At 39.8% G+C, this 132029-nt stretch overlaps 8 protein-coding genes across 17 annotated transcripts; 4 read left to right on the top strand and 4 right to left on the bottom strand.

Annotated features, from left to right (window-relative positions):
* Positions 1-31427: 31427 nt before the first annotated feature.
* On the top strand, positions 31428-45058 carry slc16a1a (solute carrier family 16 member 1a). Of its 4 annotated transcripts, none has more exons than XM_030418650.1 (6): positions 31428-32520; positions 33618-33723; positions 38367-38627; positions 41986-42129; positions 42300-43073; positions 43982-44217. In XM_030418650.1, the coding sequence occupies exons 3-6, from the start codon at positions 38411-38413 to the stop codon at positions 44215-44217; spliced, it is 1371 nt and encodes a 456-aa protein (XP_030274510.1). In that variant the 5' UTR covers positions 31428-32520; positions 33618-33723; positions 38367-38410. The 4 variants fall into 4 exon arrangements, with proteins under 4 accessions (XP_030274510.1, XP_030274511.1, XP_030274509.1 ...); XM_030418651.1 differs by lacking the exon at positions 31428-32520 and adding an exon at positions 33258-33492; XM_030418649.1 differs by lacking the exon at positions 31428-32520 and having other exon boundaries at positions 33258-33723.
* A 1545-nt stretch (positions 45059-46603) lies between these two features.
* On the top strand, positions 46604-56488 carry sycp1 (synaptonemal complex protein 1). Of its 5 annotated transcripts, none has more exons than XM_030418555.1 (35): positions 46604-46679; positions 47293-47422; positions 47718-47802; positions 47895-47938; positions 48052-48216; positions 48354-48421; positions 48554-48627; positions 48749-48807; positions 48939-49005; positions 49178-49251; positions 49331-49439; positions 51133-51227; positions 51311-51495; positions 51588-51655; positions 51735-51796; positions 51912-52028; positions 52164-52268; positions 52387-52490; positions 52602-52719; positions 52863-52933; positions 53018-53084; positions 53182-53244; positions 53331-53393; positions 53475-53537; positions 53647-53763; positions 53851-53961; positions 54056-54148; positions 54243-54317; positions 54400-54486; positions 54580-54726; positions 55166-55219; positions 55338-55409; positions 55501-55605; positions 55739-55804; positions 55915-56488. In XM_030418555.1, the coding sequence occupies exons 2-35, from the start codon at positions 47294-47296 to the stop codon at positions 56047-56049; spliced, it is 3117 nt and encodes a 1038-aa protein (XP_030274415.1). In that variant the 5' UTR covers positions 46604-46679; position 47293; the 3' UTR covers positions 56050-56488. The 5 variants fall into 5 exon arrangements, with proteins under 5 accessions (XP_030274415.1, XP_030274413.1, XP_030274414.1 ...); XM_030418553.1 differs by lacking the exon at positions 46604-46679 and adding an exon at positions 46686-46757; XM_030418554.1 differs by lacking the exon at positions 46604-46679 and adding an exon at positions 46690-46736.
* On the bottom strand, positions 55133-58240 carry LOC115582550 (cell wall protein DAN4-like). 2 transcript variants are annotated; one of them, XM_030418557.1, is made up of 4 exons: positions 58119-58240; positions 57168-57675; positions 56910-57059; positions 55133-56817 (listed from the first exon to the last, which is right to left on the bottom strand). In XM_030418557.1, the coding sequence occupies exons 2-4, from the start codon at positions 57667-57669 to the stop codon at positions 56690-56692; spliced, it is 780 nt and encodes a 259-aa protein (XP_030274417.1). In that variant the 5' UTR covers positions 57670-57675; positions 58119-58240; the 3' UTR covers positions 55133-56689. The 2 variants fall into 2 exon arrangements, with proteins under 2 accessions (XP_030274417.1, XP_030274418.1); XM_030418558.1 differs by having other exon boundaries at positions 58135-58216.
* A 300-nt stretch (positions 58241-58540) lies between these two features.
* On the bottom strand, positions 58541-65960 carry slc5a8l (solute carrier family 5 member 8, like). Of its 2 annotated transcripts, XM_030418845.1 has the most exons (16): positions 65850-65960; positions 65254-65508; positions 64898-64963; positions 64641-64692; positions 64257-64324; positions 63846-64000; positions 63431-63571; positions 63203-63332; positions 62674-62762; positions 62270-62382; positions 60893-60960; positions 60692-60778; positions 60401-60579; positions 59757-59866; positions 59543-59628; positions 58541-59429 (listed from the first exon to the last, which is right to left on the bottom strand). In XM_030418845.1, exons 2-16 carry the CDS (start codon positions 65449-65451, stop codon positions 59319-59321), a joined length of 1653 nt encoding a protein of 550 aa, XP_030274705.1. In that variant the 5' UTR covers positions 65452-65508; positions 65850-65960; the 3' UTR covers positions 58541-59318. The 2 variants fall into 2 exon arrangements, with proteins under 2 accessions (XP_030274705.1, XP_030274704.1); XM_030418844.1 differs by having other exon boundaries at positions 65254-65960.
* Positions 65961-67644: 1684 nt separating this feature from the next.
* tshba (thyroid stimulating hormone subunit beta a) lies at positions 67645-69515 on the top strand. Its single transcript, XM_030419026.1, has 3 exons — positions 67645-67758; positions 67859-68059; positions 68901-69515. Exons 2-3 carry the CDS (start codon positions 67898-67900, stop codon positions 69177-69179), a joined length of 441 nt encoding a protein of 146 aa, XP_030274886.1. The 5' UTR covers positions 67645-67758; positions 67859-67897; the 3' UTR covers positions 69180-69515.
* Positions 69516-75017: 5502 nt separating this feature from the next.
* Positions 75018-80785, top strand: slc25a55a (solute carrier family 25 member 55a). The gene is made up of 10 exons (XM_030419426.1): positions 75018-75149; positions 75801-75906; positions 76694-76819; positions 77232-77287; positions 78697-78787; positions 78882-79000; positions 79109-79304; positions 79797-79951; positions 80051-80126; positions 80224-80785. The coding sequence occupies exons 2-10, from the start codon at positions 75887-75889 to the stop codon at positions 80381-80383; spliced, it is 999 nt and encodes a 332-aa protein (XP_030275286.1). The 5' UTR covers positions 75018-75149; positions 75801-75886; the 3' UTR covers positions 80384-80785.
* Positions 80786-83389: 2604 nt separating this feature from the next.
* On the bottom strand, positions 83390-96096 carry tspan2a (tetraspanin 2a). Its single transcript, XM_030419427.1, has 9 exons — positions 95814-96096; positions 92010-92112; positions 87617-87714; positions 86124-86198; positions 85938-86030; positions 85779-85850; positions 85499-85582; positions 84423-84491; positions 83390-84300 (listed from the first exon to the last, which is right to left on the bottom strand). Exons 1-8 carry the CDS (start codon positions 95880-95882, stop codon positions 84426-84428), a joined length of 660 nt encoding a protein of 219 aa, XP_030275287.1. The 5' UTR covers positions 95883-96096; the 3' UTR covers positions 83390-84300; positions 84423-84425.
* Positions 96097-101419: 5323 nt separating this feature from the next.
* On the bottom strand, positions 101420-129470 carry ngfb (nerve growth factor b (beta polypeptide)). Its single transcript, XM_030420180.1, has 3 exons — positions 129343-129470; positions 109358-109506; positions 101420-104516 (listed from the first exon to the last, which is right to left on the bottom strand). The coding sequence occupies exon 3, from the start codon at positions 104502-104504 to the stop codon at positions 103917-103919; it is 588 nt and encodes a 195-aa protein (XP_030276040.1). The 5' UTR covers positions 104505-104516; positions 109358-109506; positions 129343-129470; the 3' UTR covers positions 101420-103916.
* Positions 129471-132029: the final 2559 nt, after the last annotated feature.

Below are 132029 nucleotides of genomic sequence, written 5' to 3'. Positions count from 1 at the left end.
GCCACCAGACTCCATAGACAAAAACAGCAATTTACCTCACAGAATGAGCTGTTGGTCTACTTCTGCTTCAATTTCTTAGTTTGCTTGCATTATTGTGTGAATCTGGTGTTTTAAAGAGTTAGTTTGGATCCAAACTATCAACTTCACCAATTCAAAAACATTTTGTATCAGTTTATACCTATTTATACACCAGTTATGTAATAAACTACAGCCCAGGTTTAACAATACTGGAATTACCCTTAGAATAATGTGAATATTTAACACTTAACACATTAATGTTTCACTTCATGTTTAAAGGAGAACTTAGGTTGATTTAAACATGCAGCTTCATTGCTCAAGCTACCCTTGACTAGCCAGTACCGAAGACGCGAACAAATTTGGTCCAGCCATTACAGAGCTCCGTGAACGGAGATGTAGCATTGAACGCTAACAGCATGGGGTCAGAACTTCACACTATGTTTTAAGCATCTTAACATGCTCCACATCTCACACCAGAAGTTATGCAACATCAGCAGACACCTTAGCACACAGCACTGTAGCGTGTATGACTCAAAATGAATAAAAAAGTAGTTAAAACAGTGTGTTTGTGCAAGGAGCTACTTACCTGTTTGTTGACATCCGTGTCTTCCGGTAGCTAGACTAAACTAGCTGATCCGTCGAGCGTGCACTTACTCCCTCACTGGCGGAGACGGAAACGTATTCCAGCATTTTCGTGTTTATGTTCATAATGTACATGTCCATGTTACAGCCTGTCATGAGCCATGAGCCTTACAATAGCCTGTTTAGCCTGTTAAGTGCACACTCGATGGATATGCTAGTTTGGTCTAGCTACCGGAACACACGGATGTCAACAAACAGGTAAGTAGCTGCTTGCACAAACACACTGTTTTAACTACTTTTTTATTCATTTTGAGTCATACACGCTACAGTGCTGTGTGCTAAGGTGTCTGCTGATGTTGCATAACTTTTGGTGTGAGATGTGGAGCATGTTAAGATGCTCAAAACACAGTGTAAAGTTCTGACCCCATGCTATTAGCGTTCAATGCTACATCTCCGTTCACGGAGCTCTGTAATGGCTGGACCAAATTTGTTCGCGTCTTCGGTACTCGCAAGTCAAGGGTAGCTTGAGCAATGAAGCTGCATGTTTAAATCGACCGAAGTTCTCCTTTAAATCATTTTACTCCTCCTCCAGCTCCTCCCTTCGTATTTGTCTGCTTTCACATAGCACTTAATGTACATAATGTGAATCCATTTAACCATTACAACTCTGAAGAGGATTTTCTGTGACAGCTCAGTCGCTTTAATCTGACTTAAGTTATAGGCGGGCACCTATAGAGGTGATCATTTTTTCACTGAGCATCCTCTCAAGCACACTCAGCTTACAATCATTAATATGATAGTGGGCTGAGACTCTGAAAAGCTTTGAGCAGCCTTGAAGAAAATCCAATTATGATCTTTGATTCCTCTCCAGAAACAGATTACCTATCTCACTAATGACATTTTCCTTCCCATTCATGCCCTCTTTAAATGAGACGATTGAGAGACTGCGTGGGTGTTCCGAATGTGCAGGGGTGGTGATGACTATCTATTCCTTACAGGTCTATCAGACGGACAGCTCGCATTATGTATAAATGCTTTTCTTGAGATTCCCAGCCGCATGAGATCAACTTCATGAGGATTATTTGAAACCCCTCCATATATTAAGTGAGGGCAAGAGGGGACAAGAGGATTTTTATTTTTTTTTCCTGCTGCAAGGATTTTAATTCAAGTGAAAAAGAAGGCAGACTGACAACCGCAGGGATTTTTATTTACAATAACGGGGGCCCTCATCAGCTGTAGCAGAGTGGGCATGGTCTGTCAGCTTCACGCAGGTCTCTGTAGATGAAACTAGTGAAAAAGAGCTGAAACTGAGCTTGTAGCATAATTTACCCACTCCTGGAAATATCCTTAATATTTAGGCACTAAAGCACCAAAGCTAAACTTTTCCACAATGTCAGCCTTTTTAACTATCGCCATTGTGTTCGTATCCATTACAGTCGTCTCCTTTTTTTTCTCCTTGAATAAAAAAGTTTCACTGTCTTTTAAGTGATGAATAATTCATAGCCTTACAGCTTACTACAGCTATTAAGCATTTCAAACCCCTGAGGGCATCGCACTAATAATTAGATCCTGGAAAGCTGTCTTTACAGTGATCATACTGGGATCAAATACTGCAGAGTTTGCAAATAAGAGTGTGTGCATTTCTGTGTGTTCGCTGTGCTGTGTGCTCATAGCAACAGATGCAATGTAACTGAGTACATTTATTCAAGTATTTACTTTTTCTGCTACTTCATACTTTCACTTATTATACTTTTTACTCCACTGCATTTATTGCATAACTTAAGTTACTAGTTACTTTGTACATTACATACTGCATCAGAGCTACATGTGTATTTTAAAGTTAATTATTTTATTGGTAGTTAGATACAACATGGTTCTGTTCAGCAGGAGGAGTATGTCCTCAGCACTCTGGCATCATGGATCTGCAGCCTGAAGCTGGGTTCACACGTGCTCCCCCTCGCGCGATCTCATGGGGAAGCAGACATAAACAAAACGGATTTTAACTTGCTGTAGTAATGTGTTGCGGTGAGAAAACAAAACCAAGGCAGAAGGCTGAATGAGTCTGGATGAGTGGTGAGACGCGGTCAACACGGGTTTTCTATATTTCAGCGAGGACTGGAGCTGAGAGTTTAAGTTTCTGTCAATTGTAGTATGCGAGCCAACGTGAGCCTCAAGGGTTAGAATGTTTAACGTTGCTTGGCAGCACCGTCAGCTGCTCTGGGATGCCTCTCTCAGAAAGTACCGATGTAATCATCCAGGTTTAAAATAGTAAAGGTCAGACATATTTGGTATTACCGGGTTGGCCCTGATGAGTCTACCTGATGAGGTGCAGTGTGCAGGGGGACTGGACATTACAAATTGGGGGGATTTTTTAAAAAAAAAAACAACATCCCTGAAAGAACTGAACCTCCAGGATTTTTTAAAAGTTTTCTTTCTGTCTTGTGGGATTTCATGTCTTATGACATGATGTGGCTGGAGGATAGCATGTCAGTCACTATGTAATATACCAAAGTGTAAGTACAGCACCTGCACAAATATTCCTGCCAGTGTATCTCTGATTCTACCTCCAAAGCTCTGGCATTATTACGGGCACATTGGCTCTCAGGTGGAGTCCTCGCTGCCAACCATTAGAGCTCCACACCTGAGGCTAAGTGAGCAGCAGTAACACAGGCCCCAGAAGAACCAGCTCAGGTTTGCTATGTTGTTGTTGCTCTTTTTTTTCCTTCTTTTTTTGCCTTCAGATAGAATGAGGCGTTCTAGTTTATTCAAAGGCTTGCTTTTTGTTAATGTGCATCGATGTGTAAACACGAGTGTTGCAGAACATAGAGCTTAGTGCATATCTCTGTTGATTTATTACAGTAAATGTCAGTAGCGTTTCAACTTGAGCTTTGAATTTTTTAGAGCTTTCCTTGATCCAGCAGCTTTGCAAAGATTGAACACGTAGGCATGTAAGGCGGATCTCCGTGGAGAGAAACAGAGCCATGGTCAGATGGGAAGATGGACAGATCGACGGGCAGAGGGCATGGTTGACTCCTCTTTTCTCCCTTGTCTCGAATGATCAGAATCTTCATTGGAATTCGGGAACATACACGGCCGGGTAGTTAGCATGTCTCCAAGGTTAACATTTTTGATGCAAGACTGAGGGATTCAAAGAAGTGCTCCTTTGAAGTGTCTTGTTGGAGTCAGAAGGGAGGCTGCGAGGCTGTTGAAGACTGTCTACGATATTGACATTAAAACTCAACACATAGAATGATGCCAATTGAAATTTCATAGTGTTCCCTTCGGGAAGCAGGGGAGTTGGGCATGCCAGTGTGAGATGAATAATGAAACTTCCCTCGCTTTGCTCATTTTTTATTTAATGTGGAACTCTCCTTTGTTGCTCCCCGAAGCTCCACGGGGGCCGGTGTGCACGTAATACAGTTGTGGAGTCAAAAGAAAAGAGTCAAGTTCTTATTTTATATACGCATGAAATTGGGCACAAAGGTTAAATGATTATGAAGAGGCTTTGGTTGTGGATTGACGGATCACTGCTGGCTTTCACTGTTGTTTGTGATCACATGGTGGATGTGTAAGACAGGTTTTTGTAATGACTTTAGGACTCATTTTATTTCATTCTCTAGGATTGACGAAGGTGCATTGAGATATAATTGAGTCATACCATTGAATGTGGCTTGTGGCAAAGCCACCCCTCCTCCCCTCCCTCCCCTGTGTGGCTCCACCTCACTCCACCTGCACCTCATCCCCTTTGTGTGTGTATATAGTCCTTGTGCTTGTCTTTGTCAGTTCATACTGTTTTCCTCCTGTGTAATCTTCCTGTGTGGTTCCCTGCATGTTTCAGCACATGTTTCACCGGAGCCTGTTCACTCCAGTGCCTTCCAGTGTTCTCCAGCTTCTTCCCGTTTTACCCTTTGCTATGTTTCTGTTTAATTTTATTCCTCTTTTTGTTTTACTTAGTTGTACTTTGCTGTTCTCAGTTGGTACCTTGTCTTAGTTTTTGTTGGCTACTTTGTTTTTTTGTTGTATTACTTAGTTTCCTGATATTTGGCTTTTCATTAAAAGCTTATTTTCAGTTCCTTATCCTGCCTGCGTCCCGCGTGGTTCTGTGTTTGGGTCCTCATGTTTTCACGAAGTGTAACAAAAGAACTGACCAATAGTCGTTCCAATAAATGTACCGCCTGCCAAATACAGGAAGAACAGCTGACAAAATATTACTGTCTGTGTTAATGTTTATTATTAAACATGTATTATTGGCTTATGATCTATCACTGCTCTTCCATTAGGTCTAACTCATTCTTCATTCTTCAGTGCAAATAAGATATAGTTATTGAAACAAATTTTCAGATCTTACAACAAGAATAAGGTTTCAATGTGTCTCTGTTGCCAGAGGATATCAGTATCAGGATAGACAGCATCATGAAATAGCTTTGACATTGCTGCTTGCAGCCAACAGGAAAAAATGAAAAGAAGAAGACCGGAGGGCCCCTCCTACACAGGAGTACACCTCACGATCTGGGCACCGAGCTCCGTGAGATCTTCTATATAAGCTAATGCCATTTTCCAGAGAACTGATACATCGGATGGCGAAGCGTTTATACATATCGATCTGTTATCTTGAACACAACTTGCTGGGGCGCAGGTTAGATGTGCAGCATCAGCTACAGTTACCCTGGCAAAACGCGAGCCACCGTTGTAACCCTGAAACCACAGGGTTGCCTCTCTAACCACAAATACGGATTTCTAGTACCGGCCTCCATTCGATGCCTTGAGCTCTTTGCCACGTTCCCAATTCCCGAGCAGTTTCTGCTGTGTGGCAGGGTGCATACTCCTGCTGAGGGTGGCAACTGGCATCATCAGGAAGTGCTGTTGTCATGAGGGGGTGTAGTTGATCTGCAACAGTGTTTGGGTGGGTGGTGCATGTCAAGTGGCAGCCACATGCATGCCAGGATTCAGGGTTTCGCAGCAGAATATTGTTCTGTAAAGAGATGATCAGTGTTATTCACTTCACCTGTTAGTCCTTTTAATGTTGTTCTGATCAGTGTATATTTTTTTATGTTCCAGGGTTCAGCCTGGACCAATACATTGTCAGCAATAAGTTAACTATAAAACAACACCAGCATTATTCTTAAACTGAGGCATTTAGACATCTTTAACGATACACTGTGGCTTTGTAATAAAAACCCTCTTCTGAGATCGCAACCTCATTTTGCCCTCATGGGAGTTTTTTGTCTGTTACAGAGCTATAACCTGGGATGTAGCCTGGACAGAGTACGGCTAAACCTCCTGCTAAAGTGTACAAGCTCTTTGCAGAATTAGAAGCCAGGCTGCAGCTCCCGTGCGAGACTGATATCCAGCCAGTGATGTACCGTTCTAATATCTATCCAGACAAAATGGCACATTCGCTGTTTTTCATTCCTCTGTGTGCAATAGTTGTCGACTTTATGCATTCAGGCAGTGATACTGGGACTCAACACAACAAGGGCTTTTTAAACATCTGTTGTTTTCCATTTGTCAGAAACACCTGCCCTACCTGCTCCCCTCTTATCCGCCATTCTCTCTCTGTCGCTACGTCTCCTCAGTTCTTTTTTGCCTGAGTCATCTGGTAGTGTTACAGAGCAGCCTCCAGGGACTCCGTGCCCACCTCTGAATCATAGCTCACGTCCCGAAAGGTTAATAACGTAATGAAAAGTCAAGGGCATCTGTTTGAACCATGCCACAGCTGAGTGCTGTGGAAGCAGAAAAAGCAGGAGAGAAAAGTGCCAGGGTGGTGTATTGGATTTTGATTTAAGTAAACAAAGGTGCTCACCTACTTCAAACCTTCGTAAGGAGTGACGTTTAAAGCAGTGGAGCTCGGAGACTTGAGCTTTTGGCTTTTTTTTACGAGATCATGAGGTCAAGGGGCAAGAGGGCTGTTTGTGTCTCCCATTATGATATTGTCTAGAAGTATTTGATGGCAGGGGAGATGGTGTGTGCTGCCAAATATTAAGAAGAATAGGGTTGCAGGCCAGGCCGTCAAAAGAAAAATGATTCCCGTAACCTTTCGCGATGTGAATTGAATCTTCTGCTCTGCCTGCTGCAGACTTACTGTACTTTGCACTGTGCACGGCGTGACGTGGTGGCTCATTTTTCTTTTCATTAAAAAGAAGTGATCTCCCAAAAGAAGAACGGCTGCTCGCACATTTAAGAAAAGTTGGTATTAATTTAAAAGCCTTGTTCATGAGGTTTCCTCCGAGAGTGAGAACGGTCCACCTGTGAGACTGTAGAATCAGTGAGTCATGCTAATTAGCAATTACATCCACAATCACCCATGTTAATTCACTTAGGGGGAGGTCAGTGTAATTCATTCTCATCTCCAGAAACTAGGACTGACATTAAATTAATGCACCTAAAATAAGGAGCATTTAAGAAGCAGTCTCCCACTCACAGGGGCAGCCACGGGCACACACAGTTATCTCTGTACCATTTGATTCTTTCATTCAGTCCCTAGACACACACACACACACACACACACACACACCCACACACACACACACACACACACAGACACACATACACACACAGACACACACACATGCTTTCTGCTTGAATCTTTAGCTCTCTCAGGTTCTCTTGTCACGGAAATCTAATTTCTCCTCAGAACAAAGATCCAATCTCTGTCTAACACACATGTCAACCCTTGGACAAATGTCTTGTGGGAGAGCTTACTTGATTTTCCGCTTGTCTTTTCTCAAACGACATCTTGTGCCTGCACAGTTACAACTTTTGGCATGTACATCAAATGCAATCTCCAGCAGAGGACATATTCAAAGTCAGACAGCATCACGCAAACTACAGCTTGACCGGTACTGGATATTTGAAGTCAATTCAGGTATCGATATTTGGACTACTATTTTTTACATAAACCGTTCGAAGCAAGGTGGCATTCAGACCTCATAACCAAAAAAGAAATGTGTTAAAATCCAGATTTAAGGGCCACCCACACCAAGAATGATCCCTGTAACCATAACCATAATGATAACGACGTGAATAGACATTAGGGCCAAGCAGGTGCTGGGTGCTTCAGATGATTCGGAAAATGGATTTTGCAAACCTGTTAATGCCGTATGTTGCACAGAGAAATGTACAAATCAACCCCAGAAGGAAAGGATTTTAGGAAATTCTGGATGGATTTTTATTTGCTGTCAGAGGTTCTATCCTTCATCAGATTACTCTGAAAGTGATCCAGATGATATCGTTTGATGCTTTCATTGTCATTATCGTTGTGGATTAATTTACACTGAAGTTTTTTTTATATTCTACAGCTGTTTGATTGAGCTGAGATGCATGAAGGGTAAATTTGGTCCAAGCCTGATTAGGACATTTCAAATAAAAAAAAAAAAAAAAAAAAAGAGCTGGTGGACAAACTACTGTATGAACTGACACTGTTTCAATACTACTGTACATCCAACATATGTGGTTTGTACTCATTCATTGCCTGATTTATCAGTGTAGCCCTCACGCAAACATTATGAAAAGTAATATCGTTTACAGTATTTTTTATTTTTTTTAAAAAAGGGTTAAATAAACCCATCAACATTAAGCATTATAATTTAAGAGAAAAATACACTTTCACATTCTAAGATGTAAAGATAAACTCAAATACCCCATTTTATTTGCATAAAGAGCAGGACACACCACAGGGAACCTTAAAACAAATTCAAATGAAAAATATCTTTGGGGAAACAGAATACCTGCTAATATGTCCACTCTGTGGCCATATAAGTAATTGCAACGGGCAATTAAGAATACATTTCAGAGGCAATAGGACAGCACGCAATCCATCACAATGTTCAGATGCCCTATCAAGAGATTACTTGATAAGTTGCCCTGCCTAATCTAGTTAACACAGTAATTTTTCAGATTTAACGATTCATTTCCTCTACAAAGTCCTGACTGTGGACGCTCTTCTTCTAAATGGGAGAGCCAGCCGCATTGATCGTATTGAAATAGTTCCTCTTGTTGTTGTTGTTGTTGTTGTTGTAATTCGTATATTGTGTCTGGGAACACAGCTCATTAATACCAATTCTAAAACCTTACTCCACTTTTTACACAATCATTATAATGATTTATACATTTTGTTTATACACTCTGCATGTCCGTTCGGTGTTTTCTAAGCAGAATGATTGTTGGAAGCACCCTGAGCCCTGTGCGATTGTAGTCATTTATTTACACACTGCACAAGTCGTATGAATTCTCCCATCTGCATTTGCAGATAAACAAAAAATCCATTCCAGAGGTTTGCTGTTTAAGCCTGGAGTTCAATTCCAGCTGACAGATTCAGAGGAGATTTTCTTGCCGACCTGTACTTTCACTATTAACCGCAGAATGTGAACCAGTAACCCTGGACATGGAGTAAATTGCATCAGATGCTATCATCAATCTCTCTCTGTTAGCAACATGTCTTATAAACTTAATAGAGAGCGAGCAGCTGCATTGTGCTGTATCTCGGTCACACAGGTCTCCTCAGAAAGTCTTGTTTGACAGGTCATGAAAGACCTTGTATAACACACATGTACTACATCGAGGGTGAGGTGATATATTTTCCCTCTTCTCCTTTTTGGACTGGAATTGGTGGCTTTCTTTTTTTTTTTAGTACTTTTCTGTATCCGATGGAAAGCCTATATGATCTCATTTGCACCATTTAAGCTTGCTTTGTGTTGATTTTTACCCATCTTTTATCCAAGGTTTTAGAAAAAGTAGCTCCCCTTTAAGTAAATGCTTTGAAGGATAACACCAACATTGTTATTTTTTTTAATCAATCTGACTTTAAAGCCCTTCACAGAACCAAAACAGTTACTCCAACACTCACTAATGATCTACTACTGGGCTGCTAGTGTCGAGGATTGCTTTATTTTAATCACTCTTGATCTCAGAAGAGCCTTTGATACAGATGATTGCTCCATTTTATTGACCAAAAAAAGAAGAAATACACGCTTTTGACACCAGTGAAATTCAAACAAACCTCACTGGTGGGTGCTTCTTTCATCCGGTCAGGTGTTCAACATGGTTTGAATCTTGATCCTTTATCGTTCTGAATAAATTCCTTTTAAGATGAAATAATAAATTCATGAATCATTTAATTGAAAAAAAAAAATTGCAAGTATTTTGATAATCTATTAAGCATTCAAGTAAAAAGGACAAACAATTTTCTGCTTCCAGGGATTGAATAAATCTCACACATTCCACAGTTTCAAAATTGCTTCCAGTAAAAAAAAATTCTGCGATCTTCAAGTAGGTTTAGCTCACTGCTCCGAGACTAATTGCATCCCAGCATCCCAGGGACTTCAACCAAGAACAATTTTTAGGGGGAAAAAAAAACGTTCAACTTAGAACTACAGATTATAATGACAAATTAAAGAAACAACGTTGCGTTTCTGGGACGGTTCACATTCCCTTGGAGAACTTGTTTTTCAGGACAAAATTGGAAGTTTTACCTAAAGAAAGGTAAAGGTCCAACAATAAGAAATGTAATGTTTCAACCTACCTGTGGTTTGTAGAAATGCCAAATGCCAATGCCAAAATTGCCAACTTTTATTTGGGGAATTTGGTTGGTATATTTATAAGTGTATGGTATGATAAAATAAAAGAAATAAAACACACATCACTGTGTCTGTGGCAGAGGTCAGAAAAATAGTTGGACCTGAAAGTGCATTTCAGCACTAAAAGAAGAAACATCAGTGCCACAAGAGGGGGGCAGAGTGACACCAAAGTGTTGACCATTAACCCTTCAGAAAATATGTCTTAGCTCAGTTTAACACCAGAATTGAGAGTAGGGTAAATAATGTTTAGTTAAATTGGAAGGATTTGTTGTGGCCCATCTGTGATGATTGAATATTTGAACAACTTTGTCCATCACCTCATGATAGAAAACTGCCCTCAGTTCAGGGCTCGCAAACGGCATGAAGAACAAACACAAACATTTTCATAAAAGAATAAGAGCAAGTGTGCAAAGCTGCATTAAAAAACAATGAAAGTCGTTTTGACCTTGTTTAAAATGGATCTGCAGTGGAAATGAGAGTTTTTGTGAGTTCTCTTTCTGGTCAGAGGTGCTCTGAAGCGGCTGCCGGGTGGGAGCTGCTGAAAGGAGCGGTGAAGAGGCTGTGAAGGGCCCTTAGTGATGGAGTTTACATTTCTTTTTACTGTGCGACTGTAAAGGTCTGACAGTTGGGTTTGACTGGAGCTGGTGAGTTTGGTTGCATGCTTGATGAATTCTGTGAGTGTGATTTTTTTTTTTGCTTCTCTCTGTGGGGAAACTTCACCAGGATACAGTGTGAGGATGATTCAGAGTTTGCATCTTTAAGCGACAGTCTGACCCCAAATCAAATGCTTGTTTTTCATCTTATCTGTAGTGCTGTTTGTCTATCTAGACTGATTTTGTGTGAGCTGTATACACTTCTGTCTTCTCACAAATATAACGACAACAAGATGACAGATTTATTTTTCGTTTAACTAGGATATTCTGGGCTACTCCTCGCATACAGTCGTACACTCTTACCACATAAAGACAACAAACAAAATAGATTATCTTATCAAATGAGCAATCAAGTTAATACAGAAGAGAAACAACAATGTCACCTTTAGATATAGAACACAATACAATACACAATTATAAATCATGTTTTGCAATCATACGAATATTAAGCATATGTCAATACTTAGAATATAAATCTTTTTAAAACTGATTCCATATCTGATTCCGAAAATTAGGGTATTGAAATACATTTCACTCTCACTGCCAAGGTAGTCACATTCCAACACCTTTTTTTTGTATTGTTTTATAATGCATTGGCAATGAATTCTGACTGACCACAGCTCTGTAAAGAACTGTTTTCTGTGTCCGACGCGTATTCGCTTTCAGTAGAGTCTACCTTCTGTTGCATAATATGTTGAGCAAAGCAAACCTTTCATATAATATCTTTGGGAATTGTGTCACCAGAATGCCAACTCAGTCCGTCAGGCATGTCTATTACATTAGTTCTATAAGGGTTGGGGGTTAGTGAAGCTTTATTTTAAGCTACTTACAATTTAAAATATAAATCATATTACTCTCTTATTGAAGCACTGGACCAAATCACAAAACAGTAATCAAGCTGTGGTAAAACTAAAGAAGTTAGAGCTCCTAAACTCTTCTTACAGCTGACACATCCCTTCATATTGTGCTCACAGTGGAGAGGGAAGCATGTGTGTACTCGTGGATGAAAGGCAAGCTAACTACGTTAACTAAGCCAGGGAACTTTACAGCTCAGCCAAGGAGGATGCAATTTTTGTTAAAATCCCATGATTATGATTTCTAGAATTAGACATTGCTGTTGAGATTCTCAAATTATTTTTTTTACAGCCATCTAGCTCCATTATATTAGCAAGAAGACAGACATCTCTACGACCACTATCTCCAAAACTCAGCAACTCACACCAAAATAATCTAGCACATAATAGCTCAACAGCCAAGAGGAAAAATATGTATACACAGTATGTATTTTGATTCTGCAGTGAATGGTCCATTTAAATGATATATTGACTTCAGTGAGCTGTTAGTTCCTCAGTAATAAAATCTCATATGCATGTGTGCATACTGAATAACATCTCTTGATCTACCGGCCTCTATAATGAACAACACATTAACTTTCAGTATTCTGCATCGTGGAACCATTTATTTTTGCAGTCCATAAACTTCCTAATATATTCTCCTGACAGTCATCTTTATTAAACAAAGCCGTAATTGTTGTATGCTTGTCCACATTCGTGATTTGTGGAGAAAGAACTTTCTTGTAGAACCGACCAAGCAAGAACCTCTTGTACTGTTTGCACCGGACTCATGGGAACTGCAGTTGCAAGACAGTGTGCAAGTTTTGCATCAGCACTGACATCTCCGTCCAGCAGCACATGACCTTTTTTTTATTGAAGCATATTTGCTCCTAAAACAAAGCCATGAGTAGCAGATTGGCTAAAGATGCCACATTTATCATAAAGGTCTCAAATGCAATGCACTTTTCCCACAGCAATGCTCCATTCGTTGCACAGATAACAACAGTTTCATGGTTTATTAATTTTTAGAAAAGGGCTTAAAGACTGGAGTCAATTTTCAGTTTCTTCACAAAACTCTTTAATAAAGAAGATTTAGAAGCAGTAGTAGGTCGCAGAAAGGGCATTTCTAATAAAAACATCTCATATGTGGCAAGGTAATGCAGACGAGGCAGAAATACTTTATCGTGAGGATCACTGTGGATTCCTGTGATAGTTGAGAGCCCTCAAAAAACAAGCAAGTGGACTTTGAGTTGGGATTGTTTTTGACCGGCCAGGCTTGATTTTTGTTGTTTTCGTTGGAGTCAGTTATTAAAAGATATTTAGGATAAAGATTAACTGACATATTTCCTCCACTCATTCCAGTGTATTAACATTTATTTGATCTGTAAAGTTCCCATATTCTGCTCATTGTGAGGTTCATTCTTTTATTTTTGGTGTCTGAGAGGATTTCACCCTCTGCCTGAAGGCTCAGTTTCATTGCCTGTCTCTTTAAGGCCCTCCTCCTGAAAAGCTCAGTCTGCTCTGATTGGCCAGCTCTCACAGGCCTGAAGAGGGACCACCCACCATTTTTCTGCAGTAGATTATGGGTACCCAACTCAAACTGGTTGGAAGCCGTGTGGACTCGACAGGCTGGGCTGGGTTGCCATGATGCTTTTCAAGTAGCTTCAGCAAAAATATTGTGTAAAAATAGTCTAAGTTGTGCTGTATCGGGGTGGCATCACAACTGTTCTTTATCGAAACTGTTTTTAGAGTCGAGATCTAAATTTAGATCCATCTCATTGTTTGTTTAGATCAGATGTCGCATGGATTTAAGGTCAGTGGAATATTACAATTTGTGTACAGGATATCCTGTTTATTGTTGGAAAGGTGAAATCCTCCATTAAGTGTATCTAAGAGAGGAAAACCCCTGAGTGTAACAAATCAGTAGAATCTGCATTTTTTAAAATGACCTTTTGTGTTCCCAGTTCAATCGAGTCCGATTCTTGAGTCTCCCTCATCCCAGCTCATCTGTGGAAGCTGTGAAAAGCAGGAGTCATCATCCAACACCAGCACCAGAAAGCCGGGTCCTGACATTTAAATAAAAGATGATGCAATTCAAAAGAAACACCGGGCTTCATAGAAAATCTGATAACACAGAATAGCTTTTACCCCGATTTCATAAAGAGGGTCCTCACTTGAAGGGAACATTATTTTTATCTTCTGTGCTACGTTGCCTGAAAATTAAATATTCATGGCCTGCTTTCCCCATATTTACATACAATGTGGTTATTTTCACTGTAGGTGTGCCTTTTTCAAGGACACTGTTTTCGTCACAGAGTTTCAGTAACCTCTCATCTAATTGTTCTGTCGAATTTTGACTGTCTGCTTTGCTTTGGCACCTGAGCGCTGAATGAAACAAGCAGAAATTATGTAAGGTAAGTTCCCTTCTGCATTTGTGCACCTCAGACATTTGAAAGTGAGACCATTGTCATGTAGCTTCATTGTCAAAAGACAGCAAGTAATGAATATTTCATCCCTCCTGCCGACCGAACCCTTGCTGCCTGCATACAGATGTTCACTGCATTAAAATCCTGTTTGTGGCCCGTTGTGTTTCCTGTACAGAGGGTTTGGACGGTTCAGCAGTGCAAGACAGTTATAAAGCTGCATTTGGTCCTTTGTCTTACAAAATACAATTCAGGATTTAAATTCACCAAACAAACAAAAAAGAGATCAGCTTTTGATCCAGTTGGTCACCACAGATCTGTTATTGAAAACACCAGGGGGACCTCTGTTTTCTCGTCCATAAGATACAATGAAATATGATGAACTTTATTGATCTCACACAGGAAAATTAAAGCTAGATTTGGTAGAGGAAGCAACATAGAAGTTAGTTAATGATGTGCTGTGTTATGTATCTATAATTAGTGTAGTTGGAAGCTGAGATATTAAAACTTCTTGTTGGCAAGAACTCTGTGGGGTATATTCCTGAAGTCAGAGAAGCTGGTGCCATTGAAGGAATAAAAGAATGTCATAAAATGTTAAACTGGAGTTAGTCTGCAAAATAAATATTATAATGTATGTTGTGTTGCCAAGTATTTTATCAGTATCGACCAACAAGATGTTTGTCAGACAAGAAACCATGTGAGGTAGAACCATTTTAATATGACATTTTCCTCTACAAGTTGGAAATAACATCATCCAGTTGCCAGTAAAAATAATGTGGTACTATAAATGATAAATAGAGTAAACCATTTATCAAAACTTCAATTAAGGAATTAGATATAAAGTGGTGTGATGATGCCTGAGAGAATAAATCTGTCCCACGTCTAAATGAGGCACCAAAGGGAGAGACGAGAGATGAAGGTGATGTTTGTTTATTCCTTCTATATTAATCCACCTCACACTTGTTAAAGGGTGTCAAAATTAGCCTTTAAAGCTGGTTTCGCCTTCAAAATATTATCTGACAGCTGATATTTTAAATGGAGTCAGGCTGCACTCATGCATACATTTTTTTAACGATTATTATTATTATTATTATTATTATTATTGTTATTATTATTGTAGCAGTAGTAGTAGTGCAAGTAATAGCAGCAGCTGTAGTGAAAAATAGTGATGTACATTTACTTAAGTACTGTACTTAAACGTATTACAATGACCTTTAAATTAGTTATGAAGCGGTCTCAATTTAATACTGATGCCTCTGTATTTTCTATATAAACAGACCATCAGCGAGAAGATTGGCTATTTCTGTATGACTACTATTATAGTATATTATATGATGGTTATTATGATATATAATATTCGTACTTGAATAATTTTCCCACCTTTCAGCAGCAGTTGTAGAAATAGCAGAATGAAGTATTACAGTTCTGAATGTGTTAAAAATGTCTGAGGTCACTGGTAACTTTTTAGCTCATACAATATGTACCGCACATACAGGGCAGCATGATGATGCGTTCACTGCTCCTGGGCCTGCAGCACCTTTCTGCTGCCTTATTCCCCAGAGGCCACCGTAGCATTATAAGGTATGAGAACAGCTCCTCTAAAACCATTTGGCTCGCTGAAGAAAAGGTTGCCACAAATCCGCCACACGCAGGCTGGGGGAGCCGTGAAGCATGCCAGGCTTTTACAAGAGGGTGGGATTTGTTGGTGTCATTGTTGTTTTTTTCGAAATAAATCCTCAGCCTTTGAGTTGTCCCATGTATCTTTTCTCTGATGAATATTGCATGGATTCCAACTTGACTGGCCAGCCAAGCCACAGTCCTTAATAAAATCACTGTGAAATGGTGAGGTAAATTATGCCTTAACTGCGGTGGCACCATTTAATTATTCATTAGGAGCTTTTCAGACTGTCCAGGGCCTACATCCCTTTTCTGACAATGCTTCTGATGGGAAGGCAGAATTAGCATTAATGGTTAGTTCTGTAAGGCAAAAATAAAAGATTGTATGTACCTGTCATAAAAACAGATGTATGAAATGCAAATTTTATTGCATTTCAGACTTATTTACTTTCAGAACTTTGTTTACGCTGTGTATGTCTCCAAATTAGCATTTTTATTCTCTGAAATATGTGAAATTATTATGATGGATGAGGCTGTGTTGCGTGCTACCACTCTTTAGCTAAAGAGGAGCATAATATTGCACAAACAACTGGTACATATTGATGCACCTGTGTGTATGTGTGTATGTGTGTATGTATTCAGGCTTTCAATCAAATTATGTTGACCTCTGTAGTGCAGAGTGTAACAAGTGGGCTGTTCAAATCAAGTGCAACATGGGAATTTGTTGTACAAAAAAAGTACGCTTTATATCAGAAGAAGTACGCCTACATATGCAAGAAAAGGACAGTCTGTGTCATCTTTTCGAAATAGTCGACAAATTGTGTTTCAGGAGGAGACCAGGGTGCCACTTTAGCTGCATAATCCATTATTTTACTCGAGCATACACAGCATTTTTATGCATCTCCACGGGAAAGGAGCTGCATCCTAAATTCCTCCACACACCTCAGTACATTAATGAGAGCGGCGAGTGCTGATGGTTTTTATTTGCAGCACGGACGCCGTGGGTCTCCGGCGCCGTTGAAAACCGTGCATACCTGCGCCACACTCCGATGCCCTGTGTCTAACCATGTGAGTGGAAAGCGCTGCTGCTTTGCATGGAGCAATTCAAAGCCAATTTTCCCAACTTCCTCAAGCGGAAAATGAGCAGAGCACAGATAAGATGCGAAAGTGCATTGTCGACTGTGTAGTATATCTGCTTTATGATGGCATACAGTGGAAATCCTGTAGACTGTAAGCAGGGAACTGACTGTAGCTCGTATCACATTGCATAAATATTCTCCCGTGATCTCCATGGTAATGCGCCCTGCTCATCCGACCATTTCTGGCTCAGATTCTGTGTTGTTATGCTTTCATTAGGTATTAGCCAGTATATATACTTACGTCCTCAAGCTGACAAAGCCATATAGTTATGAATTCATGGATAAATGGATTTACTAAACTCAGGATAAATGCTTGTGACTCAGGCATGGCATTGCAAAGACACTAATGGATGCATTTAATCCAACACCTAACTAGAATGAATGAGTCATTGACCCAAGCAGTCACACAATGATGAGATTTGAATTATAATAAGATAGAGAGGGGCTTAAAACTGTAGAGCGCTTGGATAGGCACCTTAGCACTAAAATAGCTGCTGGAAAATGCAAACATGGTCTCATGGTTAAAAAAATAAATAAAAAAACATATTGTGAGTCAACCAAGTCAGTCAATAAATTGCCAGGAAATGTAGCTTAGGCATTGAGAGTTCCAAGAATTAGTTTGATTATCCACTGACAATTCATCGATCAGCATGCTGGTATAGTAACAGATAGAAAGATAACAGATACTACTTTTTCTGAGGAATCTGTATGTTAATATTATAATTGTAACTGGTGTCTGGGGCGGCTGTATCTCAGGAGGTAGAGCGGGTCGTCTAGTCATCCGATGGTCACCGGCTCCTGATGAGCGGTTGGTACCTTGCATTTAAGCCTCAGCTATCAGTGTATGAATGTGTCTGTGAATAGGTGAATGTGACAAGCGCTATAGACATGCAAGTTCATTTACCATCCATTCCATTTACCATAACATGTTATGCAGGCTGACAGCACCGTTTCGCTTTAAGTGCTAATGTGCCCGAGCACCGACACTGGAGTAGGGGCGACAATTACACTTTTTGTCCCCTAACTTTCAGGTGTCATCATACAAAGTGGTGACATCTTGCTAAGCCTGGCATTCCGGTGGTAATTCAGTGTTAATTTCCGAGCTCACGGTGTCTATGCCCCTCTGCACTTGTGTTGCTGGCTGGAGAGGTAACAGCATATTGCTGCAGTCCCAGAAAAGTTCATGCTATGATTACCTTCAACCACCATAATTTGTGTAGATATGCTCAGTTTGCAGTGTAATAGTCACTGAAAGGCTGTGTTTTGTGTCTGCTGCCACAGAAGAGAAAGAAAAAAGTTCCTGTTCATGCTTAATGTAACTGCAGCATCTCTCTGCATACATGCAGAAATTAACATACAACAGTAACATCAATTCTGAGATTTTTGCTAAACCTTACCAGCAGAAACACTGGAACCTTCCCTGTTATGTTGTACCTTAAAACAAAATGGAACATGGGTCAGTAGCAGTATCTACTTTGACTCCTACAGCACAGTTACAAGTATCATTTTTTTTAGCAAAATTAAATCCATACAGACACATGGCACTGGCTACATAGAGTACTTGCCAAGTGCAAGTAAAAAAAAAAAAAACTAAATTAATGTTAATGACAAGAACAACAAAAAGAGGACAATTTGTTTAATTGGTCAAGTACAGCAATTAATCAAAACTAAATACTTTTAGTTGACCCTAACTATTTATTTGTCAAGATTTGAGTTAAATCTAGCAGGTAAGGGGGTGAAGGGCCAAGTGACACCCTCTTACTAATCTATAAGTGTGGGTCTCAGAACATAATTGTAAGTAGGAAAAATGTAGGATGGCTAAAAATACATTTAATCTAGAAGTGTGCCCTTCCCAACATCAACATGGTGCAAAATTAACCCTGTCCACAAGATGTCCCCACTTATTAATATACTATTAGGTTAAAGAGTCTAATAATTTGGCTTTACAAAAGGAATTTTACTTCAGAAGCGTCTTAGATCCTACACAATCGTCCATTGAGGTTAGAACAGTTTGCTTGTGGATGTCCGATATAACTTACCATCTTCATTATAGTGACTCGCCACTCAGAGCATATGAACTGGGCTCAGTCTGTTGGCCACGCAGCAGGAGAAGATAATGAAGGGAAATTCAAATGTTGTGTCGGAGTTATGTGCTCATTCCAGCCTCCACTGAAGCTGGGGCCCGAGCCAAAGAGTCTCATGGTGTAACAGTGCTCTTGTCTCTCAAATTTTATCACTCAATAGACCAGCCATCTGGCCGGTCTCTGAGGTGTGGAGAGACAGTGATCCAAAATAGAAGCAGCATTAGAAAAGGTCAGACACAGAGTAAAGGCATCTGTAAAATTACTCTCTTGGCATTGCAGCGTAACACGGAGACAGATTTAGTGCAGATCTTTGATGTCTTTCTATACAGAGGGATACGTTTTGGTCACAAATGATGGTATTCCTTTTTATCGCCGGCAATAATAATAACATTAACGCCTGTATCTTCTCGATAATAACCTGTTCCATGTCCTTGATTTGTAAAATAACTGAAAGGAACGTTGTGGAATTGCCTCTTAAAGGAGATTTGATTTGGACCAGAGCCAGAGACGCAAGGCCGCAAATAGCCGGAGATAAATCTGCTGATGCACGTTTTCCTGCATCACAAATCCTCATGATTACCCCACTCCTCTATGTTTTGTGTGAATGATTTGCTGCGGCTTGATCAGCGGCTTAGTCATTCAAAAATGGATCCATCTGAACCTCTCCCCATGAAGGCACGCTCAGGCTTGAAAACTCTGATCTATGGTACTGCAGCAGGAATTGACCCTCATCGGATAAACCGCTCCAAATTGCCTGCCTGATATATAGCTGGCCCTTGTTACCGCTCTACCCCCCTGTCAATTTTCCCCATTCCCCTCAAGGTCAGCTCTCCGTGCTGTTGGACAAAGTAGCACAACAGCTTCTCTGTTACCGCCTGCCCACCTCCCGTCCGCCTCTCCAGCGCCAGTGCCTCCACCTTCTCTGCTCCTGTGCTCCAATCACACTTCGCATACAGTATGTTGATGATTACATCCACCTTCCTGCAGCAGCTAAGGGGGTTAGAGGAGACAGAATATGTTGACAGCACAAAATGGCTTCAAATTAAGGAGACACGGGGTAAAGATATACTGTTAACGGAGAATTGTGGTATCTTTTAAAACATGCAAATATAGGACTGAATTTGTAAATATGTGTATATGAGTCATACTCAACTAAAGTTTTGAAATCTGTCCAGTTTAAAAATCAGTTAAAATCCTTTTTGTAACCAGAAACACAAGTGTAGTTCAAGGAGAAGTCTCACTCTGAGTCAGCCATGACTTTGTGAATCAATATTTGCTGGCAGTTCCTCCAGGTAAACTGTCTGTTCTCCTATTCTGACTCACATTTCACATCACTTGTGTTTCTGGTTGCAAAAAAGGATCTTATTGTTTCACAAAAGTGCCTTCATGGTAACCGTTGCTGTAATGTTGCCTCAGTGATATATTGCAGACTGTGACCAACTGAGTATCCCTCGCTTCATCCACTCGTATGGTGTTCATTCCGGGCTACTATAGAAACATGAAGGTGCAACGTGTCGGACTCAATGGCTCAAAGGCTTATTCTAAGGCGATAAAAATTCAGTAATTCTCAGTTTCAGGTGATTATACCAATAGACCCCCCTACATCCTAAACACTCTACCTTTAAGGCAACTAAATCCGCTTTGTTAAGGTTAAGAACTGCTTTGTACCTTTACCTATTCACCGTGGCCTTCTCCCTATTAGGCTATTCACATGTATAACAACATCATTATTTAAATCAAGTTAAAAACATAAAAACAGCATTTTCTACAACAAATTTTGCTCTTTCTCTGCCTCTAAAGCAATCTGCTGTCTGCCCCAGAACACATGATCAAAGTCCCAAACATGAAGAAAAACAAATGTGAAAAAGAAAAAAAGAGTAACATCACAGAAAAACAAAAAAGAAACACAGAGAGGATTAATGACATGAAGGATATTGCATAACCACTCTGTAGTATATCCCAGAAATACCACCCTATAGGATAATCCACAAAAAGCTGGTTCTCTTGTTTTTGTTGCCATTTTTCAGGGGCTGAAGTAAAAGATGTAAGACTTTGAGTGAAGAGTTTTACATCTACTTCAACTCTTGAAAAATTCCAAGCTAGAACAGGTGTTGCATTTACACCTTGGTTGAGTGTAAGTGTCTATTAGCGCTAAACATTTACAAATAACCTTTTCAATGGTTTACACTACTTGCGTGAATTGTGATTTACTTTATCACGTTTGAATGCATTCATTTGTAACTTAATTGTGATTTAATTATGAGCCGCTGCATTGTTATTGTCATTATTCTCATTAACACTATTAACGCTATCTGTTAATTTTTGTTTTAAAAAAGTCGGGAAAGCAGTGTTTCAGTCAAGCCAGATGTTGCCTCACACATGAAAGAATGACTCCAAGTCTCTTCCTAACAGCCTACCATTTAAACACTGATATTAGATCCATACTTCCATCAGCGGATATCCAAATTCAGGTATTGGAATCGGATTGAAATTAGTGGATCCCTGCATCCCTAGAACTGATAAACTAAAGCGTTAATGATATAATCATTAATAGATCTGATGATCAACATCAGGTACTATTTCAAAAATCTACATAAAGAAAAGGCTGACTTTCCGATTTAATATGTTATATGTTCAAACTAATCAACTGTGTGTCTTATTGTGCATGAGCTCAACTTTTGGTTTAAAACGAAGAGACGGAGTCAAACGAAACAATTTATGATGAAGCCAGACTGTGTTGTCATTATTGTTCTCAGACAAAAGCCGATAATTTAACTGACTTGCAAGAAGAGACAGGAAACAGAACTCCAAAGGGACTTTGTTGCCGTCTCCCACTTATTCAATCTACACCATGGACCACCTATTGCTGCAGCCCTCACATCGTTTCCTAAAATACTTCTTCAACAAACAATAGGACCCCTGTGATGGCGGAACATGCCCCGCCATAGGTATTCTGTGTTTACACCGAGACCCACTCTGCTGGGTGTTTGATGTGTGACAAACATCGACTTGGCTGGACATCCCCCATAGGAGAAGAAAGGTATATTATATAAACATATGCAACTCATTGTAATTTTGAGTTTTGATTTTTTTTTCTGCAGACGAATCTGCGTGCTCTGTGCGGGGTGTGTGATTTTTTTTTTTCTTTTTTATTAGATCCCCACAGGAAAATTTGTTTTTTATGGCGCTGCAGGGAAACAGTTATAGATAAGACTGGAGCAAGAGCAGAGAATATTGAAGATAGCACAACAATAACCAAAGATAAAAGAGCTATAGTAACTAAACAAAGGCACGCGGTCCCGCAGAGGGAAGCTGGTAGGTATGGCAGGGAAGAGGGACTTGTCATTTATGTAAAAATTGCATTTGATATAAACAGTTTCTTTTACAATTGCTACCTCACACATTTCTCTATACCGAGTTCTTTTTTTCAAAACTCAGCACAGGGTTTAATCTTCCTTCCAAAATCCTGTAATGCATCCAGAACACTTCATCAGATCTGAATCAGAATACTGACATTTCGTCTGCCACAGTGACACTCTCTCACTCATCTCACTATACTATGTAAAATCACTTACAACAGGCAGCATCGCTGTTACTGTCACCATTTTCTTATCTTGCGAATACTAAACCATGTCCCATTACAACATATAGTCACTCTTATTGTGCTGCCTCACAATGTACTGTATGTCACAGTCATTTATCAGACATGTTGCAATATGCTTCAACAGCCATTTTTGCATATGGTGCACAAAAAGATCAGCCCGTTCTCACCAGCACAAACATGGCTGCCTGTGTAAATAGTTTATTACTATCCATTTCATGTTTACTTATATATCCAGGGCAGGAATCTCTAGTGGCCTTACTGTAGTAATTATGACGAGGCAAAGGAGGAATTCAGGTCACATAGAAAGAAGACTGACAACGTCTTCAGGATGGATGGATGGATGGATGGGTCAAACACTCTCAGGTTTCACTCTCTTTGTAGAGCATGTGAAACAATATCAACGCTGACTAAGTAAAAAAAAAATGTATTGTACTATTGTAATCCTGACTGTAATCTTTTTGGAAACCTTACCACGATAGTAGCTAAACCAAACCAAATTACAACATTTTCACAATGTTTCAAGTGCATGACAACAAAGGTCTTGTAATCCTGTTGCTGGTACTCTCCAACAGTCATATTTGTCATTTTACGAGTTACTGGCAATTAACCTATTCCTAGATTTTGGTAAGAGGATGTGTTAAGAAGAAACTAAAGTAGTTCCATGTAAAGCTATATGCAGCTACACGTATTTATGATTCATACTTATAGGACAACCACAGACAAAGAAATATCCATCATCCACATGACTCATTGTGTCCTCTCTTCAACACACCTGCAAATAAGCGGGTGATCTGATCTATCAATGGTTATTCTCTTCAGCATCCAGTTTTCATTGTCCAAGACGGACATCTGATCATGTTGCCGGTGGTGAATGTTCCACCTCCACGAGGAGAATAATTTGTCTTTAGGGTTGAAGGAGGAGGGTAGAGTGGAGAGTAACGTGGGAGGAAAAGCGACACTATCCTGGTGTGGGCTGTAAATCACACCTCATTTGCCACCGTTCCTCACCTGGCATGAGTGGTTCATAAACGTCAACAAGGAATGAAAGTTGATACTGTTTGTCACGGTTAGGAATCTTTGAGTTTGTATTATTATTTTGTGTGTCTTTCTAGTTAAGTTAGGCGTAAATTCATCGTTTTAAGTGAGCTAACAGTTTGTACAATAGTATGTGAACGTCCTCAAAATAGAGTGAAAATGCATTAATTTAAAAATATCTGGTTATTGAACGCATTTTGTATGAAAACAATGAAAAGTGATCCACAGTTTGGTCCACGCTGACTTTGGTTCAGTGACTGCGTGAAAAGTTTCGAACTCGGTACAGAGAACTGAGTTAGCATTTGTTAAATCTGTGATGTAATTATTTTCTATCAGTGCACTCAGCCACGAATGCTTCCATATGTGTTCTCTGTGAGCCCGCCGCCTCTTTCCCCTTGATACTGCTTGAATGATACTGAAGTGGGAACATCGCTATCGCCTATTTGACATGTGCGTGCGGGCTTTCACATTATCCAGCACATTGATAACAAGAGATGTCAAAGCCAGCAATATTTTCACACTAAATATTAACAACCATCACGCTGTTTGCATCCAAGACATTCCTCGTGTGTCAATGATCTGGAAAAACAAATGAACTGCGAGACCTGTGCTGCCGAACGTTTCTCATGGATAACATGGATATTTGGCATTTTTACATCACAGAACACATTCAGGCAAATCTGCACTGCTACTGACATGAACATTTCTTTGTGTATAGGTGACATTTTTCTTTGAACAGTTAGTGTTTTTGGAAAATGTAAATACATGGTACTTGACAAAAACAGTCTCGCTGCAGGTGTAGGGATCTATTCTTGAGCTGGCAGTTATATGACATGAGCCTCCTCAGCAGATGGAATTTTCTCTTATTTTTTTAACACTTTTAAGACTTTGACGATATTGGCTCAAAAGTTGAGCTCATTCTGAACAAGATTTCATGATATGATTTTAATCACCAGAACACCTGCTACTGAGACTTTGTGGCTCCAAAAAGGGTGTTGCTTTTAACTTGAAATGTGGACAAGTTGAATCATATCCAATATGCTTTTTCTGGGTCCAGATTATTATTTTTCTCTGAGAAATTAACACTAATGTTGTAAACAAGAGAAACACCTGGGTCTGACCCTTTATTTACACCAAACAATCCATCCTCCATCGAAGTTTCTTGGAAAAAACTACCCCGGAAGTAGTTTTGCTTGCACTTAAAAGTACCAGTGGTTGCACTGTGGAGTAATGTTTTTGTCATTGGGTTTCATTTGGAAAGTGCATGCACATGTGTGTCAGCCATCTCAACCAGGCGTTTTCCTCGCCAGTGTTGAATCTCTGGCTGACACAATGACTGAGCTGATCATTCCTCACAAATTGATCATGGTCTGCTACATCATGATTTTCCCAGAAGCGTAGCTGAACAGTGACATTTCCTCAATTGAGCGAATGGGACGCTGCATCTTCCTGGCGGAGGTGTTTGTGTGGAGGGTGTGCAGCATCATCACCGACACCTGTCAACCTGGTCACAGCCTGTTTGCCCTCCTCCCCTCTGCGAGGCGTTACAGGACCGACCGTTCCAGGACCAGTAGACTGAGGAGCAGCGTTTTTCCTTCAGCTGTCACCTTGTTAAACCCTGCAGCACGCTGATAAGACCCTCCCACTCAGTGACTGAACTTTTCGTTTTCCCCTTCATCTGGGCCATCGCACCTCCCCCACCACACCTTCCTCCATGGATTAGAAACTATTTATGTTCTAGCATACCCACTATATGTCATACTGTATATATCTGCCCTATAGCCTTCATATTCACACAGCTGTCTATACTTCACATATCTGACCTATAGTGAATACTCCATCTTCATAACCAGCTGTTTATTCTACTTGCATGACTCACTCTTACACCTGCACTGTACACCAATCAGCCACAGCACTAAATCACCTTCTTAATATTATGCAGGTTTCCCTTGTGTCAGCTCTTACCTGTCAAGGCATGGTCATACGACTTCTGGGGGACATTTGTAGTGGATCCTGTATGTTGGGGGTTGGGGCCACCACGGATCAGGGCACTGCCATCAGGGAGCGGGGTTTGCCATGAGGGGGTGTACTTGGTCCACAACAGTGTTTGGATGGGTGGTGTTTGTCAAGAGGCACCCTCATGAATGTCAGGACCCGAGGTTTCCCAGCAGAACATTGCATTGTAATGAGATGATCAATATTATCGCCTGTCACTGGTTTCAGTGTTGCAGCTGATCAGTTTATATTTACACTTAAACCTGCATAGCTGCTGCACATGCTGTGTATATATTTTGTAGTCATTTCACTGGGCTCACTCAAAAATTACTACTTGGTCAAGTGTAAGCACAACGCTACCATGAAGGGACCACAGGTAGCCAGCGAGAGGTCATTTACAATTTTTTTGAAAAAGTTTGAAATTGCCATGAAATATTAATTATTTGATATTTAAATTAAAAAGTAATCAGGACTTTTAAAACAACATAGATCAATTACGGGTTAGTATTTATTCATCTGATCTATTTTTATCCTGTCTTGTGTAGTCTTTCCCATTGATGTGTGCCACTGATCGACCTTAACCTTCGCCAAACAAAGGTTAAGGTCAAAAGGTGTTATTGCAGTAAACAGTATTTTAACATTATTTTAGTGGTGAACAGACTTTGACAGTACATTGGGGCCAATCTGATATCATCTCCATGACCGGTTGGGCCCAAAAATGTCTCCCAATTTCAAATTCGGCCACCTCATGCTTAAATTTTGGAATTGCTGCTTTGGACAATTTAATACAATTTGCAAATGTTTCTTTGGCAAATACACTGCATGTATCACATTTGTTAGATCTCAAGGTAACATGATTTTATTCTGTTGAGAAACACTAAGTGTAACGCTAACTTTGGGGTATTTATGAGAAAAAAATCCACTGGGGAACCTTCCAAATCTCCCAAATGAATATTGTGTCTACAACGTGCATCATCAGGTTGCATTTTAAGAAGTATCCTGATGAACTTTACATTCATTAACACAGAGTAACCCTGCACAGAGAAAGCTGCATCAAAAGACAAAGGAGGGAAAATTCAGTGCAGGTCTGCAGGTGTTCTCAGGTTAACTCAACCATTAGCGGGCTGAGTTTGACGCCTTCATAGGAAGTATTGTATCGTACAATATAGCCGGATATCTGTCAACACAAAGGAGGGCTTGAAGTGCTTCTTAAGTGAGAAGGAGAGAGTATAATGAGTGTGTGTGTGTGTGTGTGTGTGCGTAAGGGAGGAGTCTTGTAAACACACAAAAGATCAAAACAAAGCTGGTGTGACTGAGGTATTTATCAGAAACCTCTCAGAGTTGTAGTTTCCGATCCTTTCACCAACCACCTTTTGTTGTGCCTGTCGTTGTGTATCACTGTGTGCCATGTGTGTCCCAAATTCTATGATAACATTGAATTGGGCACCGACTCGTAACAAAGCATTGAAATTCCTCTAAAATGCCTTACGATTTGATTAAATATCTCCGTGCGCGATGCTGAGGCCCCTGGCACGGACCTGAATGCAGGTCACATTATGATGCACAGTCACTGTTGTGTTTGGCTCCACAACGCGGTACAAATTAGAAAGATTAAATAGTGTAATGGCATTAATGCACTCAGGTGTGTCTAGATAATAACTGAGTGTTGCTGTGGTTGTAATCATTATCCAGGATGCACCCACTACACAGTTTGGCTGATTTGATACATGATCAAGTTGATTTAAAAATTGACATGGACAGCAGGGTTTTAATCTGAAGTGGCAGCGTCTTACCTCGGGGAAAGTAACACTGCCAACCTGGTCCTATAACAACAAAGGAGGAGCCCGAAGTTGCTCTGCTGCTGGTTATTGTTTGTTAGCACTGATAAATAAAAGATCACAGGGAACAACATGCATGCAGCATATATTACAGTGGGTTTTAAACTGGTGCACGAAGCAGAATTAAGTGAATACATGTGAAACATAACTGTACACAGAGAAATGTTGGCTGCGTTCCCCCTGTAGCATTAAGCCATGCCATTAGTGTGACCGCAACTGACCTGCTCAACTCAGCCTCTGGTCTGTGTGTCATGCCTTCGTCATACTAGCATTTGTAATTCAGCGTGCTGGTCCTGCAGTGATTGTCCAACGGTCAGTTGACAAAAAAAAAATAAATGCTTCAGCTTGTGCAAGTTGTAATGGTTGTCATCCAAACGTCGACATGTAGACTGGTTCCCTATAAACCTCACTTTCACTCTGCTATTCAGTCTGCCACTGGGCTGTATTTGGGGATTTTTCCCGCAATAAAATGATGGATAAATTACAGCACAAACGAAACATGTCTGCCCTGTCTCAGGAAAAGAACCCAGCTGATGGAGGAGGCAAGGAAAGTAAATGTTGATGTTGTGGTAAAGTCTGTTCTTAAGATGGTTCAAAACTGGCATTTTTTTCTACTAGATGACGTTAGTTGGGGACTATGGCTGTCTTTGCAACTAGGGACGCCAACAGTAACACTGCATTGTAAAGTTACGGGAAAGTTGAAAATGAGATGTAAAGTGTTCACATCAGCAGGTCACATCATCCAGTAGCGAATCCACACACCTACTTCGTTAGCCCAACATCTAGCTGCTGCCTTTTTAGATACGATTCTCTCTCTGCCTTAAGTTCAGTCATGTTACTGTTTTGCTCCTCCTCCCCATTTCCGGACAGTCTTCGCAGATTCACCTGCTTCATCATTTCATCAGCCTGTCAGTCTCAACCAAGTCATCGGCCGCTACCACCACCGATGTCCAGACTCCAAATGGGGGGTTTTCTTGGACCCCCCTTGATGACAGAATCTCCCTTTAAAGTCTAATCGCCAAAGACTAACTGACAAGATTCAATTATCACATAACATCTGCTGTGATAACATTATGATGTGTTCTTCGTAGTTGTTGTATAAATACAATAATCGCAGATAAGGCAACGCTGCCAGCTGGTAAATATTGTGGAGCAAGTGGCGGATTTTTTTCCTCATGGATTTGTGGAGACCAAAAACTAAACTGCAATGCCTCCAGTGTCTCCCAGTGTGATGAGTTTATCGCCTCGAGTCTCAAGGATCTAATAAGTGCGTTACATCCTTTAGTAAGCCATTCAAGAGACTAATGTCCCCTGAACCGCTTTCCTGAGCAAATGATGCATTGCTGTCGAAGCCGGAGCTGGAGAGACCTTCAGTCACTTTCAGTCTCAGTGACTCTGTCGCCTGGCCTTGTTCCATGCTCCAAAATGTCTGCCAAAAACAGCTTTTCTGTCCTGAGAGGAACCGAGAGAAACACACAGTTTTATGAGAATGTGTGTTTGGGCTGGAAGTGCAGTAAGGCCTTTTTTCTAAATTCTACCAGGTGAAAGCTCTCCTGTCACTGCAGCCACTATATGAATAAATGTTTTCCTACTTGTACGTGTGAGCTAATTGGCTTTTGCAACATTCCGCCCTCACCCTGACCTTCATGAAGACCCCGCGCTCTCTCTCTCGGTTCAGTAAACCAGGATTTACTCCACTTTCATCCGTACCACCTTGCCCGGGCAAAAGGTAATTGCCGCTGACTTTTGACCTGTGAGTGTCAATTCTGTGAGCCACGGTGCAATTACATCGAGTCCAGTCGACGCTGGGGGTGGTGCAATGTTTATTTGGTTCTGGTATCACAGCGGGTGTTGACTTTGTAGAGAAACCAAACTGTTTAGACACCACCACACGCTTTAATTATTTGGCAGATTTATTTTGGAATTATCTGAGTAAAAGAAGAGATGCATGCTGTAAACCCGATGAGGTGGGGTACATTGTACAGTACTGTACAGTAATGCAGAGCATTGTGTTTGAAAGTAAAGTAGCTCCTTGGAAAATCAGTCACAGTAATGAACAAAGAACACTGGCGGTGTGTGTTGACTGAGAATGTCCTAGTTTTGATTGAGTACGTATAGCAGTTTTACTGCAGCTTATTATTCTGTATAGGGGCTGTGTTTCACGTAGCTTAGCTAATCAATTTTAATCCCTCTGACAATGCTATACGGTCATTTACTGCAGTGGTTCCTTAATACCATGCTTCAGACTGTAAAGGACCTCACAACATGTTCTGCCAGCAGAGAGGAAAAGTGTTTCATTAAAAAGATTAATAATATTTCTGTAACTTTACACAACCAATCACAGTGTTTGTTTACAATAACTTTCAGGTCAAAAGTCGCTGCGTCACATAGCTTTCTTACACATTAATTTTCTTTTTAGCTCCACCAAGGACATTATGTTTTCACCTGTACCCATTTTTTTTTTAGCTTGTTTGTCAGCTTAACAGATATCCAAGAACTTGGATGGAGGCTGGTTCTTTAACATTGAAAGATTTTTGTAAATTTTTTCAGGGAATAATGGATGAATCTTGACGGGGGGAAAAAAAAAAGAAATCATAAAGCAGCACAATCATAATATAAGTAGAGCCAAACATCAGATTGGATCGCCATGTTTAACTCTATGTCTTTAAACATTTTATATAACTTTAAACGTTACAGTTATGGATGAAAATCACGCTTCGCATATCTGCAAAAATGCAAATCAACCATCAGCTTTCTAACTGAAGTGCTGTTATTCTGACAAAAATAAACAAAAGTCTGGCACTCACAGAGAACAAGCTTTTGATTGCTTTGAGCTGAAACATGCTCATTTTTTTGTCCACAATATAAAAAAAGACTTGTTCTCAGAGCTTTGTTTATTTTTGATTCTTACCACTACCATCCACCTGTTCAATTATTTAAGGTTTGGAGAAGTGCGAGCGGCTATTTTTTCATTGTTGTTGTTTCATGTTGTTTCTGACGTCATTGTGATTCGGTCTCATGTGTAGAGGCTTCCGTCTCTACACATCCATACACGAGGTCATCAGTCTGTAGTCATGCCAACTCAATCTATATGTGCTACGTTCCTCAATGTTGCAGCCAGGTAGTTAACGTGACTAAACAAGTCTGCAGCCAGGGTAGAGTTTGTATTCAGCACAGTGGTTCTGTGAGCTAAATGCTTACATCAGCATATTAAAATTGAAAATGGTCTCACCCCTTCATATATGACTGAACCCATTATACCTTATATCCCATCCTCTGCAGTACACTCTCAGAATAGGGGGCTCCTGTCATCCCCAGAGTTTAAAAGAAGTCAGCAGGCTGCAGGGCCTTTTCTTATCATGCCCCTTTTCTCTGGAATAATTTCCCTGATGAAATCAGACAATCTGACACTCTTGAGGCCTTTAAATCCAAACTTAAAACTCATCTCTTTGCCTTAACTTTCAATTAATGCTTATCCTAGGATACCCCGGGCCTTGGACCTGATACCATGATCCTTCCAACGGGTCGGTCTCGGTCTCACTGGCTCTATTCACATTAAACTTACAGGCCATGTCCTCGTCTCACTTTTCTTCTCTTTCTCCTGTCTTTTCACTCAGGCTCCTCTCTGCTGGACCTGTGGCCATTCAGGGATCTCTGTGTCTTTTGGCTGTTGGTGCCATCCAGACGTTTGGATCTGGATCCTTATCCCCCAGGAAATTCTCTTCTTTTCACTCACTTTCTTCCTAGTTTTCATGCTGTCGTGTCTCTCTCTCCCTGTGTGTGATTGTCTCTTCAATCTGTGTGCATGACATGCTAACTCTTTAATGTTTGTGTGCCCTGTCCTCCTTCCGGGTCTCCATTTTGGAGAGCGAGTCGCTGGGCTCAGGTGGCTCCTACCGATTTGGTTACATGTGTAGTTAATCAAAAACCTGTGTTTTAACATCTACATGTATCTCTATTTTTTCATCCAAACTTGTATGTGCTGTGATGTTTATAAAAAAAAAAAGAAACGATTTTGAACATCCATTGCACGTCTGTCCATCGTGGAAGATGTGTATGATGCTTTTCCGAAGGTTTCCTCTTTTTTCCCGAAGTTAAATGTTTTGGGGTTTTTTTGTGCGTCAGTTTTTTCTTATCCAAAACGAGTCATAGTAACTATGTAAGTAAAATTGACTCAACGTAACATGCTGGCGCTGTTGATGCTACATGATGGTTTTAAGCAGGTAAACTTTCCTACTTAGATTGTTGGCATGCTTATTCTAGCTAAATAAAAATGAACACAAAGTGAGGCTGATGGTAATCTTTGCAGATATTTGGTTATAAACCAAAGTAATGGGGAAGTTGAAATTTTGACATGGTGGTGGCGCTAGATGAAAGATCAATTTATCAAAGTTATTCCAATTCATGACTGAGGGAACCATGAATATATGTATCAAATTTCACAGTATTCAATCCCATAGTTCTTGAGATGTTTCAATACAAACAAAAGAGTCAACCTAACAGTGGCGCTAGAGGACAGGTCAGGGGATCATCAAAGTCTTTGGATCAATAATGCAACAGACACATGTGAGATACTTCACTGAGTAAGAGAAAACCTTGTGACACCACTCATCAAACGTATAAGAATCTGTCTTCTAGAGACCTTGAATACATGTAGAACATGTAATGTCAATCCATCTGATAGTTGTTAAGATATGTCACTCAACCTAAAATGTCAGCCTGCTGGTGGCACTACAGGCAGAATGAGAGGATTATCCAGGGTGCTAGTCATCATCCTCTGGTTACCAAGAAAGACTTTCCATGGAAATCCATCCCGTCGTTGTTGAGTTATTTCAGTCAGGACCAACATGGTGGACCGTTTGACCAACCGACCAGCTGACTGACTTCTCTTTCCCAGTGCAGCAATGCTGCTCATTTGGCTTAAAGAATGAGTTCACCAAAAATGATAATTCAGTCATTATCTCCTCAGGTTTACACGGTGGAAAACCAGGCACTTTTTTGTTCGATCTAACCGTGATCTTCTTAATTTGTTAAGAACATTCTGCAACGCCTTTTTTGGCTATGAAGCTCCAGAAATTTGTCGACCACAAAACTTCCCCCAACTTTCCATCATCATGGAGATGAGTAAGTAAAGACTGAATTGTGATCTTACCCTTCAAAAGTAAAAATGATACAGTAAGACATTTAACAAAAGTCCCTGTGTTTAGAAATAGTATGTGTTCAAAATTTGTGGGAAATTTCTGATTGCATAATTACATGCCTGTAAGCGTGTGCGTGTGGGTATGCACGTGTGTGTGTGTATGTTCCATGGCCCATTTCCATTCTTCACACTTTGCACTTTTGAATAAATGTTAGCCCAGGAGAAAATGCTGAATTGTAGGTGGGGTGGTGCTCAACTACATCCTCTGTTTGAAAAGCAATAAAAATTCTTATTGGAGTGGAAAAAATGCGGGGAACAACATAAAACAACTTAACAAAGACAAATGCGTTTTCAAGGTTGTTAAGAATTTGAAGCACTTTGCGAGTACACACTCGTGTTTCTATAACCTCCTGTACTCAGGCCTTTCCTTTCCCAAGCTCTGATAGCGATTCATTAATGTCTCCTCCGGGAGTTTGGGAGAAAGGCTCAACCAGATCTGACCCCTGAAGTGCACAGAAATCTTTCTTTCAGGTGGTCACGGTAAACAATGTCCGTTGTTTAAGTCAACCGGATTTCTCATATAGCTACACCTTCCAATATTCAGTTGAATAGCACTGGTAAATCACCTAATGCAGGAAACGGGAGTCTTAGAAAGCATCTTATCTCCTAGAGTGCAGACATGATTCGATATCCTCTTAGGTCACACATGCTATAGGGCCGTGAAGTGCAGTGAATTACTCCAACCTCGTGTGTGTGAGCTCAGCACACGACAGAGGGGTGGAGAAAGCATTGTGGAGGCACGGCACTAAGCCTCCCACAGCCAATAAGAAGTTGACTGACCTCACCATTTAGCACAATGGTGTCCAGATCATCCAGCTGTTTGATGCGGGCTCTGAATGAACTCAACTTTTCAGCCTCACTTTAGTCGCTGGAAACAGATTAAGTCTGAGATCAAGGTGCCACTGGCAACGTTTGGACTGTCACAGTGGATACAGAGCTGCAGATCACTTCTTCTGGAGTATCTGTGAAACATATGCAGTGATTTTATTTTATTTTTTTTTTCCCTTTCATACATATTCAGAGACAGCTCAGTCCCATTCAATGATGTCTGCAGAGTGTTAACGTGCCTCCGAGACTGCTGTTTATCTGCAGAGCTCATCTGGCCCAGATCGAGAGCTCCTGCCAAGGTAAGAATAGGCTTCACACACACTCACACACACACTCACACACACAGACAGACACACACTATGCACATTTAACATTACCAAGACATAAAAAAAACAATTACTTGCATAAGTCTATATTCAGCTGGCAATTCATGAAAGATGTGGTGCTTTGTGCAGGTTATAGCAACACTTATTATGTGAGCATGCAATTTCCCTGAGCAAATATTTAGCATGTGATTCTCATTCATAATTAATCAGACAAATTCACTAGATGTGATAATAAGTGGTATTAAGAAACCTGGGGTCATAAGAGGGCCTAAAGCGTGGCTGCGGGGAGAATGTATGAAAAGTCTTGCTAGAAGCGCAAAAACGAAGATGTAAAAATCTTATTAAACATCATTTCAGCTACTTTTGTTGTAAATCCAACCAACCTTATCATCTATTTTTAAGTAACTTAAAAACTAAATCAGAACAAACTAAGGACAAGGAGTATTTCCCTGAATGCAGCATGATATTTCAATTAAGAGGGACTCAGTTGCCATCCAGCCAAGGTCGGTCCAACAACAGGTTTTCATCACTCCAAATACCAAGCCTGGGTCAACGGTACAGTGAGTACGTGACCCATGTCTGTCAAAACCCTAACCTTTAAGCAGTGACACCAAATCCTGTTGTGTTTCTATAATGCGCTCAGCTGAGCCTACCCTGCTCTATGCACGTATGTGTGGCACTTTCGGGCCGCCCCCCCCTTCAAACATGCTTTATTTAGACCTTTACAGTGCGAGGGGGAGTTAGAGTCAGTGCCTCAGCGCATTTGTCTACTTATTTCATTCTCCTGTAGCTGGCTTAAATGAATCAACTCTGCAGGCTTCACTGAGTTGTTTGATACTTTTCTCTCCGCTATAGAGCTGAGCGATCAATCCTTGGTATGAAATTATCCGTTTTATTCATTATTTTGGCGGTTTTGCCATTTTATCTGGGGTGCCGTCTGTCTGAAGGTGTTCCTCCATTTATCATCTAATGTCAACTACTGAATTTTTCATCCTTTGTAAAAACAACGTTGTCTCTGCTGCCAGTAAGGAACATTTCCCATGCATACTGTCCTATATGAGAGGCCGTCTGGTGGATGTCTGGTGACTATTTTCAGACTGAGAATCTTTCAACTGACCTTTATTGTACCTTCAACCTTTAGTTTTTGGAGTGGGAAACGTGACAGGTGTGAAGGGGAATCCAGAGCGTCAATGACCTCTATTTATTAAAGTGACAACGTGTGAATAAAGCTGGAGACAACAAATAAAAAAAGAGCAAAACAATTACTGGAAATAGTTCATGTCAGGAAAAACGTTGCTTTCTCAATGAAAAACAGTTTCTAGATTTATATATAATGTCAAATGGTTTGGGTTGAATTAATATGCAAGTTCAGTTACGTAAACGATGTTACGTATGTAAACAAGTCATTTTTCTTTGACTTCTGGTTACACACAGAACTCAAAGTCAGGTCTCCTGGGGGAAAGTCCTGTATGTGAGCCATCAAACCAAACCACCCTCATAACAATGTGGTCCTTTTTCACTGTTTACACTAGAGAGGCGCCTCAAAACAATGACGCTACAGGGGTACCTACAGCGTCAGGCCACTGATCAAGCTGCCATATTAGATACATTGAGAGTGAGAGGGCGGTTAATTAATCTTGCTGTATCTTATACTTTGCCAATTCTAGAGTCTGTTGGGGCCCTTAGCAAAAAATTCAAGGGGCCCATCCAACCAGGGTTCATCACCTTTATATAAAAAAGAAATTACGAAATCCAAACAATTTTTTATTTCAAATGTTCAGTTTACAGAATGTTCAAGCTATAAATGACTTTACAAACTAGAACAATAAAAACCTAGGTCTATTTCTATATGATTTAAATGAAGCAATGCAAGTTTAATAGGAATGTCATGGTGGACACCCCTTAAAGTTGCTACTTTTTCCTGATGTTCCCACTCTCCCAGAAAGTGCTCCACCGCGAGGGGTTTTAGGAAGCATCAATGCACTATATTGTGCCTTTATGGGAGGTTTAAAGTTGTCACTGCAAAATGTGCCCATATGAGTGGCCATCAGAGGCCCCTTTTCCCAAATGCTTTGGGGGGCCACAAACATTTGCCTGGATTGCCTCGCCTGACGGTGTTCCTCTGGTTTCAGTCTTTATGTTAAGTTAGACTTCCTACACCAGCTCTGTGCTAAACACACAGATTGATATTAAGCTTTTACTCTCAGGGAATAATAGCAAATCAGCTATTTCTATACAGAATTCTCCGTCATTTCTGGGTATAAACCTTTCTCTTAAATAAAAAAGAAAATCTAACATCTCTAATGTCCTACAGTTGGTAATTTTTGTTGGTAATTGTGTTTTTGTCTATCGTTCAAAATATCTATCACCAGTGTGTAGGCCAGTGACACCATTACATCACTTAACAATGAGCAGGCACTCGTGGTATGTGTTAATTGTTTCTAACAATTTCTTCTCCTCTTGATGATGAGGTGTTAAAATAAAAGCCTGAAACAGAAGACATGCAAGTCGTTGTTATCTTCATTACATGCTGACAAACCATTATACAGTATGTTACCCACAGTATATGCAAATGTAATATTTTTACGCCCTAGTGGTGTCTTTGTGATTCTCTCAAGTGACTCTCAATGTCTGTTTGAGTAAATAAGAGGCAGAAGATCTTATTTCACCTCCGTTGCCTATTGCATCTATAGAATAATGAGGGAGGCACCTTTACAGCTGCAGAGCAGCAGCTAAAATCCCAGCTCAATAACAAAAGTTCTTTAAACCATTAAATATTCACTACTCGCTGCACACAACTGGCTTACCCAATAAGTTTTCAGAGCACTAAACCAATTCATCAACCACATCAAGTCCTACTCGCCTGAAAAAACACTATATCATCTCCCACTATAGCCCTGAGCTATCGAGCAGCTTGAATTCAACCTGTGTTCATGCCTCTGATCGATGTTTTCTCTGGATAGTCTCCCCTGTGTAAACAATACAGTAAGCTGTTTGACTCTGCAGATGGACTCTTATTCATCACCTCTAAAGTGAGACTGTGGGAGATCAGCGGGTGGGAGTTCAGTGAATACATGCAGCGAGCAATTCAAAGCAAAAATCATTCTTTAAACTCTCACTAGGTTAGGGAAATGTTTTTTTGACAAATATGATCACTTTTTCCAAACACACATGAGGTATCAGCAAAGCACAGATACTCAGAGCTACATATCGGTCAGTAAGCGGAGCACGTACTACAGTGAAACAAGTTAGAGGCCAACAGCAAACAGACAGAAGGCAGGTTTGGTCAGTTACTGCTAAGGATTAGACGCATGAGAGAAAACAGAGGTCAGAGGGCAAAGATCAATACTGTCAGACACCAACAACGATCTCTTTATTGGAGGAAGACTCTCTTTTAAATGTTTCAAAAGATTTAACAAACACTTACTGGAGGTAAAAGAGATAAAAACAAAACTCTTATGTTTTATTCTGTTTGAAATGAACACAGTGGTTTGTACAGCCCAAGCGGCAGAATAAATGTCGTTAAGTATGTTTCTCCAAACCATGTTGATATGTTGAAACTTTCTTATTGTCTAAACCTTATGTTTATTAAGGTACATTTTACAATTGTATCTTGTGATTATGCTGTGCTTGTGCTCTGGTTAGCTCCAGGCCACTTGGTTAGGGGTTCATGTCTTGGCTAGAAATTCCTATTGGCCTGGAGAGAAAAATATCCGTTTTTTGTCGCCCCAAACACAGCTAGAAATTGTCCCAAAGTAACTCCACGACCGTCCCCTGCAGAAATGTTAGCTGTCAATATTTTACCCTGGCGACTGGGATGCTTTAAAACATTTCACATCAGTGGCTCTGAACAGTTTTGCATCAAATTTGCACATCCAAAGCTTCAGCGACTGTTACTCAGATTGTTATTGTCTTCCCACATTCATGGACATTGTAAAATACTATGAAACACAACATATAAACCCTTGTAGGAACTAAAAAGGGAAAACATTCATGTAGAATACAAAAAATATAAATAAATAAATGAATGAATACATCAATTAGTTGTGCACTTTGGCAGCCCAGGTTTAAAAGGGGGAGCTAAAGGACGGATTCTTGGAAAATCACAGCCAAGTTCCTGGAAAACACCCAAAGTGCCCTGTTAATGATCCAGATGGAGACATCATTTAAAAGTAACTGGGATCTTTTTGGAAACCTGTGTAAAATGTCTGAGCTATAACTGTGATTCCATGTGGAAATGGTCTTTAAATGGACTCAAATTTATTCCGAATTATCTTTTTAATGCTCTTTTCTTATTGTCCAATGAGATATCACTTAATTGAGGGCTTTATAATGATCCTTAGAAGCTGTGTGTGTCAAGATGATCTTTTTTCATCAGATATTTTTCATATCTGAGGACTAAAACATGAGGTTTTACAATTTGATATGTCCTTGGATCATTGTATTCACTTAAGTCTTCTCCAATCCAACCACTTATTGGGCAGTTAACTTTCAATCAGTTAACTTTCAACAATAACTTGTTCTTCAAACTTCTTCTGGCTTATGAACAATAAAACAAAATAAAAAATACCAACAATGAAGTAACTTCCTTTGCTGTTTTCTTCTCTCCTGAACAGACACTCGTATCTGTGTAACGTGTTGAAATCGACGAGGAGTGAAAATGGCGCCCGCTGTCGGTGGTCCTCAAGGCTACACACCACCTGAGGGTGGCTGGGGATGGATGGTGGTAGCTGGTGCCTTCATCTCTATTGGCTTCTCCTATGCATTCCCTAAGTCCATCACTGTCTTCTTCAAAGAGATCGAGGTGATCTTCGATGTGACCAGCAGCCAGGTGTCCTGGATCTCCTCCATCATGTTAGCGTGCATGTACGGCGGAGGTGAGCCAAAACATGGTTTTGTTAACACTTGACATTTAGCACATTAAGAGGATTAATGGATTGAATTCACAGCGGTAAAAGATTTATTCCTGGAGAGTTCAGTTGAAAGCCAATCCGTTGCATTGTTATCAAATACAGACTCGCATTGTAGCTTTTTAGCCTCGGTTTGTCCACCAACAGGCCCGAGATTCTCAGAATTAAATCAGACTCTCACACTGAGATAAAACAATACTGTAACTCTTCCACTGAAGTGTTGTTTATGACGGTGCAACAGTATCTTTCCCTGGCACACATGAATGGGTTTTAGCTTTGTATACCCGCTCATTGTTTCCCCTAGTGCTTTGAGAGTGGAACACCACCAGGGGCTCGCTTGTTTTCCTGCCCTGATGAGAGACTCTGGATGATGTCACACAGGTCTGGCCGGTCATGTGATGATGAGGCTCTATTCATGTGCGTGATATTCAACACGGAGAAAGCGGAGTTCAAAGGAGCTCTCCTCGTCCCTCAAGACCGTCGGCTCTGAAATCAAAACACTGCACTCTCCTTTACTCTATCGTGTGATAACCTGGGAAAATGATGACTTGGGCATCTTTTTTTAATCTCAGGGAAGTTTCAGCAAAGTTGCTTCAATGCACCAAACTGATGTGAGGAGGAAAAATATTACACCGCATGAAACTACTTCGTGTCAAATTTGCTATTTTGGCCTGCAAGTAATAAGACAGAAGTGGACATTGTACTTTTTTGTTAGGCTTGAAGTGCTTTCATTTTTAACATATTAAATCTTAACTTCTCTTTACTGTATTATTTCTTTGCTATACAATGTCTACACTAGTAAATTGCACAATGGCTGCAATTAAAGAGCAAAACTGCACGTCCAAGTTTAGCCCTCATTACCGTACAGTTGGAGCACCGTGTCGCCCATAAAGGAATCAATGCTGCTTGTAGTTCAGCAGCACATTCCCTGCAGTGGTTAAAGGTCGCAGAGTTACACTGTGATACCATCCCATTATTTCTAATATGTCGTTCACGTTACATGCTGTTATAATTTGATTTAGGTTAAATTCAAACTTGATTACAGATGCAGGGTCGAGGTGAAATACAAGCTATCCAATAGGTTATAATACATACAAATTCACATTAAATGATCATGATTCAAAAGAGGATATAAGCATACATGTGTTCTACAAGAGACAGGTGTACCAATGTCTTCACAACTGACACTGACAGTGCATAATGCTAAACCTTAATATTTTGGTAACACTTTATGTTGGGTACACGTGTTATGCGTTAACTAAATGCTTACTATCATACATATTATTTGCATTCTGTCTTCTTTTTTTTTTGCCATTATAAAGTAGTTTAGCACTTAGTAACCCACACAGGTTCTACAAGTGAATTAGCTATGAGCAAGACATCCTTCAGAAACATATTCTGAATAAGGAAGACTTCATTCAAAGTTTTTTGGACTCTATTAACACTTACACTATATTAGATGTGTTATAAAGGGAGCGTGAGAATCTGGCACCACCTTCTAAAGCCCATACTGAGGGAAGGATATTGAAGGAAAAGGTCACCTAAAAATGAAAATTGGGTAATTATCTAACATTCCTGGGGTTTCACAGGAAAACAGCATCGCAGCATTTTCCTGAACACCTCACATAGCTGGGGGCTGATGTTATTTACACCCTATACACAGGCTAACACTTTTAGCTGTGCAGCTATAGTCAGGATTTCAGCTTAAGAAATATGTAAATAATGTCTTTTCAAATCATGTCGGGATCTTGAGGTTTTCAGAGACTTGGATTTTATGGAGCTGTTCTATGTTTTTTTGGTTGTTGTTTCCATCTGCTTCAGTTGTTTGGGAGAATACTGCAACGCTGTTTGCTGTGAAGCTCAATAAATGTTTTCTTTTCATCAGCATGGGGATGAGTAGATAATGACTGAATCTTCATTTTTGGATGAACCAAAGTTGTAATTCATGTACATACATCTTCTAATTAAATATCATAAATAGTAATTAAGATGTTCTTGAAGGGAAACTAATAGGATGCTAATACTAAATATAAACTAAATAAGACGCTAATCAGAAGTGTTAACAATATTTTTTATGTGCAGCATCACATAATGGCTCTAAACCTTTGTGGGATTTCGTGGCTGAAAAAGTGAGACATGCACCTGTACGAACAAGTTGTGAGCTGCAGTGGACTCAATCTGGTTACTCTTCAGGTTAAACATTGTTAATGAATGCAAATGTTTCAAAGCAAATACACACAGACGAAAGCAAGCTATGCATTGTAATTGAGAGTAAGTAAGTCGGTGCTGTGAGTAGATGACAGCTGAGTGTGTTGCCGTAAGTGTTAGACATTCTGAGCACATCAGCAGGAGAAGTTCATTAACAACCTACTGTTGCGTACCTCTGTACTCCCTCAATTTTTGATTCATTACATTCATAATATTCTACATTGGTTTGTCTCCAACCTTTTTATCCTACGCAACTCTCCCTGCAAGGCGGAAGGAAGGAACTCATTGCTAGTGTGGAGGCCGCCTGCATTACAATTTAAAAACCCTTTGTCTTGCGCCGTGCTGGCAAATGAGTCTGGACAACCTCTAAACAAAAACTGTCAGTTTCTATTTAGGTTCATTGGGCAGTGCAGGGATTTGGCAGGAAGGCAGAAGTGTCTTCCATGTGGGTCCTCATACTCATTTAGATCGGTTGTTATAAGCCGTGGATGGAAATTTGTTGTGTGACCCGAACACTGCGAGCATTTCAGTCAAGTGTTTACAAGTCATAACGATTTTGTAGAGGTAATGCGTAATTGTAGGTGCATGCATATTAATATGTTGATTGACTGTTACCTCACCATGTCACGCTTTCTTTGAAACTAGTGGCAAAAAAATTTACTTAACAAGATATCAGTTGTCGCTTTAACCCCATGCACACACCAGCCCCTTGAACTTCCCCTTAAAACACACACATGAATACACCCACCTGCATGAACCGAACTGAGGCTCCTCCAATAAACATTTCAAATGACTCCATTTAAGAAGAATCAACAAAAAAATTCTTCCTCTGTCGATTTTTATGATTCCCTGAGCCAAAATAAATGCTTATTTCATTACAGCTTTCATGGTTTTTCTGACAGATCGCATTATTAATGGCATGAGAACACATCTACTGCAGTGCAGCACTGACAAAAATGATTGCAGAAGTTGTTTGATTTCGCTGAGCCACAGCTGTGGCACTGGAGCTCTCTGGTGGTTAAATATAGAACTGTGTATTGATGATTGGGTAGAAATCACCCTCTTTCAGCTTGTTATATGTGTTCATGCAATTTTTTTGGCTTTTTTGCTTCTTCAGGTCCTATCAGCAGCATCCTGGTTAATAAATATGGGAGTCGACCTGTCATGATGGCTGGAGGATGTCTGTCTGGAGCGGGCCTTATTGCTGCCTCTTTCTGCAACTCTGTTCAAGCACTGTACTTTTGTATTGGTGTGGTGGGAGGTACCTAATTTTAACTCTATATTTTTAAGTTTGCCCATGAGTCACCTATTTTTTCCTGTGCACCGTTGCCATCTAGTGTTCTTTAGAAGTAAAAACACCAAGAACTGTCATGATTCCCTCAATGAATTGTTTAAATCCTAACTCATACATGTTTTAATTGATTCTTTTAGGTTTGGGATTGGCCTTCAACCTCAACCCTGCCCTCACCATGATTGGCAAGTACTTCTACATGAAGCGGCCGATTGCCAATGGGATCGCCATGGCTGGCAGCCCCGTCTTTCTCTCCACCATGGCCCCTATAAACACCTGGCTCTTTGATAAGTTTGGCTGGAGAGGAAGTTTTTTGATCCTGGGTGGCCTCCTCTTCAACTGCTGTGTCGCCGGGTCTCTCATGCGACCCATAGGACCAAAACCCAAACCTGCAGAGAAGAGCACAGAGAGGAGGACTGTGTCACAGAGAATTAACAGCTTCATTGATCTCTCCTTGTTCAAGCACCGTGGCTTTTTGCTCTACATCTTGGGCAATATTATCATGTTTTTCGGTCTCTTTGCACCACTGGTGTTTCTCAGTAATTTTGCAAAAAGTAAAGACATCCCTAAAGAGAAGGCAGCCTTCCTTCTGTCTGTGCTGGCTTTTGTTGACATGGTTGCCCGGCCCTCAATGGGTATTGTGGCAAACACCAAGTGGGTCCGGCCCAGGATACAGTACTTCTTTGCTGCCTCTGTGCTGTACAACGGTGTTTGCCACGTCCTGGCACCGATGTCAGTAGACTACAAGGGCTTTGTGATTTATGCCATGTTCTTTGGGTTTGCCTTTGGCTGGCTGAGCTCTGTGCTGTTCGAGACCCTTATGGACCTGGTGGGAGCCCAGCGCTTCTCCAGTGCTGTCGGGCTGGTCACTATCATGGAGTGTGGTCCTGTGTTGCTGGGCCCCCCTCTGCTTGGTGAGTATATCAGCTCACTGCTGCTAATTTTTTAATTTATTTCACCCAACAATGGTAGCGCCCATGGGAGGGGGATAGGGTGTATTAGTAGACAACAGTATTTGCATCAGGCTAGGCTACCTTGTGCGTCATGTGTGTTTCTCATCCATTTCGTTTATAATGCAAGGAGGCTGCACTGCTGAAGGTGCAATTCTGTTGACACTTGTGAGATGTCATTTTGCTCTGTTCAATCATGTTTTTTGTTCAGCCAGGAAATTCCAACCTCCGACATAGTCTGGAAAGCAGCAATTAGTCTAATAGGAATACAACATTTTTAGTCCAACCCATACTGAACAGAAAAGTTAAGTTTCTGTCTTTTACAGAAATATCATATCATCCCTGATTTGGTTGAAATAAATCTAGAATTCAAAGAGTAAGATGTGAAAATCGTCTGGCTCTGCACACCGTTTCTGCCCACTGCCCTTCTACATTATGCCTCTCTTTCCCTGCCTGTCCTGTCTTCTCTTCCCCGAATTCAGAGTACATATACTATATTGCAACCTTTATCTTTGAACTGGAATTTGTTGGTCTCAGAGGTGCTCAGTCCCAGTCTGGTGTTCAACCTTGTTCACTTGAGAGGCGGCTGAGTCTGGTTGAGCTGAGCCCCGTTGTCCGCAGTATCTCCCCCCATGATCCGAGGTCCTGGTCCAGGCAGACTCCTGTCAGCTCATACAGCGACTCAGCTCCGCGGCTCACTGAGCTACTAGCTTAGGCAGGGACAAGAAAGAGCACTATGAACAGCAGTTAGCAGTTATGCTCTCCCCCAGAGTGTTGGAGCTGTCGTATTCTAGCCATTTCTTACCAGTTACTCCCTTTTAATGTTGACAGTAAATAAAAAATGATGCAATGTGACTTTTTTGTTTTCACAGGGAAGTTCAAAGACATCTATCATGACTACAAGTACACGTACCAGGGCTGTGGGATCCTGCTCATCGTCTCCAGCGTCTTCCTGTTCGCGGGGATGGGACTCAACTACCGACTGCTGGCCAAAGAGAAGAAAGAGGAGGAGAGGAGGGCCAGGGTGGGAGGAAGAGAACAAAGGTCTAACAGGGACAATGCTGCAAAGGAGGTGGCAGAAGCGAGGAACACAGAAGACACTGTCTGATTATCTGTACCACGTTAAGTCACTGTCCTCTGTGGGGTGCATATGTATGAACTACAAATGCTCGCGAGAATCAGGACAGCAGATAAACATTCTTCTCTTTAATAATTAAATTGTTTATGAAGTCCAGCACAGGAATCATAGCCTCATAACCTCACTCTGAATTCCATCTAAAATATTTACACACCATCAAAGCCCTTTAAACTCTAATGAACAATCCACATAAAATACCTCTTATATGCTTATATGGACTATTATGTGCGTTTGTTAGGCTTTTCAAGTTTGTTTAGCCTTTTATGTTACTTGTGTTGTTAGAGTTTTATGTTTTGAATATCAGATTATATCCCTATAACCTCTCTGTAACTTTTTTCTGCAGCATATATATATATATATATATATATATATATATATATATAGTAGTTTAGCTTTTCAAAACTGCACCATATAGTTAAAGTTTTTTCAGTAAACAGGCTGAGTGTAGAGCTCTATTTTATAAAATCAACCGCGCACATTCTCTGTGAAAGTGCATAATTGTAGTGTTCGCTCTCAAACACATTTGTAAAGATCTTTAAGTGTTTACAAGGACCTGATAGGACCATGCAGTCATGGAATATTTGAAGATACCACTTTGTATATTCTGCACATGTAGTCATACTAATTCTCATGTAAACATGTTTTACTCGTCTAGCTGTGATGATAGATGATCATCGATCATTTTGAGTGCATTAAAACCTTGTTGCATAACTTTGTTTATTCACGTGATGTGAAAATGTGCCACTGACTGCAATATATGAAAACACACATCAGAAAATCAAATAAACTGTCATTTGACAAAAAATCCAAATGTGGTCAATGTTTCTTATAAATCGATCATTAGAAAGTTCTGTAGAAATCTCCTAACACTATTTCTCTTAGGTATAATGTATTTTACTGTTCATTTCCGACACTTATATTACGAGACAAAAACCCCCACAGGATAAACTGATGTTATCACACTGTGCTCTTGTCATTTTTTTCACCAACCACAGTGAAATAAGTAAATAAAAACAATACCTTACACTACAAAGTATGCTTAATAGAACACTGGTTGGACAATAACCTCCTGACAGTAATCATAACATTTGCAAATTGTTTATGTATTTGCTTATCGTTTCAGAGATTCAAATCAGTACATTACTGTCTGTCTCATTAAACAGAATGACGGTCAACCAGTAGAGCCAAGGCTTTCACTTGGTGCTACAGGCCTACTTATGAATGAGGGAGCAGCTTTTCAAGACTGATCAATATACTTCTTCTCTTGACACAAAAACAAGTTTAAGAAAAGGATTTCACAGAATGGACCCATGGATGTAACTAAGTTGTAGTGATTACATAACAAAGGTGGGAAGACATATTCCACTTTTAAACACAATGCACGCCCATTTGGTTGTTTCTATTGTGAGTCATGTTTGTAGAGAAGGGTTGTGATGGTAGTAGTCAAGTATACTCCTTTGAAGGAACGTTAAGCACTGTGCAAGGACCTTTATATCAAAATCTGAATGCTGAGGAAACGTTCTGTACAAAACAGCACGTTCAGTCACACTTTTTCCATCTGGGAAAATGTTCAAAAATGTAATCTGTGCTGAATATCAGGGACACCGAGAGGAGCGCGCATGTTTTCATTTCATTTTGCCTTGAATAATGCATGTCCTGGTCTTATAACCAAACCAAAAAGGATGTAGAAAGGGGCCCACAGTGTTTAATGAGTCAATCAAATGACTGTGGAGCCCCCTCTTCCCTCATTTTTCAAAATGTATTCAAGGATTTATTGATTTATTTATAGTTGCATGGTTTCACTCTTAAGTCTTTTGTGAACTTGTGGTTATAATGAGCCAGCGAGCCTCACAGCGTCTGTACCTGGCAGAGGCAGTCGGCTTTAGTTATCTTAATCTTACATGTCAAATAATCAGTGTTGTAAAAAGTACCCAAAAGGCATACTGGAAGAGAAGTAAAGTTATAGTGTTACAATACTACTTTGGCAAAAGTAAAACTGATAATGATAATACACTAGATTAGGAGCTTTTCAGATCTTAATGTGATGATTGGCAATTGTATATTCTTAGCGGAGACATCTTTGCCACCGGTTTGCAGCTGTAGCTTAATTCTCCATCATACTCAAACTACATTAAACAGGCAGTCCGGTCTATCTTAACTGGTAGGTTTTTGACATTCAGTGCTGTTTTCTTACTCCTAAAATCATTTACATGTTAAGATAAAAACGGTAGATGCGTAGAGATGGCATAGTATTGATAAATACGCACAAAGCGGGAATAATTATCCCTTAGTTGTTAGTGAATCAGGGTGCCTGCTGTCCGATAATGGATGTATGGATGTATTATTAAGAGCATCTCCCTGCTGGCAGTTTGAACGTCAACGGTCACGTTACGCTCAACAGGCGAAGTCCTGCGCGCGCTCAAGTATTCCAGGTAAGTTACAAGTCGTAGGCCTGCCAACTGCGCCATATTGAACTTCTCCAGCCATAAGCAAGTAACTTCACGGCTGCTGTCAGTCCACATCACGTATTTGCGTTAAATTAAATGTTGTTGTCCTTGCCTGGTAGCTATTTTATTCTTGTCTGTCAGGAATGGTCGAAGGTAGGTTAACGAACGTGCTAGCTGAGTAAGCTAACGTCAAGTTGACTCAACGGCTAATGTTAGCTGAAACAAACGGTTATGAGAAAGCTAATTAACGTCCGGTCTTTGGGTGAAATTAAATCATGTGAAAGCTGCTTGACATTATCTCTCATAAATGTATCATTAACAGCTTAAGCTCAGTAAACTGTAACATTAAAGTAATGTTATTACTTAGGGGTAGAATCTAACTAAGTAGCTAGCTAGACATACTCCACTCTACTGTACTTGGGTATTTCCACTATATGCTGCGACTTCAGTTTCCCCCTATGAGTTCAGAACATTCTCCTACTTCTTAAGATAAATAGGTCATCAAACCGCTCTTGGATTAAAATCTTAATGCGTTTTTTTTTTTTTCCCCCACATTCTTCTGAAAATAAAAGAGGCTGTATTTGTGTTTTAATTTCAGGATGGACAGAGACCGGGGCTTTAACTTCAAACTGTTGGTACCTCCCAGAGTGAATAACGGACAGGTATCGGCTGTTCGACCTCAAGAAATCATTGAGGGCTGTGGTGACTTTGTGAATAAATTGCAGCAGGTATGTGTTCAATTAGCCAATGGTTAGCCAACAGTTAATACTACTGAGTAAAGTAAGGAGAAAATACTTTGATGCTAGCTCAGCACTGACACTGTCCTACAGCACAGTAATTAGCAAACTGTTTTTTTTTGTTTTTTTTTTACCAGTAAGCAAAGTTTCATATAGTATGCACACTTCTGGGTATTGTTTTCTGGGCTGTAAGCAGAAAATATTAGGGATTGGTGGCAGCTGTAGTTAAAAGGGAGTATTTATTATTACATATGATGACTAAGCGTAACTGCTGTTTTCTCCCTAGGGTCACAGTAAATGTTTTGACAAAGAGCAGAGCATGCCTTTCCCCAATACGAGCATGGTTGCACCAACAAAACCTACCAGACAAGGTATTTTCTGTTAGAAAACACTGGCTTACTCATTTCAGCACAAATGGTATTATCAACTTTGTGATGAATTAATTATTGTCTCTCTGTTAAAGAGTTTCCTAAGATGAAAGTCGTGCCTCCAATGGAAAAAGACATGGTAATATTTTCATTGTACAAAAATGTGAGGCATGAATAGGTTAGACTTGGCCATGGCCACAAGTTTTTCCAAAGTATGTCAGTTAACTTCCCATCATTGTTAACATTCTCCAGAACAATTGCAATCCTGGACAGCTTTATTGCAAGCTGTTTGATGAAGTTGAGAAAATGAAATGTTGGAAGGACAAAGCTGACAGTGACACTGTGCAAAAGGAAAGGAGACTACAAGAAAACAAAAGAACAATTGAAACTCAACGCAAAGCCATTCAAGAATTGCAGGTGTCTCTTTCTCTTTTCAACCATATACAGTATTATTTATTTTGTATTATTGTTATTATTGATAACAAAGACAAAGAGTTCTTGAACTGCCTTTGATAATAATTGTGCTGGTGACATTTTGTGTTCTGCCTTTACAGTTTGGAAATGAAAGTCTCAGCTTAAAGCTGGAGGAACAAATCAGTGAGAATGAGGATTTGAGGAACAAGTATGGGATTTGTTTGTTTAAAGTGCTCAGGGTCACACTACATGTGCTCTGTAATAGCCAGATGAACGTGTATTTTTTAACAATAGATGTTTTGTCTACCTTAAATATTTTGTTTCCAAATTTTAAATACAGGAACAATGCAACAAGGAACTTGTGCAATATCCTCAAAGATACTTTAGAGCGGTCATCCAAGAAAATGCACTTATGTAAGTAAAAAGTGCTTTGAATTTTTTAACCTAAACATACGTCTGAATCAGCAATATTATTAAGAAGTAACATATTTACACATGTCTGCATATTAAATAACCATATGTTTGTATTTTGTAGTTGAATCCGAAAGAGAAGAAACACATCACATCTTGATGGAAAATAGTGAAAGCATTCAGGTAAAAACCTCTAAATCTGTACAATAATTTATGTGTTTATTATTGATAATAATACTTGTTTGACAGTAGTTATTGAAGTTGTATCACATAAGGGTTATGGTCAATTTAAAAGTAGCTTTCTGTTTCTGTAGAAACTAATTGCAGCTTTTGAAAGCCTTCGTATGCGAGCAGAAGCTGATCAGCAAGAGATGCAAAAAGGTTTTATTTTTATTCTCTATTTGACCTATTCAGTACAGTAATTCCAAATTGTATGACATTTTATCATTCAGACATAACTTGGAGGATAAATTGTGTCTTGATGACATAGAATGATAGATTAAAAAGCAAGAAAACGTCATGAAGTGAATTAACCATTTTATATTTTTCCCAGTCAAAGAGGACCTGATGCAATTTGAAAGTCTAAAAGAAAAATATCATCAAGAATATAACATGAAAGAGAAAGAGGTTAGTGACATAAAACTTTCTTCAGATAAACGTTTTGGGGAACTTAATGTAACCAGAAGTCTGCACACTGTGTCCACAGGTTGTTGCGCTTCAAACAAAACTCAAGGACAAGGAAAGTGAACTACAAAAACTCCTGCTTGACCTCCAGGAAACCCAGAAGCACAGCAAACAGCTTCAAGAAGAAACAAGTCAGATCAAGTTTAAATTTCAAGTTAACATGCCTTTGCCTATATTTTCCTAGCAGTGTTTCCCCGAGGTTTTTTTGTTGGTGGGGTGGTATCTGTGGGGGGGCGGGCGGGGGGCTCGTCCAGCTGAAAATGTTTTACATTTTTACAGTTTTATAGTTTTTACATTCGAATTTACATTCAGCGACTCCTCAAACCTCAAGGTAATGAATAGAACAATTTAATATATATATATATTATAATCTATTTAAAAATTTAGCCATCAAACAAGGCCAGCTGACTTGCTATCTTGCAAGGATCATACAAGCTGGCTTACATAACATAATAATAACAGATGTTTAAAGTTTTGTTCCGATTAATTTGGCGCTACCCAAGCCAGCCGTAGTAAGTAACGCACTTCTGGTCATTTTCACAAAAATAAAACACCTGTTGTCCTTTAATTATAAAGAAAACCATAAGGATAGAATTTGCGCTTTTATTTTATAAACAGGAAGTGAACCTCCCCTCGCTATGGCTAAGTTGAAGCCGCTGTAACTCTGTTTTAAATTCCGCTATAGCGCCAGTAACATCAGGTTTTAAAGCTTTTTCGTTTGAGAAAGTAGCCGTTTAGTTCCCCGTTGTGCCGCCAGTTTATCCAAATAACGCTTGTTTGCACAAATAACGCTTGTTTGCACAAATAACGCTTGTTTGCACAAATAACGCTTGTTTGCATTTGAAGTCCAGACCAGGCGCACCTGTAGCAGAGCGGCGGAGCAGCCCAGCCCGGGTCTGCTGAGGTGATCTGCGGTCAAAACTTCACCGTCATACTGGTAGAAGAACACGAGCCGATTAATTTACCTGCAGATTACCTCCAGATTTCTGGAGATTAAACACGGGCTGGATAGCTTCATTTCGGAAGATAAATGTAGGTCTCATAGATAAAAAATAAACATCTGTGACAGCTACGTTAGTTTATTTGAATTAAAAGTGTAAAATGTAAATAGTGTGCAGAGAAACAGACAACAAGCGCGCACATCAATGTCAAAAGCACACACACGCTGACATATAGGGAGACATTTTTCATCTAGCTGCAAACTAATGTAACATTGATAATTATAACGTTATTATTAGAAACTCAACTAAATCCGTTTTTTACAGCCGAGCCTTGTACTTGTCGGCAGCCCAATCTGGCGCTTAGTTTTTCAAGGGGGGCGGGGGCCCGCGTTGGAGGGGCGAGCCGCCCCGCCAACAGAATGGTAGGGGAAACACTGCAGAGATCCAGATTTTGGCAAAAATACATTTTGATCTCCTAAAACACAGTAAAACTGTTGTAAACATTGTAAACAGTTTTATTGTCATTAATGTTTTCATAAAGAATCTCATAGAAATGCTGAATGACCAATTAGGTTTGATTCAAAAATAATCAAGGTCAAGAGATGAAGTTATTATTGTGAGCCCAGCACTCGGTTTTTAACATTTTATTTCATATTTTACAGCAACTTTGATTGTACAGTAACTCTTTGTTTTGTAACTACATTACTTTGTAATAACTGCTTATGAAAATGCAATTACAATGGAAAAAGTAGGTCTTACCAAAACATTTTTGAACGATTTTACATTTTTTGTAATGTGAGTTCAGCAAGCAGTATCTGAACATTTAGTACTTTGAAGGATTATGAAAGCAAAGATGACAATCATTTATTTGCAAACATTACAGAAGAACAGTATGAACTTCTCAAAAGCTTAAAAACGGAACGAGAATCCATTCTTCAAGAACTGCACACCGCTGAGCAGAGCAGCAAAGAAACTGAGGTGAGTGCATTGAGATTATACTTTATAAGACTTAGCTCTGTTGTATTCCTTCTGCTTTGATTAAAATGTGTTCATTCTCTCAGAAAAAACACGATGCTATTGCTGCAATGCTAGTAAAGAGTGAAGAAGAATATGCACAGATGATTAAAAGCAAGGACTTAAACTTGGAGGAGCTCGGCAAAGTCCGAAATCAACAAGCAGAGAAGCTGGAGCAGATTCAGACGACAATTCAGGAGCTACAGAATTCCCTAGCCTTCGAGACACAGAGGTATAATTAACTCTGCAAAATTCATGGCTTTGTCCTGATCAACTGCAACTTTTTCTCATGTAGTTATGTTCCTGTTATGACTCATTTTCAAGGGCCAAAGAACTTGAGGATAAACTCATGGCAAACGACATGGAACTTAAAAGAAGAAACACATGTTTAGGTAAGCCTCAATGAGTTGGATATGTAGAAATTTTCATTTGCTGCCATACCAGATGGAAAGAAAATGTTTTTCTCAACAGAAGTGACCATGGAGCAGAGTGCAAAGAAAGATGGGAAGATCAAAATACTTGAAGATGAACTAGTAAGATGTATTTTATCTTTTTGAAGAGTGTATTCTTTGCCTCTTTACTGTTCATTGTGTTCAGAACACTGCATAAGATGACTTGAAGATACTCACATAATGATATTGTTCATAGGATAAAAGATCAAAATCAATCGAGTCCATGAAAGGAAAGATTGATGTCACTGAGGTCAGAGTGGAGGAACTCACAGCTGAGCTTTCAAAGAAAACTAAAGAAGTCCAGCTTTTAAAGGTAATCCAAATATACACCCCACCTCACAGAGAAAAATATGTTTATACCATCATCTAATACAGATACCTAAAAATGCATGCTCTGTAGTCTTTACTTTACCTCACTTTTCTTTACGCTATACTTTTATCGAAACAGAATGAGGCAGAGACTGCCTTTGCTGAAAATGATGAACTGAAGAAGAGTTTTGAAGTTGCTGAAAAGGCACAAGAAGATTTAAACCAGAAGTCTAAAATGACAGAGGTTTTTACAAGATCTTTGTTTTCCTTCATCACTCATTATTTCTTATACACTCTTTCACATTGTTACTTTTATAAAGAAAAAAAATCACTGAGTGATATTTTGTATTGTAATTCGTCAGATCAAAGTGCAGGAGCTCAAGGGAGAGCTAATTACTGAAAAGGAGAAAAATAGAGAAAATACCTTTCAGATGGAGCAACTGAGGAAAGACATTGTGCACCATGAGTAAGTTCTTTATAGCCAGCCATTCCATAATGTTAGAACATCCTGTAGAGCATTACATTAAACTGTTGTAATCTTAAATGTCTAATTGGTCTAATCTGTGTCATTTTTAAGAACAAAGTACAAAGAGCTGTTGTCTAACTTTGATGAGCTGCAGTCTGAGAAGACAGCCATTCAACAGCAGTTTGAGAGTACATCATCTAATGTGAAAGCTATTCAGGCAAACATGAAGGTCTGAATCTTCCGAACAAATGTAATAGATTACTTTCATGTGTGTGGCAGCTGTCTGTGTTAGTTGTCAGGTTCTTTTTTTTTTTCTTTTTTTTTTTTTTTTTTACTCACTGTATGGTGTGAATAACAAATTGGTCTGTTCAGGAGAGTGAGGCGAAGGCTGCAAAGCTCATGACAGAAATTCAAAGACTGGAAGAAGAAAACCAATGTTTACGGTGAGTTAACACATTAGAGATCTAAGTACGTCGGCTATTGTGTGGTTTTAGACATTTAGACATTTTGATATTTCCATTAAATAGAGAGGGTGTAAACTCCATTAAAAGTGAAATCCAAAGGGAGACTCCGCAGAAGGAAATTGAAGATCATGTAAGTATACAAATTAAATCATCTTTTAAGAAAAATACAAGAAAGATGCCTGCTGCTCCAAGTTTAATATTATTTATTTGTTCTCTTTTGTGTACAGTGCGTACATCTGCAGGATGAAATAAAGAAAAAAGAAAAAGAAATCAAAGCTTTGGCAACAAAGGTGGTTGTTATATGGAAAATTTAAAAATACTGATATTATTGGTGATCATTTTCTAGAGGTAACAAATAAAAAACATTTTTTTTTAGCTCTGCAATGTCAGGAAAAATTTTGAAATCAAGCTCACAGCCCAGGACGAATACAAGAAAGAAGTATGTGATGAATTTGAACTTTTATATACACAGGATGGGGATTTTATTTGTTCAGCTAACATTTCACTTGTGCGTTTTCAGAATAAAATGCTTAAGAAACAAATAGTGAAAGAGACAGCAAAATTCAGTCAACTTGAAAATGAGGTATGGGGATGTTTTTTTCCTCTTCTAGATCTTAATATTGATAGTATATACCATTGGTAGCATTGAAGTATAACCCTGTATGATGTAGATGGTTTTTTTTTGTGTTTAGATCAATGGGCTTCAAGAAGAGTCCCGGAAACTGAAAAGACAGAACAAGGAAGACTATCAGAAATTCCAGAGGGAGCTTGACTCCAAGTCAACCTTTGCAGAAGAGCTTAAGAATGAGGTAACTTAAATATAACATTATGCTATTCGCCACATTTTTAGATTGTCAAAGTTGAAACATTGAGAATAAAATCATGTTGTTTTACAGGTAGAAATGCTCAGAGTAACAGCGGCAGAGGCTGTCAAGAACAAGGAAGACGCAGAACTCAAGTGTCAACACAAGATAGCAGATATGGTCGCACTGATGGAAAAACACAAGGTAAGGTCATCATAGAGTGTATGTTTTTCTATACAGCATGACTATAAGTGCAAACACACGATCCATAACAAGGAACTTGACTTGTTATTACTAGAGCCAGTATGACCGGATGGTTGAACAAAAGGATGCAGAGCTTGATGAGAACAGGAAGAAAGAGAGGGAGGCTGTGGCCTGTAGGAAATCACTGGTATGATGCTGACAAAACATTAATTGATTTTTACGTATAACAATGAGAAAATGAATGAATCTTAACATAACCAAAACTAAATTCTTAAAATCAGGAGTTGGATCTTGAGAAGCACAAGACTGATGAAGATCAGCTGAAGCAACAGCTGAAGACAGAAGTGGCAGAGAAGGTATGTCCTAATTTGAATCAGATTATTTTCGTTTGTGTTCTGAAATAGGCTGTACTTGAGAAAGACTTTTCATCAATATTAGGAAAACCTGCAGAAGGAGCTAACTGATTTGAAGAATGAAATGTCATCCATGCAAGTCTCTCAGCTGACAGAAGTGATAAACAAGCAGGTAAGATATCTGCATATTATGAAACAGGCTACTATTGACGACATGGTTTATTATCACTTTTACTTCACGAAAACTGCATCTTCATTATCCTAGTCACCTGCCTCAAACTATAAACAAGGGAAAAGTTCAGCGACTCCAAAAGAGAGCTCTGCAAAGAGACATGTGTTTGGCTTCACCAAGACCAGGAAAACTCCATCCTACAGCAAGGTTGATGGAAATGCTGCAGTTATGAAGAAAGCTGTGAGTCTAATATTCCAAAACAATTTAAAACAGATTCTCTTATGTACTTCACCTTCTTAATTGTTGAGGGGGTGGAAATCAAATCAGGTTGTCATAACTCTCTTTGTATTTTCATGACCACGAAGGGTTTAATTAAAATACTGTATATTTACATGCCTGTTAATCCCATTCAGACCATCATCCCATTCAGGACGCCAACATAACCTGTCAACAGAATTTACTATTTTCATACGGATGTATTGTCTAAAAAAACATTTTTGGCATTTGATGAGGGGGCAGTGTGTTTGCCTTCATATGTGTTCATGTGTAGGAGAAGTGTCATTTTCAGCTTACACTGTATGTCAACAGTTAATGAATGCAGTGTGAACATGTCGCTACGAGTACTGACTCAATGATACTCAAAATGTAACTGGGGTAACATTTTATGTCTGTTATAAAGGAATCTGACTGTGAGTCCATCACAACATCCGGTAGAACAACACCAAAGACAAAGGTAGACAATAAAAGGAATTTATAAAGTTAATTTTGATTGACTGTAATAGCGAACATTATACCATAGGAACTCGATTTCTGTCATTCTGTCATGTCATTAACTTTTCTTTTAATCATAGAAAATTCAAAATGGAAACCCGGAAACTCCAAGTATAATGACAAACAGGGTTGGCGGAACATCAAAGATCAAAGTAATAAACAGTATCATTCTGACATTTTCCAAAATTAATAAAAATATGAATGACTTTGGCTGACATTTACTTTCTTTGAAATTCCTCACAGTCCTACAGAATTAGGACGCCCCCTTCTTCTCTGACAGCGCGCTGGGAGAAGACCACCATAGAGCTTGACCCCAGGTCTGACAGCTCTGATCAAAACGATATCTTGGTGAGTTGGATTTGTATTTGTTGAGGCTTTATTTGTCAGATGTAAAAATTAGCTAAAAGTGTTAAGTTCATATGATCGTCTATGAGATATTGCCAGAGGAGCTGATTTGGCTTTCTGTTTCTTTGCTTGACAGAGCTTTGCTCATGCACCCGCACCGAAGTCTTCTGCACCCCCCTCCAAACTAAACATCTTGCAAAAGGTAAGTTGAACATAGTGGTATAGTCTTAACTGGCATTATATGAAGTGGACAAAAAAAAATGTGTCCATTGATTCATTAAAAAAATTGGCTCCACATGTTTTCATTTTCAGAGCCCTGTCAGTCATAAATCACCAGGGAACTCCTTGAAGCTTGCTGCAATGAAAAGGATGAGAGATGCTGGTTGGACGGCTGTAACTGTCTGTGACAAAAAAAAGAAGAAGAGCAGTGAGAGGGTCTTTGCCTAAATATGGCTGTTACAGGTCAGATAAACAGTAATCAAAACAATCTTCGACAGTTTTAGGTGTTAACGTTCAAACTTTCTTATGCATATATACTACCGTTTGGTATCAAATAGAATAGGCAAGTTTATTTCTTAACAGTCATACATAGTATTGTTATGGATTAGCTCAACAGCATTGTTAACAGAAAGATTTAGGTGTTCTTGTTCTAGTTTGTTCAGGGTTTGGAGGAAGATTTTAAGTGATTGAGGAGTCTCACCCTAAATGCTTTAAAATGTATCTTTACCGGTGTTCACATGAAATCTTATTCATTCTGCACATGTTCATATTGTTTGTGTGGGAAAAGGTGTAGTTGTTCTGTATTATTATCTTAATATGTATGAAATTAATATATTTGTGTATCTTGGTATTGACAATTACAGAAGTAAAAGTAATGTTCAAATCAGCCAGCGTTGTCCTTTTTTTAATGTTCTGCCCAGTGTCATTTTCCACTCCTCTCTGCTGTTAGCCTTTCGTGAAGAATTTCAATATAACTGGGGTGAAATCTCAGTCTTGAAATTGTACTCATTCGCAGATGTGAAAACTTGGTTTAGTCCATGCCTGTCGAGCACAAAAGGTGATCTCAAACTGTAGGAACGTTCTCGCCTTAATGAAGGAACTCGAGGCGGAATTGAGATTGGTCTTCTGAGACTGTTGGTACGTTGTCGTATATCGGATGGCCATCATAAAGTCCTCCAGAAATTACGAGTGTGTCATCCTCTGCCACAAATGCATCTGGGGAAAATTGAATATGTACTGTATTTTTTTGCTGCAAATAATACAAAAAAAAATTTGTATTGATTGTATGATGAAGGGAAACTCCTTACCCGTGTCATCAGTGTTAAGAGGTCGATGCAGATATTGGATTTTGTGTTTGCATTTGTGAAGCATGAACCCAATCAATGCCACTGCAAACATTCCAAGTACAGCACTGAAGATAATAGTCATGTTTTTTTCTGAACTGCTCAGTCGCAAAGCTATTAACAAAAAAAAGGAAAAGCAATAAAAGTCAATCACAGTTAACTGTCAACTTTCTGTATGGTGAGTGGTTAAATTATTGATAAAACAGGAAGCCTGATGCTTACCTTGTGTGGTTCCGTCTGGTGAAACCGAGGTTGTGTTGACAGTGTGAGATGAATTTGCAGTTGTAATTACTGTAGTATCAGGTGTACTTATGTAACCTCCTGTTGTCTGCATCGCAGGTGTTGTCATTGCAGTAAACGTTGGAGTGTGAGTGCCAGGTGTTGTGGATGTCAGAGATGTACTGTCGGTGAGAGGAGTCATGATGGTTGTTGACTGAGAAGTCTGGAGAGGACTTTTGCTCTCAGTTGTGGCTGCTGTGGTTGTGAAAGTTAGACTGTGCTGCGTCATGCTGGTTGATGGAGATGTGTTGTCAGTCAAGTTTGTGACAGTTTCATGTACAGTAGAATCAGTTGGAGTTACTAGTGCAGTTGTGTGTGTCAGGTTTAAGTCAGATGTTGTTATTGTGGTCGTGGTAGTCAATTTCCCATTTTCTGTTTGCGCCACAGCAGAAGAAATGGCCAGAAGGTAACAAGCCAGGGTAGGAAGGATGGTATCCATGGTCATTAAATTCTGTATTGGGTAACAAAACACGAGCTGAAAAACACTTCCATAAAATAGACACAGTAAAATCATACATGGTTACCTTATCTTAATGTCTCTAGAGTTTTACAGTTAAGGTCTCAGCTGTAAAAAGTTTGAGCCTCCTGTGTTAAACAATGAAAACAATACCTTAAACATTGTATACAACCTTTTGTTAGTACGTCATTCGCAATTTTTCAAGATAACAGATCTCACAACAGATCAACTGCAGAAATGACTTCATACACACTAAGCATGACTGTGTGCGCACTAAGAAATTACACAGCTTCTTATCAACTGATCTTTTGTAGTCGATGGAAACACTTCTAAGTTCCTCCTATCACAAAGTTCAAAACACGATTAATAAGGTAAATTACTTTTGCAGAACATTTGGCTGTGTATGAAATCAAACAGATGAAAAAAATCAGGCTCACCTTGTTTTGTTAGTACCTGTCAAAACTTATTTCACTACCCTGGCATTGAGTCTTCCTCCATGTCACGGCTGACTCTCCACTTCCTACAAACCTGATATGGCTGAAGGGATAGATCTGCTGGCAAAGTGGCAGGTAAAAGTGGGCAGGTCAATGCTTTGTAAACCTCCTCCATTGTATGTTGCCAAGGAGACAAAGGGCAGGGTTATTACCTAGACCAAAGCTCAATTTCACCCTGTCTGTCTTCCTGCCTCTCCCTTGCTCAGCTCAAATAAATTTTATAGCCCTGAGTAGAAGAGAACTGCGTTGCCAAATTATTAACTTGGCTGTAAATTTGTCTTTCCTGGAGCCCTGTATTCTCTCTCACTGACATTTTAGGGTCATACACTGAAGGTCAAATTGTGTGTTTTCAGTCAGAAGTGTAAAACTTTGTACAAAATATTTATTAACAAGTAAAATTTGTCAGTACTTCATACAGGTAGTTCATGAAAAGTGTACAAATTCCATATAAAACAACAAGGAAATACAAATAGAAATAAACTAACATTCCAGAGTGCCTGTCTGTGTTAGCATGAAATTTTTAAAAAATGAACGTGACAGTGTTCAGGTAGAGAATATAGAGACAGCAGTCGCAATCAGGGAGAACAATTGAACAAAGAGCAGTAAAAGTTGGTACGTCACTGCTAGACAGGAAATAGGAGGATCAGCTCAATCAGTGTGGAGCAGAAGATGTGGTGTTATTTTAAATGTCTTTTACCCCATTGTTCTGAGGTAAACTACAACAACTTAAACATCCTGATCTAATTAAAGCTCTATACCACCAGATGTCGATGACATTTTCCTACTATATATATATATATAAGTTGTTTTTGCTGTTGTTTAAGCACAACAGTTGAGGAGCAACATAAAAAGACAAGCTGTGGAATTTGAATGACATTCTTTTAAAGTTCTGTTTTAGTTTGACACTCTATTTAACAAGTTGTCAAGTTGTCCCTAATGTGAAATCAGAATGATTTTGAAACTTAATTTCAGCACCATATTCAAAACACATAATTCATATCAACATAAATAGGCACATACATAAAATTAAATTGTGTTTGCAAATCAAATGCACCACAGGAATGTAGCAGCACAACAATTGTGGCTTGTCATTTATAAAATAATAATAATCACTGGAAAGAACCGTGAGTTAATGTAGTAGTTTTACAGTTTTGTGCCCATTTCAACATTTTTACTCGTGTCAAAGTCTGCAAACGCTGGGTTGTCAACTTCCATGTGAAATTGTCCTGCATCTTTTTCTGTGGCGTCAGATTCCTGCAGAGATCATTTAGCAAACTGTTAATAACCTGACAGAATATTGTGTAGCTTGTTAAGTAATGCATCCTCACAATATTACTGAATATCCAATCAAGGGATCAGTCTCTTACCTCTGATTTACTACACCAGCTGAAGCAGATCAGGTCACTCATCTTCACCAATAGATCAGGGTTAATTTTTTCTTGCTTGCATCCACCTAAAATGAAATCGACACCTATTCTCATAACCGTTTTATAGCAGATTTGGATGATAATATTCAACATTTCAAACATACAAGTATCGATATGCCTTTGTAGTGAAAGTAGAGGTTAGATAAAGTCTGACCTGTGATTGAGCTCACTAGCAGGCCGGACACGATTGTTGTCAATGTTCCCAGGAGAGCAAAGTAGACGTAGGACAGAGAGTACCAGCTGTCTGCCAGAGCTGGTCTGAAACTGACGCACAGAGGAAATCGATGTAACAGTCATCCTCCCTTCTTTCTACACTTGTCACATAAACAGGGTTGTAACTTATTTCTGATGAAATGCTGTATGAAATAGAGACAAATAGAGATTATCTTTATCATCGATTAATGTGGAGATTATTGTCTCGATTAATTCTAAGGTTACATTTTGTTTTGCCCAAGCAAAAGTCCAAACACCAAAGATATCCAGTTTACAGTTACATCATATGCAAAATCTCACATCTTTGCTTAAGAAAAGAGACTTAGAAAATGTATATAATATCAAAGTACTCTGGGATTCATTATATATTGATCGACCAATCATATGAAATCTATTCTGAGAATTTGTCCCATTTTGTGATGAGTTGGCCGGTTGAAGGAAATCTTTTGAGGACAGTTTAAAGCCTTAAATCATATCTGTGCTTTGTCTTTATTTACTAACTCTTCACTTACTGAAATGCAGATAAATATTCATATTCTTTATGGAACTTTATTGATGTATTTTTGTGTGTGTTATATGACTCACTCAGGCTGTGGGGTCAGAGTTACTGGAGTGGTCCATGGAGCTTGTGTTGTGTTGTGTGCGCACCCTGCAGTGGTGAGTGGGAGAGGATTTGTCTTTTCAGCTGTTGGTGGGTAGATCTGGGCTCCAATCCCCACCCACAGAGTCAACACTAGACCGATGATCATTCCCACAAGGCCTCCCTGCAAAGTAAACTGCGGTCAACTACTTCCTCGATGTGAGACATTTGTAAAGTTTTTTTTGTGTAGTGAGGTGCAGTCATGCAAGTGAATGTTCCAGACAGGAAGTACCTACTATTGAGTTTGGTGTGCGGAACAGCATGCCTAATAGGTACAGACCAAGAAGAGGCCCACTGATCATGCCAAATATGGACAGAGCTGCCTGAAAACAGAAAACCGTGCAAAGGCTTGTAATTGTTAATACTCAACACATGGTGGTGCTATAGAGCAATAAATGGCTGCATTAGTGACAGTGCATGGTGTTGGAGAGGTTTACCTGCAAGACACTTCCCATCAGTGAAGCAACTCCAGCCATCCCAATGCACACAGCACCAAAGAATACACCTAGGTGACAATAATTTTAAAACCTGTATTATTGAAATAAAAGAAAGGATCTAATCACAACTTTCTAGGACGATCATTGGTACAAAGTCTGAGGTAGATGAGCTAATACAAAATGTTTTCTAAAATGAACACACATTTACATTTTCTTTTACAAAGATGCAACTGAAGTCTGAGTTTTTATCAGCTGATTTGGGGATTTGAAGTTGATGCATGTTGTTTGTCCAGGGTATCTGAACATCTGAAGCATTTAATTATTTTTTCTCAAAATGGAAAGTATAAGAAACACTCATTTCATCTATAAAAGTTTTGTAATGTGTAAAAGTCCTTAAAGAACAGCAAGAAAAGAAGCATGTTTTTGCATTTGATTGTGGCTTTCAGGAGACGACTGATTAACTAAAAGTGGGGTTTTTGCATCAGTGTAATGCGGGTGCAGGAGGCTTTCCAGGTCCACGTTATTTGATCAGTAGTAATTCCTGTCATCTGCTCATGAGAAGAACTGAATGCAGGTTATGTAATCCCTACTGATTTTTCCTATTGGAGGTGTTAAAAAGAGTTGTCCTGAAATGAACTTTGTGAATCCTGCAGAAACTGTTTTCTAACCATTTCCCTCCCATAAGTGACAGCTCTTATCAACACCTCCAGCTGCACTGGAATGAACAGGAGCATTGTGACTGTTTTGGATTCAGTGTCTGTGCTGAATTAAGAAAAACGGTGTCTTTGCTGCAGCTCTTCTCAAATGACAGCGAAGCCACACCCTCGATCTTACCCTGCCAAAAGAAGATTAGACTATAGTTCCTACATGTTCCTGCTTGTCCAGGTTTTTCAAGGTAAATCCATCTGATGAAAGACTCGAGATTATTGTAGCATCAGCCACTGTTTGTTCACTGTTTCCTGTGAAGTCTGTTTTTGGAAACTGTTCACAAGTAATGGTTTTAATATTTCTCTGAATAAATAAGATTGTCTTTGTTTACAGCTTTCAGTCCATCTATCTCTCCCCACATTGAATCATGTTGTAACCTCGGACATGAGAACAGTAAACGCTTTTTTATTACCAGCTAAGAATAACAAGATAGTGGTTATCTTGGAGTCTACTGGTACCCTGTGAACTGATACTGTAGTATGCATTATCACCAGAATGTACTGCAGACTTAGACTAATTTAGACTTAGTGTTCTTTCTAATTTATAAAATGTCTTTATAAATGAGAAGATTTTAAAAGAATTCTTCAAAGCTGTTGTCAGCCACTCTTAACTTGTGCTTCATTATGCTTTTGTGATCCCTGCTCATTTGTTGGCTACTGTGGAACTTACTCAAGCCCATGTTCATCCAGTACACCTGTTTCTCAGTGAGGTTTTTGAACACTGGTAGAATAAAGTCTTCCACGGTGACAGCAACTAGGGCGTTAATGCTGGAAGACACCGTGCTGGAAAAAAAAAAAAGAACAGAAAGGCTGATTCATTATAAAAGCAGATTATATTACAGATAAGGTTAGTCTCAGGTAGCGTGTAGATAGTGACTTCTCATAAACAACTTGCTCAATCTTCAGTGGAACAGTCATGTGGACTTTTTTGCAGGAAGCAACTTAATCGAGGTAATGCCAGCTCATACTTCCTGTAGCATCGTGTCTTATCCATCTGAGCATTTCCTTATCTACACAACATTTCTGACTGGTGTGAAAACAATCCATTTTTTCTTTGTTTGTGTCAGGCCTCACCTTAGCGTACCACTGTAGGCAGCTGCCACAAACAAGCCAGGTATTCCAGGGTAAGCTGCCAGAATATCCATCACAAGGTAGGGCAGCAGCTGGTTTATAAATATAAAGCATTATTTACTGTCAGTGCTTTGTTACATTACAAACAGCATGACCAGACCTGCAAACATTCTGTGTTTTCCCGGGTTTCTCCCATACTTCAAGGCCGTCTCCAAGCACGCTCCTATTTTGTTGTGACTCTGAGGAAATGTTTGTAATTTGCATGGCCCTCAAACTTTATTGTGAGATTTTTACAATAGGTTACGTATTTCTGACCTCACCCAAGTTGCCAGATTGTCTATAAAGGTTAATCTGCACACAGAATTTTACAGACAGACCGTTTAACTTAGCATCAGCTGCTAGAGCAGGAAGGCGTTCCACCCATATCCAACCCCACCCTAAAAACATCCTTATTTCGAAACCCAAATATTGGCAGGTATGAGCATGCCATCATTGTGATGATTGAGTGGACGACAGTTGCAGCTGTAATCACCTGGTCCGGGGTGCTAACATCACCGTTTGAAAGTGGATCACAGTTCTTGTAGATGGAGAACATGGTGAGGCCAGAAAACACAGCCAGACTCACAGTTAGCCACAAGCCAACCATGTTCACGTACAGAGACCTGGGGGATGTAAAAAAAAAAAAAAAGACTTGTCAGTGCATGAACCTTCGCTCGCTGCCAATAGTTCACTGTTTGCATTGCACTGCAGGAACGCTCACATCTTGGCATGGCCCAAGGTTTTGCAGGAGATGTAGCGCTGCACCTGGGATTGGTTTATTGAATAGATAGAGGTCCACATCACGCTGCCGCCGATTACAATCGTCCAGAAAGTGTGTCGCTTCAGAGGATCTGGGTCAAAACTGTGACAGAAGTCATGAAAGAAGGGCAATGAAAAGGCATAATTGAGATTCAGTTTTTCTTAATTAATGTGAGCATTAGAACAGATTTTTACATACTTGGATTCAGGAGCAAGTAAGTGTTACAGAAAACAATTAAGAGAAAGTTGATCAAATTTGTGTAACTGGGGGTATAAAGTAATTTCTGTCATCCAGATGGCCACATTCTTTTGGTCTCATAACCATCTTAAAACAAGCAAATAAATACTATCAGCCACAAGTCTACTTGTGTACTCACTCAAATGCCTCTAGTCGGCCTCCTTTCCTTGCGTCCTCCCAAATGTTTGTCAGGCCTCCCTGTATCACAGCTCCTCGAGCTATAACAGCCACAAAACCTGCTAGCATGATCACCATCTGCATCACGTCTGTCCAGATTACTGCTTTCAGACCGCCCTGAAACAACAGCCATGTCAGGGCCAGCCTATCAAGTCTTTCCAGTGTTGCGATAGCTGTTTTGTTCAAATGTGTACAATTAATGTAAACATTCTCATGCAGACCATTTGCCTTTGTGCAGGTCAGACCGCACAATTAAATAGTTTGATGATACTAAATTGTAAAATAATGAACCGGTCTGCTGATGATTTAACAGTTTTAGATACAATCAAACTTGTATGATCATACGGGACATTATGATACAGGTGGTACCAACCAAAGTGCAGTAGACGATGCACACTGCTCCTGTAGCCACCAGCACTCCCCATAGATTAAGTCCTGTGACTGAGTGATAAAAAAATGTTTCCATCATGAGTCATAAACAAAATAATCCTATTGAGACATGTGACCATTTTAGTAACTTCAAGCCGAAGTCACCATAACCTCTCTGATCCATCCTGGTAATTTTGCATGTTGTTGTCTCTGTGTTTTTTAGAGTGGACCTGTGTTTATGATAAACATCACAGAAAACTCTGGTATCCAGGAAACAGTAGATTATATTCTTAAGATTAGACAGCAGCACAAAGTTGCATTCTGACAATGCCATCATGCAAAGTAGTTTTTATTCATAATTGTACGAAAAGCCAAAATATATACATACTTTGATTTAGTGCAAGAGCTGGAGCATAGATGACCAAACCAGTGTAGAGAGCCTGAGAAAGGAGGCCACCATTAGCTGATTAGTTGGAAAATAAACAGGCATGTGATTGTTATCAATCTTAGAGAAAAAGACAGGTGCTGTTAAATATGGATGTTTGTTCCATTCTTAATTGTTTTCGTACTTTAGTTTTTAATTATCTAAATACAAAAAGGGACTGAATATTCATCTTGATTTCAGGAAAAAGTATTTTTAGTTACCGTCTGAACGATGTACATTGATGTCCCAATTATGCGAATCGGCCGACTGAAGCGCAATTCCAGGTACTTGAAATGAAAAGGAAACATGGTCAGACATCATTAAAATGGTGTTTTATCCATGCATCCAGATTCGTGTTTTTCTTACTAGTTTTAACTGAAATATCTGCCCACGTTTCAGGGAAAATACTTGTATAGCAGTTTCATTACATACACGTTTCAATAGCCATGGTCAGGTTTTATATAGCCCTCCAATAAAACATGTTAACTTTATTGATATTTCCACGGTAATTTCCTGCTTCATGTCGGCCAGCCTTTGTACCAATACAATAATTTCAAAGTATGTGACATTTCCCTACCTCATAGGCACTGGTGATCCCCAGTCTGTAGAACACTGGGACAAAGACCTCAGCGGTGATGGCAGACATGATGGCGTAGGAGAAGCCGAAGAGCCAGAAGGCAGCTCCGAACTGGTAGGCCTCGGCAGGTGTGCCGATGACTGTGATGCCAGACATGAAGCTGGCAGTGAGCGACATGGCAACCGGCACAGCTGTCATTTGCCGTCCACCCAGCAAGAACTCGGCGCTGCTCGTCTCTTTCCGGCCCCTGATGGCCTGGAAGAGGCCAATGCCAGCCGCAGCCAAAATAACTCCAGCGAACACCACATAATCCCACACAGAGAAAGTGTCCACTGGACCACCTGTACCAGTCATGGTTAGTTTAACAGCTTTTCTAACACTTATGTTTGAACTGTCAACTGAGGAGTTCTGTTTTATGCAATCTGGCTAATGTTTGATTTTCTTCCCTCGAAATGATCCTGAAATTGTCATTTAGACCGACAGAAAGAACAAAAATGCACACAATCAGCAAAGCAAACGCGTTTCAGTGTATTTTAGACTCTCCTGTTAGAGGAATGAAAATCAGCCACACTCGGATTAAACATTTCCCTTCAAACCTTGAACAAAGAATTGAAAAATCCAAAGAGTTCAGCGCTTTAGTCCTTTTTTGTGTTATCAAATCCAGCTATCAGTCGCTCTGGCTGATAGACGGTAGTACATCAAATGCAAGCAACAGGCGTCTGGTCCGCTCGGATGTCTTCAGGAGACTATAAAGTTGAGTTAACTTTAGTTAATGATCTATCAAGGATACAAAGTACTGAAGTCAGCCAGAATTTCATTGATTGTAAAAGGTGGTGATCCTTTGGTGTGTCTCAGCTTCGTGTTGATCTGATGCTTTATTCTGAAAAAGTGACACATCCACGAGCTCTCTTTATAATATCTCATGTCACTCGGTAGTTATGAGGAAATTCAGGAGTCGGGGCAGGTCTCTGCTCTGGCTATTACATCCTTTCTAATGTGTCAGACAATCAAATGTGATTACTATTGTTTTAAATCTGTATATTTGCTTATCAATCCTGTGATGCGAACTCCAAAATATGTAGGTGTCAGGAGGGAAATGTGTCTGCAGTAAAAAAATAGTGCAGATAACAAAAAAAATTTAGGAGTAAGCCCTTTGCAGGGACCTTATCTGATTACAACAGATATTAAGTGGTAACATGTTCAAATTTCTATTCTAATTAAGACAGATTTTATGGTTGATTTCATTCAAGTCACTCTTGATGAGAGCATCAGTCTCAGTAAATTCTACCAAAGTTAATGTAAAATGGCACTTAGTGTTAATGTTTATAATGTTAAGTAAGAGTTTAGCAAAGGACCGAGGCACTAAAATGGACATTGAACTTACATTGGACTGTTTATGTTTTTCACTTCATTGATGGCTTTAGTCACTACTGGAAAAGGACAACACACGTGAGCCTGATAGCTGTTTGCATTATCCAAGATGAATGTTATTAAACAAAGACTTCAATTCAGTAAGAGGTGCTGGGATTGAAACAAAATAGAAGAAAATCAGTCACTGTGAGAAAGCCCAATTTATGACATGGCAACTGGAATGCCGAGAATCCCTTTTGAATTGTAAATCAAGAGGAAATAGACACAGTGAGGACATGTGCTTCACGAATATGACTTAATGTGTCAGAGAGACTCTGACTATCTTCTGCAATCATTAAACAAATATATATATAAGAAAATCCGGCAGTGTTTGGATGAAAACACTCCTCACTGATTTTTGAGTCAAGGCATTGCCTTGTCAGTAGCATGAAATGTATCTGTGTAAGTGTATCTGAAGTATTTGCTGTTAGGAGATAAATGCTGATGTCTGTTACAGCAGTTTGTATTTTACTTACTATGCTAGCAGATTAGACAAAACCTGACCTGAATGTTTTCTGCTCATGTTCAGTCAGTCCATGTCCGGACAGTGACAACTTGTGAATTGACTTGTGCACATTGCTGAATGGTGTAGATATTTGTAACGCATAATACACATCTCAGCATTCAGAAGGTACCTAGAAATGTTTTGCTTTTGCGCATTTTGTTCCGTTAATTTTTTACTCGAATGAGAACCAGATTATGTTTGTTTTTGAAAAGGAAGACTAAGTCCTGGTTTGACCATTTCTTTATAAATTATACATTTTTTTCAAGCAGCCATGAAGCTTCTGAGACATTTTGTGACATCTAGTGGACACTGTTTTGGACTAATTTGGACAGAATCAGATAGAGCTGCACAGAAGGTTTTAGCTTGTGTGGAATCCGTTGCGTCAGTTTCCTTGGTTACCGTTACTTTGTTAATGAAGGAAATCATTAATTCATGTAATCCACATAATGGAGTAAAAGTTCAGTTCTTCCTTTTTCGTCACAGATAGAAGATAACGGCTCGTTTGTATAAAGATGGATTATATAATCTTCATATAAATACTGTTCAGCGGGACGTTCAGACTCAGACAGGCACCGGCATCTCCTGAGCAGGTGACTCACATTCAGAGAGAGACAAACAACATGAAAGATTCCAAACGTTCTGTTATCTGCTTGTTAATTTGTCTTTTTTTTTATCTTTCTTCCCATGCAGGTCCCAAATTGCTTGGAAAAAAAATAACACTAGCTGAACATGGAGACTGCGGTGTTCAGCTGCTGGCTCCTTTTTCTGCTCTTCAGTCCAGCTGTTCCCATGTGTTTACCCACTGACTTCACCCTGTATGTGGACAGGCCAGAGTGTGACTTCTGTGTGGCCATCAACACGACCATCTGCATGGGATTCTGCTACTCGAGGGTATGTGCAGTATGTCCTTCAAGGTGAAGAATGGTATCGCCAGTCATTCATTCTAATGGTGGTAAAGGCACCTTGAAATAGTGACAGACAGGGAGCGAAATCATGTTAAAGTTTATGCCATTGCCATCGTGTGAATCAATGTTTAGTCACCTTTTTTGTCCCCAGAAAACTGTATTGGTGAAAAAATATTGGCAGTTTATCATAACCAAACAGTGTAAATGGAAGGTACAAATCAAATTCTATTAAACAAAACAAAATATAGAGACTGAATTCTAAAATATTCACAAAAATGAAGTTCTAACATTTGATTGCATTTCATCTTTGACTGTATTGTGAAAATTTGTAAATTTATGAAATCATGAAGGAAAAGAGTTAAACAGATGAAAGCTATCTTTTGAAAAATGTGCAGTTCTGAATTTTTAAAAATTCCTGTTACAATAAAATCATGACATTTACAACAAAGTTAAATGGGCTCTTTGTAAGAATCTTCGTATTGGCTATACGTGGGCAGATTGTAACATGATGTAAAAAACTTCTTCCAGGTAGATTAATTGGTTTAAGATGTTTAATGCTGCTGGACTGTGGATTAATCTGTGAAGGACTCGGGCTGGATTTTTCCACGACAGTTCATGTTCATGTTCTCCAGTGCCTCTCTCCACTCCTCTATCAGAGACCAACAGTGGCTAACTATAATTAAGAAATTAATTCTGCTAATATGAAGTAACGACCAGCCTTAAACACAACACAGAAGTTCCACAGACCCCCTTTTTTTTCAGATGACAATAAGTGCCCTAAAGAAAGTGTAATGTTAATTTATGTGCTTGTGTGGTGTGGTGAGCAGGACAGCAACATGAGGGACATACTCGGCCCCCGCTTCCTTATCCAGAGAGGCTGTACTTATGACAAAGTGGAATACCGCACAGCCGTGCTGCCCGGCTGTCCCATCAACGCCGACCCTGTCTTCACCTACCCCGTGGCCCTCAGCTGCCACTGTGGGGCCTGCAGGACTGACAGCGATGAATGCGCACACAGGGCCGGCGCGAACGGAGCTCGGTGTACCAAACCAGTCAGACGTCTCTACCCGTATCCCGACCAGAGCAACTACATGATCCCGTTCTGATCTTCCTGTTGTTAGCGCTTTTATCTTGCTGTCCTTCCTTTTTCTTTTTTTCCCCCTTAAATTACCAGGTGGAAACTGCATGATTCATCAATGTTTTGGGAGCAGACATACGTCATCCTTCAGCTTGTGATGGAGACACTGATGTCTGTCCAGTCTGTGTTATCTCTTGTACCAGCCTGTTTTATTGTGCCTTTGTTGCCCAACTCAGGTGATCCTGCTGGGTATTTTCATTAGCGTCATTATTAATCCCACTGTACACTCATGTGTGTGTGACTTATCATGTTTACTGTGGAAGGGATACTCTGAATTCAATTAAAGCTGAAGCCTCGAAATAGCTCTCCGACTAAGCTGCACTTGACTTAATCACATCCTGTGCCTGTGACCGTGGCTTTCTGTTTACTCCATAACAAACACCAGGCCGTGACGCTCCACAATGTCACCTCGAGGTACTATCTTTGCCACAGGAGTCATTCAGGAAGGCACGTGATTGTTGACACAACTTTTTTTTTTAAATGGATTATCAGTGAGGATGTTGAAACCACAAAGATCAGCGCATAAACACACCCAGAGAGGATCACCAAACGCTAAATTTACGGTGTGTGTCTGTAGCTGAGTCATATTATCTCAGCCCAAGTAGAGTTTATGTGTGTAGTTTCCCATCCACAAAGGGAATTTTGGAAGACAGCTGGAACTTATTAATAGCCCGGCGGTTCAGAGTGGGAGTATGTATAAGTCCGTCACGTGGAGCTCTTTGACATCTCATCTACTTGTCTTATATTTAGTCACGTGAATATTACAGCCTTCTTCTGACAGTGACGTTTTCCTCGGTGTGGATAAAAAATAAACAGTTGCTATTAAAGAATTTTCATCAAAATAGAGTTGAAATTAAATATAACTGAGAGCCCGCGAAACATCACACAGGCAGAGACAGTCATAATTTCATGAGTTATCAGGAGTAATCTTCATCTGGATCTCTTCCCCTTTCAAGTTATACCTCTGCTACTGACGCCTGACACAGTTTATGAAATTACACAACTTGAGGCAACCTGGAGGGTGGTATGTGAGGGTATGGACCGAAAACCAGTCTGTAAATTGCTGATTCACTGTAACCCAGGGGGAGCTTGTACAAGTTATGACAACCCGACACTGTGTTTAACCTTGCAGACAGTCAGCTGACAACATGGTGGAGTATTACATCTACTTGTAGATTTGTAGTCTTTTTGTTGTCCTGATCATTTCTTATCTAATGATTTTTTTTACTTTCTAATCTCATATGTCCGGCTTTTAATCATAAATTTGACTTTGTCACATAATTTTGACTATTATATCATAATTATTACCTGGGATTTTTTTTTTTTCATCAAGCTTATTTTGTCATCTTCCTCCTTTTTTTCTCCTGCAGAAATAAGCTTCCATAGTACGTAATTGTTTAAACTTAGTTCCTTTATAAGAAATATTTTTTGTACTTCATGTAGATGATTCAGAAGAAGACTTTGTTCTGTCTGTCATATTTATCAGATTTAACACATATATCTGTGTTGAGCTGTATTTTCACATAAATGTTAAAAAAAATCTGTCCAATACAAATGAGTCGTACATCCACAGAAATGGAGGGTTAGTTATGCTTTATACACAGACAGCTTGAGCTGATTTGACTACACAATCAGGTACAATGGTCTGAATTGCCCGGCTGAAACTCCCTGTGTGGGAGTGTTTTGAAAACCCTAATGCTCCTAATGGATAAAGCAGTGGATGAAATGGAATTTGCTTCCGTCAGCACTCCAGAGAGAATCAGCTACATGCCCCCCACATACCGAACACTCTTTCATTCAGACAAACCACACACTTTTGTTTGTGTTGTGTTTGTCCAACCGGAAAAAATGTGGGAAATGTTGCCGCTGTGTTGGCGGCTCCAGGGACGGCAGTGTTGATCAGCCAGTAGGTTGAAACCAGCTGAAATATAGCAAATTACTGGACAGATTGAGGTTAAATTCAGTGCAGACATATGTAAATCCTACAGACTTTGTTGGGGTCATCCCCTGATTACCTGATCCCTGATTTGTCTTTTATTCAAAGAAAACTGGATGACAAGATGTTTGCCAATCAGACAAACGCTTAAATACAATAGAGTATGATCAAAACAACCCGGGAACATATGGATAGGATAGTTATGTAAGTAGGAGATGCTGACTCTATGCAAAGCTGCAAACATGACTTGTAGATCATTCTGTTAGACAGCCCTCCTGTTACACAACCTTCCAGTGTCAAGTCATGTATTAACAGTAAAAGACAGGCCGTGAGCCGCTGGAATGTGTCTATAGATTCAGTGCCGTACCTCAGATGATCCACTTTCAGTGCCAACAAAAAGCCTTCTTGTCTTGTCATGCCCCTGGTAATTTTCCACAGTATGCAGCCTCTACTTGAGCACCCGCATTTGAAACCTATCCTGTAGGTCTTTCTAAACCCAGGAAAAGTCCCTTTGAGTAATTCAATAGGGTCCTTTTTGTTCCTGCTTTAACAAGAGATAGACCATGTTTGTTTACTTAGCTACCTGGGGTGAATTCACTGATACCTCTTCCATTTAAACCTGTCTCATATATACACAGTTGAACGCAACCACACCTGGGAACAATCAAAAATAATGTGTACCTTCCATTGAGGGCATTTCAACAAGGGGTAATTGGAGGGGTAAGAACTCCCCGACTCCACCTACATTTATCCTGTTGAAAGATGGTAGTTAGAAACCAGGGCCAGCTGATGGTGTAAGAAGTGTTCACATACTTGCCAACTGCACAATTAAATATAATAATTAAATATACTCCTTAGTCCTGCATTTGAAACCTCAATTTAGTAGAATCTTGGAAGCATTGTCAGCAAAAATGAAGATAAAGACACTAAAACTCAAATTACTCTTAATGCAGGAAAATGCCTCTGATCAAATTGATGTATCTAATAGTTTTTTAAAAGATTACACAACTTGAAGCAACTTTGAGGGTGGTATGTGAGTGTATGGACTGAAAACCAGTTGCAAATGCAAAATGCTGAATCACTATAACCCAGGGGGAGCTTGTACAAGTTATGAAAACCCGACACTCTGTTTAACCTTGCAGACAGTCAGATGACTGCACTAGTAGAGTATTATATCCACTTGTAGATTTGTAGTCCTTTTGTTGTCCTGATTATCTCTAATCTAATAATCTTTACTTTCTAATCTCATATGTCTGGGGGGGGGGGGGTTGGCATATATTTGTTTTAATCACATAATTTTTACTTTTATTTTCCCTGCAGAAACAAGCTTCCATAGTGTTAAACTGTTAAAACAGAGTTAATTTTATGAGAAATACTTTTTGTACCTGTTTATATCTTCATGTATAAAATTCAGTAGAAGCCTTTTTTCAAACCATCTGCAAAGGGCTGTCATATGTATCAGATTTAACACATATGTCTGTATTGAGATGTATTTTCTCGTGAATGTTCAAAAAAATGTGCCCGACACAAATGAGTTACACATCCACATACATGGAGGGTTAGTTATGCTTTACACACAAACAGTTGAGCTGGTGTTTGTTTACTTAGTTACCAGAGTTACCTTCACCTGAGGGTTAGGGTCTTTCTAAATCCAGGAAAAGTATCTTTGAGTAATTCAATAGGGTATCAGGTATCAATATCAGGAAAATGGCCCCGATCAGATTGACGTATCTAATAGTTTTCTGTGTGTTTACAGAGCTACAAGTTGGAGGAGCAGCAGCTGTCTGTTCACCTAAACCTGGCTTGGTGAGTCCACTGAAAAACACGCTTTCTCTGATCTGAAAAAAACCTGCAGATCCTGTGGTCAAGGCTGTGAGGAGGAGGAGGACAAACAGGGCCAAACTGGAATTTGACAACAATGGTTGGAGTGTTTTTCAAGGCTGCTGCTAGAGTCCTAGAAAAACTCACCGACTGACATCTTTTGCATCAGTTTTGTGTGTGTGTGTGCCAACTAAATCCTTCTGCACATACAACTGCAATAAACCTTGGTTTGCAGCTTTGTTAGGCCAAGAATGAGACCTACTGAAGTGGAGACAGAATTCTGTGCAGCCGTGCCAGAAACCCCGTCAAGGAGATTTAGATTAGCAAAGAAAGACGACACCCAGAAAATGAAAAACAGGTTTTTGACCCCGCTTCAGTGTCAGAAGGAATCAAATAGGGCCTTTCTGCCACTGGCATGTTTGGCAACGCCGAGATGACACATGCCACACTGATTTGCATTTCCATTACCGGTTTAGACGACACTTTAATCATATAACAGGGAAAAAGAGTGTTTACAGCCTCTCCTTCAACCACTTATCAAGACAAGCATGTCATAAGTTAAAGACACACGTGGAGAAGCAAAACCCTGATGCACTGAGCTGAAGCGCCGGGTCATACCAGGTCAAGGCCAGCAAGCCCCCCGTCCCCCCCGCAGTGTAATGGCACTCCAACTGGCCAACGCCCTGAATGTGTTGTACTGCAGGCTTGATAAGCTAAAACTCACACCCTCACCTGCTCCGACACATGAAAACAACTGCATAATTTGAGACAGCACAATTGGTCATCGGCCTCATCCAGGTTGGGGTCTTGTCTGACTTATACTTCCTGTGCCATCTCAGGATGGTCAGCCTTTCTCAGGAGCTGCTGATTCAGTTCTTCACTGCAATAATCCAGTGTGTTCTCTGTTCATCCATCGCTGGATCACACACCACAGAGGACAGCGTATATTGTACATCATGAACATCCATTCATTATTTATTCCTTGGCACTGTTATTTATTTCTTTGTATTGTTGACACCTTACAGAACATTTTACATGTATATAGATTTATTTATGTTTTTGGCCAATGTTGTCTTCTACATTATATATTTCTAAACACCTTTGCACTTTATAGTCGTGTTAATTGTCCTTGTTCATAGCTGCCATTGCTACTCCTGTGTTAGTGCATTAAGGGCAATGACAAAAAAACGTGTCAAATGTTTTTTGTTTGCACGCCTACTTGGCCATTAAAGCTGATTCTGATATTTTATAAAGTGATGATGTGTTTCTATGTGAAATCTTAATCTGTAAAGTAACCAGTAACTTTGGCTGATAAATGTTGAGGAATATCAATATAGTATTTCACCCAGAAATTTTGTGGAGAAGAAGTACAATGTACTTGTGAAAATTAAAATACCTCACAGTTGTAGGCTCCTTCAGTGTATTTGTGTATTTAGTAAGTATTTAGTGACTTAGTACTACTACAACCAACCTGTAAGTAGAATAGATCCTAATGGTGTAGCCAGCAAGCTTAGCAGAGTGATCCTAATGTCATTATGATCTTAGCCAGTAGATGTGTAATGGGACCAAGACCATCCTAATCTCAAAATCCATTTGGGAAATGACGCTCTGACCCCTAAACCCACCTTGCGATAACCACTCCAAAGGTATGTCTAGCCTTAAACATATACACAGCTAATCTTGAACTTTTATAATATCAAAATCCATTTGGGAAATGACGCTCTGACCCCTAAACCCACCTTGCGATAACCTCTCCAAGGGTATGTCTAGCCTTAAACATATACACAGCTAATCTTTAACTTTTATAATATTAAGATAGTTTCAAAGAATGTTCCTCAATGGAGGGTTTCCTCAAACTTAACGCTCTTGAGAATTGCTCTGCCCTCCACAATCTTCTGGACTGCAAGATTGGTCGGCCAGTTTGATTGATCAGTCTACCCTCCAATGAAGCCAGGGGCAGGACAATTCAGCCAATCAGTTCCGAGTATGTAAGTTAGCTGATCGGTGATTGGTCGTACTTCAACGATGGTTCAGACATGGCTGAGTACGCCCCGCCCCCACCCTTAAATTTCAATGGAAATTTCCAGTCCGTCTACTCACAGAGGAATCGGCGAAGAGAGCAGAGGGGGACTATCAACGGCTCGAAACAAGCATACAAAAGAACTACAAGACAATACTTTGGTAAGTACAATGTTTAAATGCATGCTTAAGTAACATAGTACGCGTGTTAAAGTCACGAAGTTGTCCGCCATAGCTAGCTTGTTCGCTTTTAGGGACGGTATTGTTCTGAATGAGCATCCTAGCTAACGCTGCCCGCTAACCTTATGTGTGAAAGTGAGAGTAGTGTTACGAGAAATGGCTCTTTGTAAATTGTTTCTGCTCTTTAATCCTAAATATTTAACCAAACCTGCTTGCAGTGAAGTTTACTCGATGTTTCTAAGCAGAACATTTTATTTGCATCATATTTGCATTTAAAGAAAAAAAAAAAACTTAAGCTCTTTCTCATCATCTTACGATCTGCATTGATGCTATTTTATATAATTTAAAAAGTTCACTCCACTGCCTGCACGCCGACGATTCTTAGAAATTCAGATAGATAAGTGTCATTATCAAGAATGTATGAAAGGCGGTAATGCCCATGTATGGTTTTCCGGTATGTAATAGGACACGCCCACCGGTTGTACGACTCATATTACAACTACAGGAGCTGTGACATCACAGTCACATGACCCGGTGTGGTGTGTAGATAAGCCAGAGCCTCGGAGCTGCAGCAGGATAAACTCTGCAAACCTGTAACTGAGCTCAAAGTGACTTCCGCTTTGTCTCGTATAGGACTTTATTCATTGATTTGACTGAAGAGCACTTGGACCTACATCACTACTTTTACACTTCTACCTTCATCGGAATTCAAAGTCATCATGTCTCAGCAACAGATTAGGTAAGTCTTAATTCATTTTCTTTCTGTTTTTCTTTTGATTTATTTATTTTTGATCTCAAGATGAATAATTGAGAGAGTAACTGGTTGGATGGAGGACTGAAAAAACAAAAAGTTATTTACAGCCATAGTTGATCCATTTTTAAAAGGGCACTGTGTAGATTTGGAGAAGAAAAATTCAAACTAAGAATGTCAACATTTATGACATTAACAGAGTAATTAAACAAGCTGTTCTGAGAGGAAAATATGTTCCTTGAAGCTAGAGAGGTGGCAGAGTCCATCAAATATATATATTTTTAAAAATAAGTCAATGATTATCTTTCTCTTCTGATTAAAATGTCTCCCCTAAAACTATACAGTACACCTTTTTAACAGCTGACATTTTAACGTTACAATAATAACTGTAACTAAGTGTTTGTTCTGTATGTACATTATTGTTTACAATAACTGCTGTCAATCAACAAAGTTTTTAAAACCATTTGGTCTGATCTTATATAGTAGAACAATTTCATTCACGGTTTGAAATATGTCCACCATTGATTCAAATAGTCCAAAGTGTTGTCACAGCCCAGAGGTGTTGAATTGTTTTAATGTTATTAAACAAAGAACTGGCAACTCCATTTTAATTTCAACCCCTTATTAAAGGTCTTTTCTTATTTCACATTTTTACAGTTAAGGATTCATTACCATATTTATGATCTCTGATGTTTTGTTTTCCAATTTGAGAAGCGCTATATAAATGAAATGCACTGTTGTGTGTTGACATTCTTTTTTTGTCCTCTCCTTTCAGCCTCCCAGCCAAGCTCATTAATGGCGGCATTGCTGGCATTGTTGGGGTCACTTGTGTCTTTCCCATTGACCTGGCAAAGACCCGGTTGCAGAACCAGAGACAAGGTCAGCAGGTCTACAAGAGCATGTAAGTATTTTTAGCCACTGCTGTCTTGCATGACAACACGCTTATTTCCAAATCTTGTCTACATCCACGTATAATCCAGTACTATTACTACTAATCCTGCAATGACACACGCTGGGCGTCAGGATGGACGCATAGAGAACATTCCTGGCGTGATAGACAATGGTGACTTCATCCTCTTCATTCCTCTCCAATGAGTTGATCCTAATGCCTCTGAAGTCTTTGAGGAGTGGAAATGTACTGCTCTATTTACCTCTCCCCTTCTGTGTTTGCTTAGAGCAGGCACCATTACTGTCATTGTGATAAATAATTTATTTAAATTTATAAAGCTTCTGTAAAAAAGAATAAAACATGTTTCAGTCAACAATCTTCAATAATTCGTACCACTGATATTTTCCTCTTTCTTGTTTTGTAGGATGGACTGCCTTGTCAAGACAGTTCGATCAGAGGGTTACTTTGGAATGTACAGAGGTAAGATTCACGCTTCTGAATATTATTAACCAATAGGCTAGAACGTGTAGGAAATGAATAGTTGTAGTAGATCCTTCTAATGGTGAGGCTGAACATTGATTAAATGTTTATAACTGGGTACAATTCAGATAGTGTATTTTCGAGTGCATGGGTTGCTTGATTTATACAAGAACATGGCCATAAGAGGAAGTTAGTTACAAAAGAAAGGTGGCCAAACATGGTTTTGCAGTTTTCAAGGTCCAATTTATTAAGAAACTTGATTTTCGAATCTCATTCCCAACTCGCCAAATACATTGTGGGGTATCAGCTGACCCGTCCCAAAATCCCAAAGCAATAGATTTTGAAGAGTTGGAAACGAGAAACAAAAAATCTTTCTTACTTACTTTCTTCCAAAATGGACCTTTTTTTTTTTTTTTAAGATCCAGTGTTTTTTAGTGGCATCCATGCAGTAAAACACATGTCCTGTTTTTTTTTAAGATTAAGTTGTATTGATGTGATATAGAAAAGGAAAAGTGAAATCTTGTGGTCATAGTTTATATATGAGGAAAATCGAGACCTTTTACTCTGGGTCTCTGTTTGTGTGAGGAATGCTGTTTGTTTGCATCTGTGTTTTTCATATTACAGACTTGGGTCCCCCTGGGATATTGAAGGCTAGCCGATAAGGCGCAGCCACGCTGGAGGCAAATCATTAAATGGTTCTTACAATATTGCTCTATTTAAAACTATAGGCACAATTTTTTGTTTTGCCATCTATTTGTTCTGTTATTTGACTACTTGTTAATAACTACTTGGCTGTCTCCTCACTGTCCTGTCAACTTGTAGATCCTCATTTCTTCTATGAATTGTGTCCTGGCAGACTTTGGTGGATCTTAAAAACTGATGTGAAATAAACTTTAATTCACTACAGATTGATTTTTAAGCTTGCCCAAATTCTGCAGACAGTGTACACAGTGGAGGATTAGGTCTGTCCTTTCACTAACACCTCTTCATTTCTCTTGTCTGTTGTGGTCATTAACCTACTTACTGACTTGGAGCCTTTCAATAGACACAGATTTCCTTTCTTCAAGTTCTCTCCGCACAATGTGGGCCCTGTTATCATAAACCGTCTCATTCGATGTTTGCATCTTCTTCTGTATTCATTACCCTCCTCGTTTGTTCTCTTGTCTTGTGTTTGGCTTGTTTCTCATTTTCTTCATGATGCTTTTTAATGTTGAAGTCTTGAAGTAATCCCCCTCAATTGTCATGACTGAAGCTACTTTAAATTGTGCATTTGTCTTGTCTGTGTGTAGATTAGCTATACAAATGGACTTTCTAATATTGTAATGATAGTTGTGGGGAATGTTATTGTGTGTTATGAATGAAAACATGATTGCGACTTCAGCGCTAACTGTGTGCTTGTTTGTCCTCAGGTGCTGCTGTAAATCTGACCCTGGTCACTCCTGAGAAGGCAATCAAGCTGGCTGCCAATGACTTCTTCAGGCATCAGTTCGCTAAGGATGGGTAAGCAAAATTCAACTCATGAAAATAGTATCTTCCGAAAATACAGCATCCCGTAAATTGTTTGTTAATTTCTTTTTTTTTTATCTGTTAACAGAAAGGGTCTGACGGTGTTCAGAGAGATGTTGGCAGGTTGTGGTGCAGGCATGTGCCAGGTGATTGTCACCACCCCGATGGAAATGCTCAAGATTCAGCTCCAGGATGCAGGCAGACTCGGTGAGAAAATACAAAATTAATTCAGAATATTATCTTTCTGAGCATTAGACCATAATAATATGTATGCAAGAAGCAGCAATTTTATTTTTTTGTCATTTGTTTTCACAGCTGTCCAGCAGCAAAAACCAGTCATGATGTCTCCCACTAAGCTTGTGGCCACCAACACCGTGCTCAGCCGCTCCTACAACTCTGGCATGGTGGTCTCAGCACCGCGAGCTGTTTCTGCCACCCAAATCGCAAAGGAGCTCCTCCAAACGCAGGGCATCCAGGGGCTCTACAAAGGCCTGGGGGCGACACTGATGAGGTAAAATTCTTATTCTCAGATGAGGAGGAACTAGGGCTGCATGATACTGGGGGGGAAAAAAAAAACTGACATTGCAATGCGTTTGTCACAGTAGGTGGAGGTCATCGTTGTTGCAATCACCTAGTGGCAGGAAGACGAGTTATTATTTCTTATCATCATCATTGTTTTCCGCATTATGACCTCTAACAAAAAAATGTTTTTCATATGGGCCACCATATAAGCAGATAGCCAGATATCTCATCGGCCAACACCATCCTGTATTATCAGCCCATATCAGTCTGGCTCTAGTTAATATTTATCAAGTGAATCCTAACGTTCACCTTGAAAACATATCTACATGTCTGTCATTGCATGTCCTGCAATGTGACTATTGTTCATGCACACAATATGTAAAGCAGCCCTAAGAGGAACCATGTTGACTTGTTAGACGAGTTGCTTCTGTATCAGGTTTTCTGAATCTGTCTGAATCATCTTGTTGTTTTTTACTTTCAGGGACGTGCCCTTCTCCATCGTCTACTTCCCGTTGTTCGCCAACCTGAACCGTCTAGGTCAACCCAGTCCCGGGGAGTCGTCACCCTTCTATTGGGCTTTCCTGTCAGGCTGTGCTGCAGGATCTACTGCTGCTGTGGCTGTTAATCCCTGTGATGGTGAGTTTGAGAGTCATTTTGTGATGTCTTAATTAGTAACGTCTTTGTAATGTTTCTGAACTCATACCTAATGTGTTTCTTTTTTTCCTTTTTATCCAGTGGTGAAGACTAGACTGCAGTCCCTGAACAAAGGAGCCAACGAGGAGGCTTACAATGGAGTTATGGATTGTGTGAGGTAAGTCATTGATTGTAACACAACCACCTTTATCTTTTTTGTCCTTTTTTTTTATGTGCATGTGTTTAAATAAACGTATCCCCCTGGTTTTCCGCAGTAAAATAATGAGGAAGGAGGGACCGTCGGCCTTCCTGAAAGGTGCTGGCTGCCGAGCTCTGGTCATCGCTCCTCTGTTCGGCATTGCACAGGTTATGTACTTCGCTGGAATTGGTGAATACATCGTTGACAACTCACCTCTGAGCCTCCTGTCGCCATGAGCATATCGACTAGCTATGCACGGGACCTTTCCGAGCGTCAGTGGTGGAACGACTGGCAGCTACTGTATGAACCATCAGTTTACAAGTCTTGTCTGACTGAGTCGGAAAGACTTCAGGGTGTGAAGAGACCTAAGATTTCATCTTCTGTGTGGTCTGACAGCTGTGTTGCACTTAAATCACTTTTGTGACTTATTATTCAGTGGGCTGTGGCCAACGTTTGCACTTGAAGCTGTTAGCCTTACTGGACTGCGGGGGACTCAGAGTTGCAGTGTTTATTCTTTCTTTGTCCCCAGCAGTCCTGTTGTTTCCCTCTGTGAGGGAGGGGAGCTCACTCCATCGAAGAGACAGATCTATTTTTTGTGTTTCTCATGCAATCACCTTTCATATTCGTCTGTATGTGTATGCTAAATTCATTTTTAATTGAATGAACAGCAGCAGCTTGCAGGGCTTTGTATGTTTTTTCTCCTTTTCAGTCTGTCTCATGTTACAAAAGGCTTAAAATAGGAGATGCAAAGGGCCCAATTAACACCATTTATTGCAAAGGGATTTTTTTCTATTTATATATTATTTTTTACACATTTCAGCAATAACTGTCAGTGTTTATATGAGTGATCATGAATCTTCCTACTAACATGGGACCATAAACATGCCAAACCTTCAAAGTGTCCTGCTACATACTTGATATTCGCCCTACAGTTGTTTGGTTGTTGGCAAAAAATGGTATCTTAATATCTGCAAAAACTTGAGATGCATCCATGCACATTATATATGTATGTGTTTTGTTTAACCTCGGTTGATACATTTAAATATGCAGACCTACTACTTCACTAAAAATAATAAAAATAATAATTAAGGTTCATGCCTTTAAAAAGATCAGATTGACATTGATCTGTGAAGAAACGAGGCTCCTGGCCAAGAAAACAGCATTATTACTGTGACTGTGAGCATGTGAAACATTACTGTTACTATATATTTTTTTGTGATGGCTTTTTGTACATACCATTAAACATACATTAAAATTTTGCAATGCATTCCTTCTGTGTTCATGGATTTATTGACTGTATGTCCGTGCAAAAATTGGGGAAACAAGTATCAGTTTATATGAAGAGGACGAACAAAATAAAAACTGCATGAAGCTCTTCTTATACAATCCATTAAAGACAGCAGTCATAATTAACAAAATACATGTTATGAACTTGCAGATAGAGATTCCACTTTACCTGTAAAATGATCATAATCAATTATGCATTCATTTGCAGATCACATCACACCAATGTTGCAGCGTGTAAAGATGAGTAGTCTGTTAGTTTCCCCCTGGAGCTCAATAACGTCTGATTTTAGTCACTTAATATTCATCATCATATATTTGTTTATTATGTTTTATATTATTAGTCTGAAACTGCAAAGCTATTAGTCACTGTTATTATGAAATACATGTGGTGGAACAAAAACAATGTTCCCATTTCATATGGGGTTATGAAGTAGTTGCAGAAAACATAGTTGTAAAAAGTACCCAGAAGTCGTCATACTTAAAGTAAAAGTACTGGAATTGTAAAGTACCAGGGAATGGAAATATTCAAGTAACGTACAAGTACTTCAAAAATGTACTTAAGTAGAGTTCTTGAGTTGTTTCCCACCACTCGAAGACCTTTTCTCTGTGTAGTGGAAATCTGCTCAGTAGTTTTTTGTGTAATCCTGCTGACAAACTGACAAACGGACAAACGACACGTGCGGGTGAAAACACTTCTCAGCTGAGCTAATAAAGACTTCTATTCTGTTAATATTCTGTAACCACGCCCATGTACACATGACAACACTTAACGAGTCTCACATAAACATCGCTGTGATCTTCAGAGAAAGCTCGTAGCATCAGCAACTTCTTTAGAATCGCACTTTTATAGACTTGCTCTTACGCGAAGCCCTTAGTTATCTTTCTGGATTTGAATCCTTTTACCGCTCTTAGTCTAATTATCTTTTTTACTGCCCATAATCTTCTTATCTGTTCTTAATCCCTCTGATGTGACGTCGTCTTCTTATCATCCGTTATTGACTTTCTTCTTTAACTTATCTTTACTTTTGCATTACTCCCCTCCCCCCCTTCCTTTTTCTGTGATTTTGCCTGTTTTTTCCCTTTTATTCCTTTTACTTGTAGTTAATCATAATGAACATTTTCTGTTCGGCCCTCTTGTTTAAACTCACCTTAGACTCGGCTTTTGTGTGTTTGGCTTGACTGTTGACGTTGAGTGTTTCTTCAGCAGTATTGTCTTCCTGAGTTTCTTGCCTTTGCTTGTTTGTCAAAGCACTTTGTAAACTCTGCTTTTAAAGGTGTTTTTAAAAAAAAAAGGTTATAATACGTACAATTATTATCATTATTAAGATAAAACCAAAAGTCATCTTGTTGATATTTTGTTTTTCTAGTCTTTAATCACATATGTTTGGTATTGAGGTAATCTAAAAGTAAGAGAAAGTAATAAAGTTATTTTACTTTTATATTATGATTCTGGGTTTAGGTCACTGACAAAATGTTTTAAGAGGTAATTAGTTACTGAGAGGAAGTGTCTTCTTCTGGTGAGAAATCTGAAGAAATGACAGTTTAGCAAATGAGAACTGATGCTGAGGTCACTGAAGCGTCGCAGCCTCGAGGTTCATTCTCGACACGAGGTCCATTTGATGTTGGCAAAACTTTCAGCCACATCCTGTGAACTTCCTCTGACGATGGCGTTTTTAAAATTGTGTCAGAACAAGTAGGCAAGTAGGTCAGTGGGGCCTCTGCGTTGGTCGTGCCAGTGTTGTATTGTTTCAGTAATCCTGACTGTGTGTCGTTACGGTCTACGTGCAACTGCATCACTTGGCATGGCACAACCTTTCCGCCATTTCATGTCAGCGACTCCACACATGCCTGTTGACGTGACGTGTCCAGGAAGCTCAGCGACCACAAAATTTACATCATGAAACCACGGCGCCGCTTTGACTTTACAGGAAACAGAAAGCAGTCAGACACATCCATAATAGCACCCAGTATTGTTTTTTATTATGGTTAACAGTATGACATAAACTATATTATTCTATAATTCACATCTTATTGGCACACCAACAAAATTTACATCCAAAAATAACTCACACAAAATGCAAAAACAACTAGCTCACTGTTACAGTTCACACGTGCTCCAGAAGAGCCCAGGACGAAGTGTTACTCATGACCTTTAAGATGAATTTTGGAGTGGCAGTTTGTCATCAGACCTTTTTTCTAACCCTTTGGGTTGATATCGCGTCCACACTTCCTCTATTGTGCTTTGAAAGTAGAAATACTTGAGAGTGGTGGCTGGGATCAAGCACGGTCATTATGTACATATACAAATCATGAGGAGTGGGTGAAGAGCACAGCAGCTGGCGGCTTCGCTGTGTGGCTAAATATACAGTAGGCACATCATGGAAATTTACTTCGCAAAGGTAGAACAGTCCTCAAAACATTTAAGCACACAAAGTATGATTGGCGTAAGGCCTATAAATTACGTAAAAAGAGCTAGAGGGGGCACGATAAATAATGTTAACAGCCAAGTGCATAAAATAGGTGCCCGTATTTACAGCGATACTCCTCAGACCGAACAATCTTGTGTCGGAGAAGGCTTGGTGTGCTGTGTTGGAGCTACAGCGCAGCACTGTTGCCTCCGTGGAGCTTGAGCGACGAAACAGAAACGTGTTAAAACCGAGGAATGTGACAGGGTAGTGATGGAAGCGGAGCAGTGTGTTACGGAGCAGAACGGAGAAATGGGTTTTCAGCGCTGGTGGAGTCGAGGAGAAGGTGTGAAGGATGAACGATCCAGCGTGTCGTGTTGAATTTGGCCCGAGGACGACTGGGACATGCTTGTACTCTCTCTCCCTCTGTGCTGCTCGGTGAACCTCCCCACCAGATCACTCTGGATTATGAGAAATGACTTTGAGATGCAACTTTGGTGTTCCCCTTCTGACGCAGGTGATTATGAAGGGATCAGTGAGCGTGTGGCGGGCCGGCTGGTGGGGGGGTGGGGGGGGAACTCACCGTCTATATCACCTCCCTGTTGTTCCTGATGGCGCAGCACAGAACCATACTGAAGATCATTCCTAAGATCTGAAAGCAGAGACGTTTCGGGACAGCTTAGAAAACATTTACAGGTTGGTTAAAGTTCAGCCCAAGATCAAAAATATTTTTCCTCTCACACATGGTGTTATTCATCCACCTTGATAGTTTGGTGTGAGTTTTGAAGATATCGGCCGTAGAGACTTCTGCCTTCTCTTGAATGTAATGGAACTGGGTGACACTCAGCTTTTGGTGCTCAAACCTCAATAGTACCCATATTTCTTGCAGATGTCAGTGCAAGTTACATTAGAAAGACGTAGTATGGGTAGCAACTGCCAACTGGAAGGACGTTTGCAAGACGTCAACCAACGTCTTCCCATACTTAGTCTTTCCAGGGTAACTTCTATGCATCGACATCTGCAAGACTTGTGTTTCTTTCCAGAAGTCATGCCCCGGTAGATAATCCACAGACGTTCTTGAGAGCAGCTCCATGTAGGAACTACTTTCTTTCTACCAAACTACACCCGCCAACCGCAGCAGGGAAGCGTGCATCTACTCATGGACGACAGGCTCGTGCTCGAGGCAGCATGGGATGTTGAAGCAATGGCGTCCTCATCGGTTTAGTTTAGTTCACATTCATGAGTAGATGCATGCTTCCCTCCGCACAGTGACGTGGAAAGAAAAACTGCTCCCACATGAAGCTGCTCACAACAAAGTGTAGATTTTCCTAGTAACCAGGTCATGATTTTCTGTTTTGAGTCATTGCTGTTGAGTTTTTTTAAAAGGTATTTTTTCTTTCTCATTTCCTTAAGCACCACAAGGCGAGCACCAACTAGTTCCATTATATCCAAGAGAAGTCAGACTTCTCTAGAACTGTTATCTCCAAAACTTGGCAACTCACACCAAAATAATCTAGATGGACAGATAGCGCTACATGTAAGAGGAACGTTTTTTAAAATTTTGGATCTTGTGCTGAGCGCCACTTAAAGAAGCACCACACAATAAAATCCCTATTTTAGGTTTACAAAGTTTAAATTCAGGGTTTAGTAAATTCTCACCATGACTCCAGCAACACCGATCCCAATGTATCCAATAATATGAAGCTTCTCATTGAAGAAGTCTGTTATTGCAGTGAGACAGTCCTGAGAATAAACAGAGCATTCATATTATTATTAATTAAAGGTACAGTACGCCATCCTGCTGTGAATTATTTCACATGGAAAAGTACCAGTAACACATGATTGACCCAACACTAAACTGAAGCAGGTAGTTATCTTCAGATGGTGGTTTGCTGCCACCATGTGGATATAAAGTGTCACAGCAGGTGTGAGGGTTCACCTCGGTTTCCTCTGGAGCGTCTGCACAGAGGGTTGTAGACGCGTCTGATGTGGAGCCTCCGCAACAGTTCAGCTGTAAATGTAAGAAGCAAAACGAATAAAATGATTGTGTCAACTGTCACGAGTCATATGAGGGAAAATTAGGTGAAGTTTGACTCACAGTTTTGTGGTAGATTAAAGCGATTGCGGTGCCGTTGGGATTAGTGACGTCAGCGATGGAGCTGCTGTAAAACTTCTGGACTTCCTCAACAATCTGATGTTGATCAAGGATACACACAATACAATACATTTCAATATGTGTCTGCCATATTCCAGTATGAATAATTAATCACTTGATGTGTCGTACCTGTTCCTTGTTTATGAATCCAAACACACCAGCGGCGATCTCTGCTCCAAAGATTATCACAAGGCAGGCGAAGAACTGCAGAACAGACAACAAACATTATTACTGTTGCCTTCTAGTGAGAGTTATCGAGAAAGTGTCGGCGTGTATGGGTTTTTTTATTGGTTAATCATTTCCTAATAATTTCCTTTTACTGAGGTTGAAAGTTCATTCACCGTTCATTCAAACAGCAGTTGGATAAACAATCTGAGATTATTTTGTCAATTTCCTCATAATTTCCATGGAGGAAATATGTTATATGGCTCTTATAATATGGAATGTCCATTTAATATTCATCCATCCATCATGAATCATTAGAAACCTTCTCCATATTTGTCCAGTTGCTTGCTTTTCTGCAGACAAGTGTCACTTAGCTTTCACCTGCTGTGCACCGACTAAAAGACTCAGCAATGAATCAGAATTAATTAATTGAAAGTAAACCAATCAAACTCTATTTCCTCTTTAATTAGTGCTAAATTGCACACTGATCTTTTCAGGAAATGTAATATATTTCAATTGATTTTAATTTGTTTTACTCGTGCACTGAAATATATGAGTATTTACTGTGTTCTTTTATGTTTCATTTAAACCGCACTAGTTTGATTGTAATGTGCAATTTCTGCATCTCAATGTGCAATAGTGTCAATATTTGTTTCTTATTTATATTGTTTATAGTGTTTCTACTGCTCATTTATTTATATTTTTATACAATTTTGACTAATCTATAACTACTTTAAATGATGTTCTCTATTGTGGCTCTCCACTGTGCTGCTGTTATATTGAAAATGTCCTCACTGTGGCACTAATAAAGCATTATCTTGTCCTATCTTATCTTAAAGGAGAACTTCAGTCATTTTTAAACTCATATCCCTGTTGATCGAGGTTACCGAGTGCTGTCAGTAGGAAAAATAACGTGAATTTTTTGCACAATATTGACCAGATATCAGGACGGCAGCTAAAGCAAACCTATGGGGGCAGACATCCTTAAGTTTCACTTTCGGTTATGTCTGCTCCCATAGGTTCACTTTAGCTGCTGTTCTGATACTCGGTAAATATTGTGCCAAATATTTTTCCTAATGACAGCACTCGGTAACCTCGATTAACAGGGATATGGGTTAAAAATGGCCGAAGTTCTCCTTTAAATTCTGTGTTTCCTGTATTTCTTACCTGTAATGATCCACTTTCTAAATCTAAATCTTTTCTGTTTTGCTGTGTTCTAATCCTGTACAGCACATTGAATTGCTTAGGTTATGAAATGTGCTGTGCAGATAAAACCGCCTTGTCTGATTTGGGTGTAATTGCTTGGTAATCACCACCTACCATGACATTTTCGATTAGGTAAAATGAAGTGTTACCATAAATCTTCGAATTACCAGCAAAGGGACATTAACGCATAACACTTGAGTCCAAAAACTCCCCCACGAGAGGCAGCGCTTTCATCAAGCACTTCAACCCACCGATGCAAGAAGACACTGAGATTCGCGAACGGCCCCGAAACATCCAAAGAACCCGACGATCATCATCAACGCTCCTGCGCCGAGAAGGATGTACACAGCTGGGGAGAGAAAAGTTCGGACATATTATTATCTTCAACCAGGACATTAACAATCCTGCAACTGTGCAATTCTCATGAAACAGTCATTAATAACCTAAAGAGACAAAGAAGACTGGAATCTGATCTCAGTGTGTGGCTGCAGTTCACAGCTTGGACTGAAGATGGCAGCACGATCCAACTGCTGTCTTCTCTTCGTTGAAAGCAGAATTCATAAAAAAGGACTGTTGTTGTGTTTGACTGCCAGCAGAAAAGTGTAGGAGGAAACTCTTCGAGTTGCCTAAAACCTCTGAATCGCCTCCCACAATTCACTCTGATGATCGGCCTACTCCTTCAGTCAAGCCGCTTTGAGTCGAGATGAAAGAAGCCGGAAACACAAAGAGGATCTCTGTCACAAAGTTCCGCCGCTTTGGCTGAAAATAGTACTTCTTTGTCGCTTTGCCTCCACTCGGTATACGGTGTATAAACTGTTATAAATCTGTAGGAAAATATTGGAGATGGCTCAGTGCTTGGTGAGTCAGTCCAGAATCTGCTGAAATTAAATATCTTTAAAGGCCATCTGTCCATTTTTGCCAGTGTGTTCAGTAGAACAAGATGCCGCCCTGCTGCAGGCGGGCTGCAGATCGCTGGACATCCGACCCTAAAATCTGAATTAAAGCTGATGTAGTAGCTGAGTCTGTTTGATAAATTGCGTTATTTCCAATTATTTCGACTGTCCTGCGGGGAAAAGCAGTAAAACAAAAAGCCATCTGTCCTGTAAAAGGAGACAAATCTAATATTCAAGGGTTTGATCGCTGCAGAGTCAGACTACATCCCCCAACATCCCCGCTCCCCATGAGCCTGGATGTCGTCACCTCCTCTGTCTGCTCCCCTGCTCCCAGCCCTCACTACTGGGCCCGACGCACTGTAACCATACACCGGCCCGGTCTCTGAGGCCCCTGCTAAGGGTCTAATCAGTGACATAGACAGCAACCATCGCAGCAATTTAATTAATCCACATGGGGGGGGGGGGGGGGTTGCAAGCTGTTGTTTTCCTACTGAGGAGGTAAAGACGAGGTGAATAGACGGCCGGGATCCAGGGATACGCCGCCTCAAAGAAAAGGGAGTCAGCAACGGAAAATATCAACAGGCCAAGACATCTTCTACTGTATATACAAAGTGTCGACACAGAGCCGATGTCGGCTGCTGATGTTCTCCATCGCTTGATCGCAGACGTAAATATGTACTGGTTTTACTGCCGCACTTCCAGGTGAAACCCAGCAGACAGCTCCACTCCGCGCTTGTTAAAGAACATATTAGTGAGCGTAAACATCTCAGCAGCTCTTCAGTTATCTCGTATGTGAACCTAAAGGCTGTTTACGCACAGAGCAACAAAGGTGACAGAATGGAAAGTGATTCACCCTCAGGGAATGCTGCCACTTTGCCTTGTTATGGTATCACACGCTGTTCGCACTCTTGTTCTTTGCGAGAGGTGAGTGCAGCTCCACCAGGCTGCTCGGGAGGCTCGTGACGATATTTATTTTGTTGCTAAGGCTCCGCTGGAAGACGATCGATCCCCTGCAGGATTGTTCAGATATCCAGATAAACTGATAACTTTGCTCTGCTTCAGGCTGTTGCTGTCTGACTACAAGGCCTCAACACCTGGACAGGAAGTATTCAGACTTTTTGTGCCAATACGCTGTTACAAGTAGGGCTGGGAAATATATATCGATTATATTTTGTTATTGTGATCTGAGACTTTCTTGTCTTAGATTAGATTGTTATACGATGATATAAATGGTGTTTCCTGGTTTTATAAGCAACATTACAGTAAAGTGATGTTGTATTCTGAACTCACCACACTGTTCTACTTGTGTTAATACTTTGCCCACTAAGTCATTATTTATCAAAACAATCAGTAATATTTTGGATCAATATTTTGTGCAGCTTGAACTCAAGGCTGCTCCTGGCTAACGTCTCGTCACAGGGAAATTAAAAGGATGGAACTGAGCTCAGACTGGCCCGAGAAAGGGAAAATGAAAGACTGTTGTGCCCACATCTTTGCAGAGACCTGTCTCCACCACAATATCTCAGATCAAGATTTGGCACGCGACAGAGTGAAGGACAGGGAGAGGTGAACTCCATGTTTACGTCATTGATGCTCAGTGCTCAAGCACAGTCACAGTGTGAAGATGCCGACCTCACTGTCATCACCGTCTTGTTGCTGCTGTTTACATGAACCCAGAGGCAAATTCAAAAAATTGCTACGTGTTTGTGTGTATATAAATAACTGTATATATGTTCTGTGTAGCATGAAGGAGTTTAGGAGCTCTCATTTCATTGGACAACCCTGTGTAGTATAATGACAAATAAATCACCCTGAAATTGAACTTTGAACCTTATGAAGTGTTTCAAAGGACATTTCAAAATGTCAGAATATATATTGTGTATTGTGATACAGCCTAAACATATTGCAATGTGATTTGAAGGCCATCTTGCCTAGCCCTGTACTTATGCATAAAAGTTCCCACATTTAAACATTTCCTTAAATGTCCTATTTGTACGAAAGGATGATTACAGTCTAATTCTAAACTTTTTTCCCCCCAAGATTTCAGCTTTAAAAAGGATGTATTAATGCATTTTCAAATCAAGTTAGGATCTTGGACGAGCTGTTTGGAAGCCCTTTTATAAAATGAGTAGATAATGACAAAATTTTCATTTTTTGGGGGGTGAACGGTTCCTTTTAGATATTTGCATGTCAAATTAAAGCCAAACTGAAGAAAAATTATCTCGCCTCGAGTAGTTTGCATAAACAGACGTGAGAACATGCATATATTTGACCTCAATAATATCCTGTTTAATCTTGTATGCTGAGCATGAAAGCATAACTGTTTAGTTTACCCTCTGTCTATTTTAAATAAAGAAATAAATACAAAAAAGAGTTCACTTCTCCCTCTCACATTGGCACATTATAAAGATGCACTGCGTGGTAAGGCTTAATGACTGCTACTGAAGGAGTCTTCAGGACGGACTCCTGTCACCTGCCCCACCCAACCTGCTCCTCATGTCCTGAGGGAGGCAGCCAGTTCCATGAAACGCAGCACAGCAGAGAGCTGATGAAGTGAAGTCACCATTTTAGGTCATGGTCTGAACGGGAGTAACAAGAATAGGCTTCATTCTGATCATCCGCTCCTACGCAGCGCGAGGGAGAGAGGGCCTATTGTATGAGCGCTGCGACGCTACTACACACTGAACGGGGTGTTTGTATCGTCTTCCGCACGTTTTAATCACATACTGCGTGTTTTATTCTGAGCTCTGCGGAGGAGCTCTTCATTCGATATCGATTATCAGCCACCTGAAAGTGTAATGAACTTACAGGATGTTTCGGAGAGGAGGCGGAGCTGTTCATCCATCAGTAAGAGGCTCTCTCTGGTCTACTTGTCTTTGTTGGAGCGCCTCTGATTGATCGGCTTGTATTGTTCCAGTGAAAGAAAACTCAAATCAATATTTGTAAACACGAGCGATTCTCTCCATAACTCATAAACCAGAGTTGTTACACTAATGGTGCATTTCAATCATCGTTTGACATGTGCCTTCTGACTTCCCCCCAGCATGTAGCGCCATATTTCATGTGAGTGAAGCGAGGATATAAACGATGGTAAAAACCACTCAACCGTTTCAACGGCGCGTTGTGCAGAGGAAGTGATGAAACATCCCCCTGCGTTGAGGGTCAGATGCACCAGTCAAGCGTTCATTACTGCTCAGTAACACCTGCGGCACCTGGAAGTTAAACTGGCAGAGGGGAATCCCCCCCGGGAAGTCCACAGTAGTTTTTTTTACATGATTATTATAGCGCGCCATGAACCACAGAGTCACGTGATGCCCTGTGTATTCTGAAGGGAACAGAAACATGTTTTTTCTTAATTAGATTTATTCTATACGCCAAAATGTATCTCAATCTCCAAAAAATATGTACGTCTTGAAGCATCATTCGTAGCTGTGCTCTACTTTCTGGCTTTTCATTACAATTAATCAGCAACAAACCATCTAAATTCTGCAACTGAAATCAAGTTTAAGCTGTTTTGCAGCCGATAAATCATCTTTATATCATCACTTGCGTGAAAAAAGCTGCAGACAATATCTGAATAATGTATTACTGTTAATAAAATGATGTCGCTGAAGACAGAAACCCGAGAAAATCCAACAGTTAGTCAGAATAAAACAAATAAATACCTGCAATCATTTCATTTTGTTATCCACCATTGTTATGCACCATATTTCATGGTCTGTGAATGTGTGAGTGTGGAGGCTGCACGTACCTATGAAGAAGGTGTCGGGGGCACCGTCACCTGTCAGCAGCTCCACCGTCTCTGGGTCAAACCTGAGCCAAAGTCCCACAGCCAGCACCAACAGGCCCGCCAGCTGAGGAGCGATCAATCATATCATCATTAATCTGGTCATAATTACATACTTTTTGACTTTTCTGAATAAAAAAAAAGCACAGTTTTAATTCTCACGAATACGTGGCTCCTCAGTTTTCCCACAAATCTCTTCACAGTTGAACCCTGAATCAGCCATCGTGTGTTTTTGTCTCTGTCTTGGCTCTTGCTGATTAAGATTCAGGAGGTGCTTCTCTCTTGTCTTTGTCATGTCACTAAAGTGGCTCTTGATGCTCACAGCCCGGTTTTCTTCTTCTGTTTATTCTAAACAAACTCCTGGCAGAAATGTTAATGCATCACCTCGAGTGACACGTTTAGACTCTCAAACAGATCATCACCAGCACCTGTGGCCGACAGAACAATTTCTGTATCAGAAGAAATTGCAAGAAAGAAGTTTGACTTTGGTGTTTATATGTTGAAGTACCGACAAAGTTGAAAAACAGAATATCAGGTGTCACAACATTACACAAGGACACCCTCGCTCCCCGGGCAAGAAAGACCAGAAATAAACCAATCGATTAAAACCAGGAGTCACCCTGAGAAAGTTAATCCCTCTGACCTTCTGCACACACCGAACTGGCTTCATTTGGATTAGCCTGACGATGTTAGACTGTGTATTAGTGTAGTTGGATATGGGATGATAAGTATTGACAAACGCTTATGACAAAGATATGTGACAGAGGCAGACTATGTTACAGTTTATTCATAAGTGAATTAAAAAAAAGTAACTTTCACTGAGAATTTGATAATAATAAAAAAAAACTGAAGCAACTTTTTCTGCATAATGAATAATATATACACCAATACAATATATCTGTGACACGCAAAGATCAGTTATATCGGCTGACCAATTAATTTGTCAGACTTTAGTTAACAACAATTTGAACAATGAATTAAAACCCATACGTGTCTTTATCTCATATATCAGAAATGACGAAGGTGATCCAGTCATCTCAACCTTTTCAGCCTTTCTTACAGTGAAAAATAACTAATTCTCGGAGGAAAACGCTAATCAAAGCTGTTTAGTGTTTGATTTCTTTTCTTGGCTACGGTGGCTCTGCTCTCACTGTTGCCAGGGAGCTGATGTAAAAAAGCCTGGGAGAGGAAGACTCGAACACTCTGTAACAGCGTCCTCTTACCACCATATGGACCATCAGAATATCTGACCGGCAGCACCACCGCATCAGCGGTCCCTCTCCCATGGTGCATTTCAGCCACAGGCTGTGCCAGCCTCACAGTGCCTTGGTGATGTAACTCACACTGGCTCTGCACCCCAAAATGACAGCGTACTGTAGACGCCCCTCCTGGCTCCGGCCACAACAGCTCTGCTTTCAGTCCCGAAGCTCCTCAACAAAGAGGCGGCTGTCCGTGTGCGTGACACAAGTGATCGCCTTACAGAGCACAGATGAGTCGATTCAGCCGCTCACATCCATATATACTGCATCAATTAGCAGTAAAACATGAGCATCCAGAGCTGAAACACTTGGTCGATTGATCCGGGGGGGTAATCAATTAATTGTTCAAGTCGTCTTTTAAAGCAAATATGGCAAACATGTCTTCATTCAAGCTTGTCTTATGTGTCTTATCTGACAATAAATCAAATCTTTTGGGGTTTTAGACTCTTTTTCAGACAAATGTAGCATTTCAACACATCACTTTCAGCTACAGGAACCCCCCCCCAAAAAAAACATGTATGCAAATCCTGCAATCTGAAGTTGGCGGGAGCATAAACAACTGTATTTGGCACTGATGCTGTTCTCTAGTGGATCTCAGCCGAGGAGTCAGGACCCCCTGTGGGCTGCAGAACAAATCTGCAGAGTCGTGAGATGATTAACTGAACAGGAGCCTTTCAGACTTTTTCAGACACTTTTCTTAGATTTTTTAAATCATTTTGAACTCCAGTCTAATGCTGCCAAGCTGGAAAAAAGAAAAACAGAACTGGGCTACGTAATATGAAAAGTTAATTGTTATGACAAGTTGTTTTTTTATGTTATGGTAAGATATTTTCCCATTACCAATCATAAATACTACACATGAGAAGAAAAAATGGGGGTGGGTATAATCATAACGTGAAAATATCTTGTTATAACATGATAAAAACATGAAAATATCTTTTTCATTACGTGCAAATATACTTGCTATAATGTGATATAGTGTGAAAGTACCTTGTCATAATCATGTCGTATCTTATTATAACATGCAAATATCTTGTTATAACGTGATATAATGTAAAATATCTTGTTATAACATGATATAATGTAAAAGTATCTTGTTATAACGTGATATAATGTAAAAATATCTTGTTATAACGTGATATAATGTAAAAAATATCTTGTTATAACATGACATAATGTAAAAATATCTTGTTATAACATGATATAATGTACAAACATATTGTAATAACGTGATATAATGCACAAATATATTGTAATAACGTGATGTAATGTGCAAATACCTTGTTATATTGTGCAAATATCTTGTTATAACATGATATAATGTAATAATATCTTGTTGTAACATGATATAATGCACAAACATATTGTTATAAACGTGATATAATGCACAAATATATTGTAATAACGTGATATAATGTGCAAATACCTTGTTATATTGTGCAAATATCTTTTTATAACAATACATTTTTCATATTTTAACGTGATACTGATCCATTTGTCTGTTCTGGCCTGGTACAGTACACTTCTGTACTTTTGGGGCTCTAAAATCCTTAAAATAAAACCATCTGAAGAGAGATGATCTGTCTTACACCCTTCAGTTGAACCGGTTTGCATATGTACACAACCTGTGTGGATGGATGACAAGCATACAAACAGCAGCTTTACTCCCAAACCTTTGGAAAAACCAAGTCCCTAATCTATTCCTACCAAAAATATTATCCCATAATAAGCAGACCTGAGGTAATGCACAGAATACCGAAAGTGAATCCAGCCACAGGTGACTCCATCTGCAGCACAACAGCCCAAAGCAAATCCCTGCTGTGATGTGCCCAAAACAGATTAACCCTGTGTGTGCAATAAACACCCTCACACACCCTGAAACCTGCAGCAGGAAAAAAAAAGTCACAGCACAATGCAAAAGCCATGAGAGGGGATCTGAACAGTGGGTGTGTTGGAAAAGTAGCGACACACTGCAGCTCCACAGTACACGACTTACTCCATAAATCAACATGAGGCTTAAAGGAGTTTGTGGTTTACAGGCTCTCAGTTGATTTACTCATTAATTATTGAAACATTTTACAGCTAGGGGAGACTTTTTAAGAGCTGTAGGATGAGGTATTAGTGCTTAACGGTGGATTTAAATGAAAAGAAGGCGACTGATAACTTTAATAAATATTGATTTGAGAATGTAAAGACACGCAGTTGTGTGTCAGAGAAGGCAATCTGCAGGATTAACGAAACCAGGTTAATTAAAAACCATATCGGACTATTATCAGCAGGCAGGAGAGACAGCCTGCAGTGTGTTGAACATGTAAACACCTCAAAAAGGCGGAGCACTGACAGGTTTCCCACATGCAAACACAGTATTTAAATGGAATAAGTCAAAAATGTATCCGCTCCTGTAATAAACCTATAAAAAATAAAAGATGACCCGGCTGCAGACAAAAACACACAAGGCGATATTTAAAAATAGCAATAACGTTGTTTCCATGCACAGCGCTTCACTCACCCAGAAGATGAAGTTGAACACGAAAAGCAGATATTTCACGCATTTCATCCCGCCCTGCACTTTGCTCATGATGCCACCTGATTTGTCGCTATCTCCGGTCTGAACGCGTTTCTGTTCGCTTCTTCCAGTTGGACATCAACCATGAAATGATGCTGCTGCTGACCTGCTCCCGCTACATCCAAACATGCGCACAACCAGCCGCACAGACAGACACACCGACAGACAGGAGGACGGACAGACGGGCGGGCTGAGCTGGCTGCTTCGCACGCCGCCTCGCGCCGCCCATCGGCGCGTACACGTGTGATGAGGTGCCGGAGTGGGCTTCAGGGACCAGGCGGGACCCGGGAGGGGGGGAAGCTCCAGGTTGTCACTCAACTGTATTAACAAGGAGTCGGTTCATTTCGGTCTGTGATATAACTGCTAGGAGTTTGACACAGTTGTTTTAAGGGTGGGGTTGGACAAATGTTTCCTCATTTGAATAACGTTTATCTTAAAGTATAAATAAACTTTTGAACCCCCCCTCTAGTGTTTCTATGTGGTATTACCTTTGGCGCCACAATCATCAAGACAGTTAGCAACCTGGCTAATGACTACTGTCTGAACTTTAGACTCTGAAGCAAATAAACAACCATAAGACTCCCAATTTTGACACAGAAACCCAGATGTCATTGCTGTGAAAAGGCAGAAGTTAACACCAGGTTGTGTAAATAAGTAGGCAGGTTGTGTTTCCTACTGAGCTAGCATAGCTGGTTTAATCTGAAGACATGCATTAGCAGGGGAGCAGACTTTGCTACAACACCGGGCTCTCAATTAAGTGAAATCCGTCCTCTCTTTCCAGTGTAAATAACATTTTGATCAATAACCTAATTTGTAAATACAATATCTGAAAAAATACCAAATGATATAAGGTATCATTTATCTACATGTGCATGTGAGTTGTGAAACTGCTTGTAGAAAATGGCCACCTGTTAGCAGTAACTATTTGTTTTTTGCTATATTTATTAGCCTCGGCCTTGATTTGATTGGTTTAAACAGCTTGTTCAAAGAAAATATATTTCCCTAAATGTATATCTGATTTATTAACATATTGTAACCATTTACAACTGCATGTGTATTTTATTTTGCTGTGTACTAACATTTTCTAGAGTACAAAGACGAAAGGGGTTTATTTTATTGGATTTGGTGAGAAACATGGTTCAATAACTGCTTCCTGTAAACATTGACTCATATGATTGTATGCGGGGATCCTGTGTGGCTTCCCTAACCCACCTTGTCATGATTAACAGGAAGAGGAATTGTATTTATGTGATATTCTGTCAATGCAATTTGTAAATTGTGATATTGTTGTTCTGTCATCTACAAGCAAAATCTATTGCAACACCTATTGCATGTCTGTCTGTCCTGTGAGAGGGATCTCTCCTCTGTGGCTCTTCTTGAGGTTTCTTCCATCTCTCTCCCCTCTTATTGGACTGAGCAATACAATTTTAACTAGCCATTATGAAAATCTTTATATAGACTTCTCTTTCACCTCTCATACCTCCTTGACTTTTACACTAGACATGTATTCACGCAAGGATCTTTTACCTCCCACGAACCTGCATGTCATCCTACACCATGCCTCTCATATCAGTGTGTGTTATGTAAATATGAGAACTTGTGTACAGTATGCACCCAAGCTGACCTGAGATAAGTGACTGACAAAGTTATGAGAAGATGTATCAAGGCCTTGGACAAGATTTTTAAGTAGTTACCAGCAACTCCAAAATATTTTTTACTAGAAACTGAGTATAGTCTGAAAATAATTCTAAAAAAAGATTTTGTTTCAAAGACTTCTTTGCACTGTCAAGAAAATACCTGTGAAGGGGCCAATTCTAAATCCTACATCATGAACATTTTAACATTTTAAACATGTTTAATTTGTGTTGGTTGGTCCACCATTGTGGTCCACGCTGAAATATCTCAGATATCAACCATTGGACTGGATGCTATGTAACTTGATAGCCATATTCATGGTACCAAGAGGTCATGGGACCTGTGGGACACTTTGATGATCCTTTAACTTTTTCTCTCCAGTGCCAACATACATTTTGACATGATCTTAAACTATTGGGGCAAATCAACGAATGCTATGATATTTGGTTCATTCATGTCATCCTCAGGATGAACTGTAATAACTTAAAATATTGAATCTATGGCCATCGTCAGTTCCAAATTGATCTTTTTCCAGTCCTCATTTATGACCAAATGCATGCAAAACTAGTGACACTCACATCAGCCTCTGCTGTACTTTACTGCTGATTATTAGAGAATTTTAGCATGAAAAATTAGATGCTGAACATGGTTCATTAGCATGTACGAGATGCTTGTGTTTAGTTCAAAGCAACGCTGTAAAGCTCAGTTGTATTATTTTGTGAGGACAGGATATAAGCCCCACAATGTGTATGTATAAGGCAATCTATATCATGCAAAAAAATCTTTTTTTTTAAATGTATTTATTTTTTAAAAATCTTTTGGATCTTAAGCGGGTAATGATTTATGTGCACAAGATAAAAAAAGAAAATCTTTCAGGATGTAATTTTTTGTCTAGATCTAAAATATATAACAATATATAAACCAAAACCAAGGAAATGAATTCTGTGTGCTTTATATAGCAACAGATTGCAGTGCTGAGTCTATATATAGAGTTATAGTCATGTCTCAACAAAAAATGTTTCTTACTATTTGTGTAATTCTTACATGTACGCATGCAGAGTATGGTACTCTTGCTTCGCCCGCTGAATGTAAGTCATTTCCTGTGAACGTACGGAGCATCACCAAAGCTTTTCTGTGTCTTCTCTGCAGGACGAAGGGGGGTCAGCTCGGGTTCAACAGCTCTGACAGTTGAGCTTCTCATGTTTGTGCTGCCTTTGTTTGCTGCATTGATGTGGGAGGGAAACAGCGACCCCCTGTTTGTCTGCCAGAGTATCTGTGAGGATCAGTCCGGGTGGATCATGAGACACATCACATCACTGCCTACATCCTCTTCTTATCACATGACAACTATGGCAAAATGATAATAGGATCCATTTATAATAGATAGATAGATAGATAGATAGATAGATAGATAGATAGATAGATAGATAGATAGATAAATAGATAGATAGTGAGCACCATGTTGAATTACAAATGATTAATAGTTTTCATGTAACCGTGAATAAGATCACTGAACTGCATCGATGTTAACCTCATATGACTCTGGTCATCCAATCCTGTCTTGAATTCAGAGCTGTAATTATCACAGTGGAAGTACAACCAAACTGAAACCATATCCTCTGGGTATAATTGAGTCAAGATCCCATTATCCCTTCCACTGCCGCCCTCTCCTCACCCTCCTCGTGCCCCCCCCCCCCCCCCCCCGATATGTAAATGTGGCACAATAATGTAACCTTATCTCCATATGGTGCAACTGTGAGTCATCCTTAAGATCCGAGACATATCAGAGATGGAGAGACAGGGAATTATTCAATCATGGTTGTCAGTTAATTATCCACAATAGGCCATGGTCCTTTTTGAAATAAGATTTTTAAAAAAAATGAAAAAAAATTGGTTGATTATCATGAAATCTAGGACCTTTAAGTAATTGATGAACAATTCAATTCAGTGGTCTTCACAGTTTGTATCATCATCTGAAATACAGGAACATTTAGTAAATGACCAGGACTGCACAGATACACTGTAGTGTTATGGGAGTGAATGTTCACTCATGACAATGTCTCCATCTAGTGGACACACTGAGAAGTGTGATCACAGACTGTTAGCTCTAGTTTATTTACACTAGTTAATATGAGAAGTTTCTTTGGTGTAGATTTTCTGGATTTATTCTGGTATTATTGTCAATTATTGTGACCAACTGCATTTGTCTTGCGTTTCCAAAAATTGGCATGATCACTTTTTTTTATTAGGCTACTGTAGGCTTATTGTCAGCTTACTTAAATCAGGACTTTATCAGGACATTACCTTTTACTGTCTCGAAAGATAAGATGAATTAATTTCTTAAAATCTGTTTATTGATTCTGTTTTTAAACTATTTATTTCCTTCTTGTTGTTAATTGTCTTTTAAATGCATTTTCAGTCTCTAACTTGTTATTTGCTGTTCTATATTATTGTCTTTTTTCATTTAGTGTCTTATTTTGAATATATTTCCATGCACCATCATCATTATTATTATTATTATTATTATTATTATTATTATTATTATTATTATTATAGTACTTACTTGCATTGATGCTTCTATAAATTTGTTTTTGTTTCAACATATTACAGTCACACAAAGGCACAATTTTTCTCTTTAAATTAAGCTTTGTCTGATAAGTAGCTGCCTATTGCCTAAACTAATGTCAAACTTACCAGCTTTCTAAGGTCTGCACCTGTATGTAGGGCTCGTGCTTATACTTCTTGTAATAAGAAAGATGTGAAAACATATAATCCTTATTAAGATTATATTACTGTTTTACGGTGCTTTTATATCCATGGGGTTTCCCCCCCCCCCCCACATGTAATTGCCTCCATCTCACACGCCCAAGTTGCGTTTGCGTGCATTGAAGACATACATATAAAGGAATATGGGAGCACAAAGAAGAGGTGCTCTTTTGTCCGAGTACACTACCTGGATTATGAACTCACCATGACGCATGCGCAGTCCACATAGTCGCTAACTAGCTTTAGCTTTGTTGTTAGCTAGCACCCGTATTTCTCGTCACGTAAGTAACGTTTCTTCGTGTTGCTTTTGAGTCGGTGAATGCATGAACGCGTAGGTAGTAATACCGGTAATAACTTAATATATTGTACATTGTGTTTATATCAGATAAAATTAAGTTGTATCTCAAGGCGTGTTCGCGTCTCTGGCCACTAGAGGGGAGTGCTGCATTGTGTTTCGAGGCAGCGCTGTGGAGCAGAGGAAGATGTCAACAAACAGCAGCAGTGAAACAAACAACTCATGTTTACAGTCGACAGGTAGACAACACAAAAGGGATCACCTATCCTAAAAGTGAAGTTTTTCAGAAAAATAATTCTTCTTTGTCTCTGTTTCCACTTTAACTCTCTGAACTCCCCCTTGCAGAAAAAAACAGCATAGACCAGCACCAAAACCAGCACCACTAGCAAGACCAGCATATGTTGTCTTTTGGTGCTGGTCTATGCTGTTTTTTTCAGCAGGGCCATCAGACATCTTAAATGTCAGCTGCGATCCAACATTGGGCTGTGAGCCTTAAAGGACTCACTACTGATACCGACTGTCTGCCTCGGGTACAGCCGACTACACTGAAATGTCACCGCCAAAACAAAGAAAATGGCAAGCCATGATATTATCAACCAGAGTTACCCTGATGAATCAGACCCTCTCATTTGTGTGTCTTTTTCCCCCCTTTTTGTTTCACATCAAGTGTCGAATCCAGAGCAGGAAAGAAAACACTGAGCGAAGCCAAAGCACCAAATTACTCAAGCACTATGGGTTTTCTCTTGGTTTTTCCTTCTCGGCCAAAACTGTCTTTCCATGTTGAAGGTTATTCAGTTTTTCTGGAGAAACGACAGGCTTACTATCCACACAATAAACCTCGTAAGACACACAGTGTATGTATGGAAGTGTTTAATAAATAACAATATCAGTAACAACATTTTAACAAAGGTTTTTTGCTTATATCAGACCTGGGTCAATTTGTATTTCCAGAATTTGTGGGTTGCGTCACCCGGAGTGAGTGTTATGTGCTATAGGACACTATAATGATTGGCAGACAAATACTATAATTAGCGTGATTGTGTTATGCTGCCAAAACTCTTCAGGGGATGTTGCTTTGTCACCAGCCAGTGGTTTCAAGGTTTATGACAGGTTTAAACCCATGCTGTCTTCTCAGAAAATCACACAGTCTCTTAAACACCATTGCTGTGTCTTTAGAAGCTGCAGTTTGAAAACCAGTGACGGTCACCTTAATGACACGTCAGGTCATCACAGCTGAGCTTCAGGCTAAAGCTGCTGCAAAAGCTGAGAATCGAGACCTTAAACGATGAAACACACACAAGTTAGTGTTTTATGATTTTTTTTTTTTTACATTTTCTTCCCTTGCCGATAATCATAAGTGAGTCAGACAGCTGAAACTAATTTCCTCTCAATTACAATTTTACAATTTTCCAAGTCTGAATCACCTGTGACCATGTGTGGCGGCTCTTATGAGGTAACTTCCTTGTGCAGTTTGATTGTGGCTCAACTGTAAAGTAAATATCTAGAGATCCCTTGCACGGTCATGGTGAGATTTTTATTGTATTATTTTGCAGCGCTTCACGAAAAATTGAGAATTCCTTCTAATCCACAAAGTAAGGGTGAGCTTTGTTGTGATATATTAATATCTGTCCCTCAGGGGAAATGGAAAGGTGGTCCCACAATGTTGTTTCAAGGGCACCATAAAAGTCATTCACTTTCACTTTTCACTCATCTGAAAAGAGATATGCCTTTCTACTTAAACATGTTCAACATTTCAGATCTGGAGGACCCTTAACCTGGAAAGGAGTCAGAGAAAGATACAGATGACGGCAGCACAGAAACAGAGGTGAGGGCACAAACTCTTATGTTCTATGATCCTATATAATGTCATTGGTCATAATACATTTTTGAACATTAACATCTGATAGGACGTAACACCACTGCGTTTTATTTAAATTATGGTTTGCTTTTCATGCATCTTAAACGTCTGCACTTGTCAATGTGGCGATAAATTCTCTGTAATATGATTTTTACCCTTTATACCAGCAGCAGAGTTTCTTTCCTGCTCCAGTTTTTGTTTAATCCATATTTTAAACCTTTATCTATTTTAAATATACTGTATTAGTTGTGTGTAATTTTTACATCTTCATGGCTACTGTAGATATACAAAAAATATATTAAAAAAAAAAAATGTTTTTGCGGAGTAATGCATAATTTACAGTTATTCCGATGATGGGTAAATTCTTGTCTCTTGCTCTAAACATCCGTGATCAGTCATGTGACCGTTTTAAGATGTGCTGCGAAAGTTCACTCTTACAATCCAGTTCTGCAAGTTGGAGCAAAAACACTGAACGAAGAATATTTCCCCTAAATTGGCGTCCTCTGAAAAGGTCCATTGTGTAGGATTTCGGGAGACTTATTGTCAAAAATGGAATATAGTTCATCATTTTGCTTTTTTAAGTGTATAACCACCTGAAATTAAGAATTACTGTGTTTAAGTTACTTTAGTATGAGCCTTTCAGTAGCTCAGATCTGAGAAAAAAACACCTTTTGCTGTTTGTTTGTAAGCATGTAAGTGAGTCGTATCGCTAGTCGTATATATATTAATATATGATGACGTGTATGTTCTGAGAAAATGCTAAACTTTGTCAAATTTAGATGGATTTGCGAGTTGTTTCCAGCGTTCTTCTCCCTTCCTTGTCTTAAACCCGGTGCCTACATTACCCACAATGCCGCTTAACCTATCTTGGGTGTCTCATGCTAATAGCAGCTAATGTAGCCTCAAGCTGTTAGCCTTCAAGAAGAGATGAGGAGCAGGCTGCATAGTTCTGGTAAACTTTCTTCTTTTCTAACGTCACACCTTTTTTTCTGTTTTTTTTTTTTTTAAATTGTAGTCTTCGGCTTTATCCAAAGTCGACTCAAGTGACATCAGTTGAGGAGGCAATTTCTTATATTTCACACAGCTCTCTCTGGAGCCAAAATAGGGTTTATACAACTTATCTTCACAGACCTGTTTACTGACTTCGACCTTTAAAATAAGTGGAATTACTCCTAGTCAGGTTCCACTTAGGCCCACTGGTTTTAAGCCTTTGCAAGCTGAACCTGTAATAAACTTTAGCCGAGACTTCCAGATAACAAGTGACACAGCAACAACCCTTTCATTTTTGGTTCCTCCTAAAAAAAGGTAAAAACAACAGCTACAAACGTCAGATCCTCTTTGACCCAGGCCTGGTGTATATACATGCAGCCCTGATACTAATAATTTACTTTGTGCAGGAGGCGTAGAGTCTTTGGTGATGAATATGTCTGTGTTTGTACTGTATTTCACTGAGTGTGCGATCCCGTGCGTGTGTGACGAGCAGGCAAAGTCTTCATTGCCGCCACGACTTGCGACTCAGCACACACACGCAGGCCACGTTGATGCGTATGAGCCTCCACGCCACCAGGTTCTTAAAGGAAGTCAGCGCCCGTACAAAAGTGTGTGAGTTGGTGCAGTACGAGTTCCAGTGTCTCGCATCGATTCCCAAACAGCCAGAGCTGCCTGATCGGGCGCTGTGGCACGTCGTCTCAAAGAAGTACTGCTTCTTGTTGACATTGTTGATGTTCACGTCCGGCAGCACCGTCACCTCGTTGCCTGAGATGTCTGTGGCTGTGGTCTTGTTGCCCACCCAGACGCTGATGCTCTCACACACTGAGTAAACTCCACGGTGCTGAGGCTGCCCAGCTCGCCTGTGCCTGCTTCTGCCGGCGCCCTGTGAATCTGCTGGCTCTGCATCGGGGGGCTGAGCACTGAAGAGCACCCTGGGTGAGAGGTAGCGGCGTTTGGTGAAGAGTTTGGGGTCCACTGTGGGGACGGAGCTGGGGTTGCTGCCTGGACACTGCTGCTGTGCTGCTCCTCCGATGGCCGCCACAGCCTGGGCACTGAAGAGGAGGAACAGGACCAGCATGGACGACCTCATGGGCACCACGACCTGAGGGGTGTGCACAAGCACAGAAATCACTGTGTTACTGCAGACATACAAAGCATTTAAAGAGTACTTCTGAAAGTTGAGAAAAGGAAAATATCATTTAGTGTTGTGCTAAACTGTGAATGACATCATCTCGCTCAATATATACATCACCAACTCCAATATGGCTGTCAGCTCTGCACAGAAAAAGTATTAGCAAAGTAGCTAGCTAACATATGGGACCGGCTCTACAGGGTTTCAGTTATGGGTTTTGGTGATCGTTACAGGATCTTACCTGTGCAGCTTTTGGGTGAGTAGTCTTTCTAATATCATATTTTCAGTCATATAGTTGTTTTATTACAAACTATCTGATAAATTGACACATTATATGCTTGATTCGTGGAACAATATAGACGGGATCAAAAAAGTAAAACTGTTGCCATGTTCTACCAAACATATTTTTTATGAAGGGGCGGGAATTTGCCTCACTACTGTGTTTCACACAGAGTGATTTAAAGGTCCTATTTGTAAGAAAAGAAGATTTTTGAGTCTCATTCCCAACTCGCCAAACCGATGCTTTGGGACCGTAGGAAGGAGTCACCTGCCATTCCGCCATCAGTCGGGAAAGAGACTCAAAAATACATTTTTCTTACAATTGTGTCCTTTAACGTTGTGGTTCCCAACCACTTACCTAAAGGTGTACCCTATTATAACATGGAACCTAAACTGAGAACCCCTAAGTGAAATAGTAAATGGAAATTTTAAATAATATTCAATGTATAACAATACTACTGCAGAGCAACAGATGAAGTCTACAATTAACCCCAAAAGTGAACACAGTAACTTCAGGAGGTTTCTGTAAAATTTGTGTTTTTGCTGAGTTTAGAGTAAATAGTAGAGTATTTCCTGCATATATTGCATCAGAAAATACATTTCCTGATATTTTTAGATTATATACAATACTCTTTCTTAATCATGTGACATTTCAACAACCATACATATTTGATAATCTTCCTCTCCCTGACACTATGGATTTAGTAGCTGTTGGGTTGTTTTAGCTGCATACTTTTCTAATTCAGGACAAGCCTGTTAAGTAGAAAGTGAAGGCCGTGTGAATATTTTTGTCCAGGTGTTTTATTGTACCCTTATCATATGAGATGTTTTACAAAGTTTACACCTTAGACAATAATCTAAACATTGAGAATAACAGTGTTATTTACTTTTCTTAAAATAATGAAAGAAAATGCTGAGAAGCTGAGAAGCTTTAGGCGACAACTAGCTGGCCTTTAGAGGGATATTGTGTTTCAGGGCAGCTCTGCCACAAAAACATGGATACCCTTGATATGTTTCTGATGCAGTCTAAAAAAAACAGATAAGTAAATGTATAAGTTTAAAGGGAAAGTATATGAACACTGGATTAAAGCTCTAAATCCTCCAGTTTTACTTAATTCAAGTGAACCTTCAGAAGCTTTAATCCCATCTGTGGATACTCCCAACATTTCCTCCCCCAGTTTCAAGGTACAACATGTCGTTAAGCTGACAGGTGTGTGTAGCTGCTCCTCTTCAAAGTGTAAAACACACCTTGCCTATAAGTAAAGTTGATCCTCAGTGATCTTTGGCTAAGCAGCGAATGTTTTCTAGAAGGACAGCGCAAATTAAATACTGTGTCTGACACGTCTGACAGGAGATTCAGAAGAATTTCTTGGTCGGCTTTCACTTGTGTCCCGACCACATGCGACCCACATGTTCACTCTGGTAATCACATGGAGAGAGGAAGCAGAAGGAACCGGGGAATTGCCTGAGAGGCTCAACAGAGGGCAACAAAGCCCCTGGTTTTATATTAATCCATGTAAACAGGAAGCGGTTGAAATGTTTGATATGTAGTTTATTGGAAAATAGTGAAATGATCCACCTAATAACATGACCGAGAGAACAGGGAACTCTGTTGTATGTTTGCCTATCTAAAATCTTTTAAAGAAATATGTGTATATAAACAGTATTCTCTCTTTTGACAGTGCAGCCAAAAACTTGTAAGAAACTCTTACATACACTTCATTTTAGTTTGTGTTCTGATGTTTTAAATATGTGGTTTTAAATAACCGAAGCATGATTTTATGGATGGATGAGTTGAAGCTTGAATATCCATCTGATTTTGGAGAAGCTTTCGTTTTGATTCCACAGATATCAACAATGATCTGAGCTGAGCTCGGCTAAGCTCACGGTATAATCTTCACATTGTGTTCGCAGACATGAAAAGGAAATCCATGATTTGTCTCGCAGTGGGCAGGAAAAAAATGTTTTAACGCTCCAGAAACTGAGAGAGCTGAATTCCCTTTAAAAAAATATTATATTCATGAATAGATCTTGTAATGCTTCTGTGTTCATAGGTGTCACATTACCTATAGGAACCTAAGGGGACGCTGTTGTGACATCCGTTCAGTTCGATATCTCATTTCATCACAACATCTGTTGTTACCAGCCTGCATAAATTGACAGGCTGTGTGCTGTATTTAACACAGTAATCATGGGCGTGTTTACACCTGCGGTGGCTCTGCTAGCAGGCTCCATCAGGTAGCTTTATTATACGCTACGTTCGCCTCAGGGGTCAGTGAATGCCCGTGGATTAAAATCGTTGGCACAACAAATCAAAAGAACAACCACAGCCTGCTTGATTATGAGGTCTGCCAATTCCAAACAGCGTCCCTCCTCCTCACGGCCGCCTCTCTGCTCTGTCCTCCTGTGCGTGGTGCAACATTTGGACGTGAACATTATGTGCCACTTTGAATTGCTTCAGGACACTCAGGAAAGTTGCTTTATAACGTGAAACAGTGGAAAAAAGAGTAGGAGTAAAGTGTCTCCCCAGTGGCAACATCCCTTCGCTAAAGGAAGCAACAGGCTCTTAACTTTGAAAACAAAATCAGTGATGAGAAAAACGCTAAAAATGATCTTCCCCATGGTCTCTTTGACAATTATAAAGACATTAACACTTTAATTTCAGTTTGAGGAATTTTACTAATACACATATATATCTGTATCATAGAATGGGGATCCTTAGTCACGTTCTTCTTCAGAGTTTTTGATATGTCATAGCAGAACAGCAGGTGTAATCAATAACATAATTGATTGGTGAATTACATTAAAGTCTTCAGATCCAGGACTCTGGTGTTAAGCTGCCGTCACACATACGTAAATGCAGGCGATTGGTCTTTGCTATTGTTTGGCTGCAATTTAGCCAGTCAGAGTTCACCAAAGTTGAACTTGACACGAAGCCAAGATGTGGATTTTCTTCAATGGAAGTGAAGGGGCCTGTGTTGACTTTGCGTACGTTTTACCGTGACCTTATACTGTGGACTTACTAAAAAAAGGCTTACTTGGACACCTTAAGGTAACACTGTCATTAATGTTAGTGAAAAAGTCTGTTAGAGAGTGGGACAGACAAAAAGAAATTACTAGAATAAACTGTTGTTTTGTGGGTATGTGTCGAGGCCTGTATCCATCAAACAGCTTAAAGTGCATTTTTTTTAACTTAAGGAGAAGATAAAAGTAAAGAACAAAAGCAACCAAATTCCTCTCAGCTTTAAGCTTTAAATTGCTTTTAAATCTGAGAAAGCGCCAGGTCGTTCTGGAGTCGGTTCAGAGTCAATCCGAGATGACCGCAGCGCAGAAACAGATGTGGACACCCAATAAAAAATAAAAGTTCGCTGAACAAAGAGGTATAGAATAGGGTCATTTTAAGCCACTCATTTGCATTTGATTTGAAATGTTTGATTTGTTTGACAGAATGTTAGACCACATTTCTTTTTGCTTTTCTCATTACATGTATGATGAGAATCAACAATAGGAATCAGGCACTTTCCATGCATCCAGTCTGTTGTTTGATCCATCTCTATTATCATAAGTAAAAATAATGAAAATATGAGATGGTTTTGTTTTGTTTCACGTGTTTATTGCTACCCTGGAAATATGAAAGATTTCACAAAACTGGCTTTAAAAAATTATGTGTAACAATTCACTCCTTCTGTAAAACCTAAGCATGTTTTAAAGAATAAACAATAAGTTCAATTTTAATTTCTACAGTGTTTATTTGCTTATTTTAAAGCTAAAGCTAAATAACTTTTTTAATGTGGAATTTTAACCGCTAAAGTCTCTTCTTCATTAAACTAGTCTCATTTAAGGGACGCCATTACCTTGTGAGCGAGCACGGTCTGAATATGAGCCAAAAAACATCAACATCACATCAAGGTCTTCAACTAACGAGTCATTTCAGCATCCAATAACCTGCAGAATGTTTTTACGCTTAATCGTTTTAACCGCTTAAGTCTCTTCTTGATTAAACTAGTCTCATTTAAGGGAGGCCATTACCTTGTGAGCGAGCACGGTCTGAATATGAGCCAAAAAACATCAACATCACATCAAGGGCTTCAACTAACGAGTCATTTCAGCATCCAATAACCTGCAGAATGTATTTACGCTTAATCGATTAATCGTCTATAAATGTTAAACAGTCGTGAAAAATGCTCATCGCAATTTCTCAGAGCTCAAAGCGATGTGTTCAGATTACTTCTTCTGTCCAACCAACGGTCCAAAACCCAAAGACTCTTCATTTACTGTCATAGATGACAAAGAAAAGCAGCACATTCTTGAGGGAGCTGGAACCAGCAGATATTTGACAAATCTGCTTGAAAAACGACTGACATGATTAATCGATTATCAGAATAGATGGCGACTCATTTTCTTTCAGTTGACTAATTGTTGCAGCTCTGTTAACAACTTGTTTCTGTTAGCTTTGACTGATTGGTCTGTATGCTACTGCGTCCATCCATCCATCCATCCATCCATCCATCCATCCATCCATCCATCCATACCTTTACAGTGTCTCCACGTGAACTGTAGCCCCTCGGTGGCTTCTAGAGGACGTTGTTAGAGCTCAGTGTGTTCTGGGCTCCTGCCATCAGGCCCGGCTGTGGCCTCCATCCAGCACACCTCTGCCCTCCTCCGCCTCCACTCTGTGGCCCTTGGTGAGATACAAGCACAGAAAAGCGTCTCGCCCGGCTCATAAACACAGTGTAAACACATTCTTCACGAGACTGATGGAGGAGAAAGTAAATACGCTATTCCCGCTCACCAGATCCTCACATACTGAACATACTGAAACTCAGAAGCAGACCTGCATAATGTAGAATAGATTATAGTGGAAACATTTTATATTAACGTCATAAACTCTGTCTGCATTCCTTAATATATGAGTTTTGACAAGTTTGTTGAGACTTAAACACTCCTGTACCTTAACAGACAGAATTATTGCAAGACATTAAAAAGCTGAATGATTATTTAGGAACAAGTAGAAACCAGATCGTTTAGGAATTCTGTATTTTACACACATCAGAGTAGTTAGAAAGGTGTCCGCACCACGTAACATTTTCCTTCCATCAAGATTTACGCTGTCTGTTTTGTCTCTCTCTGTTAAATGATTCCATCAGGTTTGATTTCCTACGTTCAGTGCACCATGATTCATTTTCTTTTGTGCAGCGATGGAACACTGACACCATCCGAGCCGGCTAATCCATCATGGTAAACCAAGAGCCGTAATTCTGTTTTGTCACTTTGTATCATCGTTATGTCGCCGCGCTCAAGTGTGCTTAAGTATCGGCAGACTACGTGTTCTGCTACACCTTACTTAGTGTCAATCACCTGACGCCCACAGACACAAAGCCTAAAAAGCTGAGAAAAAATACCCTGAAAACATCTCGCCTTACAAAACTCTATTTAATTATATAAATGTTCTTAAATCCAGAATATCCTTGCAAGAACTTTCAAGCCTGGCTGAGGATGTTAGAAACAGTCAGTAGGTTATGGCATGCTTGCAAAATGAAAGGAATGTAAGATATACATAAACAGAAGCAAATGGGCTGTAAATCTAAATGACACCGCTGTGTTCCTGTGAAGAATCCACACTGGCACAGGAAGTGTTCTTGCTTTACGGGCACCTCGACAACGGTGGTCCGTGGTTGTCAGGGGGATGTAAACCTGTGACCTTTCGACTGCCTGTACAACAAACCAGCCACCCTGCTCTTTAGCTCTGTCGATGTTCTCTGATCCCTCTTAGTCACAGTGTGTACCGAACGTCTGCTGGTGTGAAAGAAGAAGCATATACCAGCTGTGTGTTTCAGGTTTAGTGTGTGCCACTGGCATTAGTGGTTTACTACTAATAGTCCTTTAAAGGGACAGTTCACCCAGAAATCAAAAATACAACAACTGGATGCTGGAATTCCTCACAAACACGCCCCAGACAGTTCGGATTGGCAGACACGCCACCTCTACTTTATAGCTCAACACCAGAGCGACTTATGGACGCGTGCACAAGCAATGGCTGCATTACAAACAATGATGAGAGGTTATATCGAGAGGAAGTCTTGCAGAGTGGTTCACAGAGAAATCAATCTACTGCTCAACGTCAGCCAAACCAAGTTGCTGATTGTTGCTTTTTGAAAAAAAAGGAGGCAAAGACACACAACCCTGTCTGCCTTCCAGAGACTCCTGAACTCATCTTCATCCCTACACTTGCATCAAGACTTAAACTCAATTTTGAGTGGTAGTAATGTAAAATGATCATAAAATAAAACTTTAATCATTATCCATAATGTTCTGGTGTGAGTTACCGTTTTTTTGGAGATATTGGCACTAATATTTAAAAAAAAATTAAAGTATTTCAAAACCACAACAGTGATCCAAAATGTATGACCCGGTTACTGAAGGAAATCCACATAATTGTTACACCTATGTGTCTGCCTTGAAAATGGTCTATTGCTGGGTTTATACTTATCCATCTCCATTACATAGATAGTAGGGGTCAGTCGATATGGTCTTTTCAGTGGCCAAGACCGATGACCGCTAATTGGAGCCAATTTATTTACAGTAAAAATACAAATCTTGGTGTCAAGTCGAGAATAATCAGTGATGCGACTACAATTATGAGGTACCTCACTTCACTATATCCATTTTCTGTGACTTAATGCTTCCACTTCATGAAATATATTTGATAACTTTAGTCACTTTGGAGATTCACATTATTCAGTGCTAATAAGCGATTACTTTTGACGGGTAACCAATCAGATCTTGTTGTAGATTGAAGATTGCTTGAGACCACATTGTGGTGACTTCAGACAGTGAACGGCTGCTGCATGGACCCAAAGCAGTGCATATAAAATACATTAATTTTATCGGAAATTGGACACAAAAAACGAAATGGGAAAAAGGCTGATAATCGGCCAGGGTGATGATTGGTCTGCTCCTATTAGATGGTACATTTGTAGTAGTTATAGTTTTATGTGGTTTGAAGGGGAATGTCTACAACAGCAGATCCCTGTGCACATATTGTAGAAGATGCTTAGGATTATTCCCCTCTGTGTCTTCTGAGTCCACTTAATGGCTTCCACATAATAGCTGCTGTCTGCTCCCTTATCTAATAAAGTTTTGAGGATGATGTTTACCTTCTGCTGCTCAATCTTGCTGTGCTGATCTTAGTGAACACTTGGAGAAAGTGAGGAGATCAAAACTCAGACACCAAATGTCCACTACTTACTGTGTCTATACATCATAATTTCAGTTAATGGAGGTAGCTGACTAGAATGGGGCAAAATCGGTGTGTAACAATTTTAATCATCAATCATTTTTGGTTGGTCTAAAATGCCCAAAATGTTCCTCTAGGAAACTGCTCACAACAAAGTCTGTAGTGACCAGGCTCACTACAGACCAGGCAAAATGTCCCTAACAAAAGCCTTCAGGCATACAGTACAAGTACGTGTAGGCATCTATATGTACAGTATTTATTTAGAAATAAATAATTACTTTTTTTGTCTTTTTCTGGAGTGTTCAACCGTACCCCATTATCAAATCTCTTACTAATCATTGTTGACCCATGAGGCCAGCAGCACTTAATGACATCTCCTCAGGGGGTGAAGATCTAAAAGTGCAGTCGATCAAATCGTAACTGAGCTTGCTTCCATCAATATGACAACTCCAAACGTCCGCCCTGTGATGTGGTTTATAAGCCGGATAAATACTAATAGAAAACAAATGTCTCAGTTATCTTGGGGATCAGATTTTGGCTCTCGACACACAGCTGTAACAGGCGCTGAGTGGTTAAGATACATGCAGTCAGCAGTCTGTGGTGAGAAGAGTATGAGAACAGTCATTTAAGCTGCTAGGTGGGCTACAAATATGCTCATAACAGCGCTGTACAACATTGGGGTGCGCTGGAGCGTCTCACATCGCACTACTCATTGAGCCTTGAAGCAGATGGGCTACAGCAGCACACGACCACCTGATGACTGCGTGGTGGGGAAATGCTGCTTGGTCAGATAATGGTGATGGTGCAGCAGAGAATTAGGTGCTATTCCTCTGTGTTGCAGCAGGAGGGTGTGTGATGTAAGTTGTGGTTTAACTTCAGCTGCCCATCGCTTCCCAGTCCTAACCCATTACAACTGAAATGGGATGATGTTGAACAGGATGTTTGCAGCACAATGTGCCAATGACAACACTGCAGGACATTTTATTGAATTAGCATGAGCGAGATCCTTATGGAGCATTTCCAAAATGTGCTCGGGACAATTCAGGCTGTTCTTGGGTCATGCTCTCCCCTTTTACTGACAGTCCGGCAGATTAAGTCCAAATTCCAGGACAATCGTTCACTTTGCGCTACAAGCACCAAATTTGGCATGAATAATGCCTAGACCCTACTTTTTAAGATGAGAAAATCCAACATGGTGGACATTTTTCAAGATTGCTGCCACATAAAATGTACCAAAACCCTTTTTTATTGTAGAATGGTAATGGCTGGGCATAATTAAATGATCTAGGCATCGAATTGTGTGTGTTTTGCGTAGACAAATCCATTGATGCAAATAAAAAAACAATTTCAAGGCTAGTTTTCAAGATGGCGGCCATTTTTCGACTCAAATTTTATCACACATGAAGTTTCAATTATGCAAAATCTTTTGGTCCATATCAAAATGTTTTCATCAATCTCAAAATGTTGAAAAATGTCATAAAGGCCTTGACACACCTATCTGACTTCCGACCGTCGTCAGAAAAGGCAGTCAGACTGATCAGTCGGCTCCTGTCTCCCAGAGGCGGTCTAAAAAGTATCTCTAACACACCTGAACAACCACGACTTGACCATACGTATTGTGTTTACGTGAATCATAATAAGTCTCCATACAGACAGCGCTTATCCATCTTATTCCTAGCTAGCTCCTGCTAGTGGATATATTTGATGTTAATTAGCTAGCTGCTAGCCATTACATTGCACATAATTGATTAGTTAGCATGGTTGCTAGAGAAGTTATTCCATTACAATCCATGGCGTCATTTCTACTCATATGCATCCCAGAACACCACAATACACCTCAGACAACAAATCAGAAATGGCCAGTGTCACTTTCGATCACGTTTTTTGTGCCGACAGCCAATAATCTTGTTGGTGTGCCCACGTCATAAGAGGGTGATGTCAAAGCACAACCAGGGTACACTGGTGGCATCATTGCTGTGAGACTCAGCATGAGGTTCAGTGTCAGCTAAGTAGAGTCCTTACCGTAGTTGTAGTCTACTAACTGTAGTTATAGCAAGTATAGCTTAGTGTCCCAAATGCTATCTAATTAGCCCTTTATATACACCAACTAGTAGTTTAGGTAGTTGTAGTATAGTTAGCCGCACCTGAGTTGACAGGATGTGCTAGCGCGGGAAAGCTGAGCCAAGGGTAATGGGGCTTTAATTACCTGGATGGTGTACAGGTCACATGGGACTTAAATGGCACTGGATGAATGATCAGGCTAGGTGTAGGGCACTTTGATGTTTGAACCTACTTGTATCCCATATCTGAATGTGCTTTTGTATTTTGTATGGTTAGGTGGTAAAAAGGATAGCCCCTCAGCCTCAACTATTACACATCATGGCTGCTTCTTATCCACTGAGTTCTGCATCTCAAACTGACTAGAGAGAGTGTTGTCTTTGTCAGACAGATTTAAAGGAAGAGTTGAAATCTTTCAAGCAGTCAACCAGTTGCCAATCAGGTTAGACATGTCCCGGTTGGATGATGGAGGGGGCATTGAGGACACACTGAGAGGGAACAGTGCAAAATATCACCAAAGCTGTCATTCTATCAAACTTCACTGTTCTATTGAAATAAAAAAATATATATAAAAAAACCCCCCAAAAAGCTAAACAAAACATGGGAGGTGTGCCCTGGTGAAGTTCAGTTCAAACCAGTGATCATTTCCCATTCATTTTCAATGTTCTATTGATATAAAATGTATCAAATGTAACAAAACAAACAAACAAAAGAAATACCAAAAACAATGTAAAGAAAACATGCCGAACTAATGAAAATTAGTACAAAAAGGCGTTATTTTTGCCATTCATTGCCGTCTATCTTCACAATTTAACACATGTTTGGACTTTTTATCGCAGAGTTGGAAAGCTCAAATCCTGTCACCTATATTTTGATACCAAGATCATCAAAATGTGATTATCCAATCTCAATCCAGGTCAAACACCAAGTCTAATGGCTTTCAATGACGGCCATATTGGAAATTGGTGGCCGTATTGGAATTTTTGCATGGCTAACGGGCTTTTTGGAAAAAGTGGGTCCCAAAGAATATTTGTGCAAAGTTTGATGCTTGTATCACAAAGTGAACAATTACCTCACTAATCTGCCGGACTATGAGGGCAAAGTTGAGAAATAGCCTTACAAATACAACATAAAGTATTGTATTGTAACACTGCTATCTAGACACAAGACACCTTAAAGCCATCAAGTGCAGCTTCTGTTTTTCATTTATATAGGCCTTATGTATCCCAACAGTTTACGTAGCCTACATCCTCACATTATTTTTTTTTTATTTAATAGCAGGTTTTATTAAGGATGCACAGTGCCAGATTATTGTCAGCAGCTCCAGTTATACTTGATCGCTCTCAGTGTCTGTCGAGTTTTTGTATTTAGAAAGCCTCCTCCTCCTTTTTCCTCTTCCAGTGTGACTGGACCATACCTGAGAGCCAGATCCTCAACCACTTGCCCCCCCGAAGCCTCCCGCAACTCAGCCACAACTTCACAACCTCAACTGCCTGAGCCAGCCTCCCGTTTGAACCGTGAGTCTCCACCTGCACCGCCCAAGGAGCCCTCGGCCGAGCTCACTGTCTCATTCTGGCAGCAAAATCATTCTTGTGACCACTAAATTCACCTTTCAAGTCACTACCTGTTTGGCATAACTTTTTAGTCCACCTGTTCCTTACTACAACCAGAACAATTTACAATCAGCCAATAAACACAGAGAAGACGTAGGAGGATCCAAAAATCTATAAGTTCAGACACAACATTTAATTTGATTGCTATGTTGTAAAAATATTTTTGCAATATAAAAAAAATATATTGCATATATATATATATATATAATAATCAGTGATGCGACTACAATTTTGAGGTACTTCACGTCACTTTATCCATTTTCTGCTACTTAATGCTTTCACTCCATGAAATGTATTAGATAACTTTAGTTACTAGTTACTTTGCAGATTCACATTATTCAGTGCTAATAAGCGATACTTTTTTGGTAACCAGTCAGATATTGTCATAGACGGGAGATTACTTGAAACCACATTGTGGTGACTTCAGACAGTGAGCGGCTGCTGCATTTTAAATTCATTTATTTTGTCGGAAATTGAACACAAAAAACGAAATGGGGGAAAAATGCTGATAATTGGCAAGGGTGATGATTGGTCTGCACCTTTTAGATGGTATATTTGTAGTAGTTATAGTTTTATGTGGTTTGAAGGGGAATGTCTACAACAGCAGATCCTTGGCGCACATATTGCAGAAGGTGCTTAGGATTATTCCCCTCTGTGTCTTCTGAGTCCACCTAATGGCTTCCACGTAATAGCTGCTGTCTGCTCCCTTATCTAATAAGGTTTTGAGGATGATGTTTACCTTCTGCTGCTCAATCTTTGCTGTGCTGATCTTAGTGAACGTTTGGAGAAAGTGAGGAGATCAAAACTCAGACACCAAATGTCCACTACTTACTGTGTCTACACATCATAATTTCAGTTTATGGAGGTAGCTGATTAGAATGGGGTAAATTTGGTATGTAACAATTTTAATCATCAATAATTTTCTGTTGGTCTAAAATGCCCAAAATGTTCTGGCACTTGAGGGAATGTTATATAGTGCATTTTTCTTTATTTTGTTATTTTTAAAACCAATGGATTCAGAATTAACTGAGAAAATAATTGGCATATTAATTGATAATAAAAATACACATTAATTGTGGCCTTACTTTGTAATATTGTGCGGTATATTCATCACCACACAATATATCCTGTTGCAGGATCGTTTGAGGCTCCTGTATTTGCAGCTACAGAGTGAAGGCAGACGAAACTGTTCTTCCCTGTCAGTATGAATTAACCGAACCAGCAATCCAGTCAGTTATGTGGTCTGTTAGTCCTGAATGGAGAGGCCACCCACAACAGCTGACCTACAACTCATTAGCTCTAATGGAGTCAGTTTAATGAGCCCCGTCTGGGATGACTGACAGGCAACCCGGGGTGGGACACAATCCAGTCGGCAGACCTCGAACAATCTACCCTCTGAAAAAAAACAAAAAACATGGCGGTGGCTTCATTCATATGGTAAAAGTCACATAGCCCTTCCAGTAACCTGATCCACCAGGGCTGGCTCTCATTCAAAGAGGAAGGGAGGTGCAGGTGACTTTATCTGGAAGCCACCAGTGGGCTTTGAATGACATGCTGCTCATTACGTTATTGTGGTCAGTGGTGCAAAACCTCTCCGCAGGTTGAAGCATAGTTTAGTGTTGAATTTAAGACCTGAAACTCACGAGGTTCCTGGAGTAAAGGTGGGGATCTATATGAAATATCTAAATATTATGGTGTACACTGATGTTGATAGAAACAAGTGTGTTCTTCAAGCTTTCTTTCCTTCTTTCCAAGGCTGCCATGCTGGCAAGACTGGTCCTCAGTAACAAATAGTTAATCTCTCCTGGTGATGTGTTGCTGCAACAAATATGAAAACTTTGAAACACATTTTAGAAAATCAGTCATTTGTTCTCTAGCTTTAAGGTAAATTCATGTTCAAAGGAGAATATTTTATGAACTGAACTTTAATGGAGGTTATTAGGTCCGTGACTTTGATTCTACCAAAAATAATCATCAACTGTTTTGTAATTTGTTTCAACTGCACAACTTATGGCTACTAATTTCTTTAGCAGAATAAAAAGTCTAACACACAAAAATGCTAAACACAATCTAATCTCTGTGAATACATGTGACTGATGACGTATAGTAGGTTGTTTGTGTGGACAAAATACCATTCATTTTCACATAGCTGATGGTAGCTTGTTAGCGATCATCTGAATGGAGTAGTTTAAAATTATAAACTCTAAGAAGAAGTGCTAAAAGTCGTTAAAAACAATATTTTTCTCCTGTGTGATTTAATTGTCAGACTGCTGCTAGCCACTATAATTAGTTTGTTGTTACTGTAAAAGCATTATTTTGAGCATCTGCTGTTTTTTAGTGTACGTCCTGTTTCTTGAGCCACTCACATCTTAATTGACGGATGAGAATCCATCAATTAAACATGCACGCAGCTTTGCTGTGGTGGATCCCATAGAAACGCGAGGGCAGACAGGAAGACGCAGGATTATAGTGTATAAAGTTCTCTAAGTACAGTACCTTGAATAGTGTTTTCAGTCAAAGGTAATTGGGGCATAATTTTGTTGCTATGGTATCTGGACAGTATATCCCCTCCTGAGGCCATTTTCTTTACAAGTCAGAAAGAGTAGGTTGGTACACAGGAAGAAGTAGGGTTGAATTAAAATGTAAAGAGATTAGCAGTGGCAATAGAAAGTTATGTATTCTGCTGCTTCACCACTAAACAGAGGAAAGGTTTAATATGTTCTGTGAGTACTGTTCCTGAATAATGAGAAAGCATCCTGACTGAGCTCCAGCAAAAAAAGGTGAAAAATAGTTCAATTTTTTGTTCTCTCATTGATGCTCCCATTGGCCCGCCGGAAAAAAATGGTTTTCTGCCTGAGAACAGATCTTGCATCAGGCCGTCAGTCCTCTTGTGTATTCAATTTGCAGCCTGTTTGACAAAAAGATCAGTGCACACCCACACACAAGCCCTGCAGCAACAGCAGCAGGTGATAATCTGGCAATGGGCTAAAGACAGTAAGGCACAACAATGAATTGGTGTTAAAGGTAAACTGCAGGGAGTTCTGTCTGCGCTGATGCACAGCTGTTTGTGTCAAGTAAAATCTGTAATGGTGCCATTTTATCCATTATTTACTTGGGAAACTTGAGCGGAGCAAGAGAGAACTGCATCACCGGGGGAATTGCTAAAATCAGGATGAGGTTAACTTCCTTCTGGAAACATCCAGCGAGTATTATCTTCTCCTTGACATTTAAGATTCTGGCAGTTTTTGAACAAAGCGAAGAAACATCCCCTTCAATCAAGAGGTTCAGCTAACGTGAAGTTATGCAAGTTTGGATTTTGCCCAGTGTTTATTTTTTCAATGAATGAAGAACTGACTACTAGTTGGAAACAGACACATTGCCTCATTTTTTAAGGTAGGGAAGGCTATTCTGGAGAAAGATGATTGAATCTCCTAATAAAGACGCTTAAGATCAGTATTTGGACCCAAAGCTTTGGTATTGGACTACCTGGAAGATTCAACAATAAAGTCTTTGTTCAGAGTCCCCTTCCCTACCGCTTCAGCTACCACGGATACAATCAAAAAAACACAGTAAGAGGCAAGCCATTACAGGAGAGAAGGCTACCAAGCCAGTAACCGCAGTTCAATTCTGCGTTGCAACATTTTTAGTCAAGAAACCACTGGACATGTTTGATAGTGGACTATAGCTTTTCAACATATCAAAGTTCTGGATATTATTGAAGAGAAGTTGGGACGTTTCCAGACAGATTTGTGATGCTTAATACAAAATAAGATCTTTTCCTAACCCTAACTAAGTGGTTTCTGTACATAAACATAACGAGATCACAGGCATAGCAAAGTCACAACGTAAAATAGAAAGAATTAAGACAAAAGGAACAAACCTAGAGACATGCAAAGTTTAAACATAACAGTGGTTTGCAGAAATGTATATTGTCAACACTAACATTCAAGGACTCGCATGCAACAAATTTTAAGATACATTTAAGGTTTAGAGCCTTTGCATATACCTGTCTCAGCTTGTCCATAAGTCGCAGGGAAGTGAAATGTCTTATTTTGTCCTTTGGCAATGAGTCAAAGGAAACATTTTAGGAAAGGATAATAGCACGCAATTCACACACATAATTTTCCCATTTTTCCCTGACTGCTGTCCTGTTGTATCTAGTTGAAGCAATTTTCCGTTTTACTGTTATCAGACAACTATGTGGGAAAACGGTTTCCAACAGAATATGACCTTTAGTTGAGAAATGGGGCCTCTGCTGGCAGTAGGTTGTGATTTAAGGCAGATGTGTGAAAGTCTGCCTGGCGCTGGGACCCAAAGACCACATCAGGTCCAAGCTGGAACCGAACTGAGTCAGACCAAAGAGCAGATTAGGGAGGGCCAGCCAGTCAACAAATGCTCGAAGACTGGAATCTGACTTTCTCATCCAAGACTTTTAGTGATGTAACGGAGAGAAACTTCAGGCTTATCGCTTTGATTGCAACATCTGGATTACAATAGCTGCCCATTGTTTTCACACAATCTGCAGAAAATATAACACATCTTCGCGATGCTTCCTGTTGACCACACACATTATATTGACGATTACTCATCTGAACACACACGCAACCAAATTTACCGACCTTCATGACGTCAGAGATAAGTGAAAACAGCCAGAGGAATAATGTGTCATGAAGCTTGCAACATTTTTCTTTGTATTGCCAAAACCCAACGACACGAAATTCAATCACGGTCTACAAAAGAAACAACCACATGAGAATGGGCAACTGGCAGATTTAACAAGGACAGTTTCATTACTCACTGATGGCTGTGTTTGGTCTCGCTGCACTGAGGAAACACAGCTGACCCCAGTCTCTATACACAATGTAACTAAACACAACAGGCTCGGCGGAGAAACTGGCTCCACAAGACTACTCCAAATTAGTTAGATAAACCTTCACAACGATGACTCAAGGGGTCAGTGAATTTGGCGTTCAGCAATGCAGCGGAAGTTCAGTTTGTGCGGTTTGCGATCGAACCTTGGCAGACCTCTTGTCTCCTGAGATGAACTATTCATCATTCAAGTCTTAATGTGAATTAGCTTTGGCCCAGTTATGGTTCAAATGAAATTAAAATAAATGTTTTCAAGGTTTTTTTTTTCTTTAATCTCATATTTCGTATGTTGATTGTCAGCATAATGACAAAAGTCATTTTTTATATGTAATGTTAACGGTATTTCAGAGTTTGTCATTTTCTGGAAAATTAGTTGGGGGGGGGAAACATCCGCATACTGTCCACTTCACTTGCAATTAAGTTTAATGACAACAAGGTTTCGGTACTTAGACCCTCATTAGGTTTTCTCAAGATGTTGTTGCAGATGTTGACCGGCTCTTACTAGGGTTAGGCTGATTTACACATTTTCAAAACAGTTTGATTATAAGGCCTCAGACCAGACCAGTAATATCCTGCTTCCACCACAGTCCATCAGGGCAACTGCAACACATCATTGAACTTAACTTTAATATAGTTTAACATCAAAATAATAAATTTAGTAACATTTCAGTTAAGTGAAACTTGAGAAAAGATGGTGGCAGTGTCCTTGTAAGTCAAGGTCTCTGCCACCTTTTTTTTTCTGGTTTCACTCAGCTGAAATCTTATTTCCTTTTTTAAATTTTTTTTTATGTTAAACGCGTTAAGTTGAATTGTTGTGAAAAATGAAAACTCAACATTTTGCAGTTGCCCTGATGGACTGTCGTTCCGCTACACTTTCATTCATGGTTTCTCATTTTGTTCCTCTTGGGAGTCTTGTGCGACATCTAGTGGTGAAATGTTGAAAATGTTTGTTTAAATCCGCCTAACCCTCGTAAACGCCAGTCGACATCTGCAACAAGTCCCTCCTTAGCTTCCTGCTAGCCATTTCATGGGGACTTTCGGAGTTCAACCTAAAACAATCTCTGTGACCCGGAGCTATATCGAATTCTCCTGCTGATAATAACTGTGACCCAACTGATATTTGTTCTCAGGATTACAGCCAATTCAATTACTGGAAGACATTATGACGGCAGATGCCAGATCAGATATGTCTTTCACTGCTTGGACAGAGTAGGTGCTTTGATTTCTCCCTTTACTGAGAGGAAATTATTTGGCCATTCTCCCGAGTCCACACTTGGCTGATGTTGACTCTATTACTGTCATATAAAAAAAAAAAATCATGCTGATCCTTTAAAAATAAAGTGCCAGACACGTCTTTTGCATTTCAGGAATTCTGCTGCTTCTTTTCTTTTATTGCTGCTTGTGTCGGTCAGCGGTGTTACTGACTAGCGCCAGTTTATACAGTTTCACATAACATGTTTGTTTCTAGTGGCTCTGTTAGTCTGAAAACATAATCCAGAGTTTATACTTGGTATTAGAACAATGCAGCAGTCCATGTGGAGTAAGATATTGAGTTGTGGTCTGTTGTGTTTGTGGTGACTTTTGTGTTTCAACCAAACATCCTAAATGCTCCTGTTTTTAATTTTTTTATTAAAAGAAAAACAGGATGCAGAGGGGCTAAAGAAGTCTACAGTGAGTTTTTTTTATAGAAAGAAGTACACATTTGCAGAAACCACAATTGCAGTATCACATTTTGGCTTTGGACTTTGACGAATGCCGACCCGTCGTAGCCAAAACTAATTAAATTCTTTGTGCAGCAGCTTTTAGTTCGAGACAGTCTGAAGTATTGTTTTGCCACCTTGTGGTAACATGATTCCATTTCCTTTTCTGGCTTTTGTTTCCATATTTGCTTTGTGGCAAACTCTTTCCAAATCGATGTTTACACTCTCTCTTTCACTGATCATGTGATATATATATATATATATATATGTGTATATCTATCTATATATATATATATATATATATGCACTTTTTATGATAATTCAAACAGTGTCTCACATGCAGCAACACCTTTTGAGGGCTGTTTTACTGCAGTCATTGTTTCTTTCTCTGCAATTTTCCGCATCCTTATATTATGGTTCCACTTTCTCCAAATAAAATCACCCCTGCTGTTATGAAAGGTAAATAAAGCGGCACCACAGAAGCGGAGGTGTGCATGTAAAAATGCATACGTGGTGCCGTGCACGACGTCGTCTGCTTCGAGCAAATTAGACTGTTTGTATTGTGTCATTTAGTGGTCGTCTGGGCGTCTTTAGTGGTTCAAATCAAAAGGAAGAATTCTTTACACAATTAGTCTGCAAATTACAAGTTTGAAAAGGTGGAGTCAGAGTATGAATTCGGATATCAGACAAGCCCATTGATGCGCCTTCAGCAGCACCTACAGATAGTGGACACAATCACTGTCAGTACAAGTGTGGGTTGAAACACTGAAATAAAAAAAGTACATTATATATATATTTTTTTTATTTTGGGCGCATATATGCCCGAAAATCTGTCAGGTGCGAGAAAACCTTTTCATTGGTTGCACTGTTGCACCTGATATACAGCAGGTCAGATGAAGAAATGTAAAGGAAATATGCGCTTTTAAAATGAAAAAGGCATTTATTTTAGGTTAGGTGCACCAGTACAACCAGTGTAAAAACCAGTCTAGAGACCTGCATCAGTCATTTACATTCTGAAAGTCTCTCAAAATGGAACGAACGTAGCGTCGGCTGCGTCTGAAGGAGCAGAGGCTACAGAGAGGGGTTGAGTTGTAGCTGGCGTGCTGGATGAGGAGCGTGAGTCACAGTTCGCTGTGTGTGTGGCCTCATTGTAACTCGCACTCTCAGATGATGAGGTACTCTTGCTTGCAGGAGCACTTCAGTGGAGAGAGGCAATACAGCTCAATTACAGGCAGAGGCTTGTTGTATCACTGCCGCTTATCCCCATAGATGTTCACTTTTACACTGTTTCTGTGCGCTATTTTAATCCACTCTCTTCGGGTATAAAAATTCTGAACATGTCTAGTGTGATGTCAGAGGGAAGTGCTCCTCTTGAGTTATTAAGAGGGATATCACCGTCTGATATCAGCGCGCGGGAGCAGGTTTCAACAGTAGCCTGTGTTGCTCTCTCCATGTTGTGTAAGTGGGTACCATGTTCTTTGAACTGCGCCCGAGGCTGCGAGAGAAGATGGGACATGTCTGCAGAGGGAGAGATGCTGATGCAATTATATATGAAGGGTGGCTAATCAGGTTTGGAACGGAATAACAGAAGCTTCTGTAATTGTAGGCAATTACAGTCCTTCTTTTTCTTTTGTTGGACAGAAGAGAGAAATTATCAAAATATTCCTCTGGTGTACTTTGACACATAAACACACATGGTTAGAAATAGTCATCTTTGAAGAGATATATTTGAAAACATCGTACAGTGACTGGTTAGATGCTTCTTCTGTGTCTGTAAATTATATTACTTACTCTACTTCACATAATTACACATGCCACTCTACCTTTCAGCTGTTCACTGTCAGGAAAAAAGGTGTGTTAGCGTTTAATTACATTTATTAGCTAATGTGTAACCCCGTGATTTACGGTCATTGAAAATTGTTATATTATAACAAAACTGTAATTGTACATCACCGAGACAGAAGCTTTACTGTTTTCTGATTTGCTCCCTTTTCCCATGCTTTCATGTCGCCAGAAGCCCCTCTTCTTTTGTGCCATAAATCAAGTCAGAGTTATGGTGCACATTTTCTAAGATGCACACTTCTTGGAATCTTGGAGACGCGCTTTTTACAAAAGTCATAGGCATAAAGGAACAATTACGGGGATTCAGGAGCCATGGCGGTCAACAATAAACGCTGTTTCTACCAGGTTTACTTGCCAAAATTCGACTAAATGGAAATTTAAACTTTGAACTCAATTGAATTCTGTGTGTCCAGTGGGATTCTGGCATTAACAGGAGGAGGAATAGTTGTATAACTATAATTGACATAGCACAAAATGCCAGCATAAATTAGTCTGTGCTAGCTTGGCTTGACTGTGATTGACCCGTCAGTGTCGCTCGGTGCATGTCCTTACAACAGGGTTGCCCACTGAGTACATGCCTGTCTTGAGGCAATGACGTTTAGCACTAATTAGTAATGCACTCCGCAAGTCTTGTTGGCCAGCTGCTTCCATCATGGACTTTCAGGCTGTTGTGACAATTTTGCTCGGCATCTACAGCTTATTGTTGGAAAAACAAACCGGGATGATGAAATGGATCGAGGAGGAAGAGGAAGCTACCAATTGTTCACTAATAATGTCAAAGCCCGCCTGACGTCACAACCAAATTGGATGCGGTTTGGAGAGCTTCAGCCTGACTCCGAGGAAGTCTGTCTTGGGCGTGACTCGGCACGACTTTACTGCACATTTACTATTTAAAAAGCTTTTACTGTGAACCTGCTGAGCAAGTGCTGACTGTGGCCACCAGGTTAGGAATGTGAGAACACATGCACATTTAAGAGGTACAAGATTATGATTAAACAACTCTCTGTAGCAAAACCCAGGTCAGCTCTCTACAGTGACACCGTTCATCTCATCTTGTGCTGAGCTAGTTCAGAAAAAGGTGTAAATGACTCTCAAATGCAGACGGATGTTTCTCTGCATGAACAGGTTTGTTTTTATGCATGCAGAAGCCTTCACACCCTGGTTCCACTCAGATGGACCATGCGGCATCTGTAACCTGTCTGAGAGTCTCTGGCAGACCCTGTTAATCCACCTGTGGAACAGATTGTGCGGCAGTGAGGAATGCCGGTGCGTAGCAAAGCTTCACTAATGTACATTGCTGCTCCTCTGCATACCAGGAGAGATGGAAAAAGACAAAATAAAGGACATGGAACCAAAAAAGCTAAACCCCACATTTTTGTTATCTTCCATCTCAACACCTTTCAGATGGTGTCTAACACCGAAAACACCACACGCTGTGCTTCGAAATGTGAAAAATGTTCAGATGCACACAGGTCGGAAAAATGTGGAATTGCCACAACATGTGGTCTTATATTCTGTTAGATAGCAGCCAGACAGAGAAGTCTACAAAAAACATTTGTAGACAACATAGAAAACTGTACTAAAATGTTACAAATATGCACATGAACAGTATATAATGCATATCTTCAAGAATCATAAGGATGCGTTAATTGTCCAAGCTTCTGTTTGCTATTTAGCCACATGCAGTTTAGTGTAGATATTGATTATTTTTGCAGGGCAGCACACTTATTATTACTGGATTCAGGAAAGAAAGGTTTGGAGTTTGGCTGAAAGTTGATCAATCAATTAGGGATTGGCATTCACTCATGAAAGGACTTCTAATTTTTGTCTAGTTCCAGCTTGCAAAATGTGATGCGCTAATTTTCTATATTTAATATCGTCATAAATGAAATATCTTGAACTTTTGGTTGGAATTGGAACACGTATCAGCGCTCAATAGTCTCACAATTGAAGATTCAGAAAGACTTGTTAGTTGAGGACAAGTCACAAGAGAAAACTTTCACCACCTAAGCGGATTAGTTTGGGAGGCTCAGACATGCTTCATTACTGTGTTCAAGTAATCTAAAACATGTCATTGTCCAATCCATTAGCCAGAATAAATGTAAGTTTCTGCAAACCAAGGATCTGTTGGCACAGATTGAGTCACAGAAATCAATTGGTTAGGGTTAAGAAAAGCTCATGTTCTGTGCTTGAAATACTAGGTTTGTCACTGCAAACATAGCTGGAGATGTTCCGACTTTCTATCCAAAATAGATTTTTGCTGCCACAAGCACATCTGGAAACTGTTCGAAGGTCGCCTTAAAAATATCCAGTGGTTTCACACTTACAACTGCAGTCAATGGCTTGGCAGTGTTCTCGCCTGCAGCTCCACCACCATCCCCTCCACCTCCTGATATGACAGTCAGGTGATAAACATGTATGTCATTTTTTTTAACTGTCAATTTGTTACTCAGGCCTAAGACATTTACAAAAGGGAATATGTGAGTGGTTTGCAGAAACATTAACTGTGAATCCTGCCAACCAGGCTGCATTTTATAGACAGAGACGTGTATGAAGTCACGTGTGTTTTGGGAAGACATGATGCATAAATCAAACTTGTGCCGAGATTTAGATCATATTTCTGATTAGAAATGAATCTGAATTCACATCCTTGGCGTGTCGTGGATATCATGTTTCTGATTTGGCGTCACATAATTTGGCTTTGCCTTATTGATCTAACGTGCTTGTGTCTGTTGAGTCCATATGAATCACCCACTGTTGTGCAATTCACAAGTTTTGAAGCCGAGTGAGTTTGGAGTTAAGTAGTCACGAAGCATCCTGTGTAGAGTGGTAAGAGTTTTTGTGTGCATTTTCTTCTTCCTTGGTTTAAATGTAGAGAATGCAATCATTTACCATTTAAAACGAAAAAAAAAGAAAACAAAGGAGTTGTGTAGCGGCTACTTTTTTCGGTTTCCAAGTTTAACCACAACTGCCAAGCAAACTATGTGGTCAAGCTCCCTTTGAAGGCAGCGCTGAGCATCAGTCGCACAGAGCAGGAGACAAATACTGCAAAAGCCTGGATATCAAACTCAGACTTCTCAGAGCAGAAAATAAAACTTGTTCCCATGAAATTGCTAGTGGAGTGCTTTTTGCTGCAGCCTAGTAACACGTTTCCCGTAAACAGGCAGCTGGGGAGGGACTTGTTGCGGATATTGATTGGTGTTTACAGAAGCCAGTAGCTTCACACTCCCTCTTGCCATTGGGAGCAAACCATCCTCTGCCGACTGTGCCAACTGGCAGCTCCGAGTGAACATGGCTCAACTGGGATGGAACAACGCCGCCTCTGAGAAGACAGAGACCAGTTAGACGACAGGAGATATAGTACGGAGGGTTTTTCTTACCAGGTTGGGCTCCTGGCAATCTAGGACTGAGTCAGCAAATGGGATTACTAGATTAGCTGCACGGCTAACCGAGCGACAATTTAACAGTAGCTACATTAAGCAGCAGTTATCACTCTTACTTTATTATCAAAACTATCGGAAACCTTTCCATCAGGAAATTCCATAAGTCAGCTTGGTACTGTAAGTGGCCTCCGTCGCCCTTCTTGAGGTTGTGTGGGGCCCCAGTCTGCTGGTTAGCAGTTATTTGCTTTAATTGTTGCTAAATTAAATGCTTCCTGTCCAGAGTTGAGTCACAGCTGGAGGACATCAGAGGGAAAACCATAAAATACTTTCTCTATAAAATCTGTTTTCAGTTTAACTGAAATCAGGGAAGAAGTTTTGTGTTTATGCAAAGGTATACAGTTGTTTGTTTTTTATAGAAGTAGTATATTTGTGTTTTTGTATGGTAATCTGTGCAGTCTATTAGATAAATAGTCTCTGCCCCCGAGTGCAGGATGAGTCATCAACATCTTTTATCGTTTTATAGGAAATCACAAGCTCTACAATACCGTACCACGAGTACCTACAAATGATTTTATTCCCCCCATTGTTGGTTCTGATACTATAACTTTAAATGAAGCTGCCATTGATGAAGATGAATCTTTTTATAGGTTTAAAGACCGACAACAGATCCCAGCAAGTATCCAATCGGGGGAAGAAAACTGAGATGTGCTTTTGTTACTTCCTCGCCTTTTACAAAAGTATCATAGTTAAAGCACGGAGACCAACATCCTACCTTTAGCCCGACCCCCTCTGATTTCATCACTCGGACTTCATCACTTTCTTTGTCATTGTAAACTGACTACTGCCTCTTTTGTTTGAGCGCAGAGAAGCCTCCCTATTGATAGTTTATTTTTCATGACAGTGGGAAACAGCCATATGGTTTAGTTTATAAATGAGTTGCTCTGTCTGTACGGTGTCCATCAAACGCCGACCCACTCTGTCGGCTGTAAACTATACATACATGGAAACTATTAAGCACTCACCCTCAGCACAACATCCAGAAGAAATTCAAGTGATTTATTTAAAAACATGAAAGGAAGGCAAATAAGCAAATGTGTCCAAAATAAATTGTATGTATATTTAAAGATCTGATTGCTGCTCCAGAATGACAACTATAAAGTGCCTTTTTATCAAAATAGCACAGCCAGTCTTCTCGAGTGTAATCACCTGCTATTATGTCAAGAATGCAATCATTTCTTTTAACTCTGTGGCAAACATAATTTGAGAAAACTACCCTGCAGCTCGCTCCTGGTTTCCAACCCAACATGCCCTCCAAATACAAAAAAAAAACTCTGCAGGAATGCTTTGAGAATATCACCTAGCCCCAAGGACACAAGTGCAGGTCTGATCGGTGCTATTGTAACCTGATGAGCCCGGGGCTAAGCTTCAGCAGTTTCTGAGGGGATGGAGGAGATGATCAGTTCCCTGCAGGGTCTGATCTTCAACCCTGAACCCACATTAGCTGTCTTTTAATAACACTCTCAGTGGGTAACTATCATAAAAATATAGAGACAGAGATTATAAAGAAGTGCTGCATGTGAAAGTTAAACTTGTTCTACACTTTTTATTCATCACTTGGTTAACAGAGGTTTTTATCTTTACATCTAAAACTATTAAATACTCTTAAAACATCCCTTTCCTTTGACTCTAAATTGATTGATTGATGCAAAACATGCACCTCAAAACTGCTTTGCATTTTAATGCAGTAAGTAATTTAGACAATAGTAGGTTTCTGTGGATTCATGCAGAGCAGATAAAGTTAAAACAGTCCTCTACCTCTGCCAGAGCTCTCTCTTCTCTCCAGTGACGCGAGGCTCTCCAGGCTCACTGAAATATATTCCAGTTTGTGTCCAATTCCACGAGGTGCCAGGGAGGAAGAGGAGCGGATTCTTCTGTCAAATATCCCAAACAGTCCTTTCTGAGTCTTGCACTTGTTTGAAAACTGTTCTGAAAGTAAGTGAGAAGCGTCCCACAGGCTGCAGGCTCCGTCTGACTGAGGAGCACTGCAGGTCCTAGTGCCTGTCTGTCTGTAACCAGCAAGGGTTGATCATTCAACCATGGTAGATCATGTTCAGAGAAGATTTCAAGACACAAGTTAAAACCACTACTACTGCTGTTGTGGTTACTACTTTGGATCAACTAGAATAAAAATTAACATGAATATTATTCCAAAGACATGTCAATTTTATTGTGTATTGATAGTGTTTTTAATTTTCTGTGTTTTTCTCTCAAACTTGAACTTTATTCACTCATTTTAACTCCCATTTGAACTATTTTCACATGCTAGCAGTGAAGCTCAGTGATGGTCAAAGATCTGTTTGTCAGTTTGTTCACCACTTGGGTCCAGAGTTAAATATCTAATAAGCTAAAATAATTTAAATAACTCTAACTCTGCAAGATTGGCTAGCGTCAAGTTTGTACACACATTCACTATAACCGCAGGATGAATCCCTCTGACTTTGATCCTCCCCTCACATTTTCCTCAGCACTGAAGTGATTATCATGTTTGGTCTGAGTAAAATGTCTCAACAACTGTTACTGTGAAATTTTAGTGAATGCATCATTTGGCCATCCCTTAACCTTTGACTGAAACAATCATCAGGTTGAATTTAAAATTGGTCCAATATCTGCAAAGCTTTAGTGACATTCCCATGAACATCTGCTGTACTTTAGTTCTAATTATTAGCTCTTAGCATGCTAACAGGCCAAATTGCAATTGTGGTCGTGGTAAACATAAGCCAGTTAACACCAGCTTGTTGCTGAATGCTACTCTGCTGATGTTAGTGGTTAGCTATAGCTTAACTTAGCTTTAGCCATATACAGCCTTACAGAGCTGTTAGCATAGCCGTAGCCATTCCAAAAATGCCTTGGAGTAGCGTGTTTTGCGCAGAACTGTGTTGTGCTTCTGTGAGTGATGAGGTACTCTGACATATGATCACCTGTTATTAACACGATGTGCGCCGCAAAGAGGAATCATAGCTGTGTCATAAGATAGCAATCGTTTGACTGCCAGCGCTTTTCTTGGCTGCTTAGTCTTGTTGTACCTGCCACTTGCAGTGTGATGCACTTCATCATACAGTTTACAGCTTTTCCTCAATCGTACTTGATTTTTTTATGGCTGAAATTTGTGATATAGTCACACTGATGCACCTTTTTATGTACATAGTCAAGGTTTGTTAGATATGCACCTTTTTTCATTTTCATAGTTGATCACATTTTTAGAGCTGAGCGAAACAGAATTAAACACTGATGTTCACTTTATTATTCAGTTCATGAAGCTTTACCAAGTTATGTGATGACAGAAAAGCCACAATCTCATTAAAATGTAACACATTTAAAAAGCCTCAAAAGCGTGATGTTTTCTGTCTCCTTTACGATTTCCCAAAAGTGCTGTTGTCTCAAATGTTTAGCACTTTTGTTTTATTTTGGTTTCTTCTCATTAAAAGCAACAGCAGATGTTTCACAGGGACAAAAAGCTCATGATGTCACCTTCTTCCTGCAATTAATTTTCCAAAAGTTTTAATGACTTATGTGCTCAATTGGCTGATATTAACGTCAACACTGGTGAACTTCTGAACTCTGATGCTAGAATAGGTTTTTTTTTTTTTTCCTATCATCCTTAAAAGAGAGGCGAAACATCTTGTCAACCAGGAATCTGATAGTTCTTCCATTATTTCCTGCAGATGTTAGATTAGTGAAATTGTTCAACTTTTTTTTTTTTTTAAACTGAGGGAATTATTTGACACCAACTCTAACACAGGATCAAGTTATGTGTTTGTGTGTGTGTGAGTGTGTGTGTGTGTGTGTGTAGGTGTGTGTGTGTGTGTGTGTGTGTGAATAGTGCTAATGTTTCAATAAGAGATTTGAGTTTAAGAGGTGAGACGGCGTAAACTAATCCAGGTGTGGGGAAAAAAAGTACACATGTGTCTGTGAGTGGGTTTGTGTGGATCTGTGTGTCCTTTCTATGTAATTTCACTCCCACAAGTAGTTTGAACACAAGGTCACTGGAGGGTCTGTTTTGAGTTTTTCTTTCAGAAATTAGATAATAGTTAAGATTTATTTATTTATTTTTAAATAAGGGCTTCAGTGTGTTCGTATTTATCACTAGCAGTTACACACATCTGGATCCTAATAAGAACATATGGAGGCTAAATCTGCTTACCATATTACACCAGGATTACACTCTGGCTTTGATTATTGCTCTCAACTCGTCATGGCAGGTATTTAAGCGTGGTCATGGCCATGTTTTGAGAAGCCGCCCTCTGGTTTCCTGATCCCTTTTTTTTCAGCTGGTAGGAGTAGTTCTACTGTGTTATGAATAAACTCAATTTGTCATCTATGAACATTATTGTTCGACTCGTCTTTAGGGAATCTGAATGACCAGACACCACCAGCGAGAGAGACGAGTTACATCAGTGGCTTCCTCCTGCTTTGGTACTGTGGGGCTTTGGGGATTTGGAACC

Source organism: Sparus aurata, chromosome 6 (genome assembly GCF_900880675.1).
Source record: "Sparus aurata chromosome 6, fSpaAur1.1, whole genome shotgun sequence".
NCBI lineage: Eukaryota > Metazoa > Chordata > Actinopteri > Spariformes > Sparidae > Sparus > Sparus aurata.
Note: the sequence above shows the minus strand (reverse complement) of the source record. Positions and strands in the feature narration are given on the sequence as shown.

Excerpts from the sequence above, each read along its gene's own strand:
- slc16a1a (XM_030418652.1), top strand. The coding sequence starts at position 38,411 with ATGGCGCCCGCTGTCGGTGGTCCTCAAGGCTACACACCACCTGAGGGT. Across the intron at positions 38,628-41,985 it reads AGCGTGCATGTACGGCGGAG|GTCCTATCAGCAGCATCCTG; the intron begins GTGAGCCAAAAC and ends TTGCTTCTTCAG. Across the intron at positions 43,074-43,981 it reads GCTGGGCCCCCCTCTGCTTG|GGAAGTTCAAAGACATCTAT; the intron begins GTGAGTATATCA and ends TTGTTTTCACAG.
- sycp1 (XM_030418555.1), top strand. The coding sequence starts at position 47,294 with ATGGACAGAGACCGGGGCTTTAACTTCAAACTGTTGGTACCTCCCAGA. Across the intron at positions 51,656-51,734 it reads AAGAAGAAACACATGTTTAG|AAGTGACCATGGAGCAGAGT; the intron begins GTAAGCCTCAAT and ends TTTTCTCAACAG. Across the intron at positions 53,962-54,055 it reads CACTGATGGAAAAACACAAG|AGCCAGTATGACCGGATGGT; the intron begins GTAAGGTCATCA and ends TGTTATTACTAG.
- LOC115582550 (XM_030418557.1), bottom strand. The coding sequence starts at position 57,669 with ATGACCATGGATACCATCCTTCCTACCCTGGCTTGTTACCTTCTGGCC. Across the intron at positions 57,060-57,167 it reads ACCAGACGGAACCACACAAG|CTTTGCGACTGAGCAGTTCA; the intron begins GTAAGCATCAGG and ends TTTTGTTAATAG. Across the intron at positions 56,818-56,909 it reads TCTTAACACTGATGACACGG|ATGCATTTGTGGCAGAGGAT; the intron begins GTAAGGAGTTTC and ends AATTTTCCCCAG.
- slc5a8l (XM_030418844.1), bottom strand. The coding sequence starts at position 65,607 with ATGACTGGTACAGGTGGTCCAGTGGACACTTTCTCTGTGTGGGATTAT. Across the intron at positions 64,001-64,256 it reads GCATCGTCTACTGCACTTTG|GGCGGTCTGAAAGCAGTAAT; the intron begins GTTGGTACCACC and ends CTGTTGTTTCAG. Across the intron at positions 60,961-62,269 it reads CTGGATGAACATGGGCTTGA|GTGTATTCTTTGGTGCTGTG; the intron begins GTAAGTTCCACA and ends ATTGTCACCTAG.
- tshba (XM_030419026.1), top strand. The coding sequence starts at position 67,898 with ATGGAGACTGCGGTGTTCAGCTGCTGGCTCCTTTTTCTGCTCTTCAGT. Across the intron at positions 68,060-68,900 it reads TGGGATTCTGCTACTCGAGG|GACAGCAACATGAGGGACAT; the intron begins GTATGTGCAGTA and ends TGTGGTGAGCAG.
- slc25a55a (XM_030419426.1), top strand. The coding sequence starts at position 75,887 with ATGTCTCAGCAACAGATTAG. Across the intron at positions 79,305-79,796 it reads CTGGGGGCGACACTGATGAG|GGACGTGCCCTTCTCCATCG; the intron begins GTAAAATTCTTA and ends TTTTACTTTCAG. Across the intron at positions 79,952-80,050 it reads GGCTGTTAATCCCTGTGATG|TGGTGAAGACTAGACTGCAG; the intron begins GTGAGTTTGAGA and ends CTTTTTATCCAG.
- tspan2a (XM_030419427.1), bottom strand. The coding sequence starts at position 95,882 with ATGAGCAAAGTGCAGGGCGGGATGAAATGCGTGAAATATCTGCTTTTC. Across the intron at positions 86,199-87,616 it reads CTCAGTGTCTTCTTGCATCG|TTCTTCGCCTGCCTTGTGAT; the intron begins GTGGGTTGAAGT and ends TCTGTTCTGCAG. Across the intron at positions 86,031-86,123 it reads GATTCATAAACAAGGAACAG|ATTGTTGAGGAAGTCCAGAA; the intron begins GTACGACACATC and ends GATCAACATCAG.
- ngfb (XM_030420180.1), bottom strand. The coding sequence starts at position 104,504 with ATGAGGTCGTCCATGCTGGTCCTGTTCCTCCTCTTCAGTGCCCAGGCT.